General features: G+C 45.7%; 1 protein-coding gene and 1 pseudogene across 1 annotated transcript; both read right to left on the reverse strand.

Moving 5' to 3' along the window:
- Positions 1–23,411: 23,411 nt before the first annotated feature.
- SYNDIG1 (synapse differentiation inducing 1) lies at positions 23,412–90,581 on the reverse strand. The gene is made up of 3 exons (XM_003801087.3): positions 90,025–90,581; positions 59,792–59,929; positions 23,412–23,614 (listed from the first exon to the last, which is right to left on the reverse strand). The coding sequence occupies exons 1-3, from the start codon at positions 90,502–90,504 to the stop codon at positions 23,456–23,458; spliced, it is 777 nt and encodes a 258-aa protein (XP_003801135.1). The 5' UTR covers positions 90,505–90,581; the 3' UTR covers positions 23,412–23,455.
- Positions 90,582–100,738: 10,157 nt separating this feature from the next.
- Positions 100,739–102,335, reverse strand: LOC100956970 (annotated as a pseudogene).
- Between the last annotated feature and the right edge of the window lie 41,844 nt (positions 102,336–144,179).

Consider the following 144,179-nt stretch of genomic DNA (forward strand, 5'->3'; position numbering starts at 1 on the left):
TGGAAAACCAAGGAGACAGAAGGTGGTTTAGTGGTTGCCAAGGACTGCGAGTGGGGAGAAATGAGAACTAACTGGGAAAGAGTATGAGGCTGCTTTCTGGGGTGAATGTTCTAGAATTGGATAGAGGTGATGGTTGCACAATTCTGTGAATATACTAAACCCCCTTGAATCGTACACTTTAAAGGAGTGAATTTTATGTAGTGTGAAATTGTATTGAAATATACATATCCGCATGTTGCAATAATGTAACTCACATGGCTTGAATTTTCTTTCCCAGTTAGGAGTTTGGCTTGTCTATGCTCCAAAAAGATACATTATAATACACACACTCACAGTGACTTTTTTCTTTGACCATATGGCATTTTCTTCTCAAAGAGCACTAGTCTAAGCCTAATGCTGGGAAATTATGTGGCGTCTTTACATAAAACACCTGTTCAGTGCCTAGGAGAGAGCCCTTTACTGTGAACCAGGAGGGTGCCCACCTCCTCTTCTCCTTCAGTCGGAGCTGAGCTGGGTGTCTGGCAGGGTGTGCACGTAATCGCAGGCCACTTACCAGCTGTCTTCACAGCACTCACTCCCTGACTCATTTGCTCCTCCCTCACTTGTACATTTCCCATCTTTAGCGTATGTTATGTGCCAAGAACTGCCATTTAAATTCAATCCAGCAAACATTTACTGAAGCACTGACTATTTCAGGTGTCATGTAGGGAGGGGCTGGTACAGGGAAAGCTGAAATGAGACCCATGCTCTCTGATAGCTCTAACTGAGAAGGTGGGTCCTTACTGCCCTAAGGCGTCTTATGCCAAGGTTTGAGCGAACACAGACCATGGTAGACCCACAGACTAAGTGCCAAGGGACCTGGGGAAGTCTAGCTCAGGGGACAGTTGAGCCACTACAAATAAGAACGGGATTTCAAGAGAATATCCTAGTCTCTGCCATTAGAGTTTATACACCAATGGTTACTGACCGGTTACTAAAACCCTCCTGACTTCAGTGCTGGGCTGACAGCGACTCTTCTGTAAGGTGTTTGTCTTCTGTGCACGTGGATGAAGTTTCATATTTAAATGAAATTGATCAAACTGGTAGGGGTGAGAGTGGTCTCCTTTTCTAATCTGGAAGAAGGATAGGGAATATATATTAATTCAAGAATGTATCTTCCCACAACAACCCTACAAGGCAGATACTATTGCCATGCCCTCTCTACAAAGGAGGGCTGGGACATCCAGGGTGACTAGAAGGACCTTCAGAGGATTCCCCAGCCACAGTGGGAGTCCCAGTGCAGCTGGTGGCTGCCATGTTACCAGCCACAGGAAGGACACAGCAGCACCCACTGACATCACCTTCCCTGGCACCTGGCCTGATCCCTTCCGAGAATGCCTGTGATACTGCTACTGAGCACCCTCCCAGCTGGCAGTGAGGAGATCTCTCTTGGGAGATGTCTGGTGCATTCATTCAAAAACTAGAGCATCATGTCCACATCTCAAGTAATTATGATCCCATTGAACTTTAAAACTCATCAAGTATGCCTGGTATGCTGGCAGACAGGATTTCAAGTGGCACAGAAAGAGACTTGAAGTAGTTATCTACATTGTGGGGAAAAAAAATTCCAAAGAAGTGTATTGGAGAGCTAACATAAAAACTAGAGTTACTAAAATTAACGTTTATATTTTGTTTTGAGCTTCCTAAGAGCCAAGGCAGTAAAAAGGAAGTGTAGTAAATTGCAGAAACACAGCAGTCTTTTCTTGCTTTGATTTTCAGAGCATTCTATTGCAATGGGCTTTGAAGAACTATAGCAGCCCATAATTTCAATCCAAGTTTCCTGGCTTCTAGTTGAAAGTATCAGTATAAAGTTATTTATACTCTATGACTCTACCAAACAAACAAACAAAAAAGAGCCAAAAGGGGGCCAGGCACAGGGGCTTATACCTGTAATCCTAGCATGTTGGGAGGCCGAAAAGGGAGGATCACTTAAGGCCAGGAGCTGAAGATCAGTCTGGGTGACAGGGCAAGACCCATCCCTACAAAAAGCACAGAATTACCTGGGCTTGATGCTGTGCTCCTGTAGTCCCAGTTACTCAGGAGACTGAGGCTGGAGGATGGCTTGAGCTCAGGAATTGGAGGTTGCAGTGAGCCATGACAGTATTGCTGCACTCTGGCCTGGGCAACAGAGCAAGAGCAAAAAAATTAATAATAATAATCATAAATAAAATAAAATGAAAAGAAACACAACACAATGGAGAAGAAAACTTAACATTTAACTAGATCAGAAAAAATCCCACTACCTCAACCACATACTGGGAAGAGCAGCTGTCAAATGAAGTGAAATTTGATAGAAAGAAAAAAAAACAGTGCAAAACAAAGACGAGCTCTCAGGTCTCCTGTACATGGTAGAGTTCTCAAAAACGGAATCAGACAGTAGTGAAGGGACAGTGACCTAACACCTGCCATTGCTCTGTCTAGGGCATGGAGTGACCTCGAGAGCAGCCCCAGCCCTCCCACCTGTGTCCCTCCCACCTGTGTTGGGACAGGCCTGCAGTGAGGTGCAGAAATAGCCTTGTTGCAAGTGGCAGGTGGTGGCAGAGGCGGGATAAAGTGTGGGCACACACAGAAACTGGCTGGCTGGCCAGGTCAGCTAAAGGTAAGTAACTCGGTTTGCAGCTTCCCCACCATGGCTGGTGAGCTTTCTTCCCCTGACATTCACCTTTAGTGGGTAACATTCAGAAAGCAGCCAGTGACTACTGCATAGACACTACCTCCAAAGAGGAAAGAACTTAATAGACAAGGCTGGTGAGGGGTACACTCCTGAAACTTGCACTGTGATGTAGAAGGGAATTTTATTTGTTTGATAAGGGAAGAGAAAACTAATGCTGGAGAAATGTATATGTTTGATAAGCACAAAATAGGTAAGTATATGAAAATTTTAATAAATCCTGGCTGTTTCAGAATGTCTTACAGAATTTAAAATATATAGTAAGTTAACATGGCAAATTAAGCATCCAAGTTGCTGGCATTTTCTGGAAAGAAGTAAATACTAGAAACTTGAGATTTTGATAATGATTATGTTGTAAACTCTGTGATAATCATTAGGCAAACATAGTAAAAGAACACATAAATATCAAAGTAATAAAAATAGTGAAGTAAAATAAAAATAATCCAAAGAGAGATAACAAATAAACATAGAAAAGATAGGAAATATAGAAACTAGAAACATGGCAGACTAAACTCAAATATGTCCATTATTTCATTAAGTATAAATGAATAAATTTCTCTAATGTAAAAACAAAGAATTTGGTCGAATAAGGAAAATAAAGCACATATTGATTATAAGAGACTCATCTTAAACATAGAGAAAACACGTTTGAATGCAAAAGAATAGAAAGTTATAAATAAAACTGTAACTAGAAAAAAATCCTATATAGTTATATTAAGATCAGATAATGTACATGTTAATGCTTAAACTTTTTTTATCAAAGGAGAATATTTGATAATAATAAAGAACTTAATAAAGGTTATATGACAATTTTAAATTTATATCTACTTTATAATATAACTTGAAATATAGGGCAAAAATTATGCTTTTCTCAATTGTTGAGAGAATAAATAGACAAGCAGAGAATAAGTAGACAAGAATAAGTAGACAAGTAACTGTTGAGAGAATAAGTCAGTAGGAAAACAGAAAGTTTAAACATCAAGCTCAAGAAACTTGCCCTGATTGCTATGAGTAGACATTGAACTAACTGTGCAGTGTGCACAGGGAGCATCAATGTGACTGTACTCTGGGGCACCCAAATCTCCACAGATTACAAAGGGTTGAGATTATTCAGGATATGTGATGACAATCAAATTAAGATAGAAAACAATAACAATGTAACTAGAAAATCCATACATTATGAAAATTAATTGACTTCTGAAATAACCCATGGGAAAAAAAATCACAATAGAAACTAGAAAACATTTTGGAATTAATAATTTAAAACTTATATTAAAATTTGTGGATTAAAGCAAAAGCTGTATCTAGAGGAAAATTGATAGCCCTAATTACATATATTACGAAAGAGGAAAGGATGAAATTAATGTTATAAATATCAATATCTTGAAATTAAAAAAAAAAACCTAACCCCCCCAAAGCAGAAGCTTCAAATAATTATGATAGCAATAACTAACAAATAATTAAGATAGCAACAACTAATAAAATAGAAAACATACATATAAGAGAAATAATCAACAAAATGAAAGGCTGTTTCCTGGAAAGATTAATACAATTGATAACCCCCTGGAAATTGATCAAGAAGAAAAGATAGCAGATCAGGAATAGAAAATGCTGTGACTGCAAGTTTTAGGAACTTTACACACTGAAACAGAGAAGATCCTTATTTTCAATTATTAATTGAAATTATTAATTTACGAAAATTATCTGTAGCCTAGACTATTAGGAAAACTCTCTACAAATGTCAAATGTTTATAATTTTTTCTTTCTTAAAAAAAAAATCAAAACCACATTCTTTGACCATGATGTGATATGTGGATCATTATGAAAGTTTTGAGATATACAAGAAGCAAAACATAAAATCCAAACAATTGGAAACAAATGAAGCCCTCACAGAAATACCAGTAAATGAAGTCAAGGTGAAACTTTCATGGGTGAATCAGAAAGGACACTGTTGACCATAACAGTCTGCCTTAAAACTTCTTTTTTTTTTTTTTTAACATTTTATTTATTTACTATAAAATCATACCTGTGTACATTAATGCAATTATGGGGTACAATGTGCTGGTTTTATATACAATATGAAATACTTTCATCAAACTGATTAACATAGCCTTCACTGCATTTTCTTAGTTATTTTGTTAAGACATATTTATATTCTGCACTTAGTAGATTTAACATGTACCCTTGTAAAATGCATCATAGATGTGGTCCCACCACTTACCATCCCTCTTCCCAGTCTCCCTCCTCCCTGCCTTAAAACTTATGTAGTGACCCACATAAAACTACTTTGAAACCAATTTATAAAATATTAAAAATTATGTCATGTAGCTAAAGCTGTACTCAGATGGAAATTGTTAGCCACCAATAGGTATCTTTAACCTGTATCCTTGTAAAATGCACAGTAGGTGTGGTCCACCAATTACCCCCCCTACACCCATCCTCCCCCACCCATCCCCTCATTCTCCTCTTTCCCCTTCTTCTTGGGCTATAGTTGGGTTATAGCTTTCATATGAAAGCTATAAATTGATTTCATTTATACAAATGAGTACATTGGATACTTTTTCTTCCATTCTTGAGATACTTTGATAAGAAGAATATGTTCCAGCTCCATCCATGTAAATAGGAAAGAGGTAAAGTCTCCATCTTTTTTAAGACTGCATAATATTCCATAGTGTACATATACCACAATTTATTAATCCATTCATGGGTCAATGGGCACTGGACTTCTTCCATGACTTAGCAATTATAAATTGGGCTGCAATAAATATTCTGGGGCAAATATCTTTGTTATAATGTGATTTTTGGTCTTCTGGATACATACCTAGTAGAGGAATTGAAGGATTGAATGAATGGCAACTCTACATTTAGATCCCTAAGTGATTTCCAAACATCTTTCCAAAAGGAACATATTAGTTTGCATTCCCACCAGCAGTGTAGAAGTGTCCCCTTTTCTCCACATCCACGCCAACATCTCTGGTTTTGAGATTTTGTGATGTGGGCTAATCTTACTAGGGTTAGATGATATCTCAAAGTGGTTTTGATTTCCATTTCTCTGATGATTAAGGATGATGAGCATTTTTTCATGTGCCTGTAGGCCGTGTGCTTGTCTTCTTCAGAGAAGTTTCTCTTCAAGTCCCTTGCCCACCCTGAGATGGGATCACTTGTTCTTTTCTTGCTAATACATTTGAGCTCTCTGTGGATTCTGGTTATTAAACCTTTGTCGGAGATATAACCTGCGTAATACTCTTTTGGCAGTGTTGGATAAATCCTCCAATAAGAAATTCAGCAAAGAAAATTTAGACTTAAATTTAACCATCCAACAATTAGATTTAACAGACATCTACAAAACCTTTCATTCTTACAAAATTGAGTACACATTCTTCTCATCAGCCCATGGAACATCCTCCAAAATTGATCACATCTTAGGTCACAAGTCTAATCTCAGCAAATTTAAAAGAATAGAAATTATTCCTTGCATCTTCTCAGACCATCATGGAATAAAAATTGAACTCAGTAAAAATAGGAATCTGCTTACTCATACAAAAACATTGGAAACTAAATAACCTTATTCTGAATGATAGCTGATTCATAGATAAGAAGGAAATTACCAAATTTTTGGAATAAAATGATAATGCAGACACAAATTAAGAGAACCTTTGGGATATGGCAAAGGCAGTCCTAAGAGGGAAATTTATAACACTGCAAGTCTTCCTCAAGAGAACAGAAAGAGAGGAAGTTAACAACTTAATGGGACATCTCAAGCAAATGGAAAAGGAAGAACATTCCAGTAGAAGAAAAGAAATAACCAAAATTAGAGCAGAAGTGAATGAAATTGAAAACAAAGGGATTATACAACAGATCAATAAATCAAAAAGTTGGTTTTTGGAAAAGGTCAATAAAATAGATAAAACTTTGGCTAACCTAACCACGAAAAAAAGAGTAAAATCTTGGGTGGCACCTGTGGCTCAAAAGGCCACATACGTCAGAGGTGGCAGGTTCAAACCCAGCCCTGGTCAAAACTGCAAAAAAAAAAAAAAAAGAGTAAGATTTCTAATTTCATCATTCAGAAATGGTAACGATGAAATAACAGATGAAATAACAACAGACTCCTCAGAAATTCAAAAAATCCTTAATGAATATTATAAGAAACTCTATTCTCAGAAATATTAAAATTTGAAGGAAATATACCAATACTGGAAGCACACCACCTTCCTAGGCTTAACCAGGATGAAGTGGAAATGTTGAACAGGCCTATATCAAGTTCTGAAATAGCATCAACTATGTAAGACAAGAAATTAAGTACATAAAAGCATAAATTGTTGGATTCAGTATAGAAAGAGAAGAAGAAAATCACTTCAAGACCTGACTTGAAGATGCCACAGGTGTGCACACACACGGACTCACCTGCAAGTGGAGGTCTGCACTTGGCACCAGCACACAGTAAACCAACAGCATAAGAAAAGGACAATTTACAATGAGAAAATGGAAGAAATCCCAGATATTGAGGAAAATCAAAGTATTTAAAATTGAAATTCAAAATAGTCCTTTGCTTAGCTTCATGTAAATACATTTGAAAACTCATCTGGACTGAATGATTTTCTGGGAACATGCAAATCAAAAAAATTAATTCCAGAGGATACTAGAAGCCTAACAGATCAGTGGCCATGTTAGAAGCTGAGAAATTTTTCAGCTTTTTCCTTAAAAAGCCACACAGGTAATGCAGGTGACTACTGTCAGGAGGAGGACAGCATCTGTGTCAACATGGGAAGATCTTCTAGGTGCCTGCTAAGTTGAAGGGACTGGCTCAGAGGTGCACAGCTGCATTTAGGGTATGCTGCCATGGGGTGAAACTGCCTATCTGGTATATAAAAGTGCATGCATCATCGTATGTGTTCAGACACTTTCTGGGCACACGAGAAACTGGACTCTCGTTGCAGCTGAGAATTGGTGCCCAGGCATGTGGAGCAGGAGGAAAGTGACTTCTCACTATGTGTCCTTTTGGTTCAACTGGATCATTTCTAGCATGCTCTTGTTTTTTCATGAAAAATGTGTGGACAAAAAGAGTTTCAAGGAAAATGCCAAAGCGATCTTTTGCCTATTTCTTATAAACCACCCCAGATATAAGCTGCAGGAGTGACTTTGGGATGTGAGGTGAGGCTGCCCAAGGCCCTGCTCCCAAGCGCTGTAGTCACCTGGTCCTAGCAGTGGCCAGAGTGTGGGACAGTTCAGTTTCCAGGGTTTGGATGAAGCTCTTGACCCCTTTGTCACTCTGTTAGTAATGACAATAACCCTAGCTTTGTGGTCCCAATTATCTTTTTGCCAGTGGCAATTCTAATCCATTCTTTCACCGTGAAATAATAAAATTGGGTTGGGAGAATGGTTTCTGAAATGAGAAGAGAGATAAATACCCACAAATTTCAATCTTTAGCAGAAATTTGTCATATTATTCAAAGAATTAAATTCCTCCTCCATTAAAAAATATGACTAAAAGAATTAATTAATTTTCAATGCAATAACTTATGCAAGTCTTGCATGACAATGAGTGTTTCTGAACTCTTAATGAACTGTTTCTTTAAAATGTTCTAATGAAGCTGAATTCAGAAAGCAGTTTTGTGATAATTGCTAAGATTCAAGACTCTCGCAAATGAACTATTATGTGAAATAATTTCTAAGGGAATTGCTCCTCAGATAAGGACAGATGATTACATGCTGGTGTGGGCCTCAGGGTCAGAGACTATGGTAGGCTGTTGTGTCTGTGTGTATCAGAGGACCACACTGCTGGCGTCCCCAGCCTTATTTAGGACTGTCCTCATTGACTCGTTTAGAATGGGATGTTAGGAAGTATGATGTGAGCATATATTTGATAAATATTTCCACACCAGGGTTCACTTCTTGGAAAGCCCCCCTCAGGGAAGCTGGCTGCCATTTAAGAGGTGCAGTGCTGCAGGGATGTCTAAGCTAGCAGGCGGGACAACCATGGGGGAGGACGGTCACATGTCTGGGCAGCCTCTAGTTGTGCTAGGTCTCCAATGAAGCACTAAATATGTGAATATTAGGTGCCCAGCCCAAGCACACACTACCTGGAATTTTCATTTAAGTGGCCAAGTTTTCAAGAGTTTTTCTATATAAGAATCAATAAGTGAATCCAAGGCCTTGGGGCCCGAGCTGTGACACACGTGGAAGAAAAGGCCACAAACACCAGAAATAAACATATAAGGAGCCATGACGCTTTCATCTGTAATGGCCACAAGGCCCTTCCATCTCTGTACAAGTTTGCAGGGGTGATCGTGGAATGCCTGGCCTTCCCACTCCCCAGACCAGCAGCTTCAATGGCTCCTGGGAGCTAGGTAATTTCTAAACTCTCAGGCCTGTCCCAGACCTGCTGAATGAGATCTACCTTTGTGTGAGAGTTGTAGGTGTCTCATGTGCAGGTTGAAGTTCAGGATGCCTTGGTCTGGATGAGAGGGGAGAGACCCACCCCGGAGAGTCTGGGGTCAGCTCCAGAGATGCCAAGGATGGCACTCTGGGGACCACATCCCTGCACACACAGCTGTGCTTGGAGATATCTTCCGACTCCCCTAGGACCTGGAAAGGGACTGAAGTCCCTTTCAATTCAATGAAGAATTGAAGATATTGCTGCCTCCTGAATACCAAAAGCTTAAGTGCCTTTTATGTTTCCAGTTCAAAGCAGTAAGTGCTAGGCCAACATCTTTAGAATAAGTCAGTAAGCAGCACTCTTCCTGAGCTGTCAAAGTTAGCTAGGTTGGCTGAGAAAGGGAGGTGAAAATAAAAACGCCTCCACCAGAGAGGTGACTTGAAGCACTGGGGAGGAGGACAGCTGGGGAGGGCTGCAGGGGTTTCTGAGTCCCTAGCCCCCGCATCTGAAAGACTGGGCCAGCACTTCCTTAGTGTCCGTGTGTGTAAAATAGTCACCTTTCCTGAAAAAAACACAGATGCTCACGTTTACCATGGACTTTCTACTCCAGGAGGCCTGGGGGAAACAAGCATTTATGTGCTAACAGGACACCATTGGGGAGATGGTGCAGGTTGTTCTAGGGCCACCCTCTCTAATTTAATTTGAGAAATAAACACATTCCACAGTACTGAGCAGTGGTGTGCTAGTAAACCAGCAATCCAGAAAGGGAACAAAAACCACCAGGAAACACCCTGATTTGTAGCTTCTTCTGATTTACGTAGTGTAAATCTTCTTGGTCTTGCAGACGTCAAGCCACCAACAGCTTAACCACTGGCTCTCCAAATCTCTGAGCATTGGCAATCTGTTGTCTTGACCCCAGGGGTCCCAGACATGCTGCAGGTGGAAGCTGCTTCCTGCTCTTGCTAATGGTGACACCAGTGCCCTGCACAGTGCATCAACTGCTGAGCTCACCCCACTCTGGCAATTGCAGCAGGTGGCACAGAGGGACCTGAGGCTTACCTCCCACTCTCTGGACTGGTCTCGTGGTCAGTGACGAGCCCAGTGCCTCAGCTTTCTACCCTGTGGTGCTGATGCCCGGGGAAACCCACCTGCTCCTCTGTCACTTTAGTGGAGCACAGAGATCTCTCTCAGGAGTTCCTGCACCACCTTATGGTGGGGCCGTATTGTCCTGGTCATCATCTGCTCTGCCGGGGGTGCTTCTGGGGATCTAGTCCTCCTAGCAGCTACCTGGGACAGCCACACAGTGCACCCTGTAAGTGAGAGAGTTGCCACGTCATGGGATGGATTTCCACAGTAAGATATAGAAACCAGCAGGTGATTTCTCCTTTCCTTTGTTCTGCTGAGCTTTGTAACTAGTCCAAGATATAGTGGCTCCCTACCCAGCCCCCTGAAGAATTCCCGCAAATCCTAGCCAGCCTGGTATGCACCCTGGGCCCTGGGCTCTGGTCTCTTACCTTCCCTATCTCACTTTTCTTCCCCACCAGTCCTGCTTCCTTGATGCTTTATTTCCCAGATAAGTGTTGGTGAGAATGCTTTTGTCTCAGGCTCTGCTTTATAGGATCCAAAGTCAAGACTAGTCCCAATTCCAACTCAGGATGGTGTTATCGAAGGCATGAGCTGTGCCAACTGGCAGTCCTCCCCTTTCCCTGGTAAGGATAAAATGGATGTCACAGAGTATACCCCGTTCTGGCCAGGGTGCTCTGGGATCAAAGGGCCTGAGGGCCTTATCCACCAGCACTGGCCCCGTTATTCCTCTGCCCCTGCCTTGGGGCAGCACCAAACCTCAGGATCCTGGAAAGCAGCAGTCCTGCTCTCCCCCGAGAGTCCCAGTGTTGTTGGGGAACTACCTACATGGGAGACACTGTCTTTCTAAATGTGTGTTAATATATCTTTTCAAAATCCTAGCTTAAAACATGTAGTCTATCAAGAAAAGAGTGTTCTCTACAATTCTGTCCATAGAGAATCACCATTAATGGGTTATACACACTTTTTTATGACTGTTCTCTTAACAACATGCTTATTTATATTATCTATGTAATATAAAGTGACACGATGCTTTATGGTTTCAACTTCCCCACCCGCAGCCGCAGACAGTGTTTTGGAGGTGCGTGCACACAGCCCTCGGCAGATGGTCTGCAGTGAGCGAGTGCACCGTAATTAACATGTAATTCATTTGCTCAATCCCTACCCGTAGGCCTTTTGCATCTCATTTCTCACTCTCACACCTTCTTGAAAACTTGCCCCAAACAGAATCCCTCATGGGGTGAGCAGCTGGAGGTCTGGGGTCCCAGGCATGTGCCGGCTCCTGGCTGTCATGACAGGCTGGCATCTGCATCACCCCAGGGCAAAACCCTCTTTGAGGAGGTTTGGGGGGACACGTGTGCAAGCTTGCTCCCATTATCTGCCACAAGCCAGGAATGTAATATGCATTTTGGTTTCATTTTGGCATATTTGTCATTTTGCTGTTACCTACAATTGGGACTCTAAGGTGGCCTGAGAAAAAGCCTCAGTTACATTTGGATTAACAGAACAGAGGAATGAGCTGTTGTGTCCTCTCATGCCATGATTGACCATAATCATGCCTTTACTCACTGCCTGGGGCTTTCCAGAGGGTACAAGCCCAAGCAAAGATGTCCTTAGAGAAACACAAATTATTTTAGTCACTGTGGTTGCATAACAGGCCACCCCAAACCTTAGAAGCTTTAAATGATGACATTTATCTCTCTCTTGGGTCAGGTCTCTGCTCCAGGGTCTCTGGGCCCCAGCAGGGCAGCCAGACTAGCTGGCTCTGTGGGCATGCTGACCCCTCACTGCACAGTCTCCAGCTTGGCAATGCCTGGCAGCCTGACACTCAGATGGTGGCCTCAGTTCCTTGAGGCACAGGGTGTAGGGGAAAAGAGACTCAGCCTCAGAGCTGTGTAGTATGAGTTCTGCCAGATCTTTATTGGAGTTGTTACCAAGATTCTCTCAGGTTCGGGGGAAATAGACACCCCTCTATTAGAGGCAGTTCAACATCATACTGTGAGGACAACATGGGGGATGGATGTAACTTGGTGCAGCCAGCCTTGGAAGTTTATCCTCCAGGCCATCACTTTGTGAAGGTGACCATGGAGGTAGGGCAAGCTGTGTGCATGGGGATGTAGGTTATGGGCTGAAGAGAGTAACCAGGAGCACTGAGCTGGCTGGGCGTAGGGACAGTCCCAGGGAGGGTAGTTTCCCAGAAGTGACCAGCCCACCTCTGCAAGGATGGGCTATCATGCAGGGTCTTTGGCTACCAGGCCCTGTCAGTATCAAGGCAGACTGGAATGGCTGGAGTCTTCAGTTGTTGGGAGTTTCCAATTAACAGACACCATAGATTTGGCATCAGACAGATCACGCTGCTCTGGGTTTATCAGATCATTCAGAGCAGGAGCCCCACCAATGGCAAGGGACAAAGAAATCAGTGAGGGGTGGATTATCTACAAAGGCTGTGCACATGGCTTGGCACCCCTTGCATTGTGGTTACCATGCCAGCCACATGCACTGAGGGTGGCAGGTTTGAACCCGGCCTGTGCCACCTAAAAACAACAATGACAAATGCAACCAAAAAATAGCCAGGCATTGTGGTGGATGCTTGTAGTCCCAGCTACTTGGAAGGCTGAGGCCAGAGAATCTCTTACGCCCAAGAGTTTGAGGTTGTTGTGAGCTGTAACACCACAGCACTCTACCAGGGTGACAGGTTGAGACTCTGTCTCAGAAAAAAAAAAAAAATGCTGTGTACAAAGACAGCCTGGTGGGGCCCAGGGTGTGTGGCTCTGAGTAGGGGCTGGGCCATGAGGGGTGCGCCCTATGCCAGCCCCCAGGGTAGGTGATCAGCAGTTAGGAGAGAGCAAACAGGGAATGAGAGCATGTTTGGGCACTGTTGGGTGGGGTGCACTTGGCCTTGGCTCTGGTAGGCTCCCCCGAGTCCTATGGACCCATGGAAATGGGGATGGGAAAGCAAAGAGCTGGGGGCTAGAGCAGCTGGCAGGGTGGGGTACAGGTGTGGGGAAACTTCAGGTGGCTGAGACCCACAGCAGACAGATTGGAGCAAAGAAGCTACAGTTTGGGGGTCCTGTGGAAGGAAGGGCTGTGCTGTGCTCGTGCCCACTATAGGGGTAGTCAGACAGGGTGCCCTCCCCACTGGGGCAGCACTCATCGTGGAGCTGGCCTGCTGGTCTGTGCACCTGCCTTCCCCACTGAAAACTGCCCACTGCAGCCCTGGGAACAGCAGCCTCACAAGACCCCAGGCAGGGTAGGAGAGTTTGCTGGAGAACCGCCTCAAAGTGGAGAGTCCCCGCTCCTGTGTGTCCCCAGGCCCCAAAGGGTCCCCACAGACCCCCCACCTGCCCCACCTGCCTAGGCTCACTGCAGTGTCTTTGGACGGCTCTGGGGCTGGGCTTTCATACTGACTTCTAGGATGCCAGCGTGCTGGGATGGCTGAAGGGATGCTATCTTTGTGCACAGCTTTTGTAGGTAGTTTGTTGGTGATTTTGGTTCAAACAGAACATGACTGCTGTTCACATTGATGTCAGGGAGGGTCTGTGGCAGCAGGGTGAGTGAAGCAAGTGACAGTGTGGGTAAGGAGCCTCTGACACCCACTCAGATGGCAGAGGGAGGCAGGAAAGGAGGGGAGGTGGGGCTAATACAAGTGAGGTTCCAAGGGATTGGGAAGCAGAGCCAGAGCTCTGGAGTGGGGCAGCCCCCCAGCACCTATAGGAGGTTGAAGAGAGGCCCATGCAGGCCATGTCCCTGGCAGGACAAAGGAGATGTATGGACCCCTGATTAATTAAAAAGTTCCCTAATTATCCTCAGATGGAGATCGTAGCATGTGTTGTCATGGAAACAGAGCTCTGGTGAGCAGGGAACCCCGTTCTTTCCTATGAGTGCTGCTTGGCTGCACCAAGCTCTGGCAGAGTGCTGGGTGCCTGCAGCCGCGCTATGTGTTCCCTGGCACTGCTTCCTCCTGGGACATCCTGAGAGTGCCATGGTCAGTCAGCAATGGCAGACTGTAGTAACAGCAAATGGCCTGGTGGGCTTTATAGCTGTTCCTTACAGCAACACCCCAGAGATGGGTAGGGCAAGCCTATTCCACCACGAGGTAGAAGAGAAAATAGGTTTGCAGAGGACTGTCTGGTGACCCACACGAGCTTTTCTGTGACTTGCCCAGGCCTGGCAAGGGTACTGACAATCTGGGCAGTGCTGGGCAGTGGCCTCAGCCAGTATCCCACAAACTGCAGAGGAGCTGCAAGACCCCAACCCTTCTTTTCAGGTGAGGAGAAAGGGGCTCAGAGGAAATGAGTCCTCACTTCAGGGCAGGCCAGTGGCCAAGCTGGGGCCAGTACTTGGGGGCAGATAGGCTTGGGCACCTGCACTTTCTGCTGCTGGTCCAGTGTCATGTAGCTGCCATCTCAGGGGAGCTGGTGCCCTAGCCCTCCCCCTGCAGTGCTGCTGGGGGCCTGAACACAGGGTCAGGAAGGCAGGGGCGGCCCATGGCACACATATCCCTACCTGGATCTTGCCTGTGGAAGGGGGAAGAGGTGGATGAGACATGTCCTTCTTGGCTTCCATGAAAATTTCCGTCTTTCCTCTTGGAAGTAAATCCTGGTCCCCCTGAGCCCCAGCACATCATCTGCTCTCTCAGAACCTTGTCATTCTCCACGAACTGTCAGTGATTCAGGGCGATCTTTCTTCTGACCTGGCACTCAGATATGTGGATGCCCCAGTCCACCATGTGGTGCCCACCTGCTCAACAAATGCAAGGGCCACAGACCTGCAGGGCACAGCATCTAGTCAACGAGGCCCTGGTCCTAGCTGTAGATGTGCAGGAGGGGATGAGGGTTCACTGTCTTGGCTGGACTTGGAGGGCTGATGCTGCCCAGGCTGGTCAAGGCTCCAGCCTCTGGCCCCTGACTGCCTTCTTTGTGCTGGGGCACTTGCAGGGTCCCTCTGTGGTCTTGTCTCTGCCTTGGGGATGGCTCAGAGCCCTTCTGAAATGCTTTCCCTCAAAACATTCCACTGCACAGCCCTATGGCAGCTACCTCCTTCTGCCTGGGCAGTCATTCATGCTTGTTCTATCATGTATTACACAATTCATATCTCATCATGCACACACATTCACTCAAGCACCCTTCCATCCCTCCCTTTCCTCTCTGGTGGAATCTGCCCTTGCAGGGTCTGAGCCCTGGCAGCAATGCAGTCCTGTTTGTTGACTGAATTCCTGCAAGAGTGAGTGAACAGATGAACACACTTGGGGAGAATCTGTGTGTCTGAATCATCCAGCTGAAATTCAGCAATCTCAGATGTATTTAAGCCATCACTTACTATACTTACTGTAACTTTTCCCCTATTTGACTCAAGTACAATCCAGGGGAAAAATAAAGATGCTGGCAATTGAGTTGTCCTCTGAAGTGAACTATGGCTCAGCCAGCAGGGCACCATTTCTGAGTGTGTCACCTCCCAGCTCAGCAGCAGCTTGTGGAAGTGGATCAAGCTAGTTGTGCAAGGAATTTTTATGAAAACCAAAAGGAGTAGAAACTGAAGGAAGGAAGAATAAGCAAGACAGTGGAGAGAGGCAGAGTCCTTGAGTGGGGGCTGCAACTAATGAAGACTGCTTTGCTGAACAATGCCCTGGGGGACTCGAGTGACTCAGGTGGCGCCTTCAGGGACTTAGGAAGCAGCAGCCTGCCCTGTGAGGACAGCCATGGGGGTGGGTAGGGAGGGAGGAACATAGCTGCTTGGGGACAGCATGGATTTATAGCCCTCTCTCCAAAGGAAGCCTGGCAGGGGATCAAAAAGAAAATTATCTTCCCAACTGCTTCATTTCCTTAAATTTATGGTGGCAATAACTCCTCAGGCTACAGGTACTGTAGTTGGTGGAGTCAGCAGGTGGAGGAGGCTGAGCATAAAGACTGCTGGGTGGTGGGGGGAGTCGTATCTCTCAGGACGGCTGGGACACAAGCCGTGGGCTATGTCCCTGGAGCCAGGACCCCAGAGCCTTGGGATTTGGGCACTTCTGGCAGTTTCCAAACCTGGTCACTCATTAGGATCACCCTGGGGCTATAAAAATACAGATCCCTGGCACCAGCCCTAGAGTTCCAATTCATAAACATAAGATAGGACCTAGGACGCTGCATTTTGTGATCTGTCTGTAAGCCTAGCAGTCCTGGCCCCCATGCTTTGGACCACTTTGGCCTCAGGTAATGGAGGAGCACATGCCACCCATGTGGAGGCCACTGTGAGGCCACACAGCAAAGGGAAGGAGGAATCCCACCACTGCCGGCATGGCTTCCCTCTCAACCACTCTGGGAAGGCTTCCCTGTGTCCCGAGACACCACAGGGGTCTGACTGAGGTTCTTAAGCCTCATCCCTCCTCCCGTGCACATGTACTTCCCAGAGACAGCAGAGGTCAGGACTTCGTGCGGCCTCAGTGGGAGTTTGCAGGCAGGGCTTCCACTGCCTACTGAGGAGAGCTGGAGAGTTTTGAAGAGATGAGAAATACGAGCAGGGCTGTGGGGTCAGATCTCACAGGCTGAGGGCAGAAGTGTAAGTAAAGACGACCCTGGGCACACCCACAAGTGCCTCTGACTGGGACCAGAGGGAGGGAGGTGGCTCCATCCGCTGCTCACCTCTGAAGGTCCCAGACAAGGACCTAGGGGCCAGTGATTAATTTGGGAGGTGAAGGAGGAATCATGGTGGGGGATGGAGAAGTGAGATGGGGCAGGGGAAGAAGCGGCAGAGGCTTCCCAGCTGGCCTGCCCTCCACCCTTGTAGAGGCAGAGCCGGGATGGGGGTGGTGGAGGTGGTGGGGGTGGGGTGTTCCTTCAGCCTGAGGAAATGTGGCCAGGGCCACCTTTGGTGTCAACATTGCTGACCTGCACTTGGAGAAGTCTTGTTATTGGAGAATGAAGTGGTTTAACATGGTGTTTGGTTTTCTGGTTTAATCTCATCAGTAACTCCATGAAAACGTGAGTGAAGAAGCCATTCCTGCCCTCCCCCATCAGCTTCATGGTCACAAGCCCTCCTGAGGGCATCCAGGTGGCCTCAGAGCCCTCGTTGGAGGATCAACCTCTTTCTGGCTCCTTTGCTGTGTCTTCACTGCACAAGAAAACCAAACACGATGCTTTTCTCAGGGACACACACTGCTGATGAATCTGCTACTTTCTGCTTCACTTGGAATGAGAATACTTCTCTTTTTCTTGAAGATTAAGGGAAGAAGTTTGTTACAGCAATATCACAAAGCAAAACACTTCCAAGGAGATTTTCCCTTTCAATTTCTTATGCAAACTATTTGTTAAGTGAAGCAAGTGTCTCCAGTTTCCCTTTTAGGGGACCCTGAGATTTCAAAAAACACTGATGGGTCTACTTTCAAGGCCGGAGGATGTCAATGGCTGGACTTCCTCCTTTTAGCCTTTGAATTGGTTTCTTTTTAAGTTTGTAATTAAATTTTCAGATGCAGGTAGAGTAGCCTCTGGGTTTCTGTTCCTTTGTAAGAAGAGAAACCTCCCTGTCTGCTGAGAGGAACCTCCTTGTCTGGAGAACCTCCATTTGGCATCTCCGAGCCTCAGTTTTCTACTTGTAAATTAAAAACAAACAAAACAGTGCCCCTCTGACTACTTCACAAGGGCATTTCTTGAGAAGATCATATCTAATCAGATTTAAACAGACATAGATAACACTGTTTCCCCAATAACTAATGCTGAGAATAAACAATGTATAAAATTAAAAAATCTTCTCAAAAAAAAAAGTGCAATACTGAGGGATAATGATGGGGCTGAATTAGTGTTAATCATAATGACCCCAATGGCGGTGACTGTCACTCTAGTCTCCTGTGTCACCTCACTTAGTCCTCAAAGCACATCTGTGCCAGGCATCCGGCCCCCTACTGTAGAGAGTAGGAAAGCGAGGCTTGGAGCCATTCAGGCCCTTGCAAATGAGCCAGCAGCACCCTCAGCCCCTGGTCAAAAGGCACACAGACAGCAAGTCTCCCAGCACAGGGTTCTTAATATTTTAATTCTCAAACCCAGCAGACCCTGAATCTTTGCCCTTTTAAAAAATGATGATCCATATCCTACCTATAAGTGATGTGTGTGATATGTACAGGCTAAGAGCCACAGGGAGCACCTGGCTTCAGGAGTGGGCACTGCTGGCACTCAGGCACCCTCAGGGGCCTGTCTCCACTCCTCCTTCCCAGGGAAGACCTTGTTCCTTCAGATCATTATCTGGTCACCTGTCTGCTTCCTTACAGTTTAGCTTTCTGTCCCTTGAAGATGTGTGGATCACAACATGCATCTTCTGTGACTGTGTTTGGAGGTGCATGCAGGGGATGTCCACTTGCTTTCAGCACTCAGGCCCCTCCGAGCAGTAGGAAGGGATTTCCTAGTCCTGTGTGGGTGGACTGTGTGTGGGGCCGCTGGGTTGGCCTGCAGTTGCTTATGAGTTCTGGGCATACCTGTCACCTCTAGGAGTTCTGGCTTCCTAATCACTCATGTCCCCAGACCTCATGGGTGGGGAAGACCTAGTCGGGGCTCTCAGGGCCGCAGTTCTCAGAGGAGAGGGACAAGGGAACTAGGGACAGGCCATCAGGACCTGGGGCAAGCTCTGCACTCTCTGAACCCAAGCAGGGAGGCTGTGCCAGGTGGGGAGGCCAGGCCATGCTGTGCCCAGTTGCTGGCCAGTCTGCTCTAGGCAGGGGGCTATAGCTCCAACCCTGAGGGTGGTCAGTGGCCTCAGTGACAGCCGTCTAAGCAGAACCTTTGTGTCTTGGATGAAGGCTGTGCTAACAGTAGCTGAACGGATGTCACTGGCTTTTACCCTCATCTAGGTTCAGGTGGACTTCCTTGTTCTGAAACTTGCCTGCTAGGTATTTCTAGCAGTTCCCCAGAGGCATGACCATGCCCTGGGAGCCAACGCCACACTTTTTGGGGCTCTTTTTTTTTTTTTTTTTTTGCAGTTTTTGGCCGGGGCCAGACTTAAACCCACCAGCCCTGGTATATGGGGCCAGCGCCCTACTCCTTGAGCCAGAGGCGCCTCCCTTTTCAGAGCTCTTCTCTGACCCCACCTGGTGGTTCCTTGTGTCTAGCTGGACATCTTCCCTTGGCTCTAAGGCCTTGTGTCCTGGTGGGCCCCCCAAGTCCCACCTCCTTGAGATGCACTAGTTCTCAAGCATCTCCTTTACCCATGAGAAGATCCCAGCTCAGGGGATTCCATGTGGGCCCTTAACTGCTCCTTTCACTGCTGTCTGGGCCTGCAAAACCCAGGCCAGCCCTACTAGCTGCTTCTACTGAGGCCCCATCTGCCCTTCTGTCTTGCCTCCACTGGTCAAGATGGGCAAGTCCTCAGAGCCCCAGGATCTTCCCTACCTGTGTTAGTCCACAACACCACTGAGTGGGGCTCTGCTGCCAGCTGCCTGTTCCCTGGTGGGGGGCAGCCATGTCTGTCCTTGTCTGGAGCCCTAGCCCACACTCCTGCAGCACAGTGGGGCCACCACTCTTATTCCATAGCCTCTAGGCATAAACACGAGGCCAGCAGCTCCCTAAACTTCTGCCCTTGTCCTGCAGGGTCTCTGGCTCCATCCTGTGGGCTGCCCAGCTGACATGTCCCTTGCTCCATGTGGGTGCTTGCTGTAGGCCCTATATGTGTGTAGCTTGGCGTCACCATGGCTTTCCAAAGTGAGCAGAGCCTTAGCTGAGTGTGGGCAGCTGGGAGGGCAGGGAGGAGACTTCAGGAGGTCTCAGGGGTGGGGAGTCACAGCCACAGCCTCATATTACTTCTGACATACCCTCCCACTACCATCAACTCCACACAGGGGCAGGAAGTGGCCTCTGACAGGGCAGGAATGGCTGTGTTCTCTGAGAGACTGGCCTTGACTCAGGTTCTGAACTGCCAGTCAATAGCTTATTGGCAGATTGGGTCAATGTATGTCAACACCAATGGCAATTAATGTGGGTGGACTTGGAGCGGGACAAGCACACAACTGCCCTTGTAAGGGCTGGCATGTCAGTCTCTCTACCAGGGGCCTCAAGGAGACACTATGAAATCTCAGGGAAGGCCCTGAAACTTGGGCCTGGTCTCTGGAAAGGCAGCTCTGGCCATGGCCTCAGCTTCAGGGGCCACCAACCATAGTATCCAGGGGGTGGAGGCGGTGCATGGCAAATGGGAAGATTGCCCCATGGACATATAAAATCCAGAGGCAGCTTAGAAAGTGATATGGCATCTGGCATCTGCAGAGGACAGGGGTGCTAGTTGGAGGGATGACCAGCCATGGGGAGGCTGGTCCCCACTGTTGGGGGCTGAGTCCCTAGTAAGCAGTGTCATTAGTGAGCTGAGTCCCTAATGAGCCATGGGCCTAGTGGACCCTATCCCTAGTGAGAAGTGTCCCTAAAGAGCCTTGTTGCTAGTGAGCCATGTCTCTAGTGAGTTGTGTCTCTTGTGAGATGTGTCCTTAGTGAGCCACGTCCCTAGTGAGTCCTGCAGCCCGTCTCTGGCAACCTGGGCAGCTGCTGACTCCACAAGGAATGGCAAATTTGTACCCCTCCACAGGACATACTGTAGCTCCCTGTGACTAGTGGGCTACCCAGCAAGTGGGGACACCTGGTAAAGAAAGGTGGGACATTTGCTAATAATGGGACCCCTGATGAGGTAAGGAATCCAGGTGAGGTGGCGACCCCTGTGACCATGTGAGATGGGGACTCTGTGAAGTGGGGATCCAGTGAGGTGGGGATACCTGGTGAGGTTGGGACACCGTGAGGTAGGGACACCTGGTGAGATGGGGCCCCTGTGAGGTGAGGACCCTATGAGGTGGGGACCCTGTGAAGTGGGGGTGCCTGGTGGAGTAAGGGACACCTCCTGAGTGTTGCTGGGGCAGTGAAGGCTCTTGAGTGGGGTGGTAAGAGGTCCACAGTGGACATCCCTGCAGATGTGGGAGGGGCCTATTTGCAGGGGCTGAGATACATCCTAAGCACCTTTTCAAGGTTCCTTTTCCATAGAAATAGTGGGGTTCTTCAGGGGTGGGAGAGGTAAGGCAGCTGTGCCCTGTGTGGAGCTGTGTGTGGTGGCTGTGCTTGGCTGATGGTGGGCCTCACAATGGTGATGACTCTTGGACAGTGACTCTGCTGTGCCATCGTCATCATCCCCAACAGAGCCAGCTAAGGCGATAGCCAACCACTGCCCCACCAACAAAGACAAGTCTTGGCACAGGTGATCACAGTGCCAGCCTTGAGAATGATTCAGCCACGCTCAGGAAAGTGCAGAGAAGCCGGCACTGAAGCCTGGGAAACTGACACTCTTGCATCAGGAAAGGCCTTGGTGCTGGCACAGAGGGTGAGCAGGACAGTGCCGATGGAGCTGAGGGTGAGGACCTGCAGATTGATTCTACCTCCTCACCAAATCTGGAGGCATGGACCACTTCAAGCCATTTTTGCACAATGGCTCATGATGAATAAACTCTGAGGCTGGGCTGAAAGATGGGGAGACACAGATTAACTATGGTCACCCTTCCCTGATAGCAGCCATCTCCACCTGCCCATACCAGGCACTGGGCACTGCCCAATAGGTCCAGGAAACTGGCCTTGCTCATTATGCTCTCCTGCAGTGAGGCTCAGAGAGGCATGGACATTGATCCAAGATCACACAGCTAGAAAATGGCACAGCTGGATTCAAATCCAGGTGGATTTGACCTCAAATTCATGCTTTCTACAGCCAGGGGATTCTGATTCTTACAGGGATGCTGGACTTCCATATATGCTTCTGAGACATAAGGCCTGAGAATATGTTTCGGACTGTCCACTAAAGACAAACACTGGATGGATGGTGGATCTGACCAGGGAGACAGTGCTCATAATTCTCAGACTCTTAGATGCTCAAGGTCAAGGGGGAGAGCAGCAGGTGAGCGCCTTAAACCTGAGGTCCTCATTCCAGGGTGGTGACTCCAGCCTCTGGTACACACTGCACTCACCAGGCTGCCTCCCTGACCAACCCAATCAGGATTTCTGGGCTGAGATACAGGTGTCAGGAATTGAGTGCTGGGAGAAGTCCCTGTGCTGGACAGAGGATTTCTGTGTCCACTGAGGGGTGGAGACAATGACATTTACTGACTGTGTGCAGGAGGGAAGAGGGCACTGTGGCTTTCCCTGAGGCCTCCTGCTATTTCAGCAGCACAGCCTGGTGGCTCTGCAGTTACTGAAACCACAGGTTTAAAGAAGTAGTAACCAAAACCTGGTGCTGGCTGTTAATCAGAAAGAAGAGTCTTAAGCAAAAAACTAAAAGATAATTTTTGTTAAGTAATGAACACTCATAAAACAGCAATGGAATGCTATTAAAATGCCTGTGATTACTTATTCCTCAGCGTTTGTCTGATAATTTAAGCAGCAGGAAGCGAGAGTTGCACTTTAAAAAATGACAAGAAAATAGCTATTCATTTAGTGGACAGAGTAAGGCCCATCTTGTTTCTGGGATCACTAGTGTCACTGCTTGTGACCAGGGTGCGCATCCACTGTGGCAGTTCTTTTGAAGCATCCTCATTTCTTTATACTGAGGGATGCCCACAGCGCCACTGCCTGGGGCTTCTGGAGCAGCTGGGGGCTTGTTCTTGAGGAGTCTTGCAGGAGGCTGGGCCTGCCACCCTGTCGTAGGTCAGCAAGGTCCCAGGACTATGTATTGCTGCGGGTGAGCGGCTGGGTGTGGGCATGTCCTGGGGGAGGCTGGCGCTGTAGGCTGGGCAGCGTGGGGCAGTGCAGGCAGGTCTAATGCCAGGCTGGTTCTCAGATGGGGCCCATCCACAGGCCAGAGCAGCTGGGGTCTGGCCACCAGTGGGCTGTCAACTCCTCCTCAGCCCTGTTTTCTTCTTGCAGGAAGGTGCATGGACCGGAAGGACTCAAGCAGGGCCATGACCAGAGGAGTGATGTGTCCCTTGCCCTCTGCTGATTGCACCATATTCCATAAAAATAAATGCTATTTTTGCTGTTTGTATATTGCTAATGTGGTGGCACTGGGGAGAGAGCTGTGTAACCTTCAACCCACCAGAATCCATCCAGAGATGGCCTTGAGGGTCAAGATCTTTGGAGCTTCCCTTTGGAAGGCCTAGCAGTGCCCATCTGTCTGGAGCTCTACACAGTGCTGTAAAAATGAAATTAAAAGATAAAAACAAAAGAGACCGGCAGAAGATCTCAGGACTTCCTGGCATTGCTCAGCAATTGTCTATAGATTGAGCATCATGCAGTGTCCACCCAGCCAGCCCCACGACCTCTGCCCCGCAGATCTGGCTGTGCCTCTGTCCTATGCCTGCAGGAAGCTCACAGGTGGTTGTTCTTGGAGAGGTAGGCGATGAGGGCCACGGCCACGCCCACATAGACGCCAGTCCCGATGGTGATGGACAGCACGGCCAGGAACAGGGCCCTCCGGGAGCTGGTGCTGGCCTGGTGCAAGTCCCCCTTGGCCACGGCTTTGTTAGTCTGCAGAGTTGGAGAAGAGAAAGGGAGCTAGGGTGAATAAGTGGGAAGGAGCAGTGTGTGGAGGGATTGTTTGTTCAGAGAGAGGACTTGCCAGGGCTAAAGGCAAAGCTACACGTGTCCCCAGCTGCTGCTGTGGACGTGATGGCAAGGAAGAAGTGTGGGCAGGGCCCTGGCTGCTTTCCCACGTGGCAAGGCTGAGAGTCGCCACCTGAGTCCCACCAGGGTGGGGGCTGGGCTACCCAGCATCCGTATTTGAGGGATAGGCTAAATATCTCCTGCACTGCTCTTTCTGCCCCCAAACAAAGTTTCATTTATTAGAACACCTAACTTTCTAAAGCATGTCCACTTACCTTATTTCATCTCCACTGCCTGGCAGGTGTGTGGGGGAGGAAATGACAACTCTTTTTTCCCAGAGAGAACACTGTGGGCTAGGATCTCTGGAAAGCCTACCAAGCACAGAGATGCCATCCCGAGCTGGGTGGACCTCCCCTGACTGGGGCCTCATTAAGTTCCTGACCATGACTCCCGTCTGCCCCTTTCATCACCAGTGAAATCTTCCACCTAATATAATACCCATATTCTTAGCACTCAATTACATAACGAGCTCTTGGTTTGAAAAGACTCAGATTCTCAGGGTCATGAGTGGGTAGAAATGAGGAGGTCTGGACTCTGTTCCTGATTTGTTTTTCTGTAGTAAACCCCACATCCCACTCCCAACCCTTAGGTCACTGCCCCTTTCCATAGTGACAGCAGAAATGCCACACTTGTGTCTCCTACTTCCCTATGGTCCACAGGGACCTCAGTGGGTCTCTCCTGGGGGATTTGGAGGTATTTCATTCTCCTGGCAAGATATGAGACCCATCCGGTGGCTTAGCCCTCCTCTCCTTCTTGCCTCAGGATGTGGAAATGACACCCCCAACTACAGTGGTTATCCAGGGCTCAGGAGGAAAGCTGAGAAGGGCATAGAGTGTGGTGTTGACTGTGGAAACCCTGCACCAGTATCCATGCTCTGATGCCATTCATCAGTAACCAGCATGGGGGAAGGAGGGCCCTGAATGGGACGGCTCATCCAGCAGATGGGACGGGGTGCTGCCAAGGCTGAGATCCTGGGGAGCTTTGTGGAGTGCTGGGCAGGGCAGACCCAAGCCAGGGGAAGGCCATTCCATGTCAGGCTGAAGGCAAGGCCCGCACTTCAGGTAGAAGGTTCTCACTCACTGTCATGGGCCATCTCCAGAAAACTAGGTCTTCACTGGGCCCATATGTCACCAGGGATGCTTCTACATATACAGAAAAGCATGGGAATAGGCATGTTGTTCCCTGAATCTGGAAAACACTATCACCTTTGCAAGGGACCACAAAGTGTAGAACTCAGAGATAACAGGGCAGTGAGTGTCATCTCCCACCCTGCCTTTGTGCTTCGCCTCCGCCTGGTTCCCCCAACTTCTGAAGGATAGATTTTATTTATCACCTCTATCAACTTTCTGCCTTGGAACTGAGCTTGGGAGCTCACCATGAGCGATTTTTGAGGAAGCAGAGCTAAGGGAACACAGAATGGAAGCCTCCCAGGACAACAGTAATTAATTAATTATGCCATAATTAGCTGAGTTTTGCTTAGTCTAGCAGCGCTCCCGAACACTCCAAAACCCGGTGACATAATTTGCTGTAATTGCCCATCCTTAGTGGGCAACTCCAAATGCCAGCACTCATTAGAATCAGGGCCCTGCAGCCTTCCCTATCCTGATCACCAGCCTTAGGGCGATTCACTGTGCAGGGGGAGCAGGGAGGATGGTGGAGCAGGGTCCCTGCAGCACTGGCTGACCTCCGAGGGTCATAGAACCACTAGAGACTTCCAGGAGACTATTCGGTGTGCAGAAGCCAACCATAAATTTATTGACCAAAAAGAAAAGAAAACCATCCCATAAGCCATGGCAGCATTCTCCAGGGCCTTTATAAAACACCAGTTTCTTTCAACTTCTGTTTGGGCTTCTCACAAATTCATTCCAGAAGAAAAGATGTTATGTAAGGCCCTGTATCCAGAAGCCTGAGTGGCTCTTTTGCAAAGTCACACCTGTTCACAGTTCTCTTCCCCTAAATACAAAGGGAAGTGAAGCTTCCTGCAGGATTTCCCTGCTCACCCAAAAGTGCCACATCATGGTCTTCTTACCTGGATGCACACACAGAACCAGAGAAGGAGACACTGGTGTGGCTCTGGAACAGTTCTGATAAAATCTCCTGAAGATGACACAGCCTGATTTCCTGAGATCTGCATGTTTTCAAGAGCGTTATAATGAAATTAGGTACTAAAACCAAACAGCCGGGGATTCCATGTGACTAGAAAGATTTTAAATGAACTGATTTCCAAGCTGCTCACTGCCCTCCCCTCCTAGCCCTGGCCTAAAGCCCCACTCCAATGGTAACAAACTTGGGAAATGAAGAACTCTTCTGGTCTAGTCCGAGAGCCCTCTCTGTAGACAGGAGCAGGGGATGAGAGTGCAGGCACATGCTCAGCTGGTCAGCACTGACCCTGTGCCCACAATATTCAAGTTAGTGTAACTCTGAGTAATCTCTTTTCAAAATATTGGGTCCTTAGCTTCAAAAATCATTGATCCTGCAAATCTACTAATAAAAAAAAAATTGATCCAGGCAATGAAGGTGGAGCCTAGAAACAGCCAAAGCAGCTCATTTTATTACAACTCTCTGAAAGGTCATTGGAAATAAGGCTGGCTTCATTTTTTTTTTTTTTTTTTTAATTCAAGAGCGGTGCAATAGGCAAGAAGTAAGGCCTTTTTGTGTGGTTTGTGCGATGTGTTTTGTTTCTAGTTCAGACTCCTTAATATCCAGACACCTGAGCAGATCTAAGGTGTTACATGCAGAAGTTATGTTCCTGAGCCCCTTCCCAATATATTCCTGATAAACAAGCCAGGTTCCTCCTCGCCTAGAATGTACAAGTCTTGCCCTTCTGCGATAATAGAAGTTTTGATAAATTTGTTCAAGATCAAGAAACACTGAATCTGAGGCTGACAGTCCTGGGACGTGTGGCTGTTGGTGCTGTTTACTGGACTGGATGCTGAGGCCAGCGTGTCTGCTGGTACGTGGGCTGAGGCTGACTCAGCCCTCCTGTGCTCCTGGCTGCGCTCTTCAGCTGCTGACCACCCACACTCACCTCTCTATTATTCCACCAGGGCTGTAGGCCACTGTGGGCTGTGGTCTCCAGCCTCACCTGGGCCTGCAGGTGCTGGGAAGTTCTAGGACCCTGTTTTCCAGTTTCCCCAGATTTCCTTTGAAGCCACCTAAGCTGCAACCTCATTGATTTCTGTGATTTCTGTAGTCTCAAAGCTGAGGCTCCTCAGGTGGGACGTTAAAGACAGTTTGATTTCTCATCATTGTACTAGACAACCGGGACCTGAGACCTCAGTTAGATAGTCACCCCATTCCACATCAGCAGCTGAGCCCAATAATCTCCCAGACCCGAGTCACTGCTTGATCTTGCTGTCCTCTGATCTTTACAGCATTTCTCCTTCACTCTTGCAGTTTTGCCTTAATTTCTGTTTGTCTGGTATTAATATCACCACTGATTGCTTCAGAGCCACCTGCCTTCCAGTTGGAAAATTCCAGAGGCTCTCACAGAAGAGCAATGCCAGAGGTGGGGTTCTCAGCATGGACAGCCCAGGATGACCAGGTGACCAGTGCACAAAGGGATGATTCATCCTGAAGGAAGAGGCACAAGGCTCCTAGGACACACAACCTCGGAACCAGAGGTGTGATATTGCTGTGGACACACAAGGAGCTGAGGACTAGAGTCTGCCGACCATACTGACCTGCCCGGTAACCACTCTGGCTGTTCAGTTTGGGGCAGTGAGGAACAAAGATGCTATGAACAATCTTGTATAGCTCTTTCTGTGAACACACAGGTCGGTTTCTCTTGGACGAGTATCTAGGTGGTAGAGGGAGATGTATGCATACATTTATAAGAAAACATCGGACTGTTTTCCAGTGTGACTGCAGCAATTCACACTCCCACCAGCCGTGAGCAGGAGTCCCAGGCGCCTAGGTCTTGGCCGAGACTTGGCAGTGTCACCATGTTTACTGTAAACCGCCCCAGTGGCTATGCTTTTCATGGGACCTTGTTTGCACTCACTGATGATATGTGACTGGGCACCATCTCTGTGTTTCTTGATCTTCATACATCTTGCTGTGTGACTTAACTACTCAGGTCTTTGTCTTTTTATGCCCGAGCTGCTGGCATTCTTTAAATAGCTGTCATCCCAGCGGCTTCTCCCGCAGAGGAAGCACATTGACCGTGACTCACAGGCTGGGCCTGCGTGTGCATGGCTCCAAGGTACAGAAGGTCCTGAAAGTCAGCACAATGTCTGCAAGGAGGGGGAAGGACATGGCCATTTTGCCTGTGTCTCCAAGCAGTCAGTGTCTACATTTTTTTTTTTTATTTTGCAGTTTTTGGCCAGCGCTGGGTTTGAACCCACCACCTCCAGTATATGGAGCGGGTGCCCTACTCCTTTTAGCCTCAGCCGCTGCCCTCAGTGTTTACCTCGTCAGCTGCCACTATGTCTGCTTCCAGAAGCTGCCTTTTAGGAGGCTCACATTTGCCCAACCCTCCCTGGAAATGGTGGTGAGAAATGGTTTTGCAAAGCTTGCATCCCACACATCTCTCCTCACCGGCAGCACGCCCTAGCTAGCTTTGCAAATCACTTTCTGTTTGGAAGCCTCAGTGGTGTCTGCGTATGTGGAAAGGCCCTGATGGTGACAGCGGGGCACAGGCAGTGGTGAGCTTCCTTTCTCCAGAGTATTCATGTGACAGTGACCCAACAGGGCCCAGGAGAATGGCAGCACCTCCTCTATGGGCCCCCTATGTCCTCCTTCCCTCCTTCCTTTCCTCTTCCCATGATTTCACTTTCTTCTTGGCATATTGTTATTTTAACAGTTGCACCCCTCTTTGAAAGGCTCTTTGAGTCAAAGGCATCACTATCAATTTTCTTGCCCGAGAACTGCACATGGGAACATCTCTGCTCCAGGACGCTGCCAAGGACCTCCTAGGGCACCCTGCCTTACTCCTGGGAGGATGTTTGGGCTTCCACAGGGAACAAACGTGCCTCATCTGTGACAGGTGGTTGGGCTCGAGCCCACCCTCTCATGGCTCAGGGGCAGCTGCCCAGAGCTGCCCCTTCTCAGCCACAAGCTCTATGTGCAGCACCTCAGCCGAGTGCCCAGCACCCTGTTCAGCAGGCTCCCGTCTGCCTGCAATGAAGTCATTTGAGTGAAGTTTCATTTCAGCAGAGACAGGGTAGCTGTGTCTGGTATAGCTTCATCCCCCAGGGAGCTCACTGTGAGGCTTATTTTTCTTCTAAATGTCTAAATTCCATAGCAGTTTTCTGAGAGCCTGCAGGGGTTTCCTCTTCAACTCAACAGGAGCTGTCTACAGAGAATGGAATCTCAACCTCCCTTTGGTGCTCACCCTGGTTCTGTTTTGGGCAGGCCTTTGTGGGTCACTTTGGCCAGCCTGCTGTGTGGCCCCAAGCCCAGTATCTGCAGCAATCTGGGCATCAGCAACAGGCAGTGTGAGTAGGCTCTGTGTCAGAGCCTGTCTAGGCACATGGCCTGGGGCCAGTCACTGGTGTCACCAGGCCAGGGGGTCAGGGCTCTGTCTCAGGGCTTCTGTGGGCCAGTCCCAGGGCACTTCTAAGGTGCACAGCAGTGCCTGCCTTTCTCAGGAGGAGACCCTCAAGGTCATCACCTCCCTGCCTTTCATGGTCTAGATCTGAGATCCACATAGAGGCTGTGGAGAGAGTACAAACCTGCTCTCCTCCCTCATGCCCAGTTCCATAGCAGGGAGGCCAGAAGGCTGGGAAGCTGAGGTCGGTCTCACTCTCTGTTCTGGGAGAACCACAGGCAGGCAGATGGCCAGCTCACAATGGCCATGGCAGAGCCCTGGAGAGGAGCTCTCAGCAGAAGGGACAGGGTGGGCCTCACAGGGATGGCTGGCGTGGCTGCAGCCAGACAGCCCCCTGAGGGCTCTGCTGCCCTGCCGTTGCTCTCAGCTTGTCTCACTCAGTGGGACTCAGTGTGAAGCCCACACCGCCACTTAGAGCCATGCATATCTCCCTGTGCGTCTCCATGGCCTTTCCCAATCTGAACATTCTCCCTAGGGCCCATGACTTTCCTTCCTCTAGTAAGTAACAATGATCCTTCTTCCCTCAGAAATCAATTCATTTTCTCTGATATAAAGCACAGGCCCTTGAGCACCCACATACCAGTAACTGCTCCAGGGGAGGACCAAGCTGAGGATCTGGCAGGGGACAGAGTCATTTGTGAAGATGTTGGGGCTGCCAGCTGCAGAAGTGCTGTACTGCAGATGCCCAAGGCCCCAGGGCGACCTGTGCTCACTTCGGAAGAGGGTTGACCTGAGGACACTCAGGCTTGCATCCTGCCCTCTAGCAGCTGGTGCTGACCCTCCCTTTTCTTCCAGAATCCTTACATAAGAAAGTAGGAGGCTCAGCAGGCTGTGGATGCCCCGAGAGTGGGCTGTGTATCTGCTGTCCTCAGAGGGGCTTGCTTGGTCCTAGGTGGGGGCTGTTCTGCTGAGTGCCGTAAGTACAAATGATCAAAAATGATTCAACATCTACGCTGAGTGCCAAAGACATGAATAAAAGATTTAAAGATACTGCCACAGTGGCGAGAGCTCACTCCTGAATTTTTCATGACCATCTTGCTCTCCAGCCCTGACGGTCTCTGCCAAGTGGCTATAAACATTTGATTCTCTAAGGCCACTCACGTCCAGAGGGGAGCCCTGCTCCAGGCTAGGGTAATGAGGTACTGAAGAGCTGGCCCTTCTTTTGGGGTCCTCCATGTGACAGTGAGACTGCAGTCAGGCCCCGAGCCTCCTTTGACTTTTAATACATGCATGTCCTTATGTTTGAAGTATGTTTCTTATAAACAGCATATATAGAGGGTGCACATTTTAAGAGACATTATTTATGTCTTACTTTTCAAAGTTGAATTAAAGGAACCATTACTGGTCAAGTGTACCTGGATGCTACACACGTCCAGTTTATCAGCAATTTGCACACTTTTGGGGAATGATCAGTTTTACTTCCAACAAAATGTCTTAAAATGTGTATACTTTTTTTTGGCATCCTTGATATTTGAGTCTCATTTGTTAATTCAGTCTAAAAACCTCTTTTCACTAAAATGAGATTAATTTTGCATATAGGATTATTGGTATAATTAGATTAATGTCTACCCTCTTTGTATAATTTATTTGTTGTGTTTTGTTATGTTCCTTTTTATCTGTTTTTCAGCTTTCTTTGATTTTAACTGAACATTTTATATGGTTCATTTTTCACTTTTACAGATGTTATAGTCACTGAACTTAGAGTTACTATTATTGCCTTAAACAGATAGTTACCTTTTAGATAAATTAAGAATAAGAAAAATAAAAGAATGTATTTCACTTCTGTTTATTCGTTTTTTTGTTCTTCCTTTCTCTGTGTAGATCCAAGTTTCTGACTTATATCATTTTCCTTCAACCTGAGAGTTTCTTTTATATTAAATTCCCTCAGTTGTCTTAGGTAGTTTTTATTTATTCTTAACTTTTAAAAACTATTTGATTCTAGGCTGGTAGTTTTGTGAAGATTGTTTGTTTGTTCCTCCAGATGTTTAGAGATTGCATTCAGTTCCATTTTCAAGTGCATGAGAAGTCTGTGGGAATTCTTATCCTTTTTTCTCTGTAGGAAAATGTCTCTTCCCAGACATCTTCAAGATTTTCTCTCTGTTTCCAGTTTCCTATAGTTAATAAATGATATAGCTAGTCTTCTTTTGTTTGCTTGTTTATGTTTTTGTTCTAATTGTTTGATGTTTGGTATGGTTTGGGTCCATTACTCATATTGGAAAACTCTTGGCTATCATTTCTTCAAATATTTTTTCTCTTTTCAGTTATTCCAATTTCACCTATGTTACACGCACATTCATATTATCCCATAGTTCTTGGATGTTCTGTTCTACTGTTTTGTTTTTCATTCTTTTCTTTGTGCCTGTCAGTTTGGTTCATTTCTTTTGACTTGTCTTCATGTTCACCAATGAAGCTGTGTCAAGTCTGCACATGAGCCCAACCAAAACATTCTTTACTTTTGTTATGAATTTTCATTTCTGGCGTTTCTCTTCATTTCTCTGCAGGCATTATTCACACTTCTGTGTGCTGTCTATCTTTTCACAGTTGCTTAACATTCTCTGCCTGATAATTCCACCGTGTGAGCCCTATTTGAGTTTGGTTCTGAAGACTGCTGTGTTTGTTGCCACATCTTTTCTTGGCTTTTGGCATGCCTTGTAATATTTTGTTGAAAGACAAACATCTGGTACAGGGCAGGAAATACTGAGGTAAGTAATACTTCAGTATGAGAATTAACATAAATTCGGCCAGAAGCTGAAGCACAGTGAATGTTTGGTGTAGACTGAGGCACCAGAAGCTTCTAACTCACCTAATGTCTTTCTTTGTGCCTCTCCCCTCAGCTTTGGGGCTTCCCCGTGTGCTCCTCTTTCATCAGAATGTGCGTCTTGCAGCTGTCCCGGCTCAGTCCAGAGTTATTATGCTGAAGGCTCCTTCACATGGTGGCAGAGCACGAGGCTGACGTGCACTCTAGAAAATATATACCTTCAAATTTGTTCTATCAGTTTGTTCTTCCAGGTAGAGTTTTGCCTCTAGCAAAGGTACACCAGACAGAGACCATGCTGCTTCGGGTCTGAATGCAGAAGAAGTAATGAGATCCAGCAGACACATTAGCAAAGAGGCTTAGAACCAAATGGAAAAAGAGTTACCTGAAAATATGAATAAGCAGGGTGCTGACTTGGAATTACAGTATTTGAGCAAGTCCTAGCAGATGCATTCTGTAAATGGCCACTTGACAAGAGAGACTACCAAATGGGGGCTAAGCAAGTGCCCAGGCAGCCAGCCTGAACCTTCAGAGTGCAGTGAATGTAGGAGGTAATAAATGGTTCACTGAAGTGGCAAAGTAAATACGATAAGCTTTCCCAGCACTCTGCTTTTAGAGTAACAAATGAGATGCATGTTGAAGATTAGCAAATGCTTTTAAGGTGGCAGATATTTGAAGGAATATGCTAACGTAGCTCATTTTTAAAGATTCCTTAAAATATTTAATGCTATTATTTAAACTTGCCAGTATAATGCTGTTGGCTATGCCCACCAAAGATTCAGAAGATTCTTAGCCCTTCTGTCTTTATCAGGCAATGTGTTTATACCCACCAATATGCATCTGATAGGTGTGATAGTGTTTGAGAAAGAACACCCTTTATTATTATTTTTTTTTACTGTAGTTATGCCATGAAGTCATAAACTAGAAGGCATTTTAGGTCTCAGAGGTTTTGCTAATTTGATATATTATTTTTCAACAAAGTATTTAGGAAAGGCAGTTGTTCTGCTACTATTCATTTTCCTGTGAACCTAGTAATACAAACATATTGTGTGTATAATTTTCTTTCATCCTTAGAAGTGCAGCTGTGTCAGATTCTCTATTCCCACAATGGCTGCTGCAGTATTTCTCACCCCTCACACTCTACTAAAGCCTTGACATCTGTGTTCTCCCATGAATGCCTCTATCAGTTTGACGGTGGGGGCACAGCAAGGTTTCATATTCCACCCTGACAACAGGAGATACCTGCTCTTGGAACCCATCTGCCATGTTATGGGGAAGCTCAACTTAGCCTATGTGCAGAGGCTGTGTAGAAAGGAGATGGAATGGGTCTTTCTGTGGAAAGCCTGTTGGAGTCCCAGCCAACAGCCAGTGCTGATTAACATGCAAGGGGGTGAAGACACCTTCAGGCTGTTTCCAGCATCCACCTATCAAGTAACACAGACTTGGATCTTCCTTCCTGAGATCCCCGACATCAAGGAGCAGAGATGAAACATCCCCACTGTGCCTCCCAAGCTCCTAACCACAGAAACCATGAGTATAATGAAAAGGTTGTTTATTGCACCAAGTATGGGATGGTTTGTTTTACAGCAATAACTAAATCATCGTCCTAAATAAAATTTTGAGGTTTACCAGAAAACCAGAAGCAGCATTTTACATTTAAAATGCTTTCCCTGTAAAACCAGTAAGAATTATATAGACTGTGACTGGAAGTTAGTATAAAATGATGCAAAGTTACCTTGAAATTGAATTTATCTCCTGTAGAGTCTCAGAGAAGCTCTGCTTGGAGGCTGGGCTTTGGAACCTCTTATTAGTTTGTGTACTTTTGGGTCCATATTTACACTCTTTGGGCCTAAGTTTCCTTGTGTGCAAAAGTTGGTAATCTGCCTTGTTTCACACAGGGTCTGACCCAGAAGGCTTAGCTTCATTCTCTCTTTTCTCCTTCAGTACCACTCAACTGGAAGATATAAACTCTGATTTAATCAAGAAAGAGGCTGGGCCATGCCACATGTGATTTGGAATAAGGTATATTCTAGTCCTCCTCAATGAGATGACCTCCCTTTTATCACAAGCTTTGTAGTCTCATAAGATAATGGAAATATTGTAGATAGTTGGGGCTATACAATTACATAGCGATAAAACTGCATTTATATGAATTATAAACATTAAAAATAAATACAATGCATGGGCAAGGTTCTGAAACTCTGTATGTGTGTATGTACACTTGTGTTTATGTATGCAAATGCATGCTCCTGTGTATGCCACATAAATACCCACAGCCTCGAGGATCCTCTGTTAGCAGCAGTGTGAGGATGGCAGGTGGCAGGAAATGCACTCAGACTGGTCCATTTGAGAGGTGCCATGGATCCATCAAACTTCCTCTCTGATTGTGTGGCTGCCCCTTTCAGAAGCCTCAACATTCCCGCCAACTTCTCCTCTGCTGTAAGGAACAAGCAAAATCTCTAGGAGAAAAGCACCTTTTTGGCCGGAGAATGAATCAGTAACAGGACACTCTGAACTCAGCTCCTCCTCGTGTTCCAGCCCTTCCAGACAAAGTCCCCATGAGAGTTTGGGGTTGTCCTAGGTATAGACAGGCCCAAGCAAGTCCCCCTCATCTTGTTTCTCTTGACACTTCCCATATGCTGAGCAATAGAAAGAGACTTGATCACCACTACATAGGGACCGGCTACCTTCCAGTGCCTTTCATAACAGAGACATTTGATGAGAACAAATCTAACCACGACAGGGATAGCTGGACACCAGGTAGGATGCCCTGGGCCCTCCTCTTCAAAGGGGATGCAGTGAGGGACATAGGAGCTTAGGCAGACACACTACCCAGCCTGTATAGGTCCTTCCATGCACTCTGTTTAGAGGATCCTTGTGCCCTAATAATGGTCAGCATCACATGAGGGCTCCACTCACACCCACAGACTAACACGGACTTTTTCACTTTTCCAGCATTAAACAACACAATGAACCAAACAAAGCCCATGGCCTCCCTCCATCCTTTGCAGAAGTTTTACTTGAGGGGAATCTTCAAAGCCTCCCCCACAAAAGGAGCCTGTAAATCTTGGTCTTCTCAGATAAGAGCATGAAGTTTTGCAGAGGCCATAGCTGGAGGAAAATAAGTGTCCCTCTGTATTATCTGACAGTAGTTTTGTTTTTGTTTTAATTAAGGAAATGAAGACGTCCTGGTCATCCGGTTATGTGAGTTTGATATTTGAAGTGGAAAGGAAAAAAAAAAATAAGGTGGAGTGGAGGAGGTGAGAGAGAGAGAGAGAGAAAAAAAGAGAGACTCTTCCGAAGGAAGAAAAGGTCACTGCAGCTATTTTCACTGTGTAAAATATTCCATTAGCTTTATTATGTGGAGGACATTAGCATTATGCACGGCGGGAAGGATCGTTTTGATACAGAACATCTTTTTCCAGCTTCAAAAGATGAGAGTAAAATATAAAGGTAATGAAACTGCTGTTGGGATGATGTCTTTTTCTCCTCAGGGGCTTTGTGCCTTGGCAGAACAACAGGCTAGCAGGAACATCATCTGCCTGGTCAGAAATGACCCTGGCAAGAGAAGGAGAGATAGGCTGAGCCTGTGCTGCCTGGGGACCTGCTGCTTTGACTCACAGACATGCTCCAGGGCTGCCCCTCTGGTCTGGCCTCAGCTCAGCCCCGGCAGTCTTTGGCCAGCAGAGAGCTGGGAGAGTCTGAGGTTAGCCTATCCTGCCCTATCTGTAAATGCCTCCTCTTTGTAAATCCAGAGGTGAAAAGAAACTTCTGGGGCCAGGCCAAGGGACTCTGGTTCTCTGAGGTATTGAGGGGTCTCTGCCTTTCCATAGAGGGAGTTGGTTATTGCAAAGCTAGATCCCCATGAACACAGGGCACTGTGATGTATCTAGGCTCATTAAATGTTCTTTCTCACAGATGCTGGTGCAGATGAAAATGTGACTGGGGAAGTCAGCCCAAGTCACATCCTCAACACACGTGTAATCACTTGGGTCCCAGTCAATAGGTAGGGAGCTGGTGGGAAGTCCTGGCCTCATCCACAGCAGGTGAAAGATGGGACTTGGGCCCCATCACTGGGCAGAGATTCCAGCAGTCTCCAGGAAGGCGAGCACAGAGCCACCTTTGCAGGAAGTACAGCTACAGTGGCCAGGACAGGAGCCCACTCTGAGGGTCAGTGGCCCCTGAGGGTCAGCTCCTATTAGGGAAGGGCCTTTGTTCCAGTCTGCACTGGGTCCTCAACAACTGGCATCCTGTGCAGCTCAGAGGAGTCAGCTAGGAGATGGAAACACTCCCTTCATGGAGTCAGGAGGATATTGGTATACCAGGGGCTACATGAGGACTTTCCTCCTTCAGCTTGCTGCTGTCTGGGTGTGAAGGCAGCGAGGCCAGCCGGCTGCCCTTTACCTGCACACTCATCTGTGTGGCTCTCATACACGGGAGGCCTCCTCTCTGGCCTCCCCAGAGGTTGCAGCTGGTCCCCACAAATCAACTTGGCATTTTCTCCTGTTGTACCCAGAAAACCCAGTGGGCTAGGCCTTTTACTGAAAGAGGGGAGGACAAGAGGTGGTGGGCTGGGTGGGTACCTGTAGTGACTTGTCCAGAAGGGGAGCTTGGGTTTCCTGGTGTTAGGATTCCCGAAGGCAGATCTGGGAGGATACTGGAGGAGGTGCACCCCTGGGGAGGTCCAGGCAGAGGACCAAGCCTGGGTATGGGTGGGGGTAGGTGCCAGCTGGTTGTACCAGGGATCAGGCCTTTTTACTGTCATGGACCCTGTCTTAGAATGGGGTTTTTATGTGTATAAAATAAAACCTGAGGCCTAAAATGGGAACCAAATATATTGGAAAACATTAGAATATAGCTCTGAAAATATTAATAATCATAACTGAGATATATAAGTATATGGGCTACTATATTAAGGCACTAAATAATAACTAACATTTGGGCTTGCACTTTTAAAGATAAATGTAAACAATATTTTAAGGTACCTTCAATGGCTGCTGTGCGATGTGACGTCTGTGGCTCTCCTGGTGACAGCTTCACTGAGCTCTGTGGGCTGTGTCTGCATTCACAATGGGGTGGGGGTGGGGTGTCTTAGCTGGCCTGTCAGCCAGAGGATGGTGAAAGTAGCCACGGTGGTGCAACTCCTCTCCTCCAAACCTGCCGTTGTCCCCTAAATTATCCTCAGGGGCCTCTTTGGTGGGGAGAGGAGAGGGAGGAGGGAGGGGAGGGGAGGGGAGGGAAGAGGAAGGGAGAGGAAAGGGAGGTGGAAGATGACCTTATTCTCTGAGCTGTAGAAGGACCTTGGAGACTCAGGGAACAGCATGCTATGTGGCATGAAAGGTGAAGACCTAGAGGACCCTCTGTGGGTGCCTAGGGTGGGGGTCAGCTGTGTACTGTGTCCCCTCTGCAAACGTGCCTATGAGGAGCTGAGGAGTGGCCACCTAGAAACAAAGAGGGGTGAGTTCTGGACCTGGGGGAGGTTGCATAGCCTCAGGCCCATGGGCACAGCACAGCTCCTCATGTTCCCTTGGATGCCACAGAGGAGCCAGACAATGAGGAAAGTGATCTCTCACACTGGGCAGGAGCCAGAGCTGGAAGGGCACAGAGGGTGTGGGGAGGACAGTGGGAAGGCAGCGCTAGGGTCTGAAGCCCTAGCTGACTCCAGATCTCCCAATTACCCATTAGGTGGTCAAGTCCCGTTGGGAATGTCAGTTTGGAATGTCAGCCAGCATCTCCGGCTCCTGAGGACCCTGTCTTTTGGAGCACTGGAGTAGCACCCCGTCCTTGGACTCATTTCAGACGGTAGAGTGTTAGGACCTTTGAGAGAGGGTCACACAGAAGTGGCCATTAGGGTGGACAAAAGCATGTGGCCCAATGACATGGATGTAACTGCAATATTAGCAAGAAAATTACATGAATGCAATTGCAGACAGGCATGAAAACTGCCCAACCCACCAAAGACACTGATGTCTGTAAGAATTCTTTTTTTTTTTTTTTTCCTGAGACAGAGTCTCACTATATTTCCCTGGGTAGAGTACCATGCCATCACAGTTCACAGCAACCTCAAACTTTTGGGCTTAAGCAATTCTCTTGCTTCAGCCTCCCAAGTAGCTGGAACTATAGGTGTCTGCCACAACGCCTGGCTATTTTTTGGTTGCAGTTGTCATTGTTGTTTGGCAGGCCCAGGCTGGATTTGAACCTGCCAGCTCTGGTTTATGTGGCGGGTGCCCTAGTCGCTGAGCAACAGGTGCCAAGCCTATTTGTAAGAATTCTGATACACATGTACAAATCGGTTGTTAACTTCAACTATTAGCTTCACTTACTAAAGCAGGCCACAGAAAGAATGCCTTTGAGTGTAAACTGGTTAACTGCAAGGCAATAGAAGTGCTTAGAAGCAGCTGAATTTAAAATATTTGACAACACAGATGCTTGTGAACTTTTACCCACACCTGGTCCAAATTATATTCATCCCCTAACTCCTCAATTACAATAATTTATTCATAATAAATATTCTAAATATATTCTGAGCATTTAAATAGCTGGAGCAGGCCTTCTCCTTGACAACAGTATGTTGATGATTAGTACTTTAATCATATTTGTCTCTTCTGAGTGGGGGGTTACCTCCTTCCTCCTATGTAAATGACTCTTTATCTCTGTTTTTTTGTTTTTTTTAAAAGTGATTCTGTTTTCCTAGTCCCAATTCCTAAGGTCTAATTGAATAGACTACATCCATCACTCCAGAATCTTAAATTAGCAATTTTGGATTAGTTCCTCAGATTTTTTTTTTCATGGGGGAGTAGAAGTTTTAGGACAGTGCTGTGATGAGTCAGGTCCCTGTACCATTGTGTTGCCTCTCTCCTCTACTCTTCACACCAACCAACCAACCAAACAAACAAACAGGTGTACTTATTATATTCCTTCCCAAGCCAGGAGCATGGAAAAGTACAATAATGTGTATGGATGGCTGAAAATGACACACACACTGAGCCTGCACTGGCTCCTGGACCTGCCCGCTGCCTCTGGTCCTCCACCCTCTCTCCCCATGACCTCTCTGTTCAACTTCCTCCAAAGCCCCATGTTCCCATCTTCTCCCAAGATGTGAAGAGTTCAGACTGCAAATCCTATTTTCCATCATGTACATACTGTCTTTTGGTGTCAGAGTTTAGACTGAAGGACTTCCCTGGGGTACCCTGTCACCACACAGAGCCACCTGTCCAGGGACTGCAGGAGTGTGTGTGGTCATCAGTCTAGAGGGGCTCGGGAAAGATGCCACAGAAACTGGCTCTGTGAGGGCAAGTGTGAGTTCACAGCAGGGCCGGGAGGGCAAGTGTGAGGGCAGAGCCCCTGTGGAAGCCCTGAGGCAGGGAGGAGGGCTCTGGAAGCAGTGCCGGGCACCTGCTCTGTGGCAAAATGGGAATGGCCAGGGCACATTTAGGGATAGGCAAGGTGCGGTGGGCAAGGGACTGAGTTTCTTCTTTTGGAAAGCATTCCTCTCCAGCTCATCTCAGATGAAGGCTGTAAAACACTCAACATGGTGCCCAGTACACAGACGTGACCAGGAGACCAGGGGCTGTGGCTAAGGTTGACACATGGAGCTGTGTCCCACTGCTAGATTGGATGCCCTTGGGTGACATGTCCCTGCCGTGAGTGGCTAGCAGAGATGTGTCAGGATCAGGAGGTCTCCCAGATCTGAGTTCTTGACTCCGACAATTATATGTTTATGGAGTCCCAAGAGCTACACCCCTTTATATTGGCATTTGAATGATGAAGAACCACTCTAATTCTTTGCTGGGAGTGAGGGGGAATATTTCTGAGTTAAGATATATTTAGGAACTTATCCAGGGTTGACTCTGCTTTCTCTAAGCCTTTTCTCCTAGCTTTTGAATTCTATTAAGTTACTGAGAAATAAAATTAATCCTTTTTCTGGTTAATGAAAGGCTATGCTAAGATCTGTTTCGAGTCCTGCTGCCAAAGCCATTCTGTAGTTTTATGGCTTGTGATATGCATGCCATGAAGAGCATGCATGCTTCTCTCCTCTCCTGCTTTCCAGGACCTTTGTGTTAGCAGGGTGGTCACAGTGTCCCAAGTACATGTGGGAGGAGGGAGCACCTGACTTCTGTCCTGTCCAAATATCATAGACATCACCTCCCCATCCCCTTCCACTGGGCCAGACTGTTCCTATCTAAGGAAAAAAACATTCGGGGAAAGAGCCACTCTAGGGTGCAATATACAGAGTCACTCTGTGGCTTCCATGTGCCTAAAGCAGTCAGGAAGAGTTATACTAAGAGTTCCTTTCTCATCAAAGGCTCTTATGCAAAGCATGAAGGTGGGTCGAATTATCTGCATTAAATCAACAGAATTTGATAGATAAACTAATGCCATTTCATCTATAGGAATTCACTGGGGCAATATTTTTCTTGCTATCACCATTAAGTGCTTATATCAGTCTCAGCACATCATGCAATGGAATTGTGCAGGCCAAGAGCTCTCTCATTAAGATTGCAGTTATAAGACAGCAGGGCTGGCTTGGGAGTTCCCCCTCTATTTTATTTTAGGACACCCAAACTACAGGGTTACCCTATCCTTAGGGATCATGTGTGACATGGACAGTGAGAAAAGTCTGGCCTGATTGCCCGTAATTCCTAAGCTCAGAGATGGTCCCATACATAGCTGAGATTGATGCTGTGGGGTGAAACAGAGCAGAGGAGCCATTTGAGGTGACCAACCAGGTGAGGCATGGGGTACTGAACCTCAGAGAAGGCCCTGGGAGAGAGTGGCCAGCACTGATTCTGATGCCTGAAGTGGCAGTGGGTGGGAGAGGAGACCTCTGGAACAGTGGAGGATAGGACCCCTGGATAGGCGTCAGCCCCAGACCATGGGAACTGGAGGGGCAAGGACATGTTAGGGCACAGATGACAGAGAAGTGGGTTGCCTGAGCATGGCCTCACCCAACCCTTCGAGCAGGTTGGTCTGGCTATGGGCAGGCAGGAGGGGCTGCTGGAGGCAGAGCCCTGAGTCCAAGCTCCAGGGCCCTCAGCCGCCAGCTATAGCTCTATTTCAGTCCCGCAGCCCAGAAGGTGCTCTTGAGCCTGTGTGCCAGTACCTGAGAGTAGAGCAGTGACCATGGCAGCTACTGGGGAGCGAGGGTGTGGGGAGCCCTGGGCATCAGGGCAGCGACCTGGAGCCTTGTATGTGGATAATCGGTAGTTTTAGCCTCAGAAATAATGGACATACTGAAGCGGCTCCTGGGATATGCTGCAGATCACAAGGTTCAGGTTAGGCAGCGGATTTTAGAGAATGCCCCAGGAATCAGGAAACAGAAAATGCTCCTCTGAATAAGCAGACAAGGTGCAAACCCCACCTTTTCTGTAAATGCAACAACCAAAAGGACCTTCCATGAAGACACGTGCTTTCTCCAGAAGGCAGAGGAGAAAAAGTAGCTTGGCTTCATCCAGTGGACGCGTCTCCCCCTCCCTGGGAAGCGACAAGCACAGTAAGGGACAAAGTGGTCCTTCGAGCCTGTGCAGATGCCTGGAGGCCAGCCAAGCTCAGCTGGTCCCCAAGGGTATCCTTCCCTCCAGGCACATCAGCTAATGGGGTCTCAGCTGACTTGGGGAAATGCTGTTCCTCAGGACTCCAGAGCCTACATGACAAACCGAGACCTGCTGTGAGTGCTGGTGCAAGATACCTCTTCAATTACCTAACAACCAGCTTAAGGACCCAAGCAATCAGGTGATGATGCATCTGAGCTGTTCTGCTGCTGCGGATGGTGTGTGACTCAGGAGCCTGCTGTGGAGACAGAGGCAGAGGAGATGTCACATTTGGAAGGGCTGAACAGTGCTCCTTTGTGTGCTGAGCTACACATACAGACATGCTCCCGGGAGCCCATGGTGGGTGACCCTGAATCCTCACCTGGATACAGGTAGCTTTGGAGTGAAATTTGTCATAAGATCCACTTCAGTTTTCAGACTCTGCATGGCATTTCCAAATACAAAATGCAAAGCACTTTATGCACCTATAATGGCCAGGCCCAAATTACTCAAAATTATCACAGAAATGCAGAGAATTATTTTAAAACTGAGCTTAGGGATATGTCCTCCACACCATAAAACAAGACTTTATGCTGCTTTTCTGAACACTATCTTGTCTTAGCTTTAATTCAAAGATACAGGAATTGGTGAAGAGAACGAGGCACAAATCAACAGTATCACTCACATGTGCCCCCCTCCTGTACAGCTTCTCAGCCCCCATCTTTCCCAACAATCCTCTAGTGGCCTGAGAGGGACTTAGTGCCTCATGTGTGACTGAGAGCTTTTCCCCACAGGAAAAAGTGGCTTCTATCACCTTTTAACTCTTGCCTCGTTCTTGGGGTCAGCATGCATAATTTCTCATGCTTTTCATTTTCCTTCCAGTTACGTAGTGTCTTCCCGTGTGCATGTGTTTCATCATCCTGTGTGCAGAAGACCCAGAGGGAGGCCCACAGTTCTAGCACCAGGCAAAGTGCTTTCCTTTGAGGGACCACTTGGTGGGTGATGGACTGCCACTCTCAATACCTCATTTAGATATGCAGATACCTTGTTTCATTAAAAGAACTCATCCTGAAAACTATTTATAGTAGACTTTTGTGGAAACCTATATTTTAAATATTCTTAAAGTAAATTTGCAGGGCCTATTACATTCAGATATCTGAGCCACAAATAACTGCTTTTGATTTATCCATCATAAATATTTGCATTTAAAAAATCATTAGTCTTCAAATGGGGTATAGCTGAAAAACCCTACAAAACAAGTAGAGGGTCATCAGTAGAAGGTTCTCCAACTGTGGCCAGTCCTAGAGCCCAGTGTAGCCCCCATGTCCCTGTGGCAGGTGGATGTGGCCCACAGCCATTCCTCTCTCCCAGGGAGGGAAAGTCACAGGCAGGCGGCAAGGAGAGGGATGTTAGTCACCAGTCAAGACTGTGTCCAGCCCCAGTGTCCACTCCAGCAGTCCAGGGGAGCCCAGGTTTCAAGGACTGACCCTGGGCCTGAAGCACAGTGGGTCATGCAGCTCCACCCAACTCTCTTTAGCCCAGACAAGATGAAGTTTTCAGAGGGAACTTCCACCAGGCAATCGATGGCGAAGGAACAAGCCCAAACAAGGGGACAGAGCTGAATTTGCAGAACAGGGACTCTAGCAAAATCCGCATTCAGATTCCCTGCTGACTGTGCTCCCTCAACTGCCCAGAGGAACTACACAGTAAAGGGCTGCAGACACTCCCTCAGGGATCTGGCTCCCCTGCCAGCCTGTCTGCTTTCCACATCAGGACCCAGGATGCTCATCCCTCCCTGTGTCTTATACATGTGCGCGTGTGCACCTTTCAGCAGAACCACACCCTTTTGCTTTCCAGCCCTGAGCCCTCCACTGTCCCCATGTGTTCCCAGAAATGGGGTTCCTGGAACAATTCAGGGTGCCCATCGGGGTGCTCTCTCTCGATCACTATTTCTGTAAAACCCTTAGTGAAGTTTAAAAGGGCTACAGAATATCCCCTAAATCTATTCCAATTAGCATCCAGATAGACATTTTTAATTCATTTTAAGTTTGTTCTCTCTCTTTTTTTTTTTTTTACAGTTTTTGGCCGGGGCTGGGTTTGAACCCACCACCTCTGGCATATGGGGCTGGTGCTCTACTCCTTTGAGCCACAGGCGCTGCCCAAGTTTGTTCTCTTTTTACTTTTAAACCATTTCAATAATATAATAACATAAGGCTTTGCCTTAAAATGGAATGCATGCTTTTAGTATTAAAATATAGCACAAGGTCAACAAACTTAAGATTTTGTGATAAAAATGCATTTGGAGTAATTATCTACTACATGTCTATCAGATTCAGTGAAATAAAGTTCCCCAGAGAAACTTGGCAAGGTGGGTCAGTCCTCAGACCACTCCCAAGTCAGGGATATCCCACTGACCACATCATCACAGTCACATCTTGACCCAGGCAAGTGGAGCCCTGAGACTCAGAGGTCAAAGGTGAAAATGAAAGATTATTCCGAGACATGAGACGAAAGGAAAACAAAATCCAGGCTCTGTGTGAGCAATTAGTGTCCTTTATTCCATCCCAGTGGGGTCAAGCTGAGTTGGAGAAAGAAGTCAGCATATGGATAAAGATGGACAGGGATTTTTTTTTTTTTTTGTAATATGGTTAATCACATCTAATTGCCCTGTTGTGAAGATTTAGAATATGATAGATAGTTTTTTTGGCTGGGGCTGGGTTAGAATCCACCACCTCCAGCATATGGGGCTGGCACCCTACTCCTTGAGCCACAGGCACCACCCCGACAGGGGTTTTAAAGGTCGGAAGGGTGGGGGTTGGGACATTCCTTTTCCTGGGTGGGACACCTGTCAGGAGGGTGGCGGTTGGCCCGTTCACCTTTCCTAGGAAGGACATCCCTTGGGAGGGTAGGGGGTTGACCCATTTACCTTGCTCAGGTGAGACATCCAGTGGGAAAGGGTAGGGGGTGACCTATTTAGGTGGGTCTGCCTTATTTGGGTGGGATTCCTACATGTTACTCTATCAGAGACAGGCTCTCAGCTGCTGGAGAGGCTGTGCCAGAGACACCTGCTTCGGTACCTCAGTGATCAAACTGGGTGTTCCTGGCTGAGTGTGCATCCCAGGCTCTGGCCAGGCTGGACTTACATTCACAGTAATGGCCACAGACAGTGACCAGAAGCCAGGGGCCACCACATAGAATCAGGAGCTCCTGGCACTGCACTTCCAAAGTCCCACAGGACCTGTGAGGGCCTCAGTCTTGAAAGAGATGCAAATGAAACAAGTGAGCAATATGCCCTCAGAGTCACACTGTACTCCAAAAGCCTCGGTTACATCATTTAAAGAAAAATGATCTCACATTGGAAATGTAATTGGAGGTGAGTCATAAGTCTGGAGGGGAGAATGTACAATTTAATACATTCTGATTTCAACCCCAGATTCCCAGTGTTGCAGACAATGCATGGACTCTGCCCTTGGACAAGGGATGTGTGTGTTTTATGTACTATGGACAAGTGATCACTATGGACAAATGATCACAACATCAAGACACTAATTACTGTGCTAATGCATCACCTATAACTGAAAAAATAATCCATCCAATACACTGCAGGGAACAAAGCAGCCGTGATACATCTGTTCATTTATACACCAAAACAAGTTGAAATCAGTAACAAACTACAGCATGCATTCTAGAGGAAAAAACAGATAAGAACTCTGATTTGTCTTGGCTGGACTAGATCATTAATATTTATACAGAACTGTTTAAATCCAGAAGTTGCAAAACAGCTCTCAGGCTCTACAATCAGCATATTAAGTGTGGAGGAGGGAGGGAGAGCAGGAAAGATGCCGCCAGATGAGCGCCGAGCTGCCATCTCATGTTTTCACCTGTGTCTCCTGATACCCGTAAAATACACCCGCATTGTACCATGGGGCCACCCCTCCAGCTGTAGCTTCCAGTCTACATGTCTGGCTGGGGTCTTGCAGCCCATCCTGTAACCTTATTTTATATGCCACCCCCACTTGGAGCTTGCTCCAAGTCTTCCCCACCCATCTGCCCCTTGGTAGCATTTCCCTTCCTGTGTGACATCATTTTCCAGGACTTTCTTCACAGCTTCAATACAGGTTTCAAGTCCTTGGCCAGATGACCTCCAGCCTCCTGCTCATTACCTTGGATGAACTGGGGTACCCTAGAGAAAGTTGGATCTGAATCTGAATTGGATCTAATTCTGAATCTGCCAGTGCCTAACAAATACATTTACTGAATGGGATTCAATTTACTATAATTCTGGGGACATTCAAAATAATAACATGAAGCCAACAGAGGGAGGTCTTGGGTGCACAGAACATGGTCTCTGACACTGGTTGAAGGTTGGGACAACAGAGTGAGGTGGTGGGTGCAAAGAGCAGGGCTCTGACACCAGTCAAAGGTTAGGAACACCATGACCCCGAGTGCAGGTTACATGGGTTCCAGGTTTACAGGATGCGCATGTTCTAAGCACACAACTGAAGCAAAATGACAATTTCTAAAGTCTGTCTCCTGACCAGGTTTAAAAAGGAGAACATGGTTTGTTTTGGTGAGATAAGTGGTCAGAAATACAGACAGGTGACAGCTTCTGAAAACACCCAGAGCATACGGATGCAGACATGTGTAAGTCCCAGATCGATTATCATTTCAGGCAGAGTTTTCCGGTAACTGTACCCCTGGTCTTGCGTGATGAGGGGTGAAGGGTCCCAGGTCTTCCTCCAGGTATTCCTACCCTCTCTCTGTCCAGTGAGCCTAGGTCTGAAGGATGTGTCTGCTCAGTTCCATGTGAAAAGGATGCTCCGATCTAAGGAGAACTCCATTTTAGGACATGGTGTCTCTGTGCACTGCTTTCTGACTGCTCTTCTTGGTATTCTGCTTTCAACGTTCTCTCTGGCTTCAAATGCTCTGTAGCAGCCAGACCTAGTTCACACTCAGGGCTCTCTGCCTTCCACACCTGCCCCTCCCCTTGTTGCAGACAGTTTAAATTCTGTGATTTACTACCTCTCTGAGGCAATGTCCCGTGCAGGGCACCTCTGTCTTCATCGTTTCCACCTAGGATGCAGGAATAAGCCAGAAAAGCCAGGGAATTAGTATCTCCTGTGAGCAGCCCTCACCTGGAATTGACAGCAACATCCTCCCGCTCATGGGAAGAGCCTGGAGGCCTGAGACTGAGTCTGCCTCCCAGAGGCCCCAGGGTTGGGGATAGTTGCTCACCACCCTACAGAATGTATGTGCTCAGAGCCACAGTCAACCCCTACCAACTCTGGACCCTCTTTGGTGATACTGGTTTTATTTCATCTTTATGGACTGACCATGCAGAAGGCAGGTGTGCAGATCTGGGCAGCAGACACAAATGCCACCCCCTTTACTGAGCACCTGCAACAGGCCAGATTCCAGATTCCATGCTGGGTAGTTCTTTACTGCATTTAAATAGGGATTGTTTCTTCCTTTGCATTTGAATGAAGTGTTTGCAGGCTTGTCCCATCTCTGTGCCCCCTGAGCCTCAGTGGTGTGGGACTGGCTGCACACCCAGTGCAAGAGCCCTTCCAAGTTGCAGGTAGCACCAGGAGAAATGAAAACTCAAGTAACAGATAATCTAAATCTCTCAAGCAAGCCTCCAAATTTCTAATTAAAATATTTCTGCTATAAAGTAAATATATTTTCTATAAACAATTAAGGAACAGAGAAATGTGGATTTTGACTTCTGATATTGTCAGACTTATAACCTTTCTGTAGAAGACAGCTAAAACACTAAAGAAATGTTAAAGAATATTTTAACAAGCATCAAAGACATAAGAAGATGAAGAATTATCAGGCTAAGACCAGGAAAAGGGTGAGATTCCAGAAGGATAAAACAGCCACATGAGGCCTGGTGATGTTTGCTTATTCATAAGGTGCCTTAGAGAGTGTGTTGTGGTTACTTTGTGGGGCAGTTGGAATCCAGTCTGAGGCTCAGAGCACATACAAGAGGGAGATTCTGGTAAATCAGCCCTTGCCATAGTGTGGAACATTAAACAGATAAAAGAGAAACATAAAGAGAAAAAGTGAAACACAAGTAGCTAGCCCTCTCACAGTTCATGGCTTGGCTTCACATCCATTTAAAATGAGTGCAAACTAAGGTGTTCCTAAAATTTTTGTGCCTCATGTTCTGGAAAAGCAAAGAAAGAGCCTATCTGAAGGCAGATGGCATTGTCTTAATTTTCAAAACATTACTATGAATACTATTTCAAAAACAATGACCAGCATACAATTAATAACAATCTAAGAAAATGTACCATGAGTGTTTATTATGATTAACCGGCAGAGACTACAGAGCATTTCTACGCTTTCTATGTTCAAGGAAATAAAACAAAGCTTGGAAATCTTGATAGGGAACTGGAGCACACAAAAGGCTTTATCGTAGATCTGAAAAAGAAGAACCGTGGACACTCCAAACTTGTAAATGGACAGAAAACAACATTGTAACTCAGTGGCTGGGTTTGGTGGAGTTGAGAGGCAGCCAGAGAGGAAACCGTGAACCATAATTCTACACTGAGTGAACACACCTGCAAGGATAAAAGTGACAAAAGCCATTTCCAGTAATGGTAAATCCAATACTTTTTAAAGGAAGACATATAAAAGAAATTATATGACTAATTCTTCAGAAAAAAAAATACTGTACTATAGTCTTGGAAAGCAAAAAACTGACCCTTTTGGAAGGATAAATGGGGAAGAACTGATACATAATTAGTAAAAAATAATGCTTCCATGGAAAAAGTAGCAAGCCCAAACCAAACAGTATTAAACTGAAAAGAAAGCATGACCATGAGTGAGATGGTACTGGGATCTCCAGGAACCACACGTGGGTACCCACTGGGGATATCGTGGTGCTGCTGGGCTTTCCTTATAACTTTACCCCTGTGGGCTGTTACTCTGCAGTGTGATCCTGGGTAAGTTAAACAACCTTGCTGGGCATTGTGCCAGGCCTACGGATGAGATAAAATCTCCTGGAAACTTGCTCTGAAATAGTGGCTCTAAGTGTTTCTGGGAAGGATTTAAAAGCAACACAGACCCTGATTTGTACAGACCTGGATTGAAATTTGTTAAATTTATCATCTGTAAAATGGTGATAATATCAGTACCAATTTCATGGGGCTGCTGTGGAAATTAGGTGCAATAGTACATACAGAGCACCCTGCTGCACTTGTCGTCAAGGCAATGCCATTACTGCCATTCCAGTTTCATGGACGCGTGAAGGTGAGCCTTCACTCCATACCCCTATGTGGCTGCAGTCCTGGACTTGGCAGGGTCCCCTCCACAGGAGCCATGGTGGGCTCACAGCCCATGGCAAGCAGAACCCTGCTGCCCTCAAAATAGGGCTATCTACTGGACACTGCCCTCTCCAACTTGGGCTCCAAATTTGGCTACCATGGGCTACATTCTGAACAAGGGCTTGATGTCAGCTCATCACTGAACCCAAAGTGGTGTCTGGCGCAAGGTCTGGTCCAGACCAGAACACATCTCTTGCATTGTGATCTTGACCCTCCCGAACCCTAGGAAGAGGGGCAGTCACCCACACTTCAGATGAGGGCTGTGGGCTATGGAGCTACCCTTGTTCGGTCAGCACCTTTGCTTCTGGGGCAGAGACGTCACACTTGTCCTTGCGCTGGGCATCCCTCTGCCCCACCATCTCCCCAGCTCATGACTACCTACTTTGCCCTGGCCCCTCCAATGACCAGCTCTTGGCAGGCCACATCATTGCACCACTAGGTCTGTGGCTTTCCCCACTTCTCCCGCCCCCCTCCCCCAAGCCCAGGGCCGTCTGGAGGAAGCAGGAGCTGCTACATGAAGTGCACAGGAGTTGACTCCTGGTGGACAGACTTGACTTTAGTTGTTTTCAAACTATAAAATGAAGATAATAATTTTCTACCTTCCAGACTCCTGGCAAAGATTAAATAAGATAAAGTGTGCAGATTGAGTATCTTAGAGCAGCCACTTGGCAGAGTAAGGACTCACTTCTAGCCTCAGCTCCATTCAGGAGCACCAGCCCCCAGACAGAGATGCACGGCCATAGAGATGCACCCTCACCTTACTCTCTGTAAACTTGTTTACAGAACTTGCTTTGTGTTGGAAGCTGGGTCAGACAGGTAACATATTTGGTGCAAAGTGAAGCTGTGAACAACATGCTGCCCTCTTCTGTCCCCCTGTGAGTCCTTCATCTGGGTCAGGGCCACCCAGCTTCATGCCTGGAGAGTGGCCTCAGAGCCAAACCATCCTGCAGCTGGCCTGCTGCTGCCCAGCATGGAATGATCACACTCAGAACCAGCTGCATGGCTCCATACACAGTGACAGGTTTCTTTTTTTTTTTCCTTCCAAAATGAATCGTTATTTATTTATTTTTTTATTAAATCACAACTTTGTACGTTGATGTATTTATAGGGTTCAGGGTACTGCTTCTATATACAATGTGAAATGCTTACATTGAACTAATACATCCATCACAGTTATACTCAGTTCTTAAGAGTTTTGAAATGCACCATTACATCATGCACATTAGGTGAGGTTCCCCCCAAATGCCCACTCTTCTCCCATGTCCCCCCTCCCCTCCCCTCTCTCTCCTCTTCCCTTCTACTTTCTGGACTATAGTTATGTTTTGCCATTCATATGAGTGTGTAGGTGATTATATAATGATTTCATAGTAGTATTTAGTATATTGGATACTTTTTTTCCCATTCTTGAGATACTTTACTAAGAAGAATATGTCCCAGCTCCATCCAGCTAAACATAAAAGATGTGAAGTCTCCATCTTTTTTATGGCTGAATAGTATTCCGTGGTGTACACATACCACAATTTGTTAGTCCATTCATGGATCAATGGGCACTTGGACTGTTTCTATGTCTTGGATATTATGAATTGGGCTGCAATAAACATTCTGGTGCAAATGTCTTTGTTGTAAAATAATTTTTGATCATCTGGGTATATACCTAGTAGAGGAATTGCAGGATCCAATGTTAGGTCTACTTTTAGTTCCTTGAGTGTTCTCCAAACTTCTTTCCAAAAAGGTCATATTAGCTTGCATTCCCACCAGCACTGTAGAAGTGTTCCCTTCTCTCCACATCCATGCCAACATCTGTAGTTTTGGGATTTTGTGATATGGGCTAATCTTACTGGAGTTAGATGATATCTCAAAGTGGTTTTGATTGCATTTCTCTGATGATTAAGGATGATGAGCATTTTTTCATGTGTTTGTAGGCCATGCACCTGTCTTCAGCAGAGAAGTTCCTGGTCAAGTCTCTTGCCCACATAGAAATGGGGTTATTTATTCTTTTCTTATTGATTAGGTTGAATTCTCTGTAGATTCTAATTATCAGACCTTTGTCAGAAGCATAACCTGCAAAAATCTTCTCCCATTATGAAAGTTGTCTGTTTGCTTTACTTACTGTGCTCTTGGCTGTGCAAAAGCTTTTTAGATTGATCAGATCCCAGTAATGGATTTTTGGTGTTGCTTCAATTGCCTTGGAGGGTCCTCCTCATAAAATATTCTCCCAGGCCAATTTCTTCAAGTGTTTTCCCTGCACTCTCTTCTAGTCTTTTTATAGTTTCATGTCGTAAGTTTAAATCTTTTATCCAATGAGATCAATTTTTGTTAATGATGAAAGGTGGGGGTCCAGTTTCAGTCTTCTACAGGTCACCAGCCAATTCACCCAGCACCATTTTTTAAATTAGGGAGTCTTTCCCCCCTGAATATTTTTTGCAGTTTTTGGCCAGGGCTGGGTTTGAACCCGCCACCTCCAGCATATGGAGCCGGTGCCCCACGCATTTGAGCCCCGGCCCCCCCCACCTAATATTTTTAATAGCCCCCCCCCCCATCAAAGATCAAATGATGATAAATAGCTGGGTTCATCTCTTGGTTCTCTATTCTGTTCCATAAATCTACCACTCTGTTTTTGTGCCAGTACCATGCTGTTTTGATCACTATAGATTTATAGTGTAGCCTGAAGTCTGGTAATGTAATACCTCCTGATTTGTTCTTATTTCTGAGTAATGTATTTGCTATTCAAGTTTTTTTCGCATTCCACATAGAATGAAGTACTATTTTTTCAAGTTCTTTAAAGTATGACAGTGGTGCTTTAATAAAGATTACATTAAATCTGTAGATTGCTTTAGGTAGTATGAGCATTTTAACAATGTTGATTCTTCCCAGCCATGAGCATGGTATGTTTTTCCATTTGTTAACATCTTCAGCTATTTCTTTTCTCGGAGTTTCATAGTTCTCATTATAGAGATCTTTCACGCCCTTTGTTAGGTAAATTCCCAGATATTTCATCTTCTTTGGCACTATTTTTAGCTTGACTACTATTGGTATATATAAAAGCTACTGACTCATAAGTATTGATTTTGTATCCTAAGATGCTGCTGTATTCCTTGATCACTTGTAAGAGTTTTGAAGTTGAGTCCCTGGGATTTTCCAGGTATAGGATCATATCATCAGCAAAGAGTGAGACTTTGATCTCCTCTGACCCTATTTGGATTCCTTGATCACCTTGTCTTGCCTGATTAGCATGGCTAAGACTTCCATTACTATGTTGAATGGGAGTGGAAACAGTGGGCATCCTTGCCTTGTTCCTGATATGAGTGGAAATGTTTTCAATTTTACACCATTCAATATGATATTGGCTGTGGGTTTGCTCTATCAGTTTAAGAAATGTCTGTTCTATGTCTATTTTCATAAGTGTTCTGATCATGAAAGGATACTGGATATTATCAAAGGCTTTTGCTGCAGCAATTGAGAGAATCATATGGTCTTTGTTTTTTTCTTTTATTGATGTGATGTATTATATTTATAGATTTGCATATGTTGAACCAATCCTGGAACCCTGGAATAAAACCAACTTGATCATGGTGTATAATTTTTTTGATGTGTTGTTGAATTCTGTTTGCTAAGATCTTATTGAATGTTTTTGCATCAATATTCATTAATGATATTGGTCTATAATTTTCTTTCTTTGTTGGATCCTTTCCTGGTTTGGGTATCAGGGTGATATTTGCTTCATAAAATGTGTTGGGAAGTATTCCTTCTTTTTCTATGTTTTGGAAAACTTTGTGTAATATGGCACTAGTTCCTCATGAAAGGTTTGATGGAATTCAAATGTGAAGTCATTTGGTCCTGGGCTTTTCTTTTTTGGAAGATTTTGTATTGTTGATGCTATTTCAGTGGTTGAAATAGGTCTATTCAAGATTTCTAATTCTTTCTGGTTGAGTCTAGGAAGGTGGTATGCTTCCAGATATTGGTCCATTTCCTTCAGATTTTCATATTTCTGGGAACAGAGACTTTTATAGTAATCATTAAGGATTTTTTGAATTTCTGAAGTGTTTCTTATTTCTCCTTTATCGTTTCTGATAGGTGATATTAGAGATTTTACTTTTCTATTTCTGGTTAGGTTGGCCAAAGGTTTATCAATTTTGTTCATCTTTTCAAAAAACCAACTTTTTGTTTTTTTGATCTTCTGAATGATTCTTTTGTTTTCAATTTCATTTAATTCTGCCCTAATTTTGGTTATTTCTTTTCTTCTGCTAGGTTTGGGGTTGGAATGTTCTTCCTTTTCCAGTTGCTTGAGATGATCCATTAAGTTGTGGGCTTCCTTTCTTTCTGTTTTCTTGATGAAGGCTTCCAATGCTATAAATTTCCCTCTTAGGACTGCCTTTGCAGTATCTCAAAGGTTTTGATAATTTGTGTCTTTGTTATGATTTTACTCCAAAAAATTGGTGATTTCCCTTTTTAATCTTTGTCCAGCTATCATTCAGCCTAAGATTATTTAGTTTCCATGACTTTGTTTGAGTATGAAGATTCCTATTGCTGTTGAGTTCAACTTTTATTCCATGGTGATCTGAGAAGATACAAGGAATAATTTCTACACTTTTAAGTTTCCTGAGGTTAAACTTGTGTCCTAGGATATGATCTATTTTGGAGGATGATCCGTGGGCTGATGAGAAGAATATATATTCAGTTTTATTAGGGTGAAATGTTCTGTAGAGGTCTGTAAAGTCCATTTGTTCTAGGGTCAGGTTTAAGTCTAATATTTCTTTGTTTAATTTCTTCTTGGAGGAGCTATCCAAAACTGTCAAAGGAGTGTTAAAATCTCCAACTATCATAGTGCAGGACGATATCAAGTTGTTCATATCCATTAGGGTCTGCTTTATGAATTGAGGAGCATTCTGGTAGGGTAGATAAATGTTGATTATCAAAATCTCGTCATGTTGAATGTTTCCCTTGACAAATATGTAGTGACTTTCCTTATCTTTCTTTATCTTTGTTGGTTTAAAGCCAAGTGTATCTGCTACTAAAACTGCAACCCCTGCTTTTTTCTGGTTTCCATTTGCCTGTATTATATAAGTCCATCCCTTCACCCTGAGTCTATTTTTATCCTTTAAGGTAAGGTGAGATTCTTGTATACAATAGATATCTGGTCTGAATTTCTGCATCCAATCAGCCAGCCTATGCCTCTTTGGAGGACAATTTAAACCATTCACACATTCACATTAATTAAGAGAATTGATAAGCCTGGTTGTGTTTTGGGTGTCATGATTTTTGGATGTCCAATGGACATTTAATCCTTTCACCACTGTGGAAGTTGAGCTTTATTCAAAAATTTCTGTGTGAGTTTACTTTGGAGGTAGAGCATTGTGCTGGTCATTGTGGAGGATGAGTCTGAGAATATCATGGAGAGCTGGTTTAGTTATGGCAAATTTCTTCAACATGTCTATGTCATTGAAGTATTTGATTTCTCCATCACAAATGAAACTCAATTTAGCTGGATACAGGATCCTAGGCTAGAAGTTGTTTTGTTTTAGGAGACTGAAGGTCGATGACCATCTTCTTCTGGCTTGAAACATTTCAGCTCCAAGATTTGCAGTCATTTGATACTTCTCCCTTTGTAGGTAATGCTTTTCTTATGTGTGGCTGCTTGCAGAATTTTCTCCTTTGTCTTAACTTTGGCAAAATTAATCACAATATGTGTAGGAGATGCTTTTTTTTTTTTTGGCAGAGCCTCAAGCTGTCCCCCTGGGTAGAGTGCCATGGCATCACAGCTCACAGCAACCTCCAACTCCTGGGCTCAAGCAAGTCTCCTGTCTCAGCCTCTCAAGTAGCTGGGACCACAGGCACCTGCCATAATGCCTGGCTATTTTTTGATTGCAGCTGTCATTGTTGTTTGGTGGGCCTGGACTGGATTCGAACTTGCCACCTTAGGTGTATGTGGCTGGCGCATTAGCCGCTTGAGCCACAGGCACCAAGCCAGAGATGCTTTATTTGGATTGAGTCTTGCTGTTTTTCTGAAGCTGTCTGCTAGCTGAAGTTCTGTATCTCTTGCAATGCTTGGGAAATTATCCTCCAAAATCTCTTGGAGTAGAGCATCTGTATCTTTAGGACCATCCTCTTCTCCTTCAGGAATTCCTATAAGATGAATGTTTGATCTTTTGGAGTGATCCCACAGCTCTCTCAGGGAATGATCAGTTTTTACTCTCCATTTGTCTGCCTTTTTGAGTGTTTCAGAACATTCAAAAGCTTTGTCTCCAGTTTCAGAGAACCTTTCTTCTGCCTGGTCAACTCTAGTACTGTTCACAGGCTCTTCTGGAGTCAGGGCACCAGGCCCCACCCTCCAGTCTCAGTCTATACCCAGCCAGCCTCTGCTTGCCAGACCAGTTGGAGTCAGGGGACCATGCCCCCACCTGCCAGTCTCAGTCCACTGCCTGGCAAGCCTCTGTTTGCAGGCTCTGTTAGAGTCAGGGCATTGCACTCTGCCCCCATGTCTCAGTCCTCACCCAGTAAGCCTCTGCTCACTAGCTCTGCTGGAGATGGGACCACGTCCTAGCCCTCATGTCTTGGTTCACACCCAGTAAGCTAGTGCTCAAGGGTTCTGTTGGAATCTGGGGACCACGCCCTTGTTCTCAGGTCTCAGTTCACACCTAGTAAGCTTCTGCTCACAGACCCAGCAGGGGCTAGGGACCAGCTCTGTCTACCAAACTCAATCCACATGGGGCAACTGCTCTCCCACTGTGGGTGCTGTCAGAGCCAGGGGTTCTGCACCCTGTCCTGCCAGACGCAGCCCAAACTGAGGGTTAATACCACTACTCACAGGGCATAGTCATAACCAGGGGACTGCTCCTCCTCACACCAAGTGTCCCTTTCTTCCCACACCTTCTTTCTTCCTGCTGGTTGGCGGTCCACACTATGCCCAAATCTCTCAGGGCAAGACAAAACAGTTTATGCTCTGCAGGGGGCAACTCTTCAGACTGCCATGCCAGGGGGAAATGGTGGACTGGGAGTTTGGACTTATGGGGGACAATATCTGTTCGATTTTATGCCTGGGAGTGGTGTCTAGGTTCATAAGAGGGACCTCCCTGGAGAAAGAGACCTGGAGTTTAGTAGCTATCTGCAGTGAGGTAAATTGAGAGGTCTTTTGTTCCCTGCTCATTCACAGATAGCTGGTGGTGGGCCTCCTGCTTGGGGAAGGGGTCGCCTGTTCTCTAGTCAATAGGCTTTGTACCTGAAATTTGTTTTCTTGACTGTTCTTCCTTGGATTTATAGCTTGCTGAATTTCTTTCTTGGCTCAACTCCCTACCTTTGGGTTCATAGAGTCTGGTTCTGTCCAGTTTTCTTCCTCTGCTCAGGAGCCTCTGCTGAGGGTTGCTACCAGTTGGCCATCTTCCCAGAATTCCCCACAGGCAGGTTTCTGGGCCCCAGAGACTCTGATTGGAGCAGACCTGCTGTGGGCTGGACAATACACATTTCTAGCATGTGTCCAAAGACACTGGCCCTACTGGTCAAGGACCACAACCCAGAGGTTAGGGTCAGGGGCTTGAACATGGTATCTGGTGCAAAAAGTGTTTGGCAAACATCCCCCAATTTGCTGACATTGTGACTAGCAAGGGTTGCCACTACTCACTCAATACTTCTTCAGGGTCAATGAAATCTGTTGGAGGAAAGCACAGCAAGTCTCCTTCCAGAAGTCCATTTGCCTCTGGACCTACATGCATGACCACTCAGGCTTCCTGCAGTGCATGGCCAGAGCCCCCTCCTCTCAGTTAACCTCCTGGGGACCCCATGGCAGCATGTCCCTGAGCTCTGTGAGTCCCATGCTCCTGGAATCATGCCAACACCATTCTATGGATCAGCAAATTGAGGCACAGAGAAACTGCTTGATGAACAGGACCTGACCAGAGAGGGTTAGCAAACAGATCCAGGATCATGATGATGGGAACACCATTAATCCTTCTCACTGCTGCCCAGCATAGCCACACCACCAAGATTTGTTTCGTTGTGTTTTTCTATAATGACCTAACATGAGGTCACATGAGGTGTCCTTAGCCTTAACTGAGATGTTATTTTGACAATGAGCAGACACAGCCTGCCAGTGAGTACACTTCAAAATGTGATCTATGGTAACAGGGAAAAAATTCCAAAGTCACACTTTAATGTGGAAGATGTCCTTGTGAATAGCATGGGGGAGCCCTGGCTTCCTTGGCATCACCTCTGCGTCACCTTCCAGCCCCAGCCACTCTGGACCCTGCCACAGCCTGCAGGTCCTCCAGGGAGAGCTCCCCACTCCCTACTCCCGAGTCCCAGTGAAAGCTCCCAGCTGGATGTGCCTAGGAAAGCCCTGGTTCAGTTTAGTGTGAGGACTAATAATGTGTGTCTGCTGCAGTCTGTGCCCTCTCTTTCCTGGGCAACTGCCTGCTCCAGTGACCTACAAGAGAGTGGCCTGTAGTGTGACCTGTAAACAGAAACCATGGCAGTCTCAGGGTGGCTGGGGTACCATGGGCAGGCTGTTTGTCCCCGAATCTGCAGCAGGGACCCAGTACTGCCACTGTCGTAGACTGGAAGGGGGATTGCATGGGAATGCAAATTTGGATTTGGAAAGGATGTGGATGTAGGTCCGTGAAGGGGACTCTGCTCTACAGATTATCTTAATAGAAATGTCAGCACCTCTTCTCTGCAGTGGTTCCACACAAGGCAAGTCTATTCTCAAAGCACCAGGGAAAGGGAGACACAGCCCTGGAGCCCCTGTCTTAGGATGATGGTGAAGATAATCTCTGTACTCCACAAAAATGTTGGAGCTTCACCTCCAAAAAATGTGATCAGAAGCCTCTACAGAAGTTGCACTTCACATTTGCTGCAAAACAAATAACAAAAATTCCCTTTACTAATCTAAGGCATTAAATGTTATGAGTCATCAGGCCCAAGTCTAAGAGACAGACTCTTACTACGAGAGGAATAAAATTACTTTCTGAGAAAAAGACTCTAAACACTAGTCCTTGCAACTGGAGCCCTGATTTTTGGTGTAATTACAATCTTTGGACATGATGCATGTTCTCAGCACCCTGTACCCCGCCAGCTTGTTTAGATGATGCACACTGTCATCTCTGTGGACAGGCAGAGCCTCAGCCAGTGGAATCCAGGATAAAAATATCAGTCTTGTTCTAAAATTCAAAATACAGTTCCAGAGTTGAAAATGTTCCCTGGCCAGGGTAAGAAGAGCTTGTTTCAGGGGCTAGGCCCCAGGTAGGCAAGGTGGCCCCATCCTTCCACAGACAGGGATGATGCAGGGGTGGAGAACAGGTAGGGGGGCTTTCAGGGTGCATTTGACACCCCTGTTCAGATCCCGGGAGAGCCTGTGGTGCCCACGTGGTGGGAAGACTAGCTCTGCACCCCGTCATCTTCTCCCTTTCCCAGCAAGGCTGCTCTACAGTTCATGCAGGTGGGCACTGTGGGTAGTCAGCCATACCTTTCTCTCCAGGGCCTGTGTGTCCCAGTCCAGGGCACATGCTGCCTACACAGCCTCGGCCCAGGGCCCAGTTCCCCAACCTGTGCATCTGGTCACAGTTGCCAGGCCCTGCCAGACCCAGCACTTGTGCCACCAAGGAAAGGGGTCGAATTCACAGCTTAGACAGATCTTGGAGGCCAAAACTGGGCCTGGGATGGCTGCTTGGCCCAGCCCAGTTGGAGGTTTCCCCATCAGTTCTGTCCCCTGTCTTCCATAACCACACCACAGTGCAGGGCAGAGTAGGACCCCACCCGCCCTCCCATCAGGGCTCCTTAGCCTTTCAGGTCCCTGCTGAGGGGCACTTGCCTCTGGGAGGGCCACAGATAGCCCACCATCCTCTTGGGTCCTGGGACTGTTGGGAAGGGGGCCAGTCACCACAAAGTTGTGTGAGTAAGATGCAGAAAATCACATAAGTGTGGGTTGGGGTCTCCTAATCACTACAGACACCAGCAAAAAGCAACAGCAGGGCTGAGCCAGACAAAGGACCTGCCAGGGGAAGCTGTTTGTAGCCACCATCCCACAACCCTAGTAGCTAGAGGAAGAACCTTGTGTGCCCTGAGGGCCTTCAGCATGCCCAAGAATGCCCCACAGGCACTGCACCACACTCACCCTACACCCAGAGCGGCGCACTCCCGTCCTGTGGTCTGGATGAGGGGTAGGTGTGGTGATGCTACAATCTCATGCTTTCTCAGTTGGCAAGTACAAATGTCTCCCTTTGATTAACAAGGATAGGAATGTAGCTGACTTCTGAAAGAATGATCTTTATTTGGTAGAGAAGAGTCTTTCAAATCTTTTCAAAGCCTGGGTTCCATAAGGGGCCAACAAATAGCATGCTTTGTAATGAAGAAAAGCTGGACTCAAAGCCTTTAGAAATGTCCCACTGGGGAGGGAAGCCATGTGTCACACAGAGGGTGCTAGCAGCTGCCTTCACTTGGGACATGTATGGGCGCTGCTGTGGACAGTCTGTGTGACAGGAGCGAGCCTCTGACAAGGAAAACCAGGCCTCTCCTCTCCACATCTCGACCTGGGCACACTGCTCCTAGCACGGTCCCACTGGTCTGGCCTGAGGGTCTGAGTGATGGTCACCTCCTCTCCCTGAGTGGATGACTACCCTTGTCATGCAGACCCATTCCTGAGCTCAGTCCTGGCCCCTACAAGGGCAGGGCCATGTCTGAGATGAGGCAGCCTGAGTGGCCCCACCTGGCCCTCAGGGCACTCCCAACACTGCCAGCCTGTCCTCCCAACAGTCACCTGCTTTGCATCCCTTCTTCCCTTGTCCTCCCAAGTAGGAGCTGACCAGGCTGTCTGGGCTGTCCACACCTTGGGCTGGAGTGCTCTCATCAACACTGTCACAGTGTGCCACCACCTGTCAGAGGCCTTACCTCATGGGACAAGTAGAAGGCAGCGATGCCCAGAGGCCAGAAGCAGCAGAGCATGGAGAAGACGCTGAGGCCCAGATGGTCCCGAGGCGGCATCATGAGGAAGTTGTCCTCACTCTCAGTGTCACTGGAGTAGTCGCTCTGCAGGAGGGAAGTGGGTGGGGCAGGAGAGAAGAGAAGGTTAATATGGGGTTGCTCTGGGGCCTGGGCCCTGAGGCAGGGCCTGGCAGGGGTTGGCCCTCTGTGGAGGCAGCTGTGGCTGTATCACTGTCATCACTGCAAGTACACAGCCTCCTGGAAAGGGTTTCCTCAAGGCAAGCTTACTAAGGGCAAAAAGAAAAAAAGATCCTGTGTATAGGGCTCTTGGGTCATCCAAGAGCAGAGAAAGCCCTGCAGGAACTAGTTATTTCTAAGCTCTGGGGGGATGGGTGCCCAGATGTGTGTTGGGGATAAAGGAAACCAGCAGAGGACACATAAACACCCCATGTGGACCCCACGTTTTATCCTAAGACTCCCTGCTTTACAGGACAGGGTTGGGTACGTGTGAGTGGAGGACACTGTCCCCTGAGCCTCCTATCCAGACACCCTCTGACTCTGGCCTGATAGCTGTTTGCTCTTCTGCAATGTAGTCCGGTCATGGGGCTTGTGCAGGGCTGAGCAAGAACCTTGGATGGATGAAGGTGTGTGAGGTGGGGAGGGGAACCAACTCAGGTGGCTCCAGCCATCCTCCCACCCCCAGGAGTGCTGGTTTCCCCAGGACACTGCATGGCTGGGTCCTCCCAGGGCTGGGTCCTGAGTGCTGGGCTGTCTAGTGTGAACTGTCATCCTTATCAGAACATGGCCCATTTAGGCCGACTCATCCCAGACCAGGGTTGCTCTATTTCTGTGTGTTCACACAAGGATGGAGTCCTATCTCACTGTAGAAGTGGTTCCTGAGCGAGAAGTGGCATGTTTTTTCTTGAAGGAGGGTTGTCAGCTCCTTAACTCCCCTTGCCAGCTGCTGGAGGTCGCACCAGGCCTGATGCAGGTGGGAAAGCTTCAGGAACACACCAGAGTGCTTGGGCATCAACTTGGGTGGCTTCGTAAGGAGGTGGTCACCTGAGGGGCCAGAGGGAGTCACAGGTGTGTGTGCCCTGTGTGGGTGGCCCCTGCACAGACACTGGCCTGGCCCTGCTATGGGCAGCCCGAGAGCCCCAGAGGTTCCCACTCACAAACATGCCGAGAGGGCCACGTATGTCCTTCCCTGTCTTTGCTGATTAGAAGCACATAGAGTAGGCACCAGTCCTGATCAGGGCACAGACAGTGGGGCTGCAGTGAGGTGAGGGCACTCCTGGGGGGACTTCACTTTTGTCCGGTGACCAAACTTCAATGCGCTCAGTCAAATGCAAACAAGGCTCCCTCCAGTTGGTGCCAGGTGGCAGCTGGACTCCCCCCAGCCCTTGGCCCGCAGAGCAGGGGTCTGAGCACTGGCCATGGCTCCCTGCTGGTACTACCAAATCCCTGCAGCGTTTAGAGCCAGGTCTGTGAAATTCCCATTCTCCCTACAGCCCCTCCCATGAAAGTCTCCGTCACTACGGCTGTCAGGGAAGGAAGGTGGGCAGCCTGTAGCCTTCACTGAGATGCGTCATGGAGACTCCAGTGCTTCCCAGCCCACTGTGTCTGCAGGATAATGTTCTGGTTGAGTCTTCACTACCATGCCTCTTTGCAAGCGAACCCGTCAACTCCAGACCTCATGTGAAACATGAGTTAGGGGGTGTCAGGGAAGCATATTGGAATTGCTAAGCTGCAGATAAGGGTGCTGGGGAGATCCCATCTGTGACATACCCACCCATGTCCAAAGACCCTTCAGAGAAGCAGAAGGCCAGCTGAGGGGGATGGCTGTTCCTCTCAGCCCTCAGCTGGGACTCTGACCTTCAGAAGCTGCCCAGCCAGGAGTCATGATATTGGGATGGACAGCCTTGCACATAGGTGACAGATCTGTCTACATGTATTTTAGTGTGCAGGGGTTTGTTTGTTTTAAGTTCACAAAGAAGTTTTATATAACTAAGCTTACTAGATACGCACAGGTACTCTGGGTGTTAGTACTATTTTTATTGTCATCTTGATTTTACAAAGAACAAAGCTTGAGACTCTCAGGGTTAAAACACTAAGTCATGAAACCACTCAGTTTGTGGATTGTTGAGTCTAGAATTTGTATGGCCTGACTACCTGCAATAAGGCTTTGTGCTGTGTGCAGTGTGTACACACAGACCCATTGTCCCCCACCATGTCCACTCCACAGATGAGGGGTCTTCCTCCTCCTCTCAAGGACTCTGATGACTTTGCTTCTCAATTGCTCTGTTTCAGACCTATGGCAGTGACTTCTTCCCATCAGTCACCACTCTGTGAACTATTGCCCTAGACCACATGGGCACACTGAAAGCATCAAATTCTGCCTTTGGAGACAGCTTCAGAATTATAACATAATCCCCAAGAAGTAAAGAACTATTTCAGAGCACTCCCCCCAAATCTTCACATATCTTAATTTAGAAGCATAAAAGACCCACACTCTGTAAATTACAAAGTTGTGGCTCCCAACACCAAAGGAATTAGTCAATTTTGATTGAAATAGATTTTCAAAACTTGCACAAATTATAAGGCAGAGAGAAACATCCCAGCTCTCTCATTAATTCACTTTTCCAGCAGTGAGTGCTCTGGGAGTGTAGGGCTAAGGCATCCTGCCACACCACTGGGAGATTAGGAGAGAAGCCTGCTGGGGGAAGCTGCACAGACCCTCCTACACCAAGGGATATGAGACCCAAGACAGCTAGCAGCGAGAAGGATGCATCCCCCATGGCAGCTGTTCTTAAAACTCCTTTTCACCATTTAATTGGCACATCTGTAGTCTGAAAGCATTCCAAAGGGGTCTATCCACTCTTTGAACTAACTCTGCCCAGGAAGAGAGGGCAGAAGAAGGTGGGGCCTTCAGTGGCCTGCCCACTGCCCCGGCATGCTGCCAATTCTCTTCCTATTTTCTTTTTTTTTCCTCTTCCCTTCCTCATCCCTTCCTTTGCCTTGCCTCCTTCCCTTCCTTCCTTTTTTTGTTTTGAGACAGAGTTTCACTCAAGGCTCACTCTGTCACCCCGGGTAGAATGCTGTGGCATCATCACAGCTCACAGCAACCTCAAACTCTTGGGTTCAAGAGATCTTCCTGCCTCAGCTTCTTGAGTGGCTGGGACTACAGGAATCCATAACAACACCTGGCTATTTTTTCTATTTTTAGTAGAGATGGGCTTTTGCTCAGGCTGGTCTCAAACTCCTGAGCTCAAGAGATCCTCCCTCCTCAGCTTCCCAGAGTTTTGGGATTACAAGTGTAAGCCATTGCGCCTGCTCTCCTCTATTCCTTGACGAGTGAGGTATTTTTAGAAGATGGTAGTCCAATGAAGTGCATAAAATATGAAACTTTTCTGAAGACCGAGGATAAAATAAAGTTAGATCAGAAGGGAAATAAAATAAAATGCAAATGTTTTCAAATTCCTAGAACAAATGAGGTGAAGTCCCTGCTATCCACAATTTAAAGTGTGTCTGTCAATAATAAGGCACACATGGTTCTGTACCCTCAGCAGTTATGAACTCTTGTTTTTTTCTCTTGGAGGCTCCCGATTTGATTCTGGGACCAGAAAGAATTATTTGAAAGAAATTGATGTTTGAAGGCGGTACCTTGTGGCTCAAAGGAGTAGGGTGCTGGCCCCATATGCCAGAGGTGGCGGGTTCAAACCCAGCCCTGGCCAAAAACTGCAAAAAAAAAAGGAAAAGAAAAGAAATTGATATTTGAAAGAGATAAATATGTGAAAGAGATTATTTGCAAACAGACTCTGAGGGAATCAACCAATGAACAATCTGCGTGAGTGGAATGGTCAAAACTAAACAGACATACCATGTCGCTCACCTCCAGAAACATGCTCTCTGTTCCACTCTTCAAATTTTGTTTTCTTCTGTGTGGTGGGTGCTGTGGGTTTCAGCTTCTGCCACATCCTCATAAAGACTATATTCCCAACAGACATGACTTGGGGGAGATTTGAATTCCTTTCAGAAGCACGCAGCCCTCGGGGCAGGCCCTAGGTCCTTCCTGGAGGGCGGCTCTGGGGAAGAAGCCCTGTAGGGTGCATTCTGCATTCACCTTTGTCAGACGCAGAATCCCTACTGGTACCTGAGTGTGGCTGGGGCTGCATAGCCAAAGGCTCACTAGGCACGTCTACAGTGCTCTGAAGGACAGGCGTCCACTCACACGGGGCCGCTGCCATTACACGGTAAGTGGTTTTTTGTCCTAAGAAAAGTACAAAGATGTCTCTCCACTGATAAGTATCTAATTAGCATCTAAGGATGGCTGTGGTCCCAGGGGTCAGTAATGTTCTAGAAGCAGGAGCCAAATGAAGCAAAATTCATGCAGACTCACCTGTGTGTACGGCTCTGGACTTGTGAATCAGAAGTGTGATAAGTCAGTAATTCACTTAGAGGACTGCTGTTCAATATTCCTGTGTTCACTTAGATACCTGTTTCCAAACTGGCTATATAGGTATTTGATCCATCAGTCAGATTAGGGTAATAAGGTCCCTATGTGACTTCATCTCTCAGGGTATGTTCTCCCTATGGTCTGGAAGGGCTCAAGTGTCCTAGGAGGACAACGTTAACAAATGCTTTCTTGGGATCCATCTTAGGTTGGGTTCCCTTAGAATCAGATCTTGAGTGATACTTCCTGTGGGAGGTCATCTCAGGAAAGATGATAGGGAAGTGAGGGAAGGAAGGGAACATAGCCAATAAAGGGGTGTGGCCACATCAGGTACCTCATGGGCAGCAGAAGCCTGAGTTTGCTGGGGACCATAGGGAGTCATCCCACTGGAATAAATAATCTCCTGTCAGGTAGTAGGTCAGAGACGCTCCCATCCTTTGCACAGCAGACTTCAGATCCTTAAAGTCATCAGGTTGGTAAAGCCATGCCCAGGGGGCTTTTCCTACAAGTTATACCCAGAGAGTATGGGAGGTGGAGAAAGTAGGGGTGCTGGATTCCTCCCAAATTCATACATGGTGCCCTGACAGGAACAAGACCATCATACTAGGGGAACTTCTGAGGGGGTTGGGAGGGTAGTGACCCGAGGAGTGTGGTCAGGTGGAATAAGAAACCCCATTACTACTAAGTGAGAACACACACAAATGACAGGTTTCAGAACAGAGTTGGCCACAAAGCTTTCTCAGAGCTGGTATAGAAGGTCACTACTTGATCAGGTCAAAGTGACCAGGGCATAGCAGGCAAACAATGTATGTTGGTGACAACATTGGTATTTCTTTTCTACTCATATTTTTTGTTTTTGTGGAGTGTTGTACACTGGACTCCAGGTTTTGTGAAAAAATTGAGATTCCTGTCAGGCAACCCCCTGCTCACCAAAGGGCTGTGTGAAGAGCGAGCAGCACTCACACCATCCCTGGGTCGGGATGAGCTCTGCAGAGAACAGGAAGGCATGGCATAGGCGGGGCTGGGACGCGCCTGCACCCAGGGCATGCTTAGTGTCTCACCCACCACTTCCACTGCTTGAGAAAATCAGAGCTTATCCCACATCAACCTAAGTACCTGGGAAATAGACAGGGTCACAGGCTCTTACGATGAACCCAGAAGAGCTGGTTTCACAGTCAAATGTCCAGTGACCACTGGCTGTTGATAAGGTTTCTAAATATGCAGCCCTTGCCTGGGTGATTCTCTGGACAAAAGAGCTCTCTGTAAACAGTCTGTTGTTGCCTCAGGTGATGACTGACCTGTGAGATATTCTTACCTCCAGTTTATGTCATGTTTGTCTGAAGAACTCAGCACATAACCCACTGTTTTTTACAGTTTTCAGATGAAAAGTCCAAGCCAGATTTAGCACCATGGATTTGGACTGGCTTAAGGGTAAAATGGGGACGAGGGTGCCTACTGCCAGTCGGAGTTTCTTCACTGCATCCATCTCACTCTCAGAGCCAGGCGGGGGCACAGCCTGCACAGGAGCCTGAGCTCACCCTTAAACTCCATGCCTGGGTGCTCTGCTTGCCCCATCTGTGTCCAGGTGGAAAGGACGCCTGACCTCACTTATTCTTAGGCAAAGGAAACTGGTAACTACACGAAGGTATGATTCTCACCTACCAACTTATCAAAGTTAACCATATTATTAATGAACCTGCAGGGAAGCAAGCTGATGGGAATGTAATGGCACAACTTTCAGGAAGCAAATCTGTCAATGTATGACAAAGTTACGGGGGGGGGGGCGCGGTTTCGCTTGGGGGGTGCCTGCAATCTCTATTCTAGTAACTTATCCTGAAGATTTACTTCCAAAAGGATCAAAATTCATATGCAAAAGGTTATTCACTGAAGTGTTATAGATACTATAACTGCAAAATATTGTAAATAGTCTAATGTTCATTCAAAGGAGCATGTCCACAAAAAGAATGCAATGCAGCATAAAGAATGAGAGATAACAACATAATATGCATGGGTTGGAACTGGATACAGACAGACTCTTCCTTCTGCAGACAGGAGTGTACGTGCACAGGAGCAGTGGGACATACACACATCAGTCTGTAGACATGCTTATGCAGATTGAAGCAAACATATGTCTCCCTACCTAGAAACCGTGACCCCAAGGTGCAATGAGCACACCTAGCACCCAGATCTTGTTTTCTAAACACCCTTCTCCAGTGAAGGAAACCAGAGCTCTCTGGAGAAATAGCTGAATTCTAGGCTGAGGCTGGCAATATACCAGATGCACCCTGGAAATGAAACAGCCCAGCACTGGCATTAAAACAGACAAACAGCCAAGTGGAGCAGAACAGAGAGCCCAAAAACAAATGAACACATCTACAGTGGACTTATCCTTGACAAAGGTACAAAGAAATATGAATTGGGGGAAGGACAGTCTCTTCAACAAATGCTGGCGGGAAAACTGGATCTCTGTATGTAGAAAGATATGAAACTAGATCCTTATGTCTTACCATTTATAAAAATTAAATAAAAATGGATTAAAGACTTGCATTTAAGACAGGAAACTATGAAACTACTAAACAAAAACACTGGAGAAATGCTTCAGGACATTGGTCTGGGCAAAGATTTCTTAAGTAATACCCTCAAAACACACACAATCAAAGAAAAATTGGACAAATGGGAACACATGCAGCACACAGCAAAGGGAACAACCAACATAGTGAAGAGACAACCCATAGAATGGGAGAAAATATTTGCAAACTACCCACCTGAGAAGGGATTAATAACTAAAATATATACAGAGTTCCAACAACTCAATAGGAAAATGTCAAATAGTCAGGTTAAAAAAAGGAGAAAGATCCAATCAAACATTTTCTCAAAAGAAAACAAACAAATCACCAACTGGTATATGAAAAAACGTTCAACAGCATTAGTCATCAGAGAAGTGCAAATAAAAACTACAATCAGGTATCATGTCACCCTGTTAAAACGGCTTCTGTCAAATAGGCAAGAAACAATGGAGACTGGCAAGGATGTGGAGAAAGGGACCTTTGTACCCTGTTGGGGGAATGCCGATTACTGCAATCACTATGGAGAACAGTATGGAGTTTCCTACAAAACTAGAAATAGGTTCGGTGCCTGTAGCTCAGCGGCTGGGGTGCCAGCCACATACCCTGGAGCTGGTGGGTTCAAACCTGGCCTGGGCCTGCCAAACAATGACAACTACAACAAAAAAGTAACCGGGTGTTGTGTCAGGCACCTGTAGGCCCAGCTACTTGGGAGGCTGAGGCAAGAGAATCACTTCAGCCCAAGAGTTTGAGGTTGCTGTGAACTGTGACACCACGGCACTCTACGGAGGGTGACATAGTGAGACTCTGTCTTCAAAAAAAAACAAAAACTAGAAATAGAACTAACATATCACAGCAATTCCCCTTTAGGGTATATATCCAAACAAAGGAAAATAAGTATATTGAAAAGACATCTGCACCCCCATGTTTATTGCAGCACTATTCACAATAGCCAAGATTTGGAATCGACCTAGGTGTCCATCAATGAATGAATGGATAAAGCAATTGTGGTGCCCATACAAAATGGAACATTATTAAGCCATTAAAAATATGAAATGTTGCCACTTGCAACAACATGGATAGAAGTAGAGAACACTATGTTAAGCGAAATAATCCAAGCACAGGAAGACAAATCTCACTTGTGTGGGAGCTAAATATCTCATGGAGACAGAAAATGGAATGATGGTTACCAGAGGCTGGGAAAGGTAGCGTTGAGGGGGGAATAAAGTGAGGATGGTTAATGGTGCAAAAATATAGTTAGATACTTAGATAAAGTGAATAGGATTTGATAGCACAATAAAGGGATTATAGTCAACAATTAGTTATGGTATACTTTAAAACAACTTAAGGAGTGGAGGTGGAATGTTCCTAACACAAAGAAACGATAAATGCTTGAGGTGATGGATACCCCAAATACCCTGATTTGATTAATGCACATCATATGTATGCTGGTATCAAAGCATTACATATGAATACGCCCCATAAATATATACAACTATTGCATACCCACAATAATTAAAAATAAAGAAATTTAAAAGACACACCTAGAGCAGCTTGCTGTACCAGAAAATGATAAAAAATGATTAAAGAGTGATGTGCTCCGTGCAAAGGACACCGAGGGGCTCTTGCTGTCAAATCTGGAATAAGGTGAACCTCACAACAAACACAAAAAAAACACTGCCAGTAACCCTCTGAACAAATACTCCACGATCTAACCTGAAACAAAGTGACGAATGAGTGAAAAATAAAGATAAAAAGAACTGTGAATGAGACATGTGTCAACAAACAGTAAAACCGGTTGGGAATAACTAAAGCAAAGCAGCTTTGTACCCAGTCTCACAGACCTCCACACACGGTTCTTGTTAATTACAAAGTAGCATTGTCACTTGCCTAGTGGGAAACACGCAGACACCAGGACAAGAGAGCAGAATCACCGTCCCCAGTAGTAGAGCAGATACCATGGGGCTCCCGATAACACGCACTAGAAGGACACAGTTTCTCCTGGTGTTTCTGTCAAAATGCAGTAACCTCAATCCAGTCACAGGGAATCATCAAACCCAAACTGACAGACGGCCTATAAAATAACTGACCTGTACTCTGTACAGACATCAAGGTCACAAAAATCAAAAAAGACAGGGAGTGTTCCAGATCAAAGAATACTAAAGAGCCATGACAATAAAATGCAATGTGGGGTCCCAGATTGGATCATGGACCTGAATTTCTTTTCCTTTTGCTATAAAGGACAATATTGAAAGAACTGGAAAAATGTGAATAAGGAATATAGATTAGATGATGGTATTGTAACAGTGTTAATTTCCTGACTTTTATAATTGAACTTGCTTTTAGAAAATATACACGGTTCATTTAGGGGTAGAAGAACATCGTGTCTGTAATTTATTTGCAAATAACATAGAGAAAATACTCTTATCAATAGAATGATAAAGCAAGAATAGTAAGCTCTTAAGATTATGGGAAACTGGACTTAAGTATACAGGAATCTCTGTATTATTTTTGCAACTTTTCTGTTAGTCTGAAATTATTTAAAAAAAATTAAAAGTTGCATTTGGCAAAATTTTGAAATACTGGTGATCTGGGTAAAGGGAACACGGGAGTTCTTTGTACTATTGTTGTGACTTTTCTCTAAATTTGAAATTATTTCAGAGTAATAAGAAAAAAATGTTAGTGTCAATTTGTAAATTCTGAAGAGTCCTGACTAAAAGCTTTTGCTAAAGTCATGGCTATTGCCCAGTAAGAAAGAAAAAATTGCCATCTATCTAGAATAAATTACTTGTTGTTATACAGAAAACAAAAATAAATGAATAAAAAGTAAAAAAAAAAAGCCCTCACAAGTATGTCATCATAGCAGAAAAATACTTAAAAATCAAATTAGTTTTCCTTTGGAGATTAAACATTGCATACATTTTTTATTCTTTTTGATTGTGCTTTAATAGAAATACTGTGAGCATTACTGGAAAACATTCAGAAATATTTAATATACTTTCATATGATACAGAAACAGTTCCTCTAACACTGCAATTTGGCATTTCATCCACTGTGTTCTTTCCATGTTTTCACAAAAGCTACTCAGTGGTTCTTGGTGCCACACACCTGCCCAGTGGAACATGGTTCCTCAGACACTTCAATGAGGTGCCTGAAGACAGCTTTTGGCCTCCCCTCCCCAAAAGGGGACCCTGTGTAGTCAGAGGCACCTTCTCCAAGGATAAGGCCACATTGTGCCCACTGAAAATAGTGCCCACACAGCAAACGGCTCGGATGGATCTGGCAGAGGACGTCTCACATGTGCCACAGTGATGCCACTCACAGGGCGCCCAACCCAAGGTTGAGCAGACCCACTGCTCAGAGCTGGAAGGACCTCACAGCAGACTGACAGGGCAAGGAGTGTGGGCTAGAGGCGAAGGAGCCTGGCATCCATCCGTCCACACAACCCCCCCTACCCAGCTAATGGTTTCTGAGCCCTCATAAGGGCTGGCAAATATTTCAGATACTGCAGGAGGGGCTCAGGTAGTGCCCCTGCGTCCCTTCCTTTACAAGCCCAGTGTCCATCTCTACTCCCCACATCCTGCCCAGCCCTGCATCCAGAGCCACGAGAAGGCTCTTTGGCTTGTGTGAGAACCAAGTCTGTCTCACCCCAGAGTGGGAAGATCGTGGGTCCCCCACCTGATCAATCTGATATCTTCTCCACCCTCTCAAAGTTCCAGGCAGTGGCCAAAGGCACCAGCCCTATGCAGATTGAGGGCCTTGAATCTGCACCCAGAAGACAATGTGGGGACAGGGCAGCCCTGCGTTCAGATGGTTCCAGAAACCTCCTGCCCAGGCTCTTTGAGCCCTCACTGCTGACACTACCCCACATGCACTGAATTAGAGTGTTTTCTAAGCCAAAGGTATCACTGTGTAAAATGCAATTACAGTAAACCTCTGGCTAGGTATCAAGGGACAGGTCATGGTGTTCTAAATAATTGGATATCACTTTTTTTAAACGCTAATCTACTTTTTTCTTTAGTGTTCTGAAATGTTCTGCTTTATTAGAAAAAAGCATGTATTTAAGTTACATTTTTAATTACAGTTTGAAGACTATAGAAAGAATATAAAATTCCTTAAATATGACTTTATACAATGTATATATGTCTAAATTATTTCAAAGTGTATGTGTATATATATACTTTGAAATATTATGTGTGGTGTGTTTATATATATACATACACTTTGAAGTAATTTTAGACTTACATAAAAATTTCAAAAATAGAACACAGTTCCTGTAGAAACTGCAAAGACAGAACAGGGTTCCCATGTCCTCCCTTCCTCTTACATAATCCGGTATAATGATCAAAACCCAGAAAGTGACCCTGGTGCACTTCTAACTAAATTGCAGACCTTAATCAGATCTCATAAGCTTATCCAGGACTCACACACAAGGGTTTTATGCATTTTGTTGCATGTACAGATTCATGGAATTACCAGAGAAATCAGGATACAGAAAAGTCCCTTCACCTACAAAAATGGCCTCGATTTACCTCTTTATTGTCTCACCCTGTCCCATCCTTAATTCTTGACAGCCACCATTGTCCTGACTTGTCATAGTTTTGTCTTTTCGGGAATGTGCTAGGAGTGGAGGCACAGAGTGTTGCCTTTTGAGACAGACCATTTCCACTCAGCACAATACTCTTGAAGTTTATTCAGATTGTTGGGTGTATCTGTAGTTCATTCCCCTTACCTGGGTGGTATTTTGTGGTAAGGAAATACCATAATGTGTTTATCCACACATGCACAGATGATGAGGATTGTGTTTCCAGTTTTTGGTTATTAAAAATAAATGCTTTGTACACATACGTACAGGTTTTGTGTGTGAATGTGGAGTTTTATTTTGTTGTAGTAAATACTCAGGCATTGCTGGGTCATGTGGTGCTTGTTTAACTTTATAAGAAACTGACAAATTGTCTTTCAGAGTGGCTGTTCCATTTTGCATTCCCATCAGCAGCATACGAGAGTTCTGGTTGCTTTGCATCCTCACCAACACTTGGTATTTTCAGGGGTTTTTGGATTTTGGCCATTTTAAGAGGTGCACAGGAGTAGCCAGCCATGGCTTTAGTCTGTACGTCACTGATACCTGATGTCAAATATGGTTTTGGGGGAGTCTCATTTCTATTTACATATCCTCTTGCATACGTCTGTTCAAATCTTTTGCCCATTTTTAAATTAAGTTGTTTGATTTCTTACATTTGAGTTTAGAGAGGTTTTTAAATACCTGCTAGATACAAATTCTTTGTCAGAAATGTGATTTACAAATACTTTTCTTTCAGTTTGTACTATTCTTTTCATAATCTTTTGTAGAGCAAAAGTTATCTAATCTTCCATTTATGAATTGTATTTCTGGTGGCACATCTAAGAAACTTTCACCTAACCCTAGGTTATAGAGACTTTCAATATTTTCTTCTAAAAGTTTTTCTTTTTTTTTTTTTGAGACGGAGCCTCAAGCTATCCCCCTGGGTAGAGTGCTATGGCATCATGCTCACAGCAACCTCCAACTCCTGGGCTCAAGCGAGTCTCCTGCCTCAGCCTCCCAAGTAGCTGGGACTACAGGCGCCCGCCACAGCGCCTGGCCATTTTTGGGTTGCAGCCATCATTGTTGTTTGGCGGGCCCGGGCTGGGGATTCGAACCCGCCACCTTAGGTGTATGTGGCTGGCGCCTTAGCCACTTGAGCCACAGGTGCCGAGCCTCTTCTAAAAGTTTTATTGTTATGCATTTTACATTTAAATATGATGGTCCATTTCTTTTTCAGGGCAGTGTTCAATAAATTAACTTCACTAGCATACTTCTGCCTGTCCATATAAACTCTATAATATTATAAATTATGACAGTGAAATTGGTATATGGTAATTTTAAAACAGACTAAAATGAATTAGTCAATAAATGGTGTAGAGATGACACCTGTTTTATTCTTTGTATCAACATACTTCACGTAGATAAAACACACAGGACAGTTAAAATAATTATATACTAAATATTCATGTAGCCATCTCTCAGCTTCTATTAATTGATATGATTAGTGGCATCTTCACCACACTGTATCACTGCCTGCCCGTCTGTTCACCCTCCTGTGCACCCATCATTTCCTCTTATCTTTTTGGATGCATTTCAAAGTGAGTTGCAGACATCAGAACATTCCCCCTAAACCTTTCAGCATGAACATCACAAATGGGGTTCAATATTTGTTGACTTTTTTAAAAAATTGGTTTTTAATAGAAACATGTGACTTCCTGGTTCTGATTTAGACAATTTGGATTGATGTGACCTTAAGATACAGCTGAGCCACAGTTGCAGATTTGGGGTTAGGATTTCATCTGTCCCTTCCTAGCTGTGAGGCTCCTAAGCTGGTCTCCAATGTCCTTGGGTGGACTATCCCTTAAGGCTCACTTAGGGGCCTGAAGTTTCCTGCAACCCGGGTCTCTGATGCTTTGGGCATCAAAAACTTTATAAGTGATTTTATATGTGAGCTTGGTTTTATATGTGTGTGATTCTAATACACATATAAAATGGAAAACCATGGCTGGAATCTCAGATCCTCCCCTGTAAAACAGGGATGCCAACACCTCCCAGCTAGGACAAGTACCAGACATGGACACAAGCATTGCTCTTGGGTTACACACTGAATGTCAAACACTTTCTTCTTGCCTTTTGGCTCCATACAGAAATTCTCCTCCTGTGGTCAAATCATAGTCAAAGGTAAAGATGGGGTAGAGTTGTCAGTCTGCAGAAATTTCAGCAGCTCCTGAACGATAATATCTAGTTTATATTTCTGACACCAACAGGGGCCGTGTCATCTGCAACAGGTGGGTTCTTGCAGGATGTGTGCACTTTGTATTCCCTGATGGGTAAGGACTGATGAGCTCCAAATGTGAACTCTGCCATGCTCCCAAAGTCCACAGGTCTTCAGAAGTAACTATGGACCTGTACCCCCCCCCCCCAGAAACCCCAGCTTATCCTTGGAGAAGGTTGTTTTGTGACATCTCTAGGAAGATGGGCCCAGGACCACCACATTTACACTGGAGAAAATCTTGAGAGATTGCAAGAAATCGCTGCCTATTGTCATTTTTCCTCCCTGTCACACCAATGCTGTGACCACCTTCTGCCTCTGACCTCTAAGAACACATTTTGAGTGTCTGTGGAAATATAGTAATTCCTCATCTGTCACCTGTTGAAAATCCTATCTGCTGCTTCCAGATCCATGGAAATGATCAGGACGACTTGTGTGTGCCCCTCATTTGTCTGCCGGCTGGTGCTTTCAGATTTCTCCTCCCAATCTGTGTCATCATTACCCCTGGTTCTCATCTCCCAGATACTAAAATCCCGCTCAGCCAGGCTGATTCCAGGGGTTCTGAGAAAGGAATCGAAATGGGTGGGTCAGCAGTTGGCCACTGCAGAGACAGACTCTGGGGACCACTGACAGACAGTGGGGCTGTTACAAGGGTACAATTCCACCTGGCACAAACAGCCCATTCTGCTCACTAAAGAAAGAGAGCAAGTTTCTTTTATGAGCACATTTATTTCTTCTGGGTCATTGCTTGCAGTAAAAATAAAACACATGCCTCCAACAGCTGCTGTGCAAAGATCCCACTGGCTTCTCCCGTAAAACTGGACCAGCTGTTGCATTTCTAGAAGCACAGAGAGAGTGCACAGGGCTATAGTCCCCCTTTACACCAGCTGCTCTAGGCTGAGTGTGATGTGGGTATAGCTCCCACCTGGCCCTTCCATGTGGATGGAGGCTCCTTGTAGAGAGGTGGACGCCACCAGGCCACCAACATTGCCAGAGAGCAGATGCCACCAGGACCATGGGGAGTTGGGGGAGGGGGGAACAGTGATCCCAGGTTGAGTTCATAGGACCTATCTAGAAAGGAGGCCAGAGGCTCTACTCTGCTGTACACAGGTCGGACTTGTTTCAGAAGGGATCCAGAGTGACTGGGATGGCAAGGGGACTGGGATGCTGTCCCATGGGGAGAGTGGGATCTGTGTCAGAGTCTTAACACAGATCGGGACTGTGTCATCCAGGGCAGGGCACCCTTGGGCAGGAAGTGCAGACATGAGAGCGGTCTTAGCTTATAAGGGCCATCCTCAGAGCAGGGCAGGGGTGGGTCCCTGGTTGCTGAAGGGTGATGAGGGGCAAAGGCAGAGCCATGTCACTAGTGAAGATGACATTCCTAGTAAAAGTCAGCCTCATACTCCTCTGTCCCTGAAGTGGATGGAGAACATGGCTTCTGGACCCCTTATTGGGAAGGTCCCTGTCCTCCCTGCTTAGGGAGTGGATCCTTGGCAGCTGTGAGGATGGAGACCCAGGTCCCCCAGCTGCCAGTGGCCTGCACTTGAACAAGGTCAGGTGACTCATGTGCATGCTGAGGTTTGAGAGACCCAGCAGAGGCACTGGGGGAGGAGTACTGGGATGGCAGCTTCCCTGAGAGTCTCTCCCCCAGGGCACTTCAGGAGTGGTGCCCTGGCCTGTCCTTCACCTGTTTGCTCCCATTTCAGCAAACAAAGGACATGCAGGAGGAGGACTCCAGTTATTCCACCAGCTATTCACTATGTCCTCTGTCCTCTGTCCCAAGTTCAGACTCTGTCCTCTCAGGCAGCATAGGTGCTGGGATCCTTTGCTGCCTTCAGGCCCCACACAGTGCCAACTTCAGGACAGTCTTCTCCACCTGACGGCAGCACTCCCAAGCCTGCATATAGGATGCAGCCAAGGCACTGGTGCAGCTGTCACCAAGCCCTTTGCTCCCTCCCCTGTTCCAGTGAACCAACCTAAGTTGTGCACACCTATGACAGGAGTGTTCCATTCCCTAAAGTCCACACTGACAGGCTGCTTCAGGAGGCACAATAAATGGCATTTTGAAACAAAAAGCTTCAGGGCCACATTAATCTAGGAGTCACTGAGTTATAGTCAAACACGTGGGTTTTCTCTGGCTTTACTTTACAGAAGGTGGGGACAGCTGCACAGTATCTGCAAACCCTTTCTAGTCACAGGTGAGGTTCAGGGGAACACACTCTAGGGAACTTGTGCAAGGGTTGGTGATGGCATCCAAGTTGGTTCAGAATGGGTCCAATTTTTCATATGAGATGCTGATGGCTCCAAACAGTTGGCCTAGACCAAAACCACAGCACATGCTAACGCCTGGACACATGGCCCATAAACCAGAAGCAACACAGGATGTTAGGGAAACACTGCCCCAGGAGTCTGGATTTAAATGGTCTGGAGGGTGCCTGCAGCATGGTGTTTTCAAAAAAGAGCCATGGAGACACTGCTGGAAGGCTGAGGACATAGGCTGCAGCTGAGGGTGTGGTAGTGGAGAGTAGTGCTCACCTGGTCACCCCCTACACCCCTTCAGCTGCTCCAGCTGTCTGTGCCTGTCCCACTTTGCAGCTCCACACAGAGCAACATGTCATTCATAATATTTGTGTCCTGCTTCCTTTTCACTCCTAAATGGGGTTTGTGGGTTTCAATACCATGCTGGATGTCGCTGGGAGCAATTTAAAAGGCGTCACTGACAGTGTTACCCAGAGTCAAGATAAGTGGGGGCTACTACAAAGACCTGCAGAGCCAGCTGTGCAGTGGGAGGGTAAGGTCCCTCTCTGCTTTAACATTTGACATAAGGTGACTTTTTAAAGCACTTCACTGAAAAGGTCAAGGTCACCGAGAAGCCCTGCAAGGGCTAAGGACATCATACAGAGTTTGGCTTTATTTCTATTAAAAGTAAAAAATTATGAAGTTTAGCTTGGAGTTCTATGATAGTTTCACTTATTATGTGCCTACTGTGTGGCTGCCAGGCTCTGGGCTAAGAACTGGAGATATACCTAGACGGTTATATCTCTGTCCCTTACTATGAACTAGTGACCTACCTGCACCTGTGAACCACCACCCATGAATTACTACCTGTGATCTACCTGTACCTGTGAACTACTACCTATGAGTTACTAGCTGTGACCTACATATCCCTGTGAACTACCACCTGTGAGTTACTAGCTGTGATCTACCTGCCTCTGTGAACTACCACCTGTGAGTTACTAGCTGTGACCTACTCAAACCTGTGAACTACCTACCACCTGTGAATTACTACCTGTGACCTACCTGCCCCTGTGAACTACCACCTGTGAGTTACAAGCTGTGACCTACTCGTGCCTGTGAACCAATGAGTTACTACCTGTACTGCTCCCTGATGTCAGTGGAGGGTTTTAGGTCATCAGCTGTAACCTACATTCCTCACAGGGTCAGGCAGAGATCCCCTCTGTGGAACTCCTCCTGGGATTGTCCCTTGCCTGACCCCCATGCCCTGGAGCATGTTCTTCGTGAACTCCTTGCTCCTGAGTGCTAACGTCAGTTGTCTGCTCTGTGCTTCTGGGAAGTGCATCCCAGATCAGAAAAAGCAGAAAATAAACAAATAAATGAAAAACCACAAATAATGGAATTTAAATGGAGACCAGGTTGGTGACAAGTAGCCAGCCTAGCAAAGGGCATGTGAAGGAGCTTCCCAGCATACAAGGCAGTGATAAGCCCACTTGGCTGGGAAGTAGAAAGAGGCTGTGGTGCCTCTCACACACAGGGAGTCTGGGTTTTATTGAGCTGTTTGGTGATCTGCTACCTGATGGGATGTCAAAACCCCAGAGGAAGAGATGTGACAACTGACCTATCTACCCCAGTAGCTTCCTGTTACCCAATTTGTAGAAGAAACAGGAGTGTGAAACCCACACATTCTACCACACCAGAGCACTTCCAAGTTTCACCTGGCTTGGGCCAGCAGAGCTGTGGGCAGACTGCTGGGAGATGGCTGCCTTCTGTGACTGGACCTCCAGTTACAGGTGCCCCATCTGGTCCCCACACTCCCCCCCACCCCCAGGCCTCCTTGCAGCATCCCTGTTACCTCTGCTGAGTCGTTCTTGAATCTATATTTTATAGTCTAGGCCACCATGAGTAGCGAATTATGTAAGGGTCTGAGAGTCTGAGCTATGTGCTCTGTTTCTAAATGTACTTCTTTTAGCTTTGAGAAATGCTCCCTTGTTTTATGGGGCCACAGACTTCCACCATTTTCCCAGTGGTTCTCACCTTTCCGAGGGTGAGATTTCTAATTATTTGTCCTCTAACACATGGCACCACTGTAGGCTGCCTTACTTTTTTTTTTTTTTTTTGCCCACAAATGAGCTTGAGGTACAATAAAAACTTACTGAAGATTCAGGCTGACCACACCAAGGGGACATCTTTCAATTAACACCACTGCACAACAGCACACACCTCTTGTTCTGAAGAAGTGGGATTTTTTTTTTTTTTTCACAGTCTAGTGTTCCTCTGGGGACTGATACACACAATGCGAGTTTCCTTATCCAAGAGGAAAATGGCTTTTCTCTGGGATCTCTAGGAAGGCCCAGGTGACAGTTACTCCTCATTCCTCTGCTTGGGAATGAGAATACGTCCTTTGCTACAGATGGGCCAGATAGAAATCTTCCAGTGCACCCTTCACCATGAGGGCCTCTGTTCCATCTCTGCCCATGTGGCTCTTCCCAATGAATAGAAGGTCCCATTAACAATCCACGTGTCTGTTCTTCATCCACAGGACAAAGTGGCCCTCACCCTTCTATTGACTTAAATAGCTACAGATTCTTAAACCAACAAAGCTCCTCTTTTCTCTGTTTTGGAAATCCCAGCACACTGAGAGTCATTGGATCTAGGTGGCTACCACCTACCACAGTTTCTTTCTATGTGAGAGTTCATTCATTTGCTGCAGAAAAAAATTAGAGATCTTGGCTAAAATAAAAGACAGGCTCATCTTTGGATTCAATGATGTGTTCTGTCCTTGTTCCTAACAGCATGGTTAATAGATACCTGGATGGGATTATAACACAGAGATTCTGTTTCTCTTTAAAGCAGTACATTATCATTACTAATACCTTGAACTAAAAGACTGTGTTCATTCTATGTAGTAATTAAGTGTTTATCATCTCATTTTTGTCTTATAGTAAGATAATATGGTGAGTAGGAAATGAGGCTTTTTAATCAACAGTGGTCAAGTAGAATGAGATTCCCAAGCCCTTAGGCTAACACTGAAGAACGGTGCTCTGGGCATGTATCAGAGAGCTACAGAGCGCTGCAGACAGCCAGGCCTAGAAGAGAAGCATTTTAATGAGCCACTGAGAAAATCCACAGGAGAATCCAAAGGATTCTTTCTATTGTACTGAATTCTGTTTGAGGCAAGAGGGCCTTCAGCCAAGTTTGGGGAGACTTTATTAAACTACGAGCTGAGTTATAATCAAATTTTAACTAGTATTTCATCAAAACTCAGAAGGGAAGACACTCAAAGCTATGAGCTTTCTCTTCATTATTATTCAAGCATTTGTCACAATTACCCATATCAGAAAGTATTTACCTCACAGCTACATGTAAATTCAGAAACACCAGATTCTGTTACTATAACTACAGCCTCATAATGACAATGATTCATTCTCTGTAGATGGTTCCCTGAGCAAGGCAGCCCCAGACTAACAGGTCTCTCTACTCACCCAGTTTTGACTAGTGGCATGGAAGCCACAGGAAGAGATCTGATCAGCAAAATTTGAAGAATTAAGAAGGCTTTTATTTTTATAGTATATACACTTGGTAAGACACCTTTACCTCTTTACTCTTCAAAAAGTACTCTGAAGAGTATGAACCACGATCTTTGTATTTTTATGACACATGGATGTGTCACCCACTTTCTCCTTCCCATCTGATGACCACACTGCACAAGCCAGTGCCTTTCACAGACACAAACGATGAAGATGTCTCAGATGATCCTATAAAGACACTGATTTTGTTTTCTGAGACACATGCCTCATTTTAATACAAGTTATATTTCATATAGAAAATTAAAATGAGATGTCCTGTTTATATTTCACAAAATATTTTTGACTTTTTCTTTGGAAATTTTAAGTATTTGGCATGTCTTCAATAGTGACAAATACTTATTTCAGAAAAGTAAATGTAATTTCCAGAGAGCCAAAGTTATTCATGCAATGGCTCTTCACAGAAGGTGCTGCTGTATCTCTGGCAACACAGAGATGTGTGTAAGAGGAGGTAAGACTGATTCCTTCGTGTGCATGATCCACACACAGATCTGAAGGGAGTTGGGATATCTAAATGTATTTCTCTATTTACAGGGTGTTCTGAGAGAGGGAAATGCATAACTTAAAGCTCTGATGCCATGTGCAAACATATATCATGTTACTTATAGATGATTAATTTCATTAATATTCTTAACCTAACCATGAGCCCCCTGTGGTTGTGAGCACGCTCCCTGTCCACATGAGATGTGTGCTGGGAATGGCACATCCATTGTTTCAGCCAATACCTTGCTGAGACTTCCGACAGGGTGGTCAGGGAGTAGGCAAATCCTGTCCTCAAGAAACAGCTGGACAAAATAGTCAAAAAACAGTCACATCCTGCCTCTTAAACTGATCAGTGGAAGCTATGTATTGAAAGGTGTTTGTTTATGGGAAACTGCTGAATTTCAGGTAAGAACAGTGGGAAACTATGGTGGTCTTGCCCTGGGTAGTAGCTCTAGGCTGACCACTGGCTTGGCCCATGAAGCACTTTTACCAGCCACGGAAAGGAGGAGCTTCTGTGTGGAAGGGGCTGAACTGATGGGGAACAGAGGGTGGAGAACCTGTGCCTAGCTACAGTTGGGAACAGCTTGCAGCCCTCCTGGCCTAACACTATAGTCCTGGTTGGCGCAAATAGCAAATAGGATAATAGCCCAGGAATTTATCAGGAGCCCCTAAAAATGAAAGAGCCACATTGAGGCTGGGTCAGTTTTCCCCACATCCCTGGGTGACCTAGTGGCAATGTACACACACAGAGAGGACACAGGAGGGAGCCTGACGGGCAGGAAGTAAAAGGAGGAGCAGATGTGAAAACTGCCTGAGTTTTGAATGCACCCCACACTACAAACCAATCTGCTGGCAGAGAGTGGAACCTTATCCACTTCAAGGAATTTCAATTCACCCTCTAACCAACAATGGGCTGGATAGCTTCTAAGCCACAAAGACCTAGGGGTAATCCCAGAAAGTTAGGTTTAAAAATAAAAATAAAACTTAAAGAACAAAACAAAACGAAATAAGATAAAACTAAGTATATCCGTCAGTGACTGAATATGACAGAAGAGGAAGATATTTAGTCCAGGTAAGCCACTAAAAAAATAATAACAAAAAACAACAACAAAAAAATCAAAGCTATAACAGTAAAAGACTGAATAACAATCATAATAACCTGGGGGAGAGGAGTCAGAACCCTAAGTTGTTACATACAATGTATTATTCAAAATGTTGAATCTGTTTTTTATCCACACACACAAAAAAAAGTAAAAAATGAGGAAAACATGACACATACTCAGAAAAAAAAGCAGTCAATAGAAACTGTCTTTCTCTGAGTGTACAGATGTTGGATTTAGCAGAAAAAGACTTCAGTGCACTGTTGCAATTGTGTTCTTGATTAAAGTAAATCACATTTAATAATAAAAGGAAGCCACTATGACAAAGATTCAACATAATTATCATGGAAGACAAAATAGAATACACAAAAAGTAACTAAATGAAATTACAGGATTAGAGGCAGCTCCTGTGGCTCAGTAGGTAGGGTGCCGGCCCCATATACTGAGGGCGGCAGGTTCAAACCCATCCCCGGCCAAACTACAACAAAAAAATAGCCAGGCATTGTGGGTGCCTGTATTCCCAGCTATTCGGGAGGCTGAGGCAAGAGAATCGCCTAAGTCCAGGAGTTGGAGGTTGCTGTGAGCTGCGTGATGCCATGGCACTCTACCGAGGGTGACAAAATGAGACTGTTTCTACACACACACACACACACACACAAAAAAAAAAAAGAAAAGAAAAAAAAGAAAGAAAGAAAGAAAAGAAATTATAGGATTAACAAGTACAATCTGAAATGAAATTTCCATAGAGGATCTCAACAGTAGATTTACCATAACAGAAGAATTTACATAATTGAAAGATCAATTATCCAACCTAAAGAACAGAGAGAGAAATGTTAAAGGAAATTGAACCGAACAAACTACTTGTGGGGTATTAAGCATAACAACACAATTGCAATGGGAGTTCAAGAGGAAGAGAGGAGAAAAGGAAAAAAAATAATTGAAGAAATGATGGCCAAAAGCTTCCCAAATACTAGGAAAAAGTCTGTACATTCAAGGATCTCAATGAACCCCCAATAGGAAAAAAAAAAAAAATGCTGAAAGGCTCACACCCAAGACATATCAAATTGTTTAAAGATAACAGCAATCTTGAAAGAAATAAAAGGGAAAAAAAGGACTTGTCTTGATCAGGGAAATATCAATACAACTTTTCTTAAGAAACAGAAGCAACGCAAATTTGAAGGCAACAGAGTGACACGTTCAAAGTGAACAAAGCAACTGGCAAACGAACTTTATGGCAAACAGACCAACAAGGGCTAAATACAGACATTCTCAGGCAAAAAGACTAAGAGGATTTGTTCCTGGCAGACTTGCCTTACAGGATACAGTAAGGGAAGTCTTCAGGCTGAAAGTAAAGGGTATCAGATAGTAATCTGAATTCACAGAAGAGAGAGAGAGGACACAGGAAACAGTTTAATTAAGAGTAACTGCACATGTAAGGGTACATGGAGTGTATCAGGGTAAGAGTAACTAGTATGGACGTATATTTTTCTTTTTTTCTCTTGTAATTCTTAAAAGACAACTGTTAAGTCAATCACTATAACCCTACTATTGGATTGATAACATATAAGAAATATATACATAATATAAACAAAAAGGGGAGAGAAAATGGAGCTATCCTAGGGATATAGCTATACTAGGGACTATAATAAGAACATAATTTCTATTACTGGAATAAATTTAGTTGTAATTTACAGTAAACTGACTAAATTAAGATGCTTATTGTAATCTACAGAGACACTACTAAAAAATACAGTGAAAGTACAAACAGAGAAATTAAACTGGTATTCTAATCATACGTATTTAGCATAGAAAAAAGCAGAAAGAAGAAATGAATAATAGCAAAACCAAGGACTGTGTAGAAAATAAAAGTCAAAATGGCAGATATGATTCTAATCATATCAAAAACTTCATTAATGTAAATAAACTAAATAAAATACTATAATCAAAAGGGAGTGTGTAAGAGTTAATTATTTAAAAAATAAGATTCAAGTATGTGCTTTCTACTAGGGACACACTTTAAATTCAGAGGCAAAAATACTCAGCCAAAAGATGGAAAAAGATGTACTATGAAAATAATAAGTGGAACAGCCAATTAATATCCAAAGATGGACCTTGAGACAAAGAGGGAAACTTTATAATAAAATGGTTAATAGTTAAGCAAGACATAACAATTATAAATGTACACATAACTCACAATGGAGTCTAAAAATATGCAAAGCTAGAACTAACAAAATTGAAAAGAGAAAGAAACAGAATTAGTTCAATAATTGAAAATATTCCCAGAAGGAAGAGCTTAAGCCCAGATGGCTTCACTTGTGACTTCTAACAAATACTTGAAAAGAAATCATACCAATACCACACAGAATCTTTCAGAAAATAGAGGAAAGTTAGATTCCCAACTAATAGTTCCTAACTTATTCTATGAGGCCAATATTACCCTGACACCAAGGCCAGAAAAAGATATCACGAGAAAAGGAAAAAACAGACCAATATTCCTCATAGACATAGATATATAAATCCGTAACAAATTACTAAATAATCAAACCAAGCAATATTTAAAGAGGATTGTATACCATGACAAAGTGAGATTTATCTACCTGGCAAAGATGCAAAGATAGTTTAATGTCTGCAAAGCATAGTTTAATGTAACACTACATAGCATTAAAGGGCAAAAGAAAAATGACAAATAAACCCAAGTACTAATAGAAATAGAGAAAAGCATCTGACAAACTGAATACTTAATTTTTGGTTTAAAAAAAAGCAGTGAGTGAAGGGAACACCTAAACCTGATTAAAGAGTGTCTACAAACACGGCAGGTGACACTATGCTTATTTGTGGAAGGCTGATGCTTCTGCCCCAGACTGGGAGCAAGGCCAGGATGGTCTCTGACTCTTCCCAATTCCATTCAACTTTGTCTTTGAAGTTCAAGCAGGTGCAAGGAGGTGATCAAACAAAGGAACAAAACAAAAACCAGGATATCCACCCAACCCAAATCAGTCCCACACATCTCTCTGGGGCTACTAAAAACAATTTTCAAAACACTGCCTATTATTTTCCAAATTCTTTGTGTTCCATCTGGGCTGGTTGTTCTACTCATTGTTCTTGTTCTATCTCATTCACGCTTTGGGGTTTTCTTCAAATGTGTGTAGAGTCCTTCCTCCTTCTTCCATATTTATGAATACAGTGTGTGTAAGTGCTACATTATAAAATTTTACGTCCTTCACCATGTTTCAAGTTTTTTAATGGGAAGACAGGCTCGAGGGTCCTGGAGAGGCCTAGCTGAGTGTTCACAGGAGGGAAGTGGCCTAGGACAACCCCAGCTCAGCTGTGTGTTTTGTGGGTGGATATGGCCCAGTGCTGAGGCAGAAGTTCACAGCTGTGCAGATGTTGTTTCCCTAATGTAGCACAGCACTGTCACTAGCAGACAAGAGTCGAAAGGCAGCACGTCCGTCTCAAATCCAAGGGTTGCCAGCAAAGCCAACTGTGTTATCTTGGAAATAGCCCAAGCTTCAGTGCCCTGCATGTAGGACGAGGACAGCCATATCACCGGTCCCCAGCATCATGCAACTAGGAGGCAGGATGCATGTGGAGTGCGTAGCAGAGAAGGTGCCCCAGAAATATGGGTGTCCTCTCCTGTCTTCCTTCAGTGAAGGAAAGTCTCAGTCCTCAGGGTCACTGTGTCTAAGTGATGATGTCCAAGTCTGTGTGCCCCAGGGCCTCACAGGTTTTCCATTATCACAAATGAGTGGGCAATAATATGCCTTTTCATGTCCGGTCATCATCTCTAACAGCAAGAGGCTGTCAGGTCTCCAGCCACCTGATTTCACAGGTTTACACTCAAATTGCATATTTTATAGAAGTGCTTTATTACTTGTCCCTGAAATCACTCTGATTTCCTTTGTGTGAAAAGGAGAGGTGGCTTCCTGCTGTTGGTGGCACTGGAGGCTGCAGTTTTAGCTACTGGCTGGGAATCAGATGAAGCAGAGGTCACATACCTGGGAGGAGGCCCTGGGCTTCCAGACACCAGGTCCAATTATCACACCTGGAGTGTCCTGCAGGCACCCCTGTAAGTGCCTTTGTGGTCACACAGGGCACAGTGATTGGATAATGAGCAGCTCCTTTGTACCCTCACCCTCAGAGGCCCCCTTAAGTCCTCCTGCCTGGTATCACACCAGGACCCACTCCACTCGGTGACTTAAGGGGGAGCATGACAAATCACACACCTGCTGAATGCCTGCAGACCTTCTGAAAATATCCTCAAACTGAGCTATAAAACCTGTTCGTGCTACCACCACCACCACCAAGGCAACCTGAAAACCCCATGTGCTCTTGAAGAGATGTGGGTCAAGTGAGCAAACCTCTCTGGACCTTGAAATTCTGCCTTGTAAGTGCTGGGGATAAGCCTCCCCTGGCCACGACACTGGGACAAATGCTGGCTGGGCCCTAGCACACAGGAGGCCCAGCGAGAGGGGCCTGCTCCCACCCAGGGCAAGGCTTTCTGAAAACTGTGCTTTTCAGGAAACAGTGTCACTTTGCAATAGACCAAGTGAAGACACAAAAATCCTAAGGACATTAAAATTACATTTTTGTTCCTTTTCTGAAGCAGAATTGCCTTCTGGAAAGAGCTCCCAATCAATATGTATAATTTTTGTTTCAGTCACAATATGTCCATGGCTATTGTCACTCTGTCCAATTAGATGATCTTAAAACAGAATTTTGCCTGTTTAAAAAAAAAGTCTATGCTTTTTTTGCTCAGTGGTACTGGCAATTTGTTATCCTTGTCCTATACTGTGACTGTAAGCAGTCCCTTTCATGCTGGCTCTGGACTTGGCCCCGTGACTTCCTTTGCCCAGTAAGAAAGCACATGTGGACATAGGCCAAAACTTAAAATGTCCTCATACAGTGGGACTCACCCTCTCTGCTGCTGTTGGGATCCCTTGCACAGTTGCCATGTGACAAAGCCCAGAATAGTCTGATGGGTGAGGCAGTCACCTCTGTCACTGCAGCAAACAGCCACCCAACATTCTCTAGCAGGGCTGCCCAGCCCATCAGCCACTAACTAGGGACAAATGCATGAGCCCAGGCAAGGCCAGCAGAATAAGCCTCCAGCTGTGCCTGGCTCCACTTGGTGACCCTCAGAAACATGAGCGAATGAGTTCATTAAGCCTCTACATTTGGGATAATTAGTCAGGCAACAAATGCTGACCGATACAGCCCCTTTATTATTTAATGAAATGGAAAAAAGAGTAAACCACAGAACTTTTTGTATAATGGCACTTCTAATCAGTCATTAGTTTTTCTTCATTTATAAAAAAAACTCCCCAAAACACTGCAATAATATTGAAAGACTACTTCTAAGAAAATATCTTCATTTTCATTGAATTCATAAAGGACAAAATTAACCACTCTGAGTGACCCCTGAAATCCTCCACTGGTGTCCTAAACAGTGTTGTAGGAATAACAGCAGCCACACAGCATCTTCAGTTCTGCTCCTCGCAGGCTGTGGGAGCAGCCCTATTTCTTGTTGGGGGTGGGCTCTGTGGGTGTCCAGCAGAAGCTCTCATTAAGTGCCTAAGGAGCAGCCTGTTTTTCAGACAATCTGCTATTCCATCAGTGTTATTGGGAAGCACCTTTCCTGCCAGGATATAAGTGCCAACATACTCCATCTTCCTACCACCACTGAAGGTCACTAGATAAACATTGAGTGCAGAGGAGGCTCTGTCGTTCTCCGTTCTCATGAAGGCACATGGTGCTGCATTACTGAGAGGTGTTTCCGGTGCACTGCACCCTGTCCTAGCACAGGGGATAAGACTGGATGGGAAAGCTCAACTCCCTGGAGTCTGCACCTCCATCTAAAGCCTGGACCCACCAGGACAGACAAGCCTTTCTCCTCCATCCATTTCCTACTGCTAATTTAAGAGACTGCTCTGAGTAGACTCCAGACTTTTCTAGAGTTCTAAACCCTGCATGTCCCTGCTGAGATCATTATGTGAAAAATTATTACAATAAGATGGAATTGGTAATTGACTGCCAAAATGTGGATTCAGGCATACTAGGAATAAAAAACTTGCATTTAAATATCAGCTGGGTTTATGTGCAAGCTCAGTCAGAAACCCACGCAAGACTTAAAGGAGGAGGACAAGATTCCCTTGAGTGCAGTCTGTCATGAGCAGCAGCAGGGAGGTTACCTGAGGACCAAGAGGATGGGGGGGGGCACCCAGACATGTCCCTTTGACCCCAGCAGTGTACCTGCTCCAGAGACGTGTGTGGGCATGGGAGGGGATACATCTAAATCCTCACAGTCAGAAGGGATGGTAGAAACACTCAGAATTTCCTTTTCAGCCTACTTATTGTCACAAGCCTTCTACTACTGGGGCTTTTTATATGTTTCAGCTGACTTTCCAAAAACTCACAATGAAGCTGAAAACCTCTGCCGGCAGCCTTGGGGGCTGTGGGATGTCTCTGACTCCCGCCTTGCCACTCTTCTTTCCTCATGTATATCAATGACGAATTTCACTTTGTAGATATTTTGTCACCCTGCTAATGCTGTCCTTATCTTTTCTGACAGGCCCCTCAGTGGGGGCAGAGGGTGAACTGGGTGACCTTAGCCCTCTATCCCTCCCTGTCTCCTTCTCCCTTCCAGCCCCATCCCACTCTTGGCCGGAGCAGCTTCTGAAGATAGTTCTGACCACAGCTCTCCCACCAAAAACCCTCCACGGTCAAGGCCAAGCACACACAGTTCCCGATTCTTCCATGTAACGCCTGCACACTTCAGGGTGTCCTGTGAATTAATTTGGGAGCATGACTCTCAGCTACTCTAAACAATCCACTCAGGATTGATTTCCAGTGGCATGGCCCACCCGCTGAGGCACAGTGGCTGTGCTGGGCCCCAGAGGTCGGCAGCTCTGGAAGGCCTACGCTCTCAGGCTCTACAGGCCCACCCTCCTCAGGGTGCCTTCCTGACTCTTAGGGACCGTTCCTGTCTGAGTTTGGGACCCTTCCTTAGTCCAGTCTCCCTTAGGTGGCTGATAGGGTCCTCAGTGAGACTTCACTTCTTCTTGTTCATGTCTCCCCCATCTTGTCCGCCATGTGCAGCGGGTCTCAGCATCTCTACCCTTTATCAGTCCCTGCAGAGTTCCCAGGCTGGCTGCCTCTGCCCCCATGTCCTTTTGGACTGCAGCTCTCCTGCCACCATCCCTCAAGCCTCCTTTCCCTCATCGTCAGGATGCATCAGGGTGGGGCCAGCCTCCGAAGTGGACTTCTGACCCCACCCTGAGCTCAGAGTCCCACCCCTTTTTCAGACACTTTCAGAACAAGCTGGTGCAGAGTCCTCAGACCTCCCGTGAGGAGCTCAGCATGGTGTTTTCATGCTCCCATCTCCCTAACTTTCTGCAGCCAGGCAGCATTTCACTTCTGCTTTCAGCAAAACCTTCAGATCTCAGGAGCAGCAGACACTTAACACAGCCTTCAGGACACAAGCTAATGCACTCTGCCCTCATCCCCTTGCTGAGCATGAGCCTATACCCCCACAGGTGCCATCAGGGCTGTTGTGGGTCCTGAGCCCTCTCCCTAAGGGTTCCCCACCCCTGCCAGCCAGGGTCCTGGGGCTCCTCTTGCTGAGGCTGCTCAACACCTACATTGACCTCCTTTCTGACGCTCCTTTCCGATTACAGTGTCTCCCTGCAGCTGTGCCTGGTCCTCGTCGGTACCTCCAGACCTGACCTGCTGTCCCCTTGGCCCATTACTCCCCTGTGGTTTCCCTGAGTGGGGTCCAATTCTATTCCAAACCTTCTCCCTCCAGAGTACACCCACCTGCCAGTTGCCTGCATCACTGGAGGAAGGCATGAGCCTGGTCAGACTGGGTCCTCACATACTCTGCCACCTGATAGTCTCTCTAGGAGCCTTCTAGAATTCTCACTTCCTCCAAACCATGGCTCTGAATGATCTCCAATCTTCCCCAAGTCCCACCTGTGCAGACCTCACCCCACATGGACCTCTCCATTTGTTTCGCCCCCTCCCCAATCTCTCCCAGGTGAGCAGCAGGCTGACTCTAGACAGGCCAGCCCCCTGGACCCCTGCTGGGGGCCATCTCCTCCCCAGGACCTGGATCCTCTGCTCTGACCAGCATCATCCACTTATGAAAACATTCCCCCTGCTTAGCCAGAAACGAATGTCCCTTCCTTTTGACCACATTTCCTCTGTCTCTCTCTGCCACTCCCCCTGTGGCCCCACTGTAGGGGGATGACTCTGGGGGCCTAGGGGCCCTACCCCCTGTTAATGCTCCTGAGCCGCAGCTTTCACACTCCCACCAGAGTCCTCTCTGGAGGGACAAACCACATCCAGGATGCATATTTCAGGGCATGTAGTTCAGATGCCCTCACCTGCTGGCCAGTCTACTGAAGAAATGATTCATCCAATAATTTAACTCCTCTGCCCTTTAGGCTATCAATTTCTACTATTTCTTCTAGCAACATTTAGCTCTACAAATAAACCTCTAATCTCTCAGGAGACACTCTGGAATGTAAAATCAAGGAACCCATCTGTGACAGCAGAAACACCTCTCAAGCCTCCCCCTCCTACACACTTCCAGCCTCTGTGACTCTGGGACCCAGTGTCTCTCTCATCTTGCTCCCACATATCCTCCAATTCTCCCCCTGACAGGTGAAGGGCAGTAGGGTTCCCCAGCTGGCACCCCAGTGCTGCCACCTGCAGCCCCATCCGACGGCCACCCCCTCGGGTCATCTCTGACCAAGTTTACTGCTGTTCACGTAACCTTACTCCACTCCTATCTTCCACAGACATTCAGCAGGCAAGGGCACCAAGAACGCCTTCAGTTTCTCTGCACTTTTGAACACTAGTTTCATTCCCCAACTTTTGCCAGGTACTCACAGGTTGCCCCCTGCAGCCCTGAAACCCCCACCACCCATTCCCAGAAGGCCGCTGACCTCCAGCTCTTGGAATTCATCCTCCTCCTCCACATCATAGGACAACGTGTGGATTTTGATGTCATCAGTAGAGAGGTCAATGAACTTCCCATCAGGGTACTCCAGGCTGTCTTTGGTGGGGGACCGGTCCTCGATGAATGTTGTCTCACAGCAATCACCAGCCACACCATCGCCCCAGGAGCGCAGCAGGCCCTCTGAGTACAGGATGATGTTGGCCCGGGAGTGGGGCTGCACTGACTGTTGCAGGGTGTTGGGGTCCAGCAACTGCTGTGCGGGCTCATTCCTGCCACTGTCCAGGATGGGTGGCACAGTGCTGGCCACCACACGGCGGCTCTGGTACTGGGGAGCTGGGTAAACGGACACCAGCCCATCCCTACTCTCGGCCATGAAGTTTCTAGTGTTAATTAAGCCGTTTCTCTTGCCAGCATCGCTGATTTTACTGTGCACCAGTGTGCTCTTCTGCTCAATGATGCCATCCATGGTCCTCCTCCCAGGCTGGTGGCAGGTTGGTGGCCAGACTTACACGTCACACTGTCCTCAGGAGGCCCATTTCTCCTGGATGAGGAGAGAACAGAGATAAGACAAGAAAATCACTTGGAAAAAAGCTGATCCCCCAGACCCACATGATTTCAGATCGTGCCAGACAACCCATCCGCACAGCAGAGGGGAAGCCAGGTAACACACAGTCTTGCCTGTTCCGAGAGTGTTAAGGAGGCTTAACACTAGGGGGCCAGCCAGGGTGAGCCAGAAAATGATGGCCTGCACCTTTGCACAGTCCCTGCTTCTACATGAGGAGCCTTTGCAGGAACTGGGTCCACTGTAGCCCTATAGGGCACTCTGGTTGCCGGCAGATGCCCCAAAACCCAGTGTGAACCCCGCCACTTTAGCATCCACCTTACCCACAGGGACAGGAGGCTGCAGATCTGTGATGGGCCTACTCTCCCATGTGCAGGGCTGTGCTGTCCAGCCAGAAATCATGTGACTGGGACAGTCCCTAATCTGCAATGGGCTGCTGGAGCTGTCAGGGCTCAGAGTTAGTCCCATAGTGAGGATGGAGTCAGGCATAGTCTGGCCTGGCAGTACTGTCAGTCTGAGGATCAGAATCTGGTCAGAGAGCAGAATCTAGAGCCCACCTGTACCTGCTGAGTGGGAACTTGTGCTGTGACCTGTCCAGCTGTGCCCCACAGAGCTGCAGGGGTGGCTGGAGTGTCAGGGAAGGCTGCGGCTACTTGATTGTACAAGTGATTGTTTACTACCCTTTTTAGGGTTCAAATAAACATATAAAACAATTTACATTCTGAAAGAATAATGTTTTGTTTATTGAAGTAAATTTTCTAACTTTGAATATCATAAATTAGAATTATGAGGGAAATGAGCTGAAATTAGCTGCATTTTATTTTCATCACAGCAGCACATTCCACATAGCGTCCATCACAGACTGACCTGGCTTTGTGTGAAGCATTCTGGAACCCAACTTCAGAATGGCCTTCCTATGCTTCCAATGCACTTTTTTCTTTCTTTCTTCTTTTTTTTTGAAACAGAGTCTCACTTTGTCACCCTTGGTAGAGTGCCATGGCATCATAGCTCACAGCAACCTGACTCTTGGGCTCAAGTGATTCTCTTGCCTCAGCCTTCAAAGTAGCTGGGACTACAGGCTCCTGCCACAATGTCTGGCTATTTTTTAGAGACGAGGTCTCGCTCTGGCTCAGGCTGGTCTCCAACTTGTGAGCTTAGGCTATCCATCTGCCTCGGCCTCCCAGAATGCTGGGATTACAGGAGTGAGCACCACGCCTGGCCCCCAATGCTCTTCAAAACAAATACTTTCATGAGGTGTTTCTTTCTTATTTTTTATTTTGTACTATTTTTTTCTGAAAAAAATAGTACAGAAACAGCGGCTGCAAAGAAGAAAGCCTCTAATTTGACCCCTTATTTCTGCCTAATTGGCCTCAACTACATCTAGGAGGCAGCCCTCCCTTGACAAAATGCTTTCTGGGCTGCACCCATCCCTGCACTCCAGTGTCACCCAGTTGGTGGGGCCTGGGAGTCTGTTCTGAGTGCTGCAGAGGGAGCTGACTGATGTCACTACTGGCTAGTCACGTGATACTTGCTTCTTTACTTTAATGGCAGGCGTGGGGGCTGGAGGCAGGATGGAGAGGGGCCTCTGTGCAGCTGCCTTTGTGTCCCTAGTTAATCCCTCCTCCTTTTGCCCTTTGTGTGTCACTGCTCTGAGGACCCTCCTTGTGACTAAGTAGCATGCCTACTCACCCCTGAGTTCGGGTGATATCAGGTGGAGAAGGAAACCGAGGGAATGTGAGAGAAGACATAGGCAGAGGGTGTGCAGTATCTCCTGTACAATTTTATATTGTATAAAGACATATTTTACTCGGAGACTATCATGTTACAAAGAGCATTATACTCAGAGTCAGGGGCCAGGGATTTACTCTACTTTTGCTCCTAAATATACAATTGTAAGCAAATTGCTCGTGAAAATGTAATTATTAATAAATTAGTTGAGCACGAAAAGTTTTAAGGTCCTTTTCAGCTCTATGATTTGTGTCCTTGGCCCAAGAGTCTTGGGCTTTTAAGGAGTTAGTTTGCACAAAATGGCTTCACTGGTGAATTCTAACAAACATTTAAAGAAGGACTAATCCTTTCTGAACTTCTTTTTAAAAATTGAAGAAAAGGGAATACTTCCTAATTCGTGATATGAGGCCAGAATCACCCTGCTAACAAAACCAGCCAGGGATGCTACAGTAAAAAGAAATTACAGGTAAATATCCCTTACAAACACTGATGTAAAAATACTCAAAACAAACAAACAAACAAAAAAACTCACTAACAAATGTAATTAAGCAGCACATTAAAAGGATTATACACTGCAACCAAGTGGGATTTATTTCTGGAATGCATGGAGAGTTCACATTTTTTAAAAAAATCATGTAATACAATACATTAATAGAATGAAAGACAAAAATATTTTGTTGGTGCTGGTGGCTCAAAAGAGTAGGGCACTGGCCCCATATGCCGGAGGTGGTGGGTTCAAGCCCAGCCCTGGCCAAAAACTGCAAAATAAATAAATAAATAAATAAATAGTCATCTCAAATGATGCATAAGAAACATTTAATAAAAGTCAAAACTTTTTCATGATAAAAACACTAAACAAACTTAACATAGAAAGATAGTACCTTAACATAATAAAAGCATATTTGAAAAATCCATAGTAAACATCATACTCAATGGTGAAAGGGTGAAAGTTTTCCTTTAAGATCAAGAACAAAGCAAAGATACCCACTTTTCCCACTTGTATTCAACACTATGCTGAAAGTTTAAGCCAGAGCAATTAAGCAAGAAAAAGAAATAAAAAGCACCTAAATTGGAAAGGAAAAAGTAAAGTTATCTCTGCTCACAGATGGTAAGCCCTCACATATATAAAACCCTAAGATTACACACAAACACACACACACAAACCGGATAGAGCTAATACATGAATTTAGCAAAGCATCAGGGTACAAAGTTAATATACAAAAATCAGCTGCATTTCTATATACTAACAATGAAGAATTTGAATGGAAAATTACAAAAATAATTTCCATTTATAGTAACATCAAAAAGAACAAAATACTTAGGAAGTAATTTAACCAAGGAGGTGAAAACCTTATACAATAAAAGCTCCAAGAATTTCTAAAAGAGGCTGAGTGCAGTGGTTCGTGCTTGTAATCCTAGCACATGGGTAGTAGGCTGAAGCAGGCAGATTGCTTGAGCTCAGGAATTCGAGACAAGCCTGATCAAGAGTGAAACCCCATCTGTACTAAATATAGAAAAAATAGCTGGGCATTATGGCTAGGCTCCTGTAGTCCCAGCTACTGTGGAGGCTGAGGTAAGAAAATAGATTGAGCCCAAGAGTTTAAGGTTGCTGCGAGCTATTATAATGCCATGGTACTCTACCCAGGTGACAGAGTGAGACTCTGTCTCAAAAAAAAAAAAAAAAAAAAAATAGGTTCAGCACTCGTAGCTCAGTGAGTAGGGTGCTGGCCATGTACACAGAGGTTGATGAGTTTGAGCCCGTTTGACCTGGGCCTGCTAAACAACAATGATAACTGCAAAAATTAGCTGGGCATTGTGATAGGCACCTGTAATCCCAGCTACTCAGGAGGCTGAGGCAAGAGAATCGCTTAAGCCCAAGAGTTTGAGGTTGCTGTGATCTGTGACACCATGGCACACTACTGAGGGTGACATAGTGAGACTCTGTCTCCAAATAAATAAATAAATAAATAAATAAAATAAATAAAAAATAAAAATAAATTTCTGAAAGAAATTAAATAATACGTGAATAAATAGAAAGACATCTCATATTCATGGATCGGTAGTCTTAATATTGTTAAGATATCAGTACTATCCAAAGTAATCTATAGATTTGATGAAATCTCTAGCAAAATCCCAGTGATGCTTTTTGTACAGGAAAACCTATCCTAACATTTGTATGGAACGTGAAGTAGCCCAGGATAAACTAAACAATCTTGAAACATGAACAAAGTTGCTGCACTTACACTTCCTGATTTCAAAACTTACTACAGTGCTACAGTAATCAAAAAGTGTGAAAATAGCACAAAAACAGTTTTATAGACCAATGGAATAGAACAGAGGGCCCTGAAATAAACTCTTGTATATGTGATCAAATGATTTTTGATAATGGTACCAAGGCCATTCAGTGGGAAAAGGACAGTGCTGAGAAAATTGGATATCTACAAGTAAAACATGAAGTTAAACCTTCAGCTAGCACCATTTAGAAAAAACAAACCCAAATGAATTCGCCACCTAAATATAATGCCTAAAACCAGACAATTCCTAGAAGAAAACAGCACAGAGCTCTGTGACACTGGATTTGTTTATTTCTTGGAGGTGACACCAAAGGCACAAGCAACAAAAGAAAAAAGAAACTAACTGGACTTCACAAAAATTCTTAAATTTTTTTTGCATTAAAGGATAATATCAACAAAATAAAAAGGTCCCCCATAGAATGGGGGAAAACATTTGCAAATCATGTATCTTATAAGATATTAATACCCAGGAAATACATAGAACTCCTAAAACACAACAGCAACAAAATAATCTTGTTCAAAAATAGGCAAAGGACTTGAATAGAAATTTCTTCAAGGAAGATACATGCACGATTGATGAGCACATGAAAAGATACTTGACATCACTGATCATCAAAGAAATGCATATCAAAACTATAGTAAGATACTACCTCCTAGTCATTAGGATAGCTACCATTAAAAACAAAAAAATAAGTATTGGTGAGGATGTGAAAAAAGGAACTGTTGATGGGGGTGTGAAATGGTGCATCTGCTGTGGTAAACAGTATGACAGTCTCTCAATTAATTAAAAGTAAAATTACTATATGGTCCAGCAATTCCACTTATGAATATGATATACTATATACCAAAAGGAATTGTAAACAGCATCTTGAAGAGATATGTGTACACAGCAACCATTATTCATAACAGTTAAACATCTATCTATGGATGAATTGATAAGCAGAATGTGTTGCATACATACAATGAAATATTATTCAGCTTTCAAGAGGAAGGAAACCCTGGCATATTCTACATGGGTGAACCTTCAGGACATTATGCTGAGTGGAACAATAATGAGGTACTTAGAGCAGTCCAAATCATAGAGACAGACAGTGTCACGGTGGTCTCTAGGGGACATAGAGGGGTGAGGAGTTACCATTTAATGGGCATAGAATTAAAGTGTCATGGAGACGTGCAGTGGTGATGGCCACAGCACTGTGAACAAACAGTCCTACAGAACTGTGCATGTGAACGTATTTATGCTCACACAATAAAAAATGGGAAAAGATCTCAATCATACTAAGCTAAAATAAAATTTAAAAAAGCTACCTCCTTTTCAGAGATTCATACTAAAACATTTATAGAAAAAAATGAGCCATGCGATGTTGAGACTTTTGCTGAGGGGCTGGCTGGGTTGCTGGTGGCTCCTGCTGGCTTCTGTGCAGACACCTAGATAAGAACAGAACCGGAGTGCAACCTCCTTCACTTAGTACCAGCAATGTGCTCTCCCTAAATAACAGTTTCTTCTTAAATGAAAGAAGCACAAATCAACCAAGACAGCTTCTGTGTCATTAAACCTACATTCACAGTCATTGTCCACAGTTTACCCCTTTCATTTCACAAGTTGAAAAAGCCACTCTCCATTCTTTCTTCCTCCTCCCTGACACCACACAGTTGCCAAATCCTGCTGTTCACTCTCAGAGAGGCTCTCAGACTTGGCCCCCTTGGCTGGTCAGACCCAGGCTGTCCAATGCCATGGCCCTTTGCCAGGCAGGCTCCTGCAGGTCCACCCGTGCTGGAATGGGCCTCCACGCTGCCACCTCTGATGTCTCAGGGACACTACAAGTGGGGGTGGTTATGAAAGGTTTCCCAAATTTATTCATGCTTGGGGCCATGAGCAGCCAAGGCCCCCAAGTCCTGTCCAAGGGCTGTCCTCTAAGGCTCTGGATGGTGCTGGGATTTCTGATTGTGTCTTTCCCAGTGGCTCACGTGGGCCCCTCACCTGTACTCTATAGGCCCCACGTTGGCTCTTGATGTCACCGTCCAACTGAGATTCAGGACTCTCCCAATCTGGAGACCAGTGTCCCATCAGAATTGGCCTTTGAGTGTGCTGACCTCCAGGGGGGTCTGCCACTCTGTCCTTCCTTTGCCCTCTCCCCTAGGGCCTGGTAATCTCCCATAAGGCCATGTTTAGTTGTCACCTCCCCTGGAGCAAAGCTGGTCATCTGGGCTCCCCTGGCGTCCAGCTGAGGTCTTTATGACAGCACAGCCACAGTCCCCTATTTCCTGTCGACTTGGCATCCCTCAGCTAGACTGCAGGTGCTGGGATCAGGAACATGGCCTCAGCCGTCCTTGTGGTTCCAGTGACTCATAATGTGCAATTCATCTCTTCCACGGGCATCAGGTGAGTAATAGTACGTGAATCTTAGAATATGTGTCAAAAACTTCACTGATTAAAAACTCTTACTCTCCATGAGTGAAGAAAGATTACTTGTTTATTCAGTTCCCTAGTGAAAGTTGTCAGAATCAAATGGAGTTGCTACTATTCAGAAAACCCTGGCAAATAGAGCTGGGGAGGGTTCCTGTGCTCCTATGCTTATAACAGAAAATAGTTTAGAAAAACCAGAACCTTGCACAATGATCATCCCAAGTTTACACAAAAAATACTTCAGCAAGGACATGCCCAGCAGCTGTCTGCCCACCCTGACAGGTAGCACTTTTGTTATTGATCTTCATGACCAAAGATAATTATTAAGTATCTCAAAACAATTACCTAATCCTCATTTTTTTTCCTTTAAAAGCCTCCCTATGCTACCTGACTGCACACACAGTTTACTATGGCACATACATCCCCACTGCCACTCTCTGTTCCATGTAAGTACCGTTCCTTCAGACAGCCTCTCCCGGTTTCTCATGTAGGCCGACACAGAGAGACACGCAATTTAAAAACTCTCTAAGCTTGGATTAAGTTACTGAAAGCAGCTTTTCTTGATTTATAAATAAACCTTTCACTTATGAAGAAACTGCTGTATTATTTAGTGGAAATCACAATGCTACACATTTAGTGATAAGGGTTGATTTTCATCAAGCAGTTTCCTAGAACTTCCCTTTGGCACAAATTGCTCTGTTCTGTTCTGACCTCAGTGTCTGCAGAGAAGCCAGGAGAAGCCACAAGCAAACTGCTACGATCCTGCTTACAAACAGGTAATGATTTTCCTCTCATGTCTATTTTCATTAAAGAGATTAACTTATTGAAATCAAAGATAATAGTTTCTAAAAATAACAGTCACTGTTTTCTTATGATTCTGGATGTTAGTTTTCTAAACCTGAAACAGCAAACACTGGATCCCTGATTCCAGTTACCTCTCAGGGCAAGTGAAAACCACACTGAAACCGGGATAAAAGACTCCAGTCCTTCAGAGGGGAGGTGGCTTCAACTTCTAATGCAATGTCATGTAAAAGTTTCAAAACAGGCAACCTGGACTCCCTCCCTCCAACACCAGGTGCTGGGAGGACGCTGGCACATATCCAACACCCAGCATGGCATAAGCAGATAGCAGGCACTTCCAGGCACCTGACAAGCATTTAGTGGACACCAACTGTGAAAGGCAGTGTGCTGAGTGTCAGGACATAGCAGGGCACCCAGACAACCACAACACACAGCACAGGAGAGGCTGATAATGCTGTCTCTGAACAAGCACCAAGTGCAGTGAGTGTGGTGGCCATGGTTGAGCTACCTGGCAGGAATAAACCCAAGGTGCAGCAGCCTAATCTGGGGATTCTGGACAAGTCTGCAGTGGAGATACTTTTGAAGGCAAGCCCTGTCAGGGGTATGGGGTTGTGGGTCCAGCCCTGCCAGGGTGTGGGTTGGGGTCCTAGCCCCTCAGGGAGTGTAAGGTTGGGGTTCCATGCTTGCCAGAGATGCGGGATTGGGAGTCAGGCCTGCTGTGGGTATGGGGTTGGGGTTCCAGCCCAACAGGGGGTGTGGGGTTGGAGTTTCAGCTCTGCCAGGGGTGTGGGGTTGGGGGTTCCAGACCTGCTGGGGGTATGGGGTTGGGGTTGAGGTTCCAGTCCAACAGGTGGGTTTGGGGGGCCCAGACCTACAGGAGGTGTAGAGTTGGGAGATCCAGTCCAGCCCTATAAGGGATGTGTGTTGGGGGGGTCCAGTCCAGCCCTGCATGGGGCTGTGTGTTCTATGACCAAATTAAATTTCACAGCTTCGCCTCAGCATTTGACTGACTGGACTCTGTCTTGGCTAAGGGGATCTCTAAAACTGAATTGTTAGCTATGAGAAAGGAGGCCAGACATGCCTCATCATGCCCCCTCCCTTCTTAGAGATGTCCTTTGTAACTCATTAGCAGGCCTAAGGCTCTGTAAGACCTGCCTGCAGGTCCTCAATATATACAATAAACCACTTGGATCTGGGCATGTGTCCTGTAGTCTGTCTCTGATTAACAGACTCTTACCTTAACTCAGCATTCCTTTTCACTCACTCCTGATCTATTAGACATAGGCTAACTCTTTTAGCCAATTGTCAACTAAAGAATCTTTAAACCCACCTCTAAATGTCTCACCTTTTTGGGCCAAACCAATGTATGCTTTCTACATATTGATCTATGACCTCACCTGTAATTCCTGTCTCCCTGAAATGCATAAAACCAAACCGTAACCCCATGATAGTCAAGTCTACTTGCTCAAGGCTTCTTGGATGTGGCTCCAGGTCACAGTCCTCAAATTTGGCTCAGAATAAACCTTTTAAAATTATTTTGCAGAATATGGGGGCATGGGGTTGGGAGGTCCAGTACTGCAGGGGTTGAGCTGGGAGGTCCAGTGCCATAGCAGGTGTTCAATGTCAAGGCAACTGCCAAATGCCTTGGGGGCTCTAAGGCAGGAAACAGATAGGACAAAGGCCAGTAGAGCTGGACAGAGTCGTGGAGGAGTCCTGATAACCTGAGTTGTCCACCAAGGCACCAAGAGGTAGAATCCTCAGGCTTGGTGCTTCCAGAAGGGGTCGGGGAGAACAGTGTACAGATGGAGCACCCCTGCTTTTGGCTGATAGCCCTGGATCGGGGCAGTTGGGGGAATGATGATAAATGCATATATACTGGAAGTGTGGACCCATGGGCACTGCACCCCATGCCTTGGATCCTACATCCCAGTGACCAATGGAGCCATCTTGGTTCACACACAGGTCAGGCCAAAAGGGTTCAGGGACCTGGTGCAGCCACTGAGGGATTAATGTCCAGCACCTTTGTCCTGGGGCAGCACAGCTCTGGGCTTGTGTTCTGTGCTACCCACTACCCCAGATCCCCAGGTTTCAACTAGATGGATGGCACACCATTTGTCCACTGCTTCCCACACAGAATCACTTCCCTGCTCCTCAACTGGTGCCCTCAACCCCCCTCCCAAATTTCTATCCCAAGGCTTGCCTCTTGGGAAGCAAACCCAAGGCCTAATGAGCTAGTGAGGGGCCATCACAGCTTCTGCATGCACAAGAAAATTGAGCAAGCCAACCTGTTTGAGTCTGTAAACCCACAACTCCATACTACCCAATGACAACAACTTGCTTCTGTGGTCAGAAGCTGGAGAAGGGGGTAGAGGTATCTGCCTTCAGGTATCTACATAGAAGCCGTCTTAAAGAGAGGGAAGACCTCCCAGCCTGCAAGATCAAAGGGAAATGTGTAACACATCTTAAAACAACATTAAAATCAGGCCCATGGGACAGCTAATTCTTTCTGCAAATTATAGGCAGAGGGTGTTTGGGGAGCACAGTCTTCATGTCCCCAGTTCCCAAAAGAGTAATTCCTCCTTGCTCCTTGATACACCGGCATTCTGGTATCCACAGTGGGATAACTTAAGCCTACCCCCTAAAAGATAGATTCTCTCACACTTGTTAGGAAATAGATTTGCTGGCCTCTGAGGCACAAGAGGATCAGATCTTCACTGAGATACAAATGGCCCCAGTGGTCTCTGTGATTCAGCTGGGGGTCACAGCCCTAGTGGTGTCCTTGAGATTCCACAAAGACCTAAATCCTAGCACTGGTTTACCTAAATGCAAACAGCAAAGTCACTCCTTTGAGGTGGAGGGACAGGGGACTTGGACCCAGGAATATTTGACTCTAAGGCCCACAGTGTCCTCATGGAGCTGAAGACCCTGAGCTTCCACTGAAAAGCTGGGGGGACAGCTCAGGCCCTGGGTCTGCATCACTGGCACTCCTGGCTGAGAGGGTGTAAGTCAGCTGCAAGTAGTCCTAGCCCTGTGGCTTTCTTTTGTTTTAATAATTTCATTCATTAAAAAAAATGGTTGCTTTTCTGGGATATAACTCATGTGCCATAAAATACGCCTTCCTTTGAAGTGTCCATTTAAGTGTGATATATTTGCAGAATGAGTGACCCTCACCACTTCTCCCTTCCCTTGCCCCCCAGCACCCCCTCTTCTGTATCTTGTCAGTATGATCTGTCTATTCTGACGGAATTATATGGTTAGTGGTTGTGGCATTTGGCTTCTTTAACTTGGGTCTGCTGGACTGCAGCAGATGGGTGCCTGGCTCCTCCTCATGGCTAGGTGGGGTTCCAGTGTGAGGACACCCTGCATCCACCTCCTGCTATTATTCTGGGAGGCGCTGGGTGCTGTCATCAAGCTTGCGTGTAACACCAGGCTAATAACAACTCCACCTCTTGGTTGAATTTTTTTTTTTTTTTTTTTTTTGACTGAGGAGTCTTTTAATAGAAAAAAACACGTGCAACAGTATCAACAACACTTCTCTGGGAATCCAAACAGCACTGAACTTCAGTTCTTCACCTTGGGGGTGACAGACTACATTCTTCACCATGTACACACCCATGACCACGGCATGATCTCTTTCGTATGGCTCTAGGATCAACTGTTCCTGGGGCTTCATGTTCTCCTGCTGCATTTTTTTCACTTCTGAGGCAAATACCACCTCTGCTGAGGCTGTGGAGTCTATGCAGTTGGCCTTAATGGAAATCACAAAGTGTCCTCCATTATGTAAGAAGGTATGGGCATTGAGGGCCACAATCTGGGTCTGGTCTGGGTGGGCCACATCCGCAAAGATCACATCCACTATTGAGATAAACATTTGGTATTTGTGTGAGTGCTGAGCATCCTCAATCACAGGAATAATATTGGGCCTCTTCTTGGCCAAGTTAATGAGGTCACTGCCAGAGCGGTGGGAGAATTCAACTGTGTAGACTAGACCATCCGGGCCTACAATGTCAGAGACATGAGAGATGGTGGTGCCTGAGGTAGCCCCAAGATAGAGCACCATGGCCCCTGGCTTGATGTGGATCTGCTCTATACCACCCAGAATTGCTGCCAGCTTGGAGTGGAAGGGGTTCCAGGCTCGGTACTCAATTTTGTCATTTCCTTCTGAAATCGAGACTCTCGTCTCTCCACAAACTGATTCTCCAGGGACCAGATTCTTGGTGACTAGTGCATTTTCCTTTTCTTGACAAATGAAGACACCCTCATGCTGATGAGGTTCCACCATCACATTCTTCCCCGACTGGTTCCCTCTCTTTCCTCCTCCCCAACCACGACCCTGGTTGCCACCAGACCTCTTCCTCCTCTACCTCTTCCTCCTCATCCATGGCCTCTAAAGACCTCAACCCTCACTGAAACCTCCTCGGCCTCCACCTCGACTGACCGGCATGATCACCAAAGGCTGCTCGGCCACTGAAGCCACTGCCATGGGGACTGAAACCTGGCTTCATGACGACTGCTGACCGGCTCAACTTGGAGTCTGTGGCATCCCTAACTCCATGAGTCCCGGACTATCACTCTTGGTTGAATTTTTGACAAAACAGTGTAATTCTTTCTCTCGAGTGAGGATAAAATTCTCTTAAAAACAAAACCAAGCCTTTGATGGGCGTTGGAGCAAGGGAATGGTACTTCATGGAGCCCAGAACACAGTGACAAAAATCGTATGAGTTGGCTCAGTAGAGGCAGGGTCTCAGAAACATCGGAAGAAGCAGACAAGGCCTGCTGCCAGGTGACTTTTATATCCCCCAGAAGGAAGAAGGTGCTTCAGGTCAGCTCTCTCCCTCGCTGTGAAGAAAAATATTCAGACCCCCGTATACAGTAGGCACTTGCACATAGCCATGGGAATAAGGTGGTGTGTGCTGAAGCAAAGCCTCCAGCTTCCCTTCCAGACACAGGAACTGAGCCATTTCTAGCTCCCTCTGCTTGCAGTCCGCAAAACATGACCCTTTGTAAAGAATTCTGGCCTGCTCTAGTAAGAGTTGTGTGTTTACACATGTGGCAGAATTATACGTGGACCTACTCAGGTAGCAATTAGGCTTACATAATTTCAGGTTGCATTTTTCTCAGGCTTCTTTCTAGTATTTATTAGATAGTTCTACTCAGGAAATAACTAGAAAAAAATCAAATGAAAGTTTTGAAAATCAGTGTTGCAAGTACAGTTATTTTCAAACAAATGTATGAACAAAAAAGTAAAGACAAATTGGGAAGTACCCAAACTTTCTCATATTAGCGTTCCTTTTTTTCCTGAGCCTGTGAATAATTCTAACTTTTTAAAATCTATGTCTCTCCCCCCACCTCTCCAGCTCAAACACACACACTCCTTCCTTGGAAGGATTTAAAATGTTGCACCGTGTGTATGGTAGAAGGAAGGGGCAATGTGGTGCTCGTGTCCAGACTGTGTTGCTGATTAGGAGTCTTACATGCCAGCGACTTTGTGCAGTACTGTCACATTTAACACATAAAACAACCTCTGGAGCAGCCTCTCCAAACAGAAATAAAATTATGCAAACTATCTATGCAACTGAGGAAGAAAATTATGCTAACTGCAGATTAAATTAGCTGGAGCACTTGGGTATATGGCAGGTACAAATTGTTTGCTCCTGACACTTCAACCCCATCTCAGACCACTCAGTTAGGCAAAATAGTAGGCACCAGGTACTGGACCCTCCTCAAACTCCAGGACTGTTAGAGTCTTTTGTATAAATAGCACTAGTTCTCTCCTGCAAAGCAAATGATATGGATGTTACTACCAATGCCCAAGTGTGGAACAAAAAGAACTGCTTTCAAATCCTCATTAAACAATTAAAATTTGCTGTTAGCACAAACATATAGAAAAGCTTGCAAATTTGGTAGTGGAGATAGTTAATGAACCATTTGGGACCAGATCAGTTATTACTAGTTAGCATTTAAATGGCACATTACAATTGCAAAATGCTACATCATCCTCTGTATCATTTGAGACTTCCTGCTCACAAAACCAACCCAAACTTCTTCTGGCAAATAAGCTTTGTGATAGCACCACTGGGACACAGCTCACAGGAACTATAAACCTGATTTATTAACAGTTAGAGAAGTACAGTAGAAATTAAGTGACTTTGGAATTAAGAAAACCTAAATATTCAGGCCATTGCTGTCTTTAAAAGTTGAGCCAATGCCCTATAGTTCTGTGAGTATACATTTCATTTTTCAGGAAGATGTGGCAGAAGGAGCCTTCTTTATCAGTAGCATTGCCATGTCCACCATTATCAACTCCACCACCCTCACCATCACCATGACCTCTACCACCATTACATCACTACCCCCACCACTGCCGTCACCACTACTATCACCACCAGCACCACCACCATCAAAATCATCACTACCACCATTACATCACTACCACCACCAGTCGTCACCACCATCACCACCATCACCATTGCCTCACCACCGCTATCACCCCCATTACAATCATCACTAGCACCATCAATCACCATCACTGCCATAACCAAGTTCTCCAAAATTGAGAGAGGAAACTTTTAAATTATGTGCCGAATGAAGCAATCATTTGAGTATAAGCAAAAACAAAAAAGAGAACAGAAGAGTGATGACAGAAAGTATTTTAAGGAATCAGAAAATTCATCTCACACACAGCATGTCTGAATAAGTAACTTACAAATTTATGTAGAAAAAATGACAGTGAAAATCAAGGACCTGAATAACAGGGAGGAAGGAAACAGTGAGTAGATTAAGAAATGAATAGACAAAGTCTCCAAACAGCAGCTGTCTAGCATCATCTGTCCCATTTACAATAAACATCAGCAGGCTTCACAAAGACCTTTTTAAAAATTTTTTTCACAAAGACCATTTTTGTGAACAAGAATGACAGAGTTCAAAGCTGGAAAGTTCGAGGGATGCTGTGAATAAGGTATAGATTTCTTTCCTCATTGTGAAAAGAAAGTCATTTAGAAAGCACAAAAGAAATAAAACAAAACAAAACAAAACAAAAAACCCATAACCAGAAAAAAGTCTATAAGAATTCCATGGCCCCAAATATAAAGCAAAATAAAGTTTCCATTATGTTGAGCAGTTGAGGAATTTAAGAAGGAACAGTCCATTGGACCTGACACTAAGAATATGCTCCTTCCTCTGGTACAGGGGTCATACTGCAAGGTAAGTCAGAGGCAATTTTATTTTATAATCACAACTTCGATTTACAGGTATACTGTTTATAGAATCATGATAATAAATATTTAATAGTTTAATTTTTGGAACCTACATATAGACCAAACATAAGTTAAAGACAGATTGTAAGGCTTACCAAAGTTGTCACCATTGCAATCATTTTAGACAAGAAAGTTTCCTAACTGTCTGATATTGTGTAAAATCTTTACAAGGTAATCTTGTTTAATTTTCACAATAACCCTTTAAGTAGCTCTTACTGTTATACAAATTCTGGATGCAGAAACTGAGGCATGGAGAAGTTAAGTGTCTTGCTGCAAGGCCTACCTGTGAGCCGCAGAGCTGGGTTTCACATCCTGAAAATTTGGCTCCGGGCAGTAAGCTGTACTCACTGCCTCTCCAGTTAAAGCTAGGACATGGGCAACTGCCAGGGGAGGTAAGTGGGAAAGAGAGAGAGCGCGAGTGCATGTGTGCTAACCATAGCCTAATCCTGCATGGTGGAGGCTTAGCAGTGTTCATTTAAAGATGTAACAGTCACCAAGGGAAGAACTCAACATAATACACCCCTGAAAAGCTGGGGAGAGGGAAGGAGACTGGCAGTACTAGAAGTGAACTAAATTCTAACCTTAAATGAGCTAACTTCTCCCCTTTCAGAGCAGGGAGTCCCTAAAGTTAATGGATCAAGAAATAACTAGACAGGCCTGATGCAGCGGCCTATAATCCCAGCACTCTGAGAGGCCAAGGCAAGGAGGATCCTTTGAGCTCAGGAGTTTAAGACCAGCCTGAGCAACAGCCAGACCCCGACTCTTCTAAAAATAAATAAACTAGCTAAGTGCTGTGGCAAGTACCTGTAGTCCCAGCTACTCAGGAGGCTGAGGCAAGAGGATTGCTTGAGCTCAGGAGTATGAGGTTGCAGTGAGTTAGGGCCACAACACTCTACCAAGTTGTGGTAGAGACTGTGAGACTCTGTCTCAAACAAACAAACAAAAAAAAACAAACAAAAAAACAGAAAGAAAGAAAGAATGAATGAACTAGATGAACACTGCAGTCAAGGTACAGGGTCAACAACTATGCAAAGAGCAAGGTAAGTAGGCACTGCCTCTGGAAACTGAGTGTGGATATGGAACGATATGTTAGGAACCCAGGGGAAAGGTTAGGAATTTCATTACTGTTATTATCCTAACTAAAATAACCACAAAAAAACAGACTTTAAAATTCACTTCATCACACAGAAATTGGAGCCCTGTGCTGGTCATGTGTGCTGGTGGGAATGTCAGATGGAACGATCACTATGAAGACACTGTGCTGGCTCCTCAAAGATTAAACAGTTACCATACACTGCAGTATTCCACTGCCAAGCACATACCCCGAAGAATTGAAAAGAGGAACTCCAACAGATATTTGGGGATACCAAAGCACACAGCAACATTGCTCACAGTAGTCAAAAGGCAGAAACAAGCAAATGCCCAATGATAAATGAACTAAGTCAAAGTGTGGCATAGGCTACAATAGACGCTACTCAGCCTTGATCATGAGGGATCATGTCACAGGTGCCATGGCCTGGATGGACCTTGAAGACAGTGTGCTCAGCAAAATATACCAATCCCCAAAACACACACACTGAAAAACTGCACATATAGGAGGCATCTGGGGCAGTGGCACTCAGAGACAGAGAGTGGAGTGGCTCAGGATGTGACAAGTCCTGGCGCTGCAGGGAGGGTCATGACACAACAGTGTGCACGTGCTTAAGGCCACGCGTTGTATGTTTTACAGTGAATACAATGGCAAATTTTGTTACATAAGATTTTGCCACAATTAAAAAAACACTTTCTTCAAAAACAGAAGCAATAGTGTTGGTATAAAAGCCTTAGATATGGTACCTTTTACTTTATTAGAAGTTAAGATAAATTAGTTCTTTAACTGCTTTCTGAAATATACAAGAACCTTGAACATATTAATTCTGATTACAATCTACCAATACAGTGCAATAGTGGTCTTTATTTTAAATTATGTATGTGATATAAAAACATTAAAAATTATATATTAAACACATATTAACTCCTTATACTTTATTATTGTTCTATGCAGTCAATATTCACTTAGATTTGTCCATATTGAATAAAGGTATGCTCCAGCGCTAAACCTCATCATATTTCAAGTGTCAAAAGCTGTTGATCATGAGATGATCTTTATTTCAGAATTTCAGAAATGTTAACACATGAAAAGAAAAAAAATGTGCATTTTAGGAGAAATCCAATATTAAAGAAAAAATAAACTAAGAGAGCAAACCACAGACCATAATATTTTACCTAGAAAGTCCCTTACAATGGGTTAGTTACTAAATGGGTTTCATCTGAAATAATGATACTGGAGGTTTTTGTGATGTTGATGGTGAGGAGGGTTGGTGGGCATACACAGATAAAGGAGAAAGAGTTAGGGAAAGGAAAAGGAGACAGAAAGAGAAAAGTCCATGGTGGACTGAGGGTTGCCAGGGGACCCAGAGTTTCATGGGTAATATATGTTTTCAAAGGATCAAAAGAGCCACAGGGCTGCCATCCTCTGTATTACAGTAAAAACACCTAGTACTGAACTGGGATAGGGACTAGTTGCTACTAGGATCTATTTCATGGAAAAAGGTAAAAAGAAATTTCAACAACTCTGTGTTTCTTACATTCCCAAGTTCACAGCAATGAACCTAGAGTGAGGACATAGCCATCTCATAATTCACACCAGAAATGATCTGTTAAAAAATACTTGGGGTACAACATGTGCTCTCAGGCAGCCACAGAAACAAAAGGGCAGAGTGACATGCTTTTTCCTGTGCCATAGGTTTTTTTTTTACTAAGCCTCAGATTTGCTGAAATGAACTCGAAGCATCAAAACAACAAAAAATGATTATTTCCTCTCAATTTTCCTATAGCTAAGTGCTTCCTCAAAATAGAAACATTTTATTAAAACATTCAGAAATGAACACATGCTGTATCCACATCCATAGCCCATCTCCTAATTAATTAACATAATAAACTCTCAAGCTGCTACTTTGACCTTCAAATGAGAACTAGAGGAATAGCTCAGTCTGAGAAACGCAAAATATCAGTACCTGAAATTAGTCTATCAGAGCTGTGACTGATGAGAAAATGAGTCACATTTCAATTGAGCCTTCCTGTGCTAATATCTCAGATTCATCCCCCTGGCCTTTTATCTGCAGTTATTCTCTGCTAGCCAGTGACGGGCTTCACAGACCTACCATGATCAGGGACACTATGGTCAGGGACACTGCGGTCAGGGAGCATAAACTGGAGAGGGCCCCCACTGTATGGAGCCTGTGGAGCCAGCCTCTGTTCCCCAGGTGTGTCTGTGATTGCTGACCAAAGGAGAGTCTGTAGGCGGTCCAGGTGGCCATGGGCAGTGTTGTCAGTCCCCAGGCTGTTAGCAGACAGAAACTTCTTCTTTGGTGAATCCCTTCATGCTCTTAAGACCGAGCTTTCAAGAGTGACAGCCCGGAGTATAGAGCAGGGGTCCTCAAACTTTTTAAACAGGGGGCCAGTTCACTGTCCCTCAGACCGTTGGAGGGCCAGACTGCAGGCCCCAGGACGAGTTGGCTGCTAAGCAGGACAGGCAGCAGTGGCAAAAGCACCTGGTAGGCCAGATAAATGTCCTAAGTGGGTTGCATGTGGCCCATGGGCTATAGTTTGAGGACGCCTGGTATAGAGATATGCTTTGGTGTGAGTGTGAGATGAGTCATACCTGTGATGGCTCTAGGGCCCTTATGAACAGAACCAGCTGGAAACTGGAGGCTGAGACACAGGCAGGACCAAACCAGACAGCTTCTCTATCACCTATGAGCATCATAAGATCTGAGCTTTCTTATGGAACCATGAATCTCTCTGGGACAAAAACATTTCCCTGAAAGGTTCGTAAAGCCATAAAAAGAGAGAAAATGGCAAATCTGCCCTGCTGGTAATAGTGTTTCCACAGGACATGCCCACAGGTCACAATTCTACTGTAGCAGTACAGTAGCCTCCATCCCTCTCTTACCAGCCCTGCTCAGTCCCTCCACCTCCAGCACAGATCCCTGATACGCAGGTGCCACAGAGTGCCATTTGGCATGAAGGGCACCTCTGCTCCCTGCAAGGAAGCTCTCAGGTCTTCACACAGCCTGTTCCTGTGCCATGTCCCCTGAATTCGACCAGTTTTATTTGCTAGTAAGTGTCCCTGTTGGCCTTGGCTGGTGGGTGGGCTTTGGCAGAAGTGAGCCTTACAGTCCTAAACTATAGGCAACACGGGGGGCCACACCACAAATAGCAACACAGGGTGAGAGTTAATTAATAATACAGGCAGTCCTGGCAGTGCTCATAACTCAGTGGGTAGGGTGCCAGCCACATACACCGAGGCTGGTGGGTTTGAACCCAAACCAGGCCAGCTAAACAACAATGATAACAATAACAAAAAAACAGCTGGGCGTTGTGGTGGGCGCATGTGGTCCCAGTTCCTTGGGAGGCTGAGGCAAGAGAATCACTTAAGCCTAAGAGTTTGACGTTGCTGTGAGCTGTGACTCCATGGTACTCTACTAAGGGTGACATAGTGAGATTCTGTCTCAAAAAAAATAATACTAAATGAAAACAATATAGGTGGTCCTGCCAAGACACAGACCTGGTATCCAGATCTTCAAATTTCTCAGGAAAAATCAACTTTAAACACCATGCCAGACTAACTTTGAACACCTCCTGCAAAAAAAAGAATCTAAATATGCCACATAATACTATGAATATTTATTTACAGGCATGGCTGAGGTCACAGAAAACAAGGAAAATCCTCAGGGGCTAACATTAAGGAGGGAAGTGAAATGCAGGGGCTTCGCCCCAGTTGATGTTGCCACATACCTGGGGAGAGAGGGGAGTTTTGAGTTTTAGTGGGTTGCCTCACGGAAGGAGCAGGAACTGAAACTCCTCCCCCCCGAAACCCCAAAGGATGACATATCCACTGCACATGCTGACTATAGTTGCTCTGTCCACTGGCGCAGTGAGAGAGAACAGGGTGGCCCTCCTGGCCTGGCGCAGCGAGGGAGAACAGGGTGGGCCCCCTGGCCTGCTGCAGTGAGGGAGAACAGGGTGGCCCCCCTGGCCTTCTGCAGTGAGGGAGAACAGGGTGGCCCCCCTGGCCTGCAGCAGTGAGGGAGAACAGGGTGGCCCACCTGGCCTGCTGCAGTGACGGAGAACAGGGTGGCTCACCTGACCTGGCGCTGGGGAAGCTCTATGGCGGACCTCAGCATCCCATGGATCTATGGTCTGAAATGTTAGTATTTCTACAGTTGGGAACCTCCTAAGGTGAGAAACTGAAACCAACATAAAATGTGGTCTCAAGTCAGTGATTCCAAGGGGTCCCTGTCAAACATATCCTTGCTTCAGGAAATCCTCAGGGACAGTTTTCAATTAAAGTTCCATTGAGGTATGTCACACTTCAAAAATTTGAAATTGTCCAAGAAGCCGTCTGCCAAGAGTTTGAGTCTGCACACAAGCTTTCTAAGAACTGTAGTTAATAGATGAACAAGTTTCTTTTAAGGTATTCAAGGCATACAGAAGGTACTACCAAATCCACATGGTGAGAAATACATTATCAAAAGAGACAAGGTAAATTAGAATTTCCTGAAATAAAAATAAACACAGTAAATAAATAAAATGATGGATGAGTTAATAAGCAAACTGGAAATGTCTGATGAGGGAATTGAACTGGAATAGGAAAGTAATGCTGCCACTTTGACTCTGGCATAAGATAGAGAATATGAAAGATGTAAAAAGGTAGGAAGAGAAAAATGAGAATGTTTCTCAATCAACTAACAAATTCTGGAAGAACAGCCTGGGAACTCCGGAACAAAAGAACACGGAGGGTAGGGTAGAGGGCACTACTGTCTGAAGAGATTAGAGAATTAACCAGAACTAATGGAGATGTGAACTTACAGATTCAGATACACACAACAAGACGTAAATGAAAGCTATTCCACGCTGCATGTTTTACAGTAACTATACAACACAGGAGAAGAAAATACCTTAACTAGAGAAAAAGAACTGTATATCCTGTAGGAAAAACACAAACCAAGAGTAGATTTCTCAACAACAGAAGCAGAAACCATAAGAATATAAAAAAAAACTTCAAAGTTTGTGAAAGAGAAAATTCTTTCACCTTAGGATTCTATACTTAAATTGTTAATATCCTTCACAAATGAGAACACTCACTTGTCCAAACTAAAACAAGAAACCTCCTGTGGACTCATAAAGACCACTCAGGTATGTTTTCCAGACAAATGGAAACTGATCACAGAAAGAAAAATGAGATGCAATGTGAAAAGTAAGGTTAGAATATGGGTAGTCTTTAATAAATCCTGACTACAGAAAACAACTCTAATGACAACAATGATTACATCTGGTGGTATAAAAGTTAGAAGGAACTGAAATAGTGAATAATGTAAGAAAGGAAGAAAACTCTAACATCCTCATATTCTTGAGGACAACAAAGATAATATTAGCACTAGAATCTGTACATTAAGAAATGCATGGCTAGGCATGGTGGCTCATACCTGTAATATTAGCACTTGGGGAGGCCAAGGCAGGAGGATCCTAAAAGTTCAGAAGTTCAAGACCAGCTTGAGCAAGAGCTAGATCCGTCTCTACTAAAAATAGAAAAACTAGCTGGGCATTGTGGTGGGTGCCTGTAGTCCCAGCTACTTGGGAGGCTGAGGAAGAAGGATTGGTTGAGCCCAGGAGTTTGAGGCTGCGGTGAGCTATGATGACTATCACGACTCCAATGTGTGTTAGCTTGGGTAACAGAGAGAGACTGTCTCCAAAAAAAGGAAAAATAAAAAAAGAAAAAAGAAAAGAAAGAAAGGGAAGGAAGAAAAAAGATGGGTATTAAAAGTATAAAGAGAACATCTAGCGATATAAATAAAAAGTGTGCCTTCTAAACATGGAGAGGAAAAAGAGTTACAGTTCAAAGAATCTGGAGCTCCAGGATTCTTTTATAATGACAAATAATTGAAATATACACACATGCATATGTGTACTGAATCCCTCCAAGGGCTGAATAAGACCTGAATAGTCCATCAGGCTGTAAACTCTGAGAGCCAGTTACCTACTCCAGGGTTTCTGCCAAAATTACAAAGACCCAGGGACATCAGGTGGCAAACCAGTGCTCACTCCTGCAGAGGTAGCCTCAGGCCTGTGGGACTCTTCATGCCTTTTGGCTTCACCTTGCTTTCTTAAATCACTGTGCATGAGTATTGTGGGGCTTAGCATCTGGGTGGCTGTGATCTTATTTCTGACTGACCGGACTATATCTATGTAATCTTTGGGCTCCTTGCTTCTGCCTCTTTTCCTTCAATTCTCATGACTATTCCAGTGCTGCCCATGGGGGCGGTGGGAGTGGGAGCCCAAGCACTCTCATCTTGATCATTTGGAAGAACTATATTTATTTCACTTCCAACTGCCAGTCTTGTTTTAACTTTTGTCTGCTCATTTGGTTTTTATTTTTACTTTAAAATGCATCTTAAACTTCTAGGGTTTCCTCTAAATCTTGTTGGTTCTAGGTTTTCTCTTTGTTCATTTTGACGCTTATTTGCAATCTCTTTCATTTTACCTACCTTTATCTTCTCTGGGGTTTTGAAATCACTTGACATCTAAATACAGTCTTCCCCTTAGTTTTAATCTTCCACTCACCCCATGGTTCCATTTTTGTGTTATTCTCTTAGTCTTCTCACTTTGATCTATGTTTGTATCTCCTTCTTTCCCTCTTCAGGCATTTTCCTTTATTCTTTACTGGATTCTGCTGTTAAGACCACATTATGTCCCCTAAGGAGACCTAGAGGCTTCTCTGTAGTTCTGCCTATAGCGGTGCCCTCAGCCCCCATGGGGATGCTTCCCTGCAGGAAGGCAATGTCCCCGCACAAGGTCAGGCTTGGTGGAATAGTGCCCTGCTGTCCCACCAGCCTCTCTAGAGATAAGCATCTTGAGTAGGGTCCAGGAGTCCTGGGCAAACAGTGCCCATACCATGTCCTGGACATGAGGAAACAGGTGGCCACAGGAGGCCCTGCAGGCAGCTTCTTCTCTGGGCAACAGAGGAGGAGCGGAGGGTGGGGGGCTACTCAGTCTGCCTCACCCAAGCTGGCAGCTGTTCACCTGTGGCCACCCACCGGAAGCCCCCACAACTAGCTCTCAGAATCCACAGGGGACCAAGCTGTGAGCTGAATAGGTATAAGTGAGGGCATCCTCTGGCCACACACCGCGCTCACCCAGCTGAATTGGAAAGTCTGGGGTGCGCAGATAGGAGTCTTTATTTGTTCCTGCCTAAGGAACCACAAGGGAATAAAGATGATGAAGCACAAAAAGTGCAGGCACTCCTGGCGCTGTGGGTGATGCTGTTCCCGGGTTCTGCTGTCTCTGGGTGCATCCTCCTGCAAGCGATAGAAGACGCAGTCCACAGCTGGCAGATTGCATTCAGTGTCCCTGGGCAGCCAGGACGTATGGAGACTGAGGACTTGTCCAGCCCTAATTCTGCCATCCAATTCCGTGGAGGCCTGTGCCCCTGGCGCCCCACAGAAACCCTGGCAATGAAAAGTGTGTTATTGCCCACTTCCCATTCACTTCCAGCGCTTCCTGGAATCACTCCACATGTAAGCCATAAGCACCTAAAGGCTCTGTTGGCATGGAGGACTTTGTGAAACCCAGCTAAGATACCTGGGTCTTGCGGGCTCAGCAGCTCATGCCTGTAATCCTACCGGTAGCATTCTGGGAGGCCAAGGCGGGTGGATTGCTTGAGCTCCAGAGTTTAAGACTAGCCTGAGCAAGAGCTGTCTCTAGTTGCACATTATGGTGGGCACCTGTGGTCCCAGCTACGCAGGAGACTGAGGCAAGAGGATTGCTTGAACCCAACGAGTTTGAGGTTGCTGTGAGCTGTGATGCTACAGCACTCTATGGAGGGCAACAAAGTATAACTCTCTCAACGGTCTCAAAAACAAACAAACCTGGGGGTCTTCTTGCCAGATGCCTCCTTTATCCTAATAACCTCCTGGCAGAACAAGTGGGGAGGCTGCAGGCTGCCTTTCTGCCACCCATGTTTTCTGCTCTGAGACTGGGGCCTAGTCCTCACAGGTGAGGGGGTCCACAGGGCTCCCCCCCACAATTTCAGAAACCATTGTGGTCTGCTTTGGGCCATCTGATTTGGCCTGCAGTTCTGGGAAGAGCCATTGACTTGGATGTCACAATATCAACAGATTTTAAATAAGCCAGAGCAATACCAATAGGCACTGTCAATCAGGAGTGGAAAGTCCTGGACTATTCCACAGGGGCCAGCCCTTCTCTCCAGCAGGGATTCCAGGGAAAGACCTTTTCCAGTGGGCCTTAAAATGACTTCAAGACACTTGAATTTTAGAAAGTTTATGGTTTAAAAATTTTTTTAAAGAAAGCTTGTAGTTTGAGATATTATTTCTTCAGTTTTTAAAGAAAAAAATTAAAGTGTCAATACTCCTGAGCACTGGCCACCCTAACTCTATTAGTATCAGGTAGGATTCTGGCTGTGCTTCCCCTCTTTGGGGTGTGTCAGTCAGAGGGGTTCTTTCTCCAAAACCTGGCTCAGTTTCCTGACAACTCTGACATGGCATCACCCTTGTATCTTTCCTTTCTGGGCACATGTGTGTGCTGTTTGGATGCATGGCATGGTATTTAAACAGAAGAGCTTTAACTTCATCTGAGTCTTCATGCCCCATTGTGATGTCCAGAGCATGGTCTCCCATAGAGAGTGCTGAGAAGTATTCTGTCAGCAAAAATGCCTGAATCAGGCTAGTGGGGCAAACTGAAACACAAATATGGATGGACGTCACCTAAAATCAAATTAAATTTAAACTTTACTTAAAATGTTGCAGTGGTGGCTGGGTGCAGTGGCTTATGCCTATAATCCCAGCCTCTGGGAGGCTAAGGTAGGAGAATCACTTGAGCCCAGGAGTTTGAGGTTGCTGTGAACTGTGGATGCCATGGCACTCTACCAGGGGTAACGAAGTTAGATTCTGTCTCCAGGAAAAAAAAAAGAAATAAAAAGAAAAAAGTTGTAGTGCCATTAGAAGAAGAAACCCCAAATGTAAGAAATTGATGTGGATACCTAAAATACACTCAAATTTAATTGCCAGGTTGAATGAGGGACAACCCAGGGTGTGGCTACCCAGCAACTACTCTAACCCTCCCTCCTGTCTCAGCCCCCAGAAGGGGCTCTAAACATTGAGGAAAAGCCTTCCTGCCCCACTATGCCTGACCTCTCAGTCCTGTGGGCCCCACTGACATCTCCCTTCTCCCATCTTCCCTGAGCGCACCTTGTGCTGGCTGTCCCATTCCTCTCTGGGTCTTCCCACCACTCTATGCCAGTCCTCTGTCCAGCCTTTCCTAACTCAACATCTTCCTGCCACACCCTGTGCCAAGGGCCACACCGTCTGGAGCTCCCTCACCTGACCTGTGTCTGTGAATGGCTCCATCATCTGGCCAAATCCCATTCCTGGGGCTACTTGCCCACACCTCCTTCACATGGTCACGTCAGATCACAGACACATTCTCCCACTCTTCTCCCTCGTCACCGTGGCCCATAGCATTGTCCTCTCTCACCCAGGCCACCTCAAACATCTCACAGCTCCTTTTCCACATGCTTACTTGGCTCATGCAGCAGCCACAAGAGTGTTTCAGAAAGATAGTGGATCTTGTGACACACCCCTGCAGAAACTCCTCCAGAGACGCTATTCCTGGGGTGTGGACCAGACCAAAGGCCTTAGCATGGCCCATGAAGCCCCTAGTATGCCACATCTGTCCAAAATCCTCACACACCTTCCTGTGTTCCAGCACCACCAATCTTCCTTGGAGTAAAAGTAACTTTTCATGAACTATAGGTTTTAAAGTTTGGACCTTGACCCATTCTAAGAAAAATGGCAATTTGAAAATTGATGCAGCCCCCAGAAGTCTTGTGGCCACAGATGGTGATGCAGAGCCTTGGCTGGGCGGCCAGCTTGTGTGGGTTTCATTAGCTTGGCGTCTATCCCTACCATTCACATTATTACTGGTGTGGTCCCTTCATGTACGAGCATCTTGATTTGCTCTCTGGGCTGGACATGCCGCAAGCTGCACAGCACTGACATGAGCCTCTGGAGACTGCACAGGAAGATAGCTGCCAAGCATAACAGCGCTCTCCCTGGAGCCCACGGACCTCAATACTTAGTAAGCAAACAGTCCTCATTAAGTTTCTTCAAACCAGGCATTCAGCAAATATGTGCTTGTCACTGTTCTCCATGGTGGCGTTATATCAGGGAACCAGCCAGAGAGGCGATTGTTCTGTGAAACTTACATGCTAAGGCAGATGTCCTCAGACTACGGCCCGTGGGCCACATGCAGCCCACCTAGGACATTTATCTGGCCCACTGGGTGTTTTTGCCACCACTACCTGTCCTGCTTAGCAGCCAACTCGTCCCGGGGCCCACAGTTCAGCCCTCCAACAGTCGGAGGGACAGTGAACTGGCCTCCTGTTTAAAAAGTTTGAGGACCTCTGCTCTAAGGTCTTAACAAGGGACTTGTGTAGCTAAGAGTCAGGGGAAAGCCAGCCCAGGGTAAGGGGACTGTGGGAGGCATTCCCAATGGGGCAACTGGGGGGATGGCTCACGCTGTTTCTGTGAGAACTCGGTATTGCACATCAGAAGCAGGCATGGATGAGCTTCTCGTGAGCTCCTGGTCTATTTTTACCTCCTGGATGCTGTGAGTCATGGAGCTGACTGTGTCTCCCTTTCATCTTTGCTGCTGCTGAGCTTACAGAAGCTTTAGATGCCAAAATACAGATCTGGGGTCCTGACCTCCCTCCTGGAGTAATCTCGTTTTCTAACTGTTTCCCTCCACCTTTTTAGCATCACCTGTGAGTTCAGTTAGTTGTTAACCAATCCCATCATGTTGCCACATGTCTGTCATGCCCTGGGTGATAAATGCCATGCAGAGGCCACCTACCCCCAGCTTGCTTCCATCCCTCAGTAGCAGCGAGTCTTCTTCTGGAAAGAGACACCACATGTCCTCCACAGTCCTTAGGAAGGGGAGCTGAGAAGAAAGTGTGGGGCCAGGTTAGCTCGCCAGCCTCAGTTGAAGAGCACAAAGCACTGAGATCCCCACCCTGAATATGAGTGCTCATGCACCCCAAAGAAGGTGTTCTTGCAGCCTGGGAGCAAATGTGAAAGGCTTAACACCATGACATCTTCAGTGATTGCTGAATACAATCTTATCAAAGTTCATATCCATGAAGATCTCCATGTATCAGAACGGAGAGGAGAATAAATATAAATGTGAGGAGGAAACTCCCTAGAATGTGTTCTCCAGATACATCAGAGGCACCTATCTGATGGTACTGTAACACACTTGCTGGGGCTCTGGTCCTCCTTCAGTGACCTTTGTATTTTATTATCTTTACTGGAGAGGACAGGCTCATGACTTCTGCCTTCCTCACCAGAAGCCAAGTGGCAACACACTGTGGTGGATTTGCATTCAATGTAGGCAATCAGCACGTTGTTAAGAAAGATTTGCCAGCAACACCCATGGAATGACACAAACTCTTAAAAGTCAAATAAATTAAAAAAAAAAAAGTCAAATAAATGTTGGTTTCAAGTGGTATTCCTTTCCAGCAGCATCTGCAGGAGATTCATTCATGAGGACTCTGAGAGGCTGTCTCCCTGACATTCCTTCCTGTATGCCCAGGTCTTTGTCTGCCCCAAAGAGGCTGGGACACTCTGTGAATACAGCTTATTGTATTCACAATTATGTATTGCTGCATAAGCAAAAACATCTCCTGAGTGACACTGCCTCCCCAAGTGACGTGTCAACCACTGCTCCTCACTTGTCCTGCATGGAATTCACATAGTGACCAGGAGAGATACAGATGACACAGTAGGGACTACCATTTCAACAAGGCTATGGTTCCCATGGTGGTGCTAATGACTTCCCAGAAGCTGGCCCTGAGGTAAAGATTTGAGTGTAAACAGTTCATTTGGGAGACAGTTCCAGAAGGCATTGGATGGGTAGTGGTTAGCAAGGTAAGGAAGAGAGGGAAGGCAAGAAAACATGTTTTGGTAAGCCCATTTCAGCTGCAGGCAGCTGGGGTGCAGTCCTGCTGGGAAGTCTGTGAGACCATGGAGAACAAGCAGCCAGAGACATCCCAGGAGTGAGGAGAGTCAAGCATTTGTCAAGCAGCCAGAGACATGACAGGAGTGAGGGGAGCCAGGCATTTGTCCACACACGCCCTGCCCATGGGTGGTCATGGGCTGCTTTGCAGATTGCTCTGGTGTAAGCTGAGCAGTCTCCTATTGCTGGAAAAGAATCCCCAGGTGGAAAGTCATTGGTGCCAACTGAAAGAGGCTTTAGGCTTGCAGGTTAGTGCATAGAAAGTACACTGTGGGCCACTGGCCTTATTTGCTCTGGTGCATAAAACTCACCTAGATGAGACACCGTGAGTGGATTCTTCTTTGACTGCATAAAATACAACCTACAGGGTTATGGGTATTATCCAATATCAGAGGCACAAAAACTGAGCACCTCATCATTCTGTAAAGTGGACATCATTATCACTGCCATGTTCAGAAGAGGTAATGGAGGTAACAGGGACATGAAAAAGGTCCCTTGCTGATGGCCAAACAGCTATTAAATGGTAGAGCTGAATTAGAACCCAGCCAGTGTGGCGAGCCTCTCTCCCTAGTCTCTGCTCCATAACATAGCTCAGGGCCTGAAATAAACCAGAAGGATGATAACAGAGTTCAGTGAACTGGTGGGAAGATCTTCACTGGCCCCCTCACTGCTCAGGAGTATGGCACACAGATATCTCAGCCCTTACCATGGCTAGTGTTTGAGGGATGATTGCAGGCATGACATTAAGGTCCCAATGGAATAGCCATTTTCAAGAGTTTTAATATATTACTTATAGAAGGACAGTGTTCAAAGCAAAACACATTTTACATATATAAGGTATCAAATAAACTTTATAATATCCATTAATAGATGAAATATTTAAATATGCCATGTACATAAGGAAGTAGATTCCTTTTGCTAAGAGCTTTAAATTATTTGAATATGCTTTCTTGCTTGAGAAGATCTTATTTTTTCCATTTCTTTGTTTTTTTAAGTTTTTATTTAGTAGAGTTGGTAAGACACTCCACTTCTGTTTCAATTTTCTTCACTAATTAGAAAACTCTCCCTTCGGGCTCCTTGGAGTTGTGCACACACCTTGTTGGCATAAGATCATGAAGCAATTTATTTTCCTTATGAGAAATGGATCTTCCATAGCACAGGTTTCCAAGTATGAATTCCATGTTCTGGAACATTCTCCTTGGGCAGGGTACTGGTGTTCTGATAAATACAACTGGTAGGACCATCATTTTAAAAGCTGAGCCTTAACTAAGCACTTTGTGGAGATAGACATGGAAGCAAAGTCTGAAGAGTGGCACCACCCTGTGCAGACACAGGCTGCATTTGGGTTTTATGACCCATAACAGGCTCCATACACATGACTTGAATTAAGACAGAGGCAAAAAGAAGAGAAGAATCTGCTCTTGTTTGCCAGCTAGAAATGTCAGACTCTCTTAAGTTGATGCTGAAATGGTCAAACAGTCCAATGTTGAGTGGAAATTCATGGGAAAAGGATAAAAACAGCACTTGCTACAATAAAAGGTATGCTATCCTTTCTTCTCCAGCATATAAGGGGTTTCTATATTTTTCTGCCATTTCCTATTAATTGTGCCAATTGTGTGTATTCATTTTTAAAGAAACATTAGAGTCACGTGTGGCATCATCCTAAATGCCATTTGTGAGATATGAATAAGCAAATCTGTTGCCTAGAGAACCTGGTCTGATTTTGTCAGCCAGAGGTATAGAAACTGACTTCTGAATCTTGGCAGCAAACCCAGAATGGTGAATGGCTGACTGGCTGGCCCTTCCCTGATGCCCTCCTTTGGGCCATTTCACCTCCCACTGACTCTGCGGAGAGTAGGAGGCAGGAGGAGAAAGTGATTACAGCACTTCTAAATGTGGCTATCTGTATAGAAACAAGCTTTGCTCAGAATCACTAAAATCAGTGGCATGGTTTATGGGGCACCTACTATCCCTACTCCATTGGATGATAATTGGAAATCAGCTTTTTATGTATTTATATCAAATATTCATAATGATCTTCATTGTGCTTTATAGAATTTTAAAATGATGGGTAAATAGTCAATCTTTGCTTTCTCTCCCACAGAGAACAGTCTCAGCTTGGAGAAGGTGTGGAGAACTGTTATTTGCATAGTCAAGATTCTCTGCAAATCTGGACAAGCACTGATCCAGCCCTTACATGTCACTTCTAATCAACCTTAAGTGCTATAAATGTTCATGCTACCTACTGCATGTTGGCATATATTGGCTGTTCTCCTGTAGTCATGGGCAACATCCTTAACTGTTATTTACTGTCAGCCCACAATACATCCCTGCCCAGGTAGCAGAGGTGGTCTTCACTGCCTTCCTGAAATAACAGTATTTCACTGGAAGTGAAAATGAGAGAGCAGAAAAGCTCATTTCCTGTTCCTCTTCTGACCGCTAACAACTGGGCTGGACCAGGAAAGATTCCAGCTCACCTTAGGTGATACTACTGCTTGTCCAGAGCAATTATTGTAGCCATTTGGATAAACAACTCCTCAAAACACTAAAAACAGAACTATCACATGGCCCAGCTATCCCACTTATGGGCCTCTATCCAAAAGAGGTGAGTCAGGATTGGGAAGAGACACCTGCATACCCGTGTTCACTGCAGCACTATTCACAAAAGCCATGAGATGGACACAGTCCAGGGCCTACCATGGATGAGTGAATACAGGAAGTGTGGCACATACACACTCTAAAATACTGCTCAACCTTAAAAAAATATCCTGCTGTTTGTGACATAGATGGATCTGGAGGGCACTGTGCTAAATGAAATAAGCCAGACACAGAAGGTAAAATACTATATACGTGATATGAGGAATCTACAATACTTAAACTTGGAAACAGAGTAAAATGGTAGTTGCCAGGGGCAGGGGGATGGATGGGAATGGGGAAATGTTGGTCAAAGGACATAAAAGTTTGGTTATATAATAAAAAATGAATAATTCCTAGAGATCTACTATGTAGCACTGCACCTCTGGCTAACAAGGCTGCATCATAAAACTTAACAGTTTGTTAAGAGACTAGATCTTGGCTCGGTGCCGGTAGCTCAGCGGCTAAGGCACCAGCATATACACTGGAGCTGGGGGGTTCGAACCAAGCCCGGGCCTGCCAAATGACAATGACAACTACAACAAAAAAATAGCCGGGCATTGTGGTGGGTGCCTATAGTTCCAGCTACTCAGGAGGCTAAGGCAAGAGAATCACTTGAGCCCAAGAGTTTAAGGTTGCTGTGAGCTGTGATGCCACAGCACTCTACCTAAGAGGACATAGTGAGACTCTGTCTCAAAAAAAAAAAAAGACTAGATCTTATGTTAATTGTTCTTATTACAAATAATAGTAATAGAGGGTAGGAGGAAACCTGTAGAAATGATGGGTAGGTTTATGGCATGGATTGTGGTGGTGCACACGTATCTCCAACTAATCAAGTCACGTACACTACCATATACAGCCCTTTGTCCTCATTCATACCTCAATAAAGTGCACTGCTTTGTTTTGCCAAGTCCACTGATGGCTTGGATGCCTCTTCAAGGTCTAGGCTATGATGTCACCATGTGGGGAAACCACCCTTGAATGAGGGTGGTTTGTTTATCCAAATAACTTGTCAGTGCCTTGGGCTGACAGCAAAAGTCTCTCCGCATAAGAGTGCGTACTGAGATTTCAGACTAAGATCACAGAATCAGACCATTCAGACTGGGAAAGCTGTTTACTGTTAGTATTTAGCCATTTTCCCATTTGGCTGTGGCAGAAGTGAATCCACTGATCACACATCAAGTTGGAACAGCACCTGGCGTTCACACGCTTACTGGGCCCATTTGCTTAACTCTCTTTTCAGCCTCTGTTCTTGATATCTTTCACTTGCTCCTGGCTTTTCTGTTCAATATCAGTGGTTTCCAGTGTTGTTTAAAGCCCTGGTGTCCGTTTCACTTTGGGCAGAGACCCAGTGTCCCTAGAGACTATGTGGTGCAAACATGAAGGTCAAGGGTCCCTTACTCTCCTTCTGAAATCTAAGACTTCCCTTTCTGATTATAAAAACCCCACTGAATTAAAAGGAGAAAAAAATTGCTTGATTTATCCCAATCATCTCAGGTGTTTCAAATATGTAAGAACAAAAGAATAAAATTTTGATAAATTCCATGACTCTGAGAAAATATGAGCTAGAAATGAGATAGCTAATAATGAAAACCGTATTTGTGCTACATTGAAGATATAAAACTCTTTAATGAGCCCACTAAGGCTGGATCCAGGGTGAAGACACTAAAAGGTACCTTAGGGGGTGGGGATAGAAATTAAGAATTAGAAGTAGATAAAAGTTGTATCACTGAAGAAAAACTAAGGGTGAAAAAATGCTTTAAATATCTAAAAAGTATAAAAGCAGCATTGTGGGAGGTGCCTATAGTCCCAGCTGCTTGGAAGGCTGAGACAAGAGGATTGCTTAAACCCAAGAGTTTGAGGTTGTTGTGAGCCACAATGCCAGGACACTCTACTCTGGTGGCACAGTGAGACTCTGTCTCAAATAAATAAAAAACAAAAGTATAAAAGCAAACAAATCCCCTCCGAACTCTGTTGGGGAATATTTTGATTTAGCTTCATGGTAAGATGTCATATGTGGAAAAAATAATAGTTGTATTGGTAGATTTAATAAAGGAAGAACCAAAATTAATATTTACAACACTGTGCTGTATAATTTCACACACAATTATCCCAGGTGATCACCTTGCCAACCCAGCAGTAATGAATTACAATGCCTATTGTATACATAAGGAGACAGATGTTCAGAAACAAAACAGTAACTTGCCCAAGTTCTGTTATGCCCAGGTTACGTCCATTATCAAAGCCCATGTTCATTCCAGCATATAAATCCCATGTTTTTGGAATCACAAGAATAAAATATTAAGGAATAAATTTAACAAAATAAATGAAACACTTGTACAGTGAAAACTCCAAGACATCATTGGAAGGAATTACAGAACAAATAAACAAATGGAGAGATACCTATGTTCCCAAACCAGAAGACTTGACATGGTTATGGAGGCCACACTTCTCAGACTGAGCTGCAGAGTCAGTGTAATCTCTGGCAGCACTCCAGATGGCTTATTGCAGAAACTGTTAAGTGCACCCTAAAATTCATATGGAAATAGAGGGGCAGGGCTTCTCTCTTAACATTCCTGAATCTAACAGCTTTTGACCATAAAAATAACAATCTCCATTTATCAGGCAGTTACTGTTTGCCAGGCATTAGGATAAGGGTAAAGCGTACCATGCCAGGGTGATCTTGTGTGAATTCCTGACAACTTTAGGATTATATTCCTCTCACCATGTGTGAAGACAGCAAAGTTTGAGTTCTGGGGCTTGAGCCTCCTCCTGTCCAGATAAGCCCCAACTAGCACGTCGCTAAGCAGTCCTCTCTGGAGTGCTCAGTCCAAGCGTGACTGGCACCGTCCTCAGTCTGGGTTAGTCTTAGAGGAAGGCAGAGCATCACAGCTGCCCTCCTGACCCCCAGGCCACATTCCCAGCTCACTGCTATCACCCAACAGAAATCTCTGGGCTCAGGAATTGGAAGGAACTGTGGCTATAAATAGGGGAAGGTCTGAGAGATAAAACAGAGTGGGGGTAGCAATAAAGGAACAGTGTATTATTATGTGCCTCCCAAAACAAGCAGTGACTGGGAATGGGACCCCTTAAAAGTGGTCAGGTGGCTGGCTTTGAGTAGGCTGGGGATGGAAGGAAGCAGGGCTGGCCTAAAGTGACTTAGTGTAATAGTGAGGGTAGTCCTGTCTTCTAAAATACCTGATAAGAAACCCATCCTACCTCATGTCTCTGAGAATGTCATGAAAGTCTGATTCACAAAACTATCTGGCAAATCCCATCTCAGGAGGGAGCAAGTACATGCTTTGCACCACAGGTGCTTCATACCTGTGTCTTGGTTTACATGTACACAGGGCTCAAGGACCTCTCAGGGATGACAAGTGTCCCCAGTACCCAGCTGAGATATCCCTCCTAGGGTGCAGCTCTTCCCTTAGTGTAGGACACCGTAGTGTAGGACAGACCTCTGCCTTCTTCCACCAGCCCATCTGTCCCCTCAAACCACATAGGCATCTGAGTGCCTTCTGGGTGTCACATATGATTCCATGTCCTGGGGTGGGAGCAGAGAGCACACCAGACATCCCTGCCTGGAGGAGCATATAGCTCAGTTGCTCCATCTTAAACTCTGGAGTCATCATCCACACATCTTTCCGTCTTGACCCCCAGCACCTCCAATACCTGCTTCAGCCTGGCCCCATTAAGTCTGGCCTGCAGCAGCTGCCTCCCAACCCCTACACACCCCAACCATTCAACTCCCTTGCAGCAAAGCAGGCCATTGTGGAAAGGGTCATGGGACACCCCCCACTGTGCATACCCTGCCATGGTCCCCCTTAGGTGCATACACAAAATCCAACCGTCAGCTTGAACCCAGAGAACAGTCTGGCCCTGCCTATTGCCCCATACACCTCCTGTGGCTGGACACCTCCCCCAGATCACCACGTGTGTGCCTGGCTGTCCCTGCCACCCCTGCCCATTCCTGCCTGCTCCTGTGACACTGGCTTGTTTCCACTGCAATCCCGCACCAAGGCCTTCACATCTATGCCTGGACCTTTCCTACCACTGAAGCCTGCTGCTAACTAGTCCTCTGTGTGCTTTAGAGTACTAACAGCGTGTTGATGGCAGAGCCCTTGGCTTTTGCATGACATCCCTGCACTGGCACGCTGCCAAGATAGAGCCTCAAATGGTCCTTTGTCAGTAAATGTGCCCCAGACAACCAGAGACCAGTCAAAGCAGCCCCTTTGGGGGAACTTCTATGGAAGAATGGTCTTAAAATCTCCAGAAAGCTAATATGGGAAATTATTACTTTAAAAGATATTTAACATCAAGGGAAAAGCCAGTTTAAACAAAGCATTTAAACCAGGACCCAGATCTCACAAGGCTGTGTGCATATGCACCTTCACACAAGAACCAAAGGACCTTCATTTCAAGGGAAAAACCCAGGGCAGGAAAGTGAGCACATTCAGTCTTTAACAAGATTCAGATTATAATTACAAGTGTGAACTAATTATCAGAGTGAAAAAATGGTCAAATATAGTTTAGGATTGCTCCTATACTTCTTCTGAAGAAATTGACAGTGACTGGAAGACAATGACTTCTGCAAAATATTCAAAGGCTTTCCTAAATTTTCTGAGGACACCTTTGATATCCTTGTATTTCTCAGTGTCCGATGTGCCTAAAGCCTTTGTGTATTAGTGGGGTCCCACCAGCAGGATTATTGTAATCAATGTTCCAATCCCACTAAAAGCCATGCCCCAAGATCATTTACACCAACACTCTGAATTCCTGTCATTATTCAAAATATGCCAGCTCCTTTTGCTTAGAGGGTATGGCTTTCAGGTAGAAGGATAGACTGGATCTTGGTCGAAAGAGGCCCTGGTTAGGGAAGGCGGGCTGCAAAGGAGCCTGGGGTGCGGACAGTGAGCTGGTAGTGAGTCCCCCATGGAGGATCTTCATGCTCCACTAAGGAGGGAAGGGCTGTCTTGAGGGTCCTACCTGACTCTGCTCAGTGCTGCAGGGTAGGGATGAGCAGACCTAACTCAACCCATGCTCTGACAAAAGCAGGTGTTCCTATCCTTTTTCCTGTCTGCTATCCTGGGGTTTTGTTGTTCTGTTTTGTATTCGGCACTTGGAAGTTTGCCAAAGTCTCTGAAGTAAAACTGGATGACAGTGCACACATTCCTGATAGTGGCAAGCAGCTGACCTCAGACCAAACAGAGATGCACCCCAGCTAAAATCCCAGCTCAGCTGAACCACCCACCCCATCCCTGCTCTCCAGCCCATTTAATGCCCATCCCTCTGTGATGGTCACTGGGCTGAGGGCTGCTGTCTGTCCCCAGTGTAGCTGCTTGGCAGAGCCTAGCTGTGACAGGGGACCATCGGGCCTACAGGAAAACAGGAAAAGGGATGGATAGGGGTAGAAAAGGCACTCTTCACTGTCCCTGTGGATGCCTAGGGGTTCACTGCAAGCTCTGGTCAGACACCTTTCTCTCCTGGGTTACCTATTAGCTGGGTGTCCTCAGTAGCTGTGTTCCCCACCTGGCCTACCCGCTTGTTAGGCAGAGGCAATCATGGCCCATGCCACATCTGCAGAGAATGTCTTTCTTAGACTCGTTTTTATGCTCTTTATCCATCTTTAGGATGTTTCCTTCTTGTATTTTTACAATTCTTTTTTTTGCTTTTGTTTCCACGGTATATTGGCATTGAAAGAAACTATCAGCTTCTTGGTGACAGTGTGAGCCCATAGTGTTCTCAGAAAGCACATGACATAAACCATGACATGCATAGATGCCTGGGGGTTTTCCACCAAGTAAACTGTTTTCAGTCATAGCCACACTTTTAACATTCCCCAAATATTCCAGTGTACTGTCACATCAGCTTCCTTTGCTGACATTAGGACTGGGTTTTCTACTTTGTCATTAAACTCTAAGGTACATATTAGTGTGGGGTCTGAGCCTGGGAGCCAGACAAAGCCAGACACAACCACTTCCCCCAGTGCCAGGAACCCTGACAGACCTTCCCCTGGGTCTTCCACAGGGACAATGACAAAGTCCTTCCCTTCTGCAGCCCTGGCTCTGCCGTCGTGGCCTGAGATTGTCAAAATCAGGAGTTGATGAAGTCAAGGTGACAGCATCTGAGGCTCTTACCCTTTCATCTGCTCACCTGCCCACCTGTCAGGAGTGAGTTCACATTATTCTGACGTGACGGGTTCTGCACAAAGACTCCAGTGTCCTGCTCTCCGCTGGCTGTGCTCAGCGTATTCTCCCAGCTTGCACAGTTCTCTATTCTCCAAGGCCATCCTAGGTGGCTGGCTGACATCTGCCTCCCATCCTCAGTGTCCACCGGGAGCCTGCTGCTCCCTGGCTCCCAGCAGAACTTCTGCGGCCGTAAGAAGGGCTCTGACCAGCCCATTTCTCCAGAGCTGGCCTCAGCTGAGGCACCACCCAAGGACTACTAAGCCACAGTTGTCTCTCTGACCCCTGCTCAGTGCCAAACCTCCTAAGCACTGCACATTTGTGTCTCAGGTAATCACCATGACCCATCATACAGAGAGCATGAACTGGTCTTCAGGCATAAGGAAACAGACACAGAGAGTGAGCCGGGATCCTAACCTGGAACACTGACTGCAGACTCCAGATATGGCCTCACTGAGGCCCAACACTGTCCACTGCCCCCCAGTCCCAGCCCACCTCTCCCATGCTGACTGTGACTTGGTTTCCCCTCCTCTTAGCCTCTCTCTGTTTCCAAAATGCCACAAGCATATCCCATCCTCATGGGCTCATAGGCAAAGAATAACTGCTATTTTAGGTGAAATGGCTCTCTATAAATAAAAATCAAGAAGCTGCAAAGACAAGCTTTACATAAAGTACTCTGGGTACTGTGATCTCTGTACCTCATCCAGGCATGGAAACACACTGATCACCCTAAAAAGGAACCAAACCACAGAGAAAAATCCCCTTAGCCTTTCCTGGCAAGCCCCCACCACTGCCCAGAACAGTGCTGGATGGAATGGAAAAGGACTGCACTTGGCCCCCAGTCATCCTGGAGTGCTCCCCACTGCCCCCCTCCTCTGTTATAGGTGAGTGCAGATGGACCTGGCTTGGAGGAGCCTGGATGAACTAGGACCTGCAAATCCTGGCGGCCGGGCCTGGTTGGTAAAGACATGAAACATCCCATAAGGATTCTTACAACAATCCAATGGCTGTGGCCAGCATGCGCTCTCTGACCTGGCTTGGTCTGTGCACCTGTCTGCTGTCCTCTTGGCTCAAGGCCCATCTGGCTCCCCAAGGGCAGCTCCCTCTGTGAAGCAGAGACGTTCACTGACGCAGGGATTTACCAAGCAGGGGATGTATGTGTGTGTGCAAATGTCCATGTATGTGCATGCAAGTGTGTATATGTACGCATGTGAATGCACATGAATGTGTGTTTGTATGTGTTTGTATGTACATGCACGTGTGCATGCATAAGGGTGGGAAGATGACTCCCATGTTTCTAAACCATTGCCTCCTAAAAGAAGCTAGGTGTCCAGTTCTGGGGCAGCCTCCACAGGAGCTTAGCCCTTCTAAGACCAAGGAACAGGGCCAAGTCCCAGCAGGGAAACGATGACTACCGGGAAAGAAGCTTTTACCCAGAATAGGTAGAAAGTCCTGCTGCCAGGGTCAGTGCCTCCATCCCCAGCTGTGAGGGTAGGCCTGGCCCCTCCACCAAGCGCCCTGGATTGCTCTGGCACCACGCCTGGTGGTAAGAGCAGGTACAGGAGCAGTGCTTCTAGTCCTGGCCGGAGTCTCCTTCCAAACTTAACGTCTATTCTGAGACATATGAACCACTCACAGCTTGGTCCAACTCGGCTCTTCAGACACCTGAGCCTCCCTAGAGGGCTCTCAGCAAAGCTGAACAAATGGGGACTCACCTTGCCTGGGCAGAAGCCAGTGCAATGTTCAGGGCAGGGCCCCATAGGCCCCAGCAGGGCAGAAGAGGGCTATCAGCTTGTCTCTGGACCCTGGAGGGTGGCTTAGGGCAGATGAAGTGTCCACACCACTCCTCCCTGCCTGCCTGGCTAGCCTATCTTTGTTCTCAGCACACCACCAGGGGGAAAGAGCTATGGTGAGTTACAAACAGACATCAAGGGAGGTCACCCCACTAGACGCTGTGCCAAGCATTCTATGTCCACAAAAAGAAATGTTTGCCTGGAGCGCCACATCTGGGTCAGCACAGATGCAGCACCTCCAGGGTGTTTTGCTATTTACAGGGTCTCAAGGAGCCTTGCTCCCACGTTTCCTCTCTACATGAGCAGTAAGTGATCTGCTGAATTCCCTCCCGGCATCTGCTCAAGGGCTCCATTACTGAATTGAGTATATGTTCTCATGCAGGGATGTTTCTAGTTCATTTTTTTTCTAGCCATGCATTATTACTTACTATGTAACAAACTACCCCAAGAGTCAGTGGGTTAAAATTGAAGCTATTTTATTTTCTGGGTCAGCAGGGGGAGCTGGACCAGGTACCTGGGCTCTAGGCTGGTCTCTTATGGGGTTGCTGATGTGCTGCAATCTCTGGGGATTAAGGGCACATGTTAGCCTCACGTGGATGGTATGAGTGACAGCTGTTGGCCATGCCACAATCAGAATGGGCCAAGGACCAATGCAGCCATCCAACCAGCTGCACTGGTGCTATTCATCTCTGTCTCAGTTCCTGACTTATGTACCCAAACACTGCACCATGTTCTAGAACATATTTTTAAAACACAACTTGACACACTAAAAATTTATACTGATGGAAAATAATTAAGACCATGGGTCTTAGTCTATTATGTTGCTATAACAGAATATCTGAGACTGGGTAGTGTATAAAGAAAGGAGGTTTATTTAGCTCACAGTTTTGCAGGCTGGGAAGTTCAAGGTCATGGCCCTGGCTTCTGGCAAGGGCTTTTGCACTATATCATAATATGGCTGAGGTCAGAGAGGAAAGAGACAAGGGCGAAGACCAACAACCCCAAGGAGGAACTTTATGACAATTGACCCTCAGGAACTAATGCCTGCCCAGATAACCAATCAGCACCAAGCCAGGCAGGAGGGCCAGCCCCTGTAACCCAAACTCCTCCCACTAGCCCCACCCCCAACACCCCCATACTGGGGATCAGATTTCAACAGATTTTATGGGGACAAATAAACCATATGCAATTATACTACTATGGAAAATCCATATATGTGCTAAGCAAAAATGGATCTAAATAATTTTCTAAAAAGAAAGGAATCTACTACTTTTTATGTTTTGCATGATCCAAAGGCCTCCTGTGTGTACAGCAAGTAATCCAGACATTTTTTAACATTTGTATCATACCATATTTTCTAAAGGTGGCCACAACAGTATTTCCTACCCATACCTATTCCATGATGTGGCTTTGGTACCTCATTCAGTGAGAGATGGCATCTCTGCCCCCTCCATCTGAGTCTAGGTGGGTTTGAGAGTCACGTGTCTCAAAAGAAATATGACAGAAGTGATGCTATGTGTCCCAAGGCTAAGTCAATTAAGTTCATGCAACTTCTCTCTTGTGTTAGGGAACTTAAACTGGAGCCCTGAGCTGCCACTTAAGAAGTCCCCATGCTGTGAAGAAGTACAATGAAGTCCACATGGAGAAACCACACTGAGAGCTCCTCAGGTCTCACAGAGTTGCCCAGCTGGTCCCCAGTGGCTCCAGATACCCTCTGACTGCACCTGCAATAAGTGACCAGAGTCAGACACACCCAGTCAACCTTTCAAACTCCCTGGACCTCAGAAGTTTTCATGCTTTTAGTTCTGGGGTACACTCTATATGTAGCAGTAGGTTGCCAAGATTGTGTGTAGCTAAGTCTGACTCCATCTGTTTCTCCAATGCCAGGTGGATCTGAGTAAACACTGTGGGTACAGACTGGGTTCTGAAGCCAACCACAATTTCTCATCCTTGGTACCCCCAGGCCTTTTGGACCTCTGACCCTCCTCCTGTACCCTCTGCCTGGAAAATCCCCTCTTTCTACTCCTTTGGTCTAACCATCACTGCTTGAGTCTAGCAGGGTGTAGCCAGAGGATTCACCCACTTCTGGTTAGGGGCCTCTTCCCCACATCCCCACAGCCTCTCCACCCACCTTTATCATCATACTTGGACCTGTCTCTAGCACAGTGAAACCACACACTACCAGGCAGGGCCTTATATCTGAGGCAGATGGACATGCAATATATGCTGAGTACACTACTTTGGAAGCACGTCTCCTTATCGTGGGGCTTAGCGCTGTGCCTGCCAGCCACAGAGAACAGCGCCATGTATCTGCACACTCCGAGGACAGGACCCCCAAGAGGTTTTCCATAGTACTATGGTTTGGATATGGTTTGTTTGTCCCCATCAAATCTCATGTTGAAATCTGATCCTCAGTATGGGGATGTTGGGGGTGGGGCTGGTGGGAGAAGTCTGGGTCACCCTCCTGCCTGGTGCTGATTAGTTATCCCCAGGCAGGGAGTCCTGGGTGTGAGCACAGAGCAGGTCTCTTTCAAGAGGAGGGCAGGTAGCCAGGGGACGGGAAGCAAGAGCAAACACTGGGTGCCAGGATGTGGGAATATGGGATTAAGAAACAACTTTTAAGTGATGTCAGAGGGAAAAGAGAAAGTAAAACAATTTCTAGTTTCTCAACTCGTATTTCCTAATCTAAAGAGTAATAAATGATTAAATTGAAAATCAGGAAAGTAATTAACAAAAGAAGTGAAACCCATACCTAACCCTGTAGCGGGAGCTGTGCATGGTTGTGTCAGGCCCTCCCTGGTGCTCTCCTGCACTGGCACACCCCTGGACGCATGTTTTGTCTCATTGCAGCCTGACTGTGCTCCCATGTTTTGCAAAAACACCCATCACTTGGATTCCAGGAGGCTGCAGCTCTCCCATGCCCCCAAATAGGTGTGAGTGAAAAATGTAACCACAAAAGTATATCCATTTTTAATGGAATAATTTTAATTCTAATTAATTATCTCCGTAGGATAGCTGTGTTTAAACTGAGTTTTTTTTAACTGCAAAAACAATGCATTTATTTTTGTAAATTCAAATGATACCAATGTACAGAAAGAAAAAACCATGGAAATTCTGATTTCCATTCTCTTTCTCACAGCTATGCACCATCTACAATGTGGGAAGCTGCTCTCACGAATCCTATGAATGGATTTCTAAACTATACTCCCAGGAAGCAGCATGTTCACATAAACTTTAAATACATTTTTCTTTGCCTTTCTATCCTCATTAGTTTATCAAGGATGTTCATCCATATAAAATACACACCAGGAGGCCCTGGCCTTGACCTGGGCCTAGGGATTGACTCAGCTCTGTTCCATTTCCATCATGGTAACTACCCCCTCTTGACAGGCACTTAGGTTTTCCTAATACTTCATTACTTTAGGTCAAGATGCACAAACTTTACATGTATCTTCAAATAAGTGCTTAGTATCTTAGCTATGGGGCCAATGACATAAGGAGAGGCTCTCAGGGAACATTTCATAGTCATCTTCATGACCACACTCAGCCACCAAGAGACTCCAGCATCTACCTGAGTGCCTCACTCACCTGAGCAGTGCCATGTTTAATGTATACAACGTTTTGGAGGGAAGACGCGTCTTCCCAACTGCAATGCACACTCTCACAAGTGCAAGTGAAGAGGAGCATACATTTTCCATATATTTGTTTGCTTATTTATCATTTGCACTTCCTCTTCTAGCCTTTTTCTCCCTTCATGAGCTCAGTTTTTAACAGGTTGTTAGTATTTTCTCATCATTGGCTCTGTGAGAATTCCATGTATTAAACATTTGTAATTTGTGCCAAATGTTTATTTCCAGCTTCTTATATGCTTCATAACTTTGTTTACAGTGCTTATTATGCAGAACATGTAATATACATTTAATTTTTACCAATATTTTTCTCATTTGGAAATACTGGTAAGATATTCAAATGCAGGCTAATATTATTTACGCTTCTTTTATATTTCTTTATTAACGCTTTTTATATTCATTCAGAATTTTTTTTATGATATGAGATGTAGTTTGAATCTATATGCCAAGAGTCAGTAATTATCACAGTTGAATTAATGTAATACTTGTTTTACTATGGCAAAAATTAAATTACAAAATTTACCATCTTAACTATTTTTTAACATCTACTTCAGAAGTGTTAAGCATATTCACATTTTTATGCAAGGGATCTCCAGCACTTTTCACCTTATAATTCTAAAATCCCATTCCATTAAACAGTAACTCTTCACTCCTCCCCCGTACCTGGACCCTGACAACCACAATTGTTATTTTGTCTCAGAGTTTAACTATTCTGAGAACCTCACATGAGTGGAATCACATGATATGTGTTTGTCTTTTTGTGACTGGCTTGTTTCACCAAGTACATGTCTGCAAGATACACCCATGTCTATGCCTATGTCAGAATTTCCTTTAAGGCTGAACTGTTTCACAGTACTGCTGTACTTCATTGTCTATGTATATCTCATTTTTCTTGTCCATTCATCTGCTAATAGAGACTTGGATTACTTCCCCCATTTTAGCTGTTGTGATTAGTGTTGCTATAAACATGGGCACGCAAATCTCTTCAAGACTCTGCCTTCAATTCTTTTAGATATATACCCAAAAGTGGGACAGCTGGGTCTGATGGTAGTTCTATGTTCAGTTTTTCTGTGGACTCTCCATATTATTTTCCATAGCAGCTGCACCATTTTTCATCCCTACCAGCACTGTACACAGGCTCCAACTTCACATCCTCACCAACTCTGGGTGTGTGGGTGTGTGTTTCTTTGTCAGTAACCATCCTAATGAATGAGAGGTCATTAAGCTGTTCCAGTGGAACATTTCCTCACTTAAATAAAACTAGCATTGTAGTCTGGTTATATTTTCGTGAACTTCTGAATAATCCTGTCAAGCTCAAAGGACAATATATCATTGGCATTTCAATTGAGATAACATTAAACCTATCAATTAACTTGGACAAAATAATGACATTGTGTTACTATTGAGTGTTCCTGTCCAGAAATACCTTGTTTCTCTCTGTTTAGTCAAGTGTTCTGATTCCATGAATAAATTTTTATATAGGTCTTACACATTTCTTGCCAGAATTATTTCCAGTTATTGCATACTCGAGTTGTCCTGCTAAAGCCATCCCAGAGCTGGGGTGGGCTCAGGTACAAGGAACACCTGTAGGTGGGAATGCTGAACTGGAAGAAAGTGTGCCAAGATGAGCTCCCAAGGAGATCTGCAGAAGATACAGGAGGTGTGAGACTGTGCATGCATGTTATGTGAGTACCCTTGTGCACATGCACGCAGTGGGGAGTTGGGGGTGTGGGAGTGATCCAGCGCTCTGGCAACCTTGAGAAAAGACAATGAAGCTATAGTGGGGACAGGAACTATCATGGCAGCCCCATGTCTCTTCCCCGTAGCCGAACCCCTGCCACAGGTCTGCATTTTGGAAAGCCCCTCCTGGAACAGTCCTGAAGGCCAAGGGAAGAAGCACCTGGAGCAGATGACGGACTTGCAGGAAGCTGTTGAGACAGCCAGATGAATGTGTGCTGGGGTGAAGGTGGAAAAAATGCAGGTAAGAGGAGGAGAAGGACTTAAATCTCACGTGAGGAAGAGGGAGGATTTCTGCATGTATTTCTGAGGTCCCACAGGACAAGGGAGGCAAGGCCTAAGGGCTAGAGGGAGCAGCAGAGAAGAACTGCACTGAGGTTGAGGCCCAGGACCTGTGGGTAAAGCCTCAGGTAGAACTTAGGGACAGGAAAAAACATTTGAGATCAGCCCCATATAGATCACAACCAAAAGCAAGACCACAGGATAGCAGGACAGCTCAGATACTAAGAGTACAGTGGATGTGAAACTGGGTGTGGGGTGTTCCTCCTGCCAGGGCCCACCACCATGTGCCACAGAGGCCTGGCAGAGGATCCAAGGGGGTTGGGAGTCGGGCTCAGAGGAGACAGAATTGCCCCAGGGACTATGCTCCAGTAATTCTCCAGGGCCAAGCCAGACTCTGACAGACACAGAGACCCTCTGAATGGGGTCCCAAGAAGCAACTATGCCCATCCTTGTTTTACTTGCTAAGAAAGTATCAACTTGGTCTTAAGGAAAGACTTAAGCAGCTGGCAGAGTCCAACTCACTAAAATATGCTTCTGTAATATGTTAGGCTCTGAATACAAATTCCAGGAAGACCAGCACTTATGGGCAGTGTCTAAGGAGAAAGAACATTTCCATCTCCTGGGAAAGCCTTATGCTGACAGCAAGATAAGAAAGAACACAGTGTCCACATTGTCCCACCAGCCAACCTGCCATCCTATTTAGGGTATTTTAATATTCTCTCTAAATGTCTGGGGACCATAGCATTTAGGGAAATCAGTGTGTCCCCTCTGCCTGCATGTTCTGCAGAATTCTTTCCCCCTGGACTTTTCCAGGTGTGTGGTTCCAGCCAACTTGCTGGAAGCTCTACCCTCCAAGGAAACCACCTGAAAAGCAAAGAAGGAGAAATGACCTAATTATGCTTTGTCCTACTTGGGGTTTATTGTACGATGGCATTGTCTGCATCTGTTTGTCTGTTTAACTGTTGTTGTCCAGATGTATAATTGTCCTAAACGTTACACTAGGTTCTACCAATGCCAAGGAAGCTGAGTGCAGAGGGCAGGGGTGAGAAAACAAGAACTTTAGAGATAAATGCAAAATAAACCAGCTCTGCAGACTTGGCACTCCTGCACTCCAGTTGCCTCTGGCAACCAAAGGTCAGCCAGTCCGATAACCTCTCTGTCTCTTGGTCATGCCAAGGACAGCACAGGGTATCCTGTGCTGCTTGCTGAAGAATCAAGGGGATGACAGGCATATCTCAGGTCTTCATCCCTCTCATCTTAGGCTGGCATACTGGCCTGGGAGAGAAAGAGTGACAGCAGTGAGCCTTCAGGGCTGGGGAGCTTCTGTTCTCTTGAATCACTGGAAGGACCTGCAAGGTGCATCTCAGCATCTGTGCCACCAACACCAAGGGCCTGACAGGCCACACAGCACCAGATAAGGAAAAAGATGTTTGTCTCCTTCCAACCTCTTCTCTTCCATTGTCCCAGGACTAGAGGAGTGAGCACAGCAAACTGTGACCCTCCCACAAGGCATAGTTCTTCCAGTCCTGGGATAGGCAAAGCTTAAATGGGATATGACCAGCACTCCTGGAACAGACTAGACAACTGACCATTGAGAGGAGACCAGAGATCTCTGTAGGTACCATGGATACTGCAGCAGCTGGAGGAAAGGTGAGGGAAGCAGGGCACAGGCAGACAGCTCACAGCTCAGAGGCCTGCTCTTGTCCTAGGTGTACCTCAACATGTTTGGGGTGGCAGCACAGGGCAGTTGGTGACATGCAGTGCCTAACTCTGAATGGGATGGTATCATCACAGACAGTCACTGGGATTGGATAGGAGAGGTGCCAGAGAGGCATTTGGAAGCAGCATTCACAAGCTTCAAGGTTTCCAAAATGGGCCCCTGGTGCCATCGACTACTTCAACATTTGAAAATGGCCCTGCTTGGCCAGGCATGGTGCCATCTGCCTGTAGTCCCAGCTATTTGGAAGGCCGAGGTGGAAGATGGCTTGAGTCCGGGAGTCTGAGGTTGCTGTGAGCTAGGCTGACACCATGGCATTCTAGCCTAGGGCTACAGAGCAAGACTCTGTCTCAAATATATATATGTTACCCTTTATTAATAAATAACTAACAAAACAAAAATAAGTAAAAAGAAAATGGCCTTGCTCTGGCAAAGAAGGAGTATATACGAGGCTGGGCTTCCAATGCCAAGGCAGAGAGAGGGCACTGCCCCTTAGTCACCTCACTGTGCCCTCAAGTACTCACCCAGCTGCCTGGGCCACTCAGGTGCTGGGATCTGGATGGAAATGCATTAAGTATGTTTTTCCTGGAAAAGTACTTGGCATATCAGTGGTTCAAGTTCCAGCAAAAAGAAAGGAAGTGACACAGCCCTGCACATTGTGAGTCAATAGATATTTTATCTTTATGGTTCTAGAACATAGAACTTTATGTGATGTCCCAAAACATATCCTAAGCTCCTATTCACAGCTAATACACCTATGCCCAAGATAGATTAGCAAGTGTGCTGACCCATATCATGCAAGAAGACCCAGACAGGCAGGGTCAAAGCAGATGGCTTAAGGACTGAGAGGCAGGGAGATGGCCCTTTTTGCTCTGGGGCTTGTCCCTGGGACAGCTGTGTTGAGTCCAGAGCAGTTAAGAGACATTTCCACCAAGAACCTGAGGAATAGCTCATCCTGAACAAAGTGGGAACAATGAACTGGTTACATCTACAGCTTTTAAAAACTCAGGATATTGGCTCGGCACCTGTAGCTCAAGCAGCTAGGGTACCAGCTACATACACCGGAGCTGGCGGGTTCAAATCCAGCCTGGGCCTGCCAAACAATGACAACTACAACCAAAAAATAGCTGGGCGTTGTGGTAGCCTCCCAGCTACTTGGGAGGCTGAGGCAAGAGAATCGCTTAAGCCCAAGAGTTTCAGGTTGCAGCGAGTTGTGACACCATGGCACCCTACCCAGGGCAACAGCTTGAGACTGTCTCAAAAATCAAATCAAATCAAATCAAATAAAATCTCAGGATAAGAATGAATGACAGAGAATGACCTTAGAAATAAGAAAACAGATTATTTCCCTTTGCTGAAAATTAGCTTTTAACAAAAACCTGTCTTTGTGAGGGAATTTGGAGTATGGTACTGTTACATACTGCTATCAGAGTACTGAAATGAATGAACTGTATCTCCGGGCTTACTATGCAGTAGAGAAACTGTAAGATACCACTTTTGTTAATCAGCTATATAGTCTTTGTTGTGGAAGAGCTTATCTCAAAGACACTATAGGCAAGGAAAGGAATTGGGAGAGAAAAGTGAAGAGGGCATTGCATGCAGACAAGAGACACCTTAACACACTTCAGGGCTGAGTTAGGACTGGCAGAACTGCCCAAAGCAGGGTCCTTTTGTGTCCTCATATGTACAGGAGGGAATTCCAGGGAGATCTGGGGCAAATGGGGCTCTTACCATCACTCTGTGACTGTGACTATCTATGACTCCTAGACCAGGCATCTCAGGTACCATGCACACTATCTGCCTAGCACATCTCAGTTCTGCCAACCACCCTAACTGTGCCATTCCATTACCGAATGTGTACTCAGCTGGTGATGAGAGTCTCTTATGAAGGAGACACTTTGGGTGATGGTGAGACTGAGATGCCAGACACAAAGGTTGGTTATAGCAGTGGAACTGCTGCCAATCTTTTGTAGGATGAGTTGAGCATCCTTGGGTTCCACCCTAGAGCTAAAGCCCAAGCCTGCCCCTCAGCTTTGCTACTAGACTCCTCAGTGCAGTCCCAGGAATCCCATCATGATCTTCACAAATATATCCTCTTATTTCAAATCCACACCAGCTGAGAGTCTGTATCACTCTACTAGAGGATCATGACCACAGAGAGTTAAAAACTGCATCTCAAACACACAGCAAAAGATTATGTTTTCTCTTAGAGTAAGAGCCATTTCATTTCTTTGCTTTTCTAAGGGGTGGGTAGGGGGGTCCCAAACATATGTGGACTGAGTACTTATCTCCCTTTCAAAAATACTGTCTGAAATGTGTTTGATTTTCAGATTTTATTTGGACACAGAAGTTTTCCAACATAGGAAAAAAGTAAGAAAGGAAAGGAACATGTCTAAAAGTGGCTACCCAAAGAGCTCAAATAGCAGATTACAACCAAACTTGCTGGAGACATCAGAACTGTTCAAAGCAGGAATTTTAACTAAATGGGCCTCTTTGAAAGACCTGCTTTGAAGTCCACCTAAGCTCTCTCTCCCTCAGAGTCACATCCCCTAAATGCCACAGCAGTATTAAAAATTACTTCGATCAGCAAAAGAGTATGTTAGGAGCTAATTTTTTTTTAATTGCTCATTGGAAGTGGAAACCTAATAAACACATGTATATGTTAAAAAAAAGAGAAAAAGAAAATACAAAATACACTAAAAAAAATTACTCACTGGACTCATAGACGAAATCTTTCTGTGCAAGGTCCAGGTACAATGGCTCACCTGTATAATCCTAGCCTGTTGTAGGCTGAAGCAGGAAGATTGCTTGAGGTCAGGAGTTTGAGTTCAAGACCAGCCTGAGCAAAGGGAGACCCTGTCTCTACTAAAAATAGAAAATTAGCCAGGTGTGGTGGTGTGCACCTGTAGTCTCAGGTACTTGGGAGGCTGAGGCAGGGGGAATCACTTGAGCCCCCTTGCTGTGAGCTGTGAGGCCACAGCTCTTTAGCCAGGGTGACAGAGTGAGAGTCTGTCCAAAGAAGGAAGGAAGGCAGAAAGGGAAGGAGTGAGGAAAGGGAAGAGGAGGGGAGGGGAGGGGAGGGGAGGGAAGGGAGGGAGGGAAGGAAAGATGATCCATCTTTCTATGCAAGTAAATATAAAAAGTTGTCCCTTGGGTTGTGCTTTTGGAAGCAGATTTTAATTTCATTATTTTCCACATGGTATAATGTTTTCCAGTTATGCTATTTTTGGTAATAATGGTTACTTTGGGTACAAGTGCTTTTTATTGCTGTTCTTTAGTGTCTTTTATATTTTATTAATTTTTGGAAATTTAACAAGTCACTCATCATATGATGATTTAAGATGATTTAGACTTTGCCATCTCACCCGTGTTTACAGTTTTAATCATCATAAATAATGGTAGTTTGTTGATAAGCTGTTTTAAAATGTTTTTTACCATAGAGAATGTATCACATCACTTTTATAATGTAGTATGACTCTCAATGTAGTTATGTTAAAGATACATTTCATAAGCTATTGCTCACAGGCCTTTCTTATACACTCCCTGTAAATGCTTAGCAGATGTGACTGTTTATTCTGTTTACGTTATTTAAGCAGCTGCCTACGGGTGAGTTCTGCCCCACATGAGTGTGCACACCCTGCTCTCCTGTTCTGGCTCTTGCCAACAAGTTGTAGGATGTAGGTACAAGGAAGGGCCTGGCCTCATTTTATTTTCTCAGAAAGCCATGTGAGGCTTGGCGTCCATAGCTCAGCAGTTAGGGTACTGGCTACATGCACTGGGACTGGTGGATTCGAACCCGGCCCAGGCCTGCTAAACAACAATGACGACAACAACAACAGCAACAAAATAGTGGGGCATTGTGGTAGGAGCCTATAGTCCCAGTTACTTGGGAGGCTGAGGCAAGAGAATTGCTTAAGCCCAAGAGTTTGAGGTTGCTGTGAGCTGTGACACTACAGCACTTTACCAAGAGTGACATAATGAGACTCTGTCTCAAAATAAAAAAAAGAAAAGAAAGAAAGAAAGCCATGAGAATGAAAATTTCAGTTAAAACACCCTGTATCCTGAGTCTTCCTCATTTAACAAATTGTGACAATGATCAACATTTTAAAAATCTGTAAAGAAGGTGGTTGGAAAATAATAGAATCTCAGAAACATTAAGAGATTTGTTGAAGATCATTCAAGTAGAAAACAGAGACCCAGAGTTTGAAACCTAAGCCTTCTCACAGGGACTCCAGAAAGTCCTGGGCAGAGTGAGGAACACCCAAGAGACAGTGAACAGTCCACATATGTGCTCTCAACTTATCCCTCCTCCACACCCAGATGTAATCCAGTATCTGCCAAGATGTACACAAAGCCATGGGGGCCCTGGATGTTGCTGGTCCCTGAATTACCACAGCTCCTCTCAGGAATAATTTGAAATGTCTAAGTGTTTTGCAAACAGAATGGTGAAAAATCATATTTGTTAAAACCACGCACTGCTGACTTCATTATTCCAATGTTGGTGACATGGATAAAGACTTGGTCAGCTTGTCTTTAATGTCTTAAAAATTTCTGTTTTATTTATTTATTTTTAAATTTTGATACAATGCCTCTAGCATCAGTGATGCTAGGTCAAAACCTATGGCTCAAAAAACTTCCCCTATCAATGACAAGTTTCTATAAAATGGGCTCATGTGAGTTTTTGTTGAAGTGACAGGCTGTTCTGCTACTCATTTACCACAGTGTTGTGCCACCTTTCCCACTCACTCGAAGAACTTACTGATAATGTGCTCCCTGTTCAAACTGCAACATTACACTGGGTCTGAGCTGTCCCTATGAGTCTGAATTTGCAAATGTGCATGATGGGGGGCCTGCAAAGGCCAAAATGAAGGGCTCAGGGGCATGCTGGTGCTGCAAAATGACACAGTTTTAACTGGGGGTAGGGGACTTAAAACTGGTCATCTATAAGATGGTTATTCACCTTTCAAAAGATTAACAAAAGATGCCTTTAAATAGTGCACCTTATAAAGGTATTCTAAAGTCTAACTGAATCTGCCAAGAACGTCATTGCCAATTTTTAGGAACAGCTTTTATATAAAGGAAAGTGCAGGGGAGTGCAGGAAGGCAGGGGAGGTTCAAGGGAAGACACCCCCTCCTGGGATTCTGAAGCCTTCCATGTGATGCTGAAGTCTCACTCCACATCAAACCTTAGCTGAAAGCTTCTTCTGAGGGCTGATCAGGTGTGACCGCTCTGAGGACCCAATGTTTTCATTAATATATAAAGCATGCAGTACTCTACAGCTCTCAGAATAGCACCGATTAGTGTGTCAAATAGAAAAGTTACCTAAGAAAATGTCTATTCTTTTATAACAGCAATAACTCCCTAGAACATAGGAGTTAAAATTAATGAGAAAGATGTGTGAAGTCCAGAACATACTTTTAATTGATGTCAATTCTAAATGTAGAATTGCTTATGAGTTATGCATTGAGTTTTAAAGTTTTTACCAAAAAAAAGTTATTTTGGGTTTGGTGCTCATAGCTCAGTGGCTAGGGCATGGCCCCATACACTGGGGCTGGCGGGCTTGAACCTCACCTAGGCCTGCTAAACCATAATGACAACGACAACAACAAAAATAACCAGGGCATTGTGGTAGGCACCTGTAGTCCCAGCTACCTGGGAGGCTGAGGCAAGAGAATTGCTTAAGCCCAAGAGTTTGAGGTTGCTGTGAGCTGTGATACTACAGCACTCTACCCAGGGCAACATAGTGAGACTTTGCCTCAAAAACAAAAGGAAGGTTCTTTTGCTTATTGTAGAGAGACTGGAACCTTGTTTATGTCCTACATGTATATTAGTATAAATCAAATCCTTAAAATGTTTCTTTTCTCAGGGATTGGGTTTCTCTTTCTTCCTCTAATACCTCCCCTCACCAAAATGCTTCTGGAAAAATTGAGTTTTCTTTTTTATCTCAAAACAGAAATGAGAGGAATGCCTCCATTTTCATTTTAACATCATCTACATTCCAATAGAATCTTTAAAAATAATCATTTCTGATGGTTAGTTAAAATAAAATGAAATGTCATGAGCTGCAGATACACAGGGATGTGTTAGAGATGAAGTTAGCTTGGAATGGGTTTTTTTTTTTTAAATTAGAATCAGCAGCGTTTTAACGAATTTATTTTACTAAATATTGACAAATTTTAATTATATATGTTTATGGGGTACAAAGTGATGCTATGATATATGTATAAAATTTGGAATAATTGACCTAAACTAATGAACACATTCATCACCTCACATAATTAACATTTTTGGAATGAGTTTTGAAATCCTTCATCAAGCATGGCCTCCAAAATCCGAGGAGGCTAAAAAAGAGAAGGTCCCCAAAAGGTTAATGACCTAGGTAACTGGGTGAGGGGTATGGGCAGTTTTGGTGTACTATGTACACCACTGAAATTTTCCATAATACAAAAGTTTAAAAATAGGTCTTTCCATTTTTTTCCTTTTTTTCAATAAGGCCCTTGATTATGACTACTCAGTTTTGATGCAGGAGGTGGAGGCAGGGTGGCAGAGGGCACCACGTCTGCTACAAACTCACATTTGCTCCTTGCAGAGGGGGTCGGGGTGGCGTAAGGAGAGAGTGAGGGGGGGTGTGCAGAGAGCGTCCCTACGTCCCACCGCCCCGCACCTGTGGTTTGCATCTCCAACCAGCCGCTCAGCACAACAGCCCACACACAGTAGGCAATTCATCTGGAAATTCGGCTCCGGCATCTTCTTGCCCTAACCACGACAGACACCAGAATGCCGCCCGCCTCATTTTCACTTCCCGGATTTAGCTATTCCGACCCCTTTAGGAGAACCACTTACTGGCCCTGCCACCCGCCGACCCTGCGATCGCACCTTCGCGAAGAAAAAAGTTGGCTTCGCTCTGGCGTGTGTTATGAAGCTGCTCACTCCACAGGCTGCGGGTGTGCGCAGCACACCAGCTCTCCCTCTGGGCTCTGACCAAACACTCAGGGCTGTAGGAGGGGGACAGATAGCTACCCAGAAAGCGCGCCCCCTCCCCAATCGTACCCAGAAAACAGAGCCAACGGGTAATAACCAGTGCCCAATCCCCCGAAATCACCCAAGCCTTAGTCGCTGTCTGCTGCACTGAACGAGACGTGCCGACCGAAGGCGCAGAAGTCGGGTCTGAGCCAGGAGCACCGCGACACCAGCGGCACCGGCGGCACCAGCGGCACCAGCGCAGCTGACGCCGCAGGAGGACCGGGTGCATCTGAAGTCCGGGGGGCAGGCGCCAGAGCCTCTGCATGCGAGGAGACCCCGAAAGAAAAGAGGACTATTAGAAAAGCCCTTCTTTTTGTCTTTCAGAGATGTCACGCCACCCCTCCGACACTCTCCCCAAAGCTCGGCTGCGGGCGTCCACTCTACTGGGGTCTTGCAGAAAGCGCACAGCGACCAAAGCCCCTTCCCTAAGAAAAGTGCCCGACTCCGTCGGTGATCCATTCCTCTCTCTCCACTGCTCAGAGTACGCACGTGAAGAGGCAGAAATCACGCCTAAGGGAAAAGAGACCAAAATTTGAACCCCAAAACTCATCTGCTAGCTCCCGAGTGTTGGGGCGGGTGGCTTTCAGGGCTGCAGGCTGTCGCGGCTGCTGGGAGACAGACAGCTTGCGAAGGCCGGTCTTGCCCTGGCAGGGAAAAGGGAGTCCCCGCCTCAGACTCAGGCGCTGGTTGGGATTCTCCATCCCAAACGCGCTCGCACCTTTGCCTTCCTCTGCGCTCAGCAAATCGAAGTCCGTTTTCCTTCCTAGTCTCAGATGGATCTAGGTCCCCAGCTCCATGGCCGCCCAGCTCACCAGCCCTGATCGGTCTCCTCCGGGTTATTCCGGACGATCACCCCACCGGCAGAACCAAGGCCAGACTTACGCCCCCCTCGACCCTTCGCAGCCTGGCTCTCCTGAGCTCCCAAGTCTCGGGCTGGGCTCAAGAGCTCCCACCGACTTCC

The sequence above is a fragment of the Otolemur garnettii genome, unplaced genomic scaffold (genome assembly GCF_000181295.1).
Source record: "Otolemur garnettii isolate 467f Iridium unplaced genomic scaffold, OtoGar3 scaffold00197, whole genome shotgun sequence".
Taxonomy (NCBI): Eukaryota; Metazoa; Chordata; class Mammalia; order Primates; family Galagidae; genus Otolemur; species Otolemur garnettii.

What these genes read in the sequence shown, in the direction of transcription:
- SYNDIG1 (XM_003801087.3), bottom strand. Translation starts at nt 90,504, where the DNA reads ATGGATGGCATCATTGAGCAGAAGAGCACACTGGTGCACAGTAAAATC. An exon ending in ATGAATTCCAAGAGCTGGAG is followed by an intron (nt 59,930 to 90,024) that starts GTCAGCGGCCTT and finishes TCCCTCCTGCAG; the next exon opens with AGCGACTACTCCAGTGACAC. An exon ending in CCTTCTACTTGTCCCATGAG is followed by an intron (nt 23,615 to 59,791) that starts GTAAGGCCTCTG and finishes CCAACTCTGCAG; the next exon opens with ACTAACAAAGCCGTGGCCAA.